The sequence below is a fragment of the Dipteris shenzhenensis genome, chromosome 27 (genome assembly GCF_047967505.1).
Source record: "Dipteris shenzhenensis isolate YYH24624 ecotype China chromosome 27, Dip_SZ_1.0, whole genome shotgun sequence".
Taxonomy (NCBI): domain Eukaryota; kingdom Viridiplantae; phylum Streptophyta; class Polypodiopsida; order Gleicheniales; family Dipteridaceae; genus Dipteris; species Dipteris shenzhenensis.
In genome coordinates this window covers 6,319,833-6,464,011 of record NC_141622.1, presented here as the reverse complement: position 1 = coordinate 6,464,011, position 144,179 = coordinate 6,319,833, and the positions used below count along the sequence as shown (strand labels likewise).

General features: G+C 43.0%; 2 protein-coding genes across 2 annotated transcripts; one reads left to right on the top strand and one right to left on the bottom strand.

The window, feature by feature from the left end:
* The first annotated feature begins 318 nt into the window (after nucleotides 1-318).
* On the top strand, nucleotides 319-1,708 carry LOC147883799 (LOB domain-containing protein 4-like). Its single transcript, XM_087398290.1, has 2 exons — nucleotides 319-589; nucleotides 974-1,708. Exons 1-2 carry the CDS (start codon nucleotides 416-418, stop codon nucleotides 1,307-1,309), a joined length of 510 nt encoding a protein of 169 aa, XP_087254416.1. The 5' UTR covers nucleotides 319-415; the 3' UTR covers nucleotides 1,310-1,708.
* Nucleotides 1,709-42,391: 40,683 nt separating this feature from the next.
* EIF3K (eukaryotic translation initiation factor 3K) lies at nucleotides 42,392-134,987 on the bottom strand. Its single transcript, XM_087398514.1, has 9 exons — nucleotides 134,730-134,987; nucleotides 122,672-122,728; nucleotides 94,727-94,777; nucleotides 94,411-94,473; nucleotides 94,166-94,216; nucleotides 66,582-66,648; nucleotides 66,390-66,472; nucleotides 63,383-63,478; nucleotides 42,392-42,869 (listed from the first exon to the last, which is right to left on the bottom strand). Exons 1-9 carry the CDS (start codon nucleotides 134,859-134,861, stop codon nucleotides 42,762-42,764), a joined length of 708 nt encoding a protein of 235 aa, XP_087254640.1. The 5' UTR covers nucleotides 134,862-134,987; the 3' UTR covers nucleotides 42,392-42,761.
* Nucleotides 134,988-144,179: the final 9,192 nt, after the last annotated feature.

Below are 144,179 nucleotides of genomic sequence, written 5' to 3'. Positions count from 1 at the left end.
AGCGTCTCCCTCCTGTCTCTCATCAGTAGGTACCTCGGTTTCTCTCTCGCTCTCGAGTCTCAACGGGCCCAGAGAACGTGGGTTTTATTAGTCGTTGCCTGCTGCGCCTCTCCCGAACGGGCCCTTGACACCCGTTGCGTACTGTACCCTCTCCCACCTTTTCTGTTCCCTCGTCTCTCCCCATCAGTGCCACACTTTTTGTATGGTTTCACGATTCTGCCCGCTCTTCCTCTTCTCAGATAGTTGCTGGTTAATAAGCTGCGTTGTCACCTGTTACTCTGTCTCCTCAACTGCCCATCCTCTTCACCGAAACAATATTAGTGTGGGGTATTTTAGTAGCGGTTATCGTATTGAAAACCTCGAAGCGCACACCTTCCAGTTTTGCTACCTACAGCCTCGTCTGCAGTGTCTCAACATGAAAGAAAGCTGTCGTCAAGGAAGCTCCTCTCCCTGCGCCGCCTGCAAGCTCTTGCGCAGGAGGTGTGCGAAAGATTGTGTATTTGCTCCCTACTTTCCTGCGGACGAGCCGTTGAAGTTTGCGAGCGTGCACAAAGTCTTTGGAGCCAGTAATGTCAACAAAATGCTGCAGGTAATCACGGCAATGCGTCCTCCCGGTGGGCGGAGTAGTCGAACTTTCCAGGAAGTATGATACCGTGCTATTCTGCCCTGCATGGTTCTTAAAAGCTGTCATATCCTCCGTGTTGCCACAGCGCATAGCTAAGGTCGAAATAGGAAATCTTTCCGGTAGAGGCGAGGTTTATTTGGACAATTTAGTCATTCAATCTTTTACAACTCTAACGTTTGCTAGTATATACATGTTAGGAGCATGACCATGGTACCTTTCTTCACTTTGGTTGTTCCATCCTTTCTCCTCTACTTATCTGCCGTTACATGTGAACGTTGTAAGTGCCGAGAGCAAGTAAATGACTGTTTTCTCTTGGCTCTGTCTAAAAGATGCGCACTTACCACGCAGGACTTGCCGGAGCATCAGAGAGGCGATGCGGTCAGCAGCATGGTGTACGAAGCGAATGCCAGAGTGCGAGACCCCGTGTATGGTTGCGTCGGTGCTATTTCCTCACTCCAGCAACAGGTTTCACAATTGCAAACGCAGCTGGCCGTAGCACAGGCAGAGATTGTCTGTCTTCGTATGCAGCAGACAGCTGCGCTCAACAACTTTGCCAATTCCAATGGCATGCTGATCGCTGCCTCCCCCCCTATGGCTCCCTCTACTCCAGTTCTAGCTCAACATCATAGGCCCACGTTGCTGGAAGGCATCCAACAGCCAAACGCTAGCACCCTCTGGTCATGAGGGAAATCGTGGGTGCTTGATGTAGCTGAGAATCTTGCGAATTCCTAGTAATTTGATTTTGTAGCTCCGTTGCAGCCCCTCCTCTTAGCTTTGTTCAACTCACCAATTATTCCGCTTCTTAGTCCCGATCATATAATCCGTGTATGAAGCCTGCTCAGGCAGACATCGCAGGAGGGCTGAACCCCCTACGGTTGCCACGCAGTAGCGCAATCTATTTTGAGGTTAAAGCTTTGATATAATTCGGCGTGTGGCTGGTGGAAGGCTGACAAAAAAAATGTTGCCTCCGAGGTCACAAATGGCTTTGGAAGCCATAGTACTAGTAAAATTGATTGGGCATCCTTTCTTCAGGATGCGTTTGGACATCTTTTTCTCTTTCCACAAGTAGGCTTAACCGAAGAGAAAGGCCATCTTTGATATACTATTTTGACATGTCTACAACGGGTTGGGTTAGAACCCACGTTTGTCAAGTCTCAAGGTTGGGATTCTAGATTGCTTTATTTTCATGGAATAAAATTATAGGTTTCATTTATAAATCTCTATATTTGAATGCTTTTTAGATAATTTGCAAATGATATCTATTAAGCCTTGCAAAAAACACGTTTAGTGGCATTGCATCTGTGTGTGTGTGTGTGTGGATATAGCCATCAGGGGTTACTCTCGTGCTTGTAAGGTGTACAACAATTGCCAAGAGATCGTGACTAACTACACTCCTAGACAGTGGACTGTGATCTATCATTAGCTTTTTGCGAGCATAGTCTAGTCCATCACCAAGCTTACTTTAACGTTTCATGCCTCGTGTGCTGTATTGTATTGACTACGGTGACATTGACTATGTCCTACATAGTTTCTAGCATGGGTTGGCATGCTCGTTTAGTAGCTCCATCCTTTTGCTCATTGTATCAAGTTTTCTATCAGCCTCGTAGACGTATTGATCTTATGTAGACTTTTGATAAACTATGTGTGTGCGTGTGTGTGCACGCGCGCACGTGCATGCACTCAGCAAGGGCCCTAGTGTGCCCTTACATAAAAGATAGAGAAGAGAGAGAGAGAGAGAGAGAGAGAGTGAGAGAGAGAGAGTTTATAAGATATTTATTTATATTTTAAGATTTAGCGTTTTGTGTGTGTGTGTGCGCATGCGTGTGTTGGTATGCATGTATATGTTTTTCGCAGATTTTCTTAAAATTCCTCAAAGTTTAAGGTTTATAAATAAAACCTTAAATTTTATTGAAAGCAATAGATGAGACCCAAGAGAGTGGGTTTCTAGTCTGTCGTAGATGGGTCTGGTTACTCATTATATCCAATGGTCAGTGAAGCCAAAGAGGTAGGTGAACTAGGGAGGCATTTCTTCCATGCCAAATTACTGATTATAGCACTTTTCAATATTTTGGCAGACATGACTATACTATTTGCTCCGTCAACACAGTCAATAAACACAGAAACTATGATGCATTGCATTAGAAGAGGACCCTTCTAGTAAAGAAAATCAATTCCTGTCCCAAATTATCAGGGGACAAAGGCCCAATTGGCAAGGGGAGATTTGAATATTTAAATAGGTTTCTCATTATGTCTAGAGACTTTTCAATAAGTTTTAACAAAGCAATGTTATCCTCCTCCATTAATTGGTCCAAAGATAGAGATAATTGATTAATATCTTCCAAAATCTTTTTAATATTTCCCTTTTCAGATTACTAAAATTTTGCACCAATCATTGATGGAAAGTTGCATCACTAATAACTTATTCGAATGAGGGTGTACACTAAAATATGAAAAGCAACCTCCTTTCAAAATCATGTAACTTTTTCATGTGTTATCCAAATTTCATGGTGTAAATATATATTCAAAGCTCTTTTAGTGTAGAACACAATACGCTAAATCTGAGAGCATCTTGGAAGTGCGGGAGCAGAGCATCGTGAGGTGCAAGTGGATGTTGTCCTCCATAATGGGAAGGATTTGATGAGAGAGAGAGAGAGAGAGAGAGAGAGAGAGAGAGAGAGAGAGAGAGAGATTCCATAATTTCTTGCATGGTTGTGCCGGGAGAGAGAGAGAGAGAGAGAGAGAGAGATTCTACAATTTCTTGCATGGTTGTGCGGGGAGCCATGGGGATTTTGATGGAGGTAGTGGATTGAGAGAAATCTTTAGATCCATGGCTAGTCCTTGCCAAGAGCAACGCAAGAGGTGCAACGCAAAGGTGCCATGTGGCATAGCTCTTTGAGTGCCATGTGGTAACTTAGAAATAAGTAAATATAGATTTCCAAGTGCTTTGCTCCACTAGGTAATGGGCCCTAATGCATAAGTGCTTTACTCCACGAGGCAATGGGCTAATTTTCCCCTTATGATAGAGATGTCCCCCTAGCCAACTTGTATAGTGCTACATCATGTTTCTCTATTTGATCCTTTGGAACCTGTGAATTTCCACTTCCAACTTTTTCTTTAAATTATTAAATTGTGTGCCACTTATAGGGATCACTTGCCTTTTAATAGCCCATAATCCTTTTAAAAATAGTTTGCTTTCTCTACTTTGCCACTATACTAGGAGGCAATGCCTGAGTGCACTTGGGTGCTCTTGTTAGAAAATTATGCAATTTGAAACTAACAACCTCTGACATTGAGATGTGGGTCGATGAGGAGTCAAAAACCTTTGTGAAGGTGAAGGACAACATGGAGTGAGCAACCTAAGTAGCATGTGGAAGAAGCTAAAGACAACTCTTCTCAGAAGGAGTCTCCACTACAAAAAAGTCAAGAGAGAGATTCTGAGCACTAATAGAAAAACACATGATACTTGTAATCATTTTGTATTAATACATCAAATGTCAACTTTTTTTTTTGGATTGCAAGTAATATCTAGAGTCAATAGCTTTGAATTATCTGAATTGTTCTATCTACAATTTTTTTAGCAATATGTAAATGTATTATGCAAATATAAAGAGAATTGATTTGGGAGAAACACAGGGTGGAAACCAACTTACTTTCCTGTTGTTCAAAATAAATGAAAATTATTTATGGATATTGTTCTTAGTCTCCATAATAATGTCATTGCATAACTGAGAGAGAGTACAGCATTGTCCCAGTGAGATGAATGTTAGAAGGATGTCATTCTCAATAACATTTATTTCAATTATTGGACCTAAACACCTCTCATCTTGGTCCATTGCCAAAAGTTTTGTGCCTATCATCCTGCTGCGTTTATAGTAAAAAGAGAAAATAAAGTTTTGCGAGGCAATCATTTACTTAATGTTCATGGAGTTATGAACAATCTCACAATACACATTGTTGGCCACCATTCGATCGCAAGCATTATCCAAAAAATTTGGAATTGGAATTTCATCATATCCTTTTGTTCTGAAAGTCAACATTGTCTTATAAACTTTAATTGGATAATCCCAAAAAAGTTCTACAAAAATTGTAAGTGGCATGAAAACGTTGATTTTAACTATCCTAGTAGCAATATTTGGTTTTAGGGAATACTGTACTTCTGAAAATAGTTTGGCTCTATATGATTCTGTGATGCTACCATCAAGGACTAGCCAATCAACTATATTCCATACCAGGAGATCTTGGCTTTTTAATAAACCATGTGAGTGAGCATTGTCCATCAATTGATAAAAGTGATCATAAAAAAATATACCCGATTCAACCAATGTTGTTGATTTTCTACCTTTGTATTGTAGATCCCTAATAGCACCATGTAAAGAATCAAAGAATCCCAGTATGCACTCCATTGGTTGCCACTCTTCGTATGATGAGGGATATATATCTGAACCAAAACAAAGATAATGTATGTCATAGAAAGCAACAGTTATTTCGTTTCAACTATTTCATTACACAAATGCACTTACAATTGGGTGGATGACTAGATCTATGGGACTGAGGAGAGTTACCCCTACAGCGTTAGAAATCAACCAATAGAGGGTACCAATGGAAGGCTGATAGAATAGCCCAGGAGCTCACACAGTGTGTGTGGGGTGTGGAATCACAAACTTTTTTTTAAAAAGGGGGATCACATAGATGTGCAGACTCATCAATAGACAATGAACCAGCCAGATATAGAAGCTACTAGAAGAACATATTTCCATCTAGAACTATGGACAAAATAAAAGAGAGATAGATCCAAAGTCCCACTAGAGCATGGTACTTTGATCTTACCACAAGTTACTTCTACTATCTGTCGGATATCTCTAGACTTGAGCTTGTGTGCTCCACCTTGAGCATATTTAATCTTTTCATCTAGATCCTTCTACCTTACTGCCTGTGTATAGCCTAGGTAGGCAGCTCTCTGTGAGCTAAGTTTACAACTCCTTAGTTGGTTCACCTTCTGGTCATAGGCCGAACTGGTGCTACTCTGCTGCTCTTTCCTTCTCCCTGAAGTGCTGCTACAAAAGATGTTCTGTAAAAGTTGATGGACCTCTTTTATAGGTCTAAAGGTTTTCTATAAAAATGGACCAGCCAACCTCATTTTGGTGGATCAGATTGGCCGACCAATCTACTTGCTAGTCGACTTTGTTGGCTGTCCAACTAGCCCTATATAAGGGCTTTTGCCAGGCCCTTTTGTGCTGTTGGGGCAGCCCCCATTGGGCCCCACCCTTGGGCACATCTATGGCCAGGTGGCTTGCCCACAATAGCCAACCACCTCTTCCCCTTTGTTGTGTCATGTGCCAGTTTTGCAGATGCCTTTTGTTGCGCCACATTAGGAAAAAAGGGAGCTCATTTTGGGGCCTTTTAGGGTTTGGGAAAAATGTCTCTCAACCAATGAGGAGAAGGCCAATGTAATGTAGAAAACAAAAAAAAGGCAAAAATATGAAAAAGAAAATAGTACTTTATGTTGCTACAAGTGTGTTGCATTAATGAGAATATTTGTCTTTTATTCTTTTATGGTTCGCCTATCCTATCAAGAGATGTGGACCCAAAATTGAAACAGAGCTCCATTTTGAAACCTTCCCACATGGTGACCCAAAACAACCATCCACTTTCTCTTGTTCTCAGGCGCCATTCTCTCTTCAACAAGCATTCCTCTACTTTTGACACCATGAGCCGTTCCATTCTCTCTTCAACAAGCATTCCTCATTGCATTACTGTTGTTGTGATGCTCTTAAACTTTCAAGACAATAAGCTCCTTTAACCTTTTACTCTCTTGTTCTTAGTTTCGTTCAGTTTTGTTAATGTCTTACTATCTTGCTGTGTGTTTCTTTGACTTCATATTAGAGTGAGGATCTCAGATGGCAACCAAAAACTTTGGTCGTGCCACTAGAAAATGGTCTGACGCTCTCCTTGGCAAAGATGTGGATGTACAAAGTATCTCTTTGCCACGAGGACCTACCTCACTAATCTCACGTGTAGAAGTTTCCAATACTGTGATTGTGGATGGTAGCTAGAAAAGGATAGCAGTGGTGGAAGGAGACTGGGTGCTAATGCAACCCAACAAGCAGAGAAAGCAATAATCAACTAACACTTTTTTGGCTTCTTGGAAGGGTAGAGTGAAAGAATTTAGAGTAAAAAAGGAAGGCACAAGATGCATCAGAGAGGTTTAGATCTTGGCCACCCTCTACAAAACTATATGAAGGAGAGCTCTCTCCTTGACTGTTAACCCAAACTGGTCACTCAAGGCAGCAATCGACCACCAACATGCCTGCCTCGCATCGTAGATCTGCATCCATGTCCTTATGCCTATTTGAAGAGTTCTCTAGCCACGTGTAGGTCAATTTCGGCCAAGGGTTTATCCTATGAAGGTATTGCCCAGCTCCACTAGAGACACTCGTAAAGCCTTGCATCTAGCCTAGACTTTCATTTCAATTTTATCAGTAGACCACAAGTTTGAATAGCATTCACCAGACTAGAAAACCAGGAAACCATGAGCATAGTCTGTCATACTAGAACAACCCCCTCCAACCTCCTACCCCATTACTATTTCCATTCTCTAAAAACCATTTGAAATGGTCACATTCAAAAACCCTTGGCATCCATTTTACCAGTAGTGATACATTTTTTAAATTCAACTCAACCCTGCATAAGCTTTAAGGATCTTCATGGTGTCCCAGGGCATATAGTGCCATTTTCTCCTACCCACTTCCTCTACCCAACAAAAGAACACATCAATGATCACTCTATCTCAGCCCACTAGCTTTTTTTAAACATCTAGATAGATGCGAAGTAGGTAGTCAAAGCACATAGTATATGTTGCACAATCATAATTCGAGCATTCCAACCCAATTGAGCACCATGCAACAAATGAGCAGACCTTGGCAAGGATCTTGCATAGAACCACCCAAACCATTAATGCAGAGTGAGACCCATCCCCAAAGGCCCCCCAGATACCGAATTATAGCTCCTCTCCCCATCCAACTGACCAGTAATGTATCAAGCCAACATAGCCATAATCTTGGGCCAGTTCTTAAGCCAAATGTCTTAAACCAACTACGCACTGACCCTAAGGCTAAGAAAAACTTCTGCAACACTTCAAACAAGGCATTCACATTCTCAAGAGTCTCAGCTACTGCTGATAGGGCAACCATGTCATTTGCGCGAATCTGTTGGCTAGAGGTCATCAACATCCATTTAATCTTTCCTTCAAGAAACCTTGCTTAATCATCTGGATGACACTATACACAAAGCAAATGCAGAGGGGCAATTGGACATCCTTGACAGATGGAACGCTTTAGCTCAAATCTGATCACAGCCCCACCATTGAGCATAGCATCATCGAGGCATTTTATAATAAAGTATTATTAATGTTGCAGAATCCAACACCAAATCCTAACTTACCAATCATTGCAATGATGAAATCCAATCTTACATGATCATACAGTTGATCAAAATCAAATCCAACAATAGAGACTTTTGATGTGATGTCGTTGGATAGTCCAAAGCTACTGACACGTTCATTATATTTTCAAAAATATCCCGACATTTAATAAATCCAAACTACTCCCTCTACAACACTCATGTAATTATATGTTATTCTGATTGGAATGGTCTTTGCAACTATCTTGTATGACATATTAATCATTGAGACAGGTCTCCAGTCTCATAGAGTTTTAATCTATTTTTTCTCTTTGTACCAGAATCACATTCACATCTTGAGATAAAAAGTATGTTTGCATCACAGAGTTAATCATGGCAACATAGTCTTTCTTAATGAGAAACCAAAAGCAAGATAGAATTTAGCTAGAAGGCCATCAAGGCCAAGGGGCTTAGCATGCTCCAACATATCCAGCGAATCCTCAGCGAATCCCACAATTCCTTCTCAGAAAATGTCTCTTCCAAGTAGATAGAGATACTCTAGGGGAGATTCCTAAGAGGACTACAGATAGGAAGCTCTCTTGGACTCTGAACCCACTTCACCTAATTGACCAACAGTGCGTGCCAATTCTTTTTTGAATACCTTGACTATGTGCCCGAATTCACTTACTATTTTCCCATCCTTGTCCATAACTTTATCAGCAGTCAATTATATGCTTCTTCTTAACTTATTGAAATAAAAATTTAGATGGAAAATCATGTAAGGATAGACATAGCACCATGCTTTGCATTTGAGCCTTCTCATCCCTCTCATGTTCTTCATCCTGCATGGTTTCTTCCATCTCCACCATCAAAGTAGCCACATAAGGACCTTTGGGGCATAAATTCAGTGCCAGACTTAAGTTCAATTGGAGTTCAATTAACCATTCATTCAAAGATCTCCTTTCATTCCTAAGAGCACTCTCCCAATGTTTAGCTACTTGAAGCATGGCTCATGAAGCATGGCTCGAATAGCAAGATCCCATCGTACACACAAATCTGTGCACCACATCCAACCGAGCAATGAGCATTGGAAACAGCTTTCTTGAAACCACTCTTACCCAGTAGTTTCTTGTTGAATTTGTATGGGATATAATAAGAATGACCAATTGCACCAAGAATGGAAAGAATCCACATGAACAAATACAAATGAGTTGTGAAAGAACTGACCCCCAACAGTGCCCACAACCACCAACCTTCCTCTGAGAAGTAGAACCTATCTATCCTGCTTGCTCGAAACTCAAAGAACTTTCTTTTATTGCACCAAGAGAACTCATGTGACCCATCTTCATCTTGTTCTATAACATCCACTAATCCCTTATCAAGGCACAACTCCTTCTGTGCTTTGACTTCTTCCCAAGAAAGGCATCTAATATAACGCGAGTGGTCTGAGGGGGACTCACCAATCCCCCCTAGGACCCATCTAGGGGGGACCCATCTACTACTTGAAATACTCTGATTAAGTTCTCTCCAACAATCCCCGTGGATCAGAGCATTATTAGTGTTAAATTGAAAACTTGATATCTTTGTAGAGACAACTAGAAAGTGACCTAGATCATCATGAGACAATTCCTTCCCACTTAGACCTAGCTTGGACAAAATAGGTACCCCCTCCTCTCCCTCTCACTGAAGAGTTAACAAAAGCTTCATTACCCAGATGAGCAAAAGCCACACATAAACCATCCTCAAGGCCAACCACCCACATTTGATTTCTTGAAGCAAAATAAGATCAAGATTCCAACTCCTCACTACTGCTATACAACCTTTTTGTTTTTACCTTATCATAGCATCCCTGAATATTGCATGACACCAAGTGTAGCTTATCGATAGCAACCGATGTACTCCTATTATATCAAAGCTTTGTAGGCATCGCGTAAGAAGTTGAACTAGTTTTCATTGCCACCTCCCACAATCTGTGCCATGTTTTTGAGCCACTTTTCCACCTCCTTTGCTGGCTTGTTTTGGGAACCTTCTTCCAGAGATGATTGTAGTATTTTCTTTCGAACGCCTCTTCCTGTGGTTAGCCTCACGGAAGTCTCCTCGGACATTAGTGATGGGAACCTTATAATCACCAAAACCAGGTCCTTCTTTCTTACTTTGGGCCACCAATGCCACCTCTTCCAGTAGCTCCAATCAAGATAGCTATTGGGGATCAACATGCACTCAACCCTTTGTGCCCACCAGCTTCCAAGCACCATCAACTATCTCCTCTATGGTCTTTTCTTGAATTGCCAAGTTACTTGCAAGAGACTGAGAAATCACCTTCAAATCATCCATCAAATGCCATCGGATGAACGTGCACATTAGTATTTCACAAGGAGGGAGCCTTCTAGCCTACTATCTATCCATTAGATGATGCCAAGCCATCATGCATATTACCCTTCCATTCTACAACATACCATGATGAGTCGAATGAGCATATCAGACCCTTGGTCGTCTGTCTCTCGATGATCATATTTTTCACCCACTCGATACCAAAAGTTTGTTTACGTCCATAGGCTTCACCATCCATCTTATCACCTCCTCGGGATAATAGGGTGGCATCTGGCAAAAATGACACTAAATCTCCATGAAGTTTGTCAAAAAACTTTCTGGCCAAATTTGAAACAGCATCCAAATACAGAAGACCCATCCGACCTGAGATTGACAAAAACTCCACCCACATCAGACATTCATGATACATGAATTCATCAACAAGATGGTGGCACCACTATGGTTTTTTTTTTGGGTTTTTTTAAATGAGAAATGGAGTTGTATTTATATTTTTTATTTTTTTTGGAGTTGTACTATGACACAAAAGTCCTTATTTTAGTAATTTTGATGTTAAAAATTTAAAATATGGTGGTTGTTTTTTTTTTGTTATTGTGAGTTTTATATGAGAAGTGAAGGTTTTTTTTTCTCGAGAATTAACTATAGGAGTACATGAAATTCTATGGAGTGATCCGTCCAATATGTGTACGTTTTTCCACTGTTGTCTCTATGCAAACATGGACTTAGGTAGAACAGAATGTGTGTGTAGAGTAGTAGCAAAGCTCCGCTTGTACTTGCATAAGGCTAGAAATAATCCCTCTTAGAAATCCAACTTGCATGTTCTACATGCAAGTTTTACATACGACTCCTACATGCAACTCCTACATGCGAGTTCTACATGCGAGTTCTACATGCAAGTTCTACATGCAACTCCTACATGCAAGTTCTACATGCGAGTTCTACATATGACTTCTACATAGAACTCCTACATGTAGCTCCTCCTACATGCAACTCCTACATCCGAGTTGTACATGCGAGTTCTACATGCAAGTTCTACATACGACTTCTACATGCAAGTTCTACATATGACTTCTGCATGCAACTCCTACATGCAACTCCTACATGTGAGTTGTACATGCGAGTTCTACATGCAAGTTCTACATATGACTTCTACATGCAACTTCTATATGCAAGTTCTACATGTAGAGAGAGAATGTGTTACAATTCCTACATGCAAAGAGAGAAGCTCTGCAACTTGTATAAATACCCCATAATGGAATGAAGCCCACACTCTTTGGGGCATTGTGTTGAGTTCTACTTTGGTATTCTAAGCAATCGTCTCAAGTGTCCATGCTTCCTTGCACTCCACGTCTAAAAGCATGTCCTAACCTTGCAACTCCTCCTCCCCTCTCCTCCAACCTTGCAACCCATCCTCTCCCTCTCCTCCTCCCTCCTCCTCCTCCTCCTCCCTCCTCCTCCTCCTCTCTCTCCTCCTCCCTCCTCCTCTTCCCTCCTCCTCCTCCTCCTCCTCCTCCTCCTCCCTCCTCTCTCCTCTTTCCCCCATGCTCTTACACCTTCTTCCTCTCCCACTCCTATGCTCCCCCTAAACCCTTAGTTCCTCAACCCTTAATCTCCATGATCTATAAGGGAGACGAGTTCTCCACCATGTACTCTACTCTAAACCTTGGAACCTCTTCTAAACTCTGGAACTCCTTCTAACCTTGGAACTCCTCCTAAACCTTGGAACTCCTTCTAACCCTAGAACCTCCTTCTAAACCTTGGAACCTCTTTTAAAATCTAGAACCTCTCTCTAAACCTTGGACCCTCCTTTTAACCCTTGGAACTCCTTCTAACCCTAAAACTCCTTCTAAACCTTGGAACCTCCTTCTAACCCTGGAACCTCTTCTAAACCCTGGAACCTCCTTCTAACCCTTAAACTCCTCCTAAACCCTACAACCTCCAATGAAGGCAAAAGCCTTCATTACCTCAACCATGATGATACATGTTCCTTTTACACATGCATGCACAATGTTTGCTTATTACACTTAAGCCTATGTCTCTCACAGGAATAAGACTTGAGGTCCTAAGCTACACGTATACTACAAATGACAACCCCAATATATCTGTAGGTGACAAAAAGCCTCGGAACCCTGCATACTGAGAATACCCTACTCTTCCTACGAAAGCAGTAGGAAAGAGCCAACATCCATAGTGAGTGGTTATCTTTGATATGTTGCTCCAAATGTGATCCAATTGTGTTTCATACATTGTTGTGATGTGATCGCATTGTAGGTTGTATTTAAAGGTAGTTCTTTTAATGTGTGAGATTGTTTTATTTTTTGTAACATATCAATGTTGAAATCTCCTAGCAGTATAGCATTGTTCGCTTTGTCGATGGTCGATTATGTGTCATGCAACAATCGAAAGAATAATTTGTATTTGCTAGATGGTGATCTGTATATATATTTGTAATCATGTATTGGGTGTTGTTTGTTTTGATGCATATAGTTGTAATTTCAATTCTGAATTGTGCAATCGTGTTTTTTTGTTAAATGGTGATGTGTTTTACATTGTTCAATCTTGGTTTCTTGTAAATAAATAATATTTGAATTCATAAGTGTCTAATTGGCTACAATGTCTTCCTTATGTTTTTGTAAGGATCTTGTGTTTGAAGATTGGATGAGAATAGTTGATTCTCTATGTTCATGCATTCTATTATTGAGGTTTTCCCATCTTGCTCGAGTGGCTAGTCTTTGCATTTCTTCATGGACGTTTTTGTCTATGAGAAAATGTTGGTGTAACGATTGAAGCAAGAAAAGGTTTTCTATTTTTTTGATAGGGCTGTGTATGTTAGTCCGTGCGTTTGAATGCCTATTAGAGAGAAAACGACCTTGTCCATTGTAAGCCCTTGTGCTTTGTGAATTGTTCGTGTCGCAACTGTTGGATTGGAAATTGTCATCGAGTGTTTCTTGGTCACAATGCACAAATAAAAAATTTTCATTAAATTTTGGTTGTATTTTAGGGCTAGGGTTTAGGGTTTAGGATCTAGTATTTAGGGTTAAGGATTTAGAAATTAGGATTTATGGTTTAGGGTTTAGGGTTTAGAATTTAGTGTAGTTTAGGATTTAGGGTTTAGGGATCAAATGTTTAAAGTTTAGGATTTACGGTGGTTAAGATGTTTTGGTATTAATTGTTTAAGTTTAGGATCTAGGGTTTAGGTTTAATGCCTTCTCTGCTAGTTTTGATATAAAAGTTATTAAGTAATAATAAGCTCAATGATTATTTATTGTGTCTTTTTTTGAGTTGCTAATATATTTTTGTGCATAAAACAGGTATTCATCCTAATAGAGGGTATGGATGTGGTTTTATATAAGAAGAATGAAGTGGTGGCTTTTGGATGAATTCATAGTCTTAATCCTATGAATGTGTGTCATTTCCAACATTGTGGTGAGAGAAGATGTGTAGTGATAATCACCAACGTTGTAAATCCTGAAGTACATTTAAAATATCCACATGGAGACTTTGAAACATTGGGAGATATCTTACAATGTGACATATTTGATATGCAAGCACATAGAATGCTCTAGGACCAAGACGAAATTGTTCTAAAGCCATACTTTCAAGATGTCAAGAAAACTTTTTTTGAGGGGGAAAAACTAGAGATGTTATCTTGCTCTGGAGAAGCTTTAGGAATTGGCAACTTTAAGGGCTATGCTTAGAGTTTTCTCTATATAGTGGAGATAATTAAGTTGATTAGTATAGGTGTCATTCAAAATGCAATGGATAGTACTTCACATCTAGACATCCATAATACTACGTCTCATCTACAAGTTCATAGTACTTGTAAATGGGGGTTAGCTTTCTTGAAATCAAGTTTGCCCAAGACAGTTTCCTTCAATGTCATGGAAGACACAATAGAATATTATTAGAAGAAAAGGACTATAACACAAAGGGGATCCAAATTGAAAAGAAGCTATAGTAGTAATCAAGAATATCATAGTGGCATGCTCACAGATATTGAGGACATTATAGTAATAGATGTTGATGCAGAAAAGATTTCTTGTGTTGGAAGTGACTCAAATATACTCACTGGTGTAGAAGACTTGTCTTGTGTTGCAAGTGACTCAAACAGGCTCACTGGTATAGAAGACTTGTCCTGTGTTGCAAGTGACTCGAACAGGCTCACTGGTATAGAAGACTTGTCCTGTGTTGCAAGTGACTCGAACAGGCTCACTGGTATAGAAGACTTGTCTTGTGTTGCAAGTGACTCAAACATGCTTATTACTGATATAGAAGACTTGTCTTGTGTTGAGAATAATAAGATGGGACCACAAAGAAAAAAACATGCAAAGATCGATGGGATAAGTGATGCAATAATAGGAATTGATGATATTAGTGACAATGATCATGATGTTACCACTCGAATGCAGGGCAAAGGGGGCAGAGAATCTGAGACTTATCATGTTGTTCGTAATATTGTTGCTAGCATGCTAGAGAATATAGATGGGAGAATCTTGAGTTACAAAGGAGAAAGAGTTCAAACACACAATTCAAGAGGCATTGGCAACAAATTGACATCAATGAACATGTCTACCAGATTGCCATTTCTAAGATATTATAAGCCATCAAATAATTCTCAAGCCCACATAGCATTTGATTATAGAGATGAAGATTCAAGGGAAATGGTTTTGAGGTTTGATGATCTTACAACTGGAAAGCACAAGACACTATTTACAAAAAGAAAGTATGTGAGTGTAAAGGGGCGAAGAATCATGGCATCAGTTCTAGAACCAAAGAGACATGTAATGTTATCCAAGGAGAATATGGAAAGGATGCTTATGTGAGTTTCTTGCAAGAGACTTTGCATTAGAAAAGTTGGGAAAGATGATTGTGCAGCCATACGCCTTGGTATTTGGAGTAAGACAGTGCCTAATAGACATAACTATCTTCTTCAAGAGTTTTCATGCTTTCTTCATCAAGGCACTGATCAAGATTTGAGCACAAGACACTGTAAACCTAGATTGAAACCCATGGTTCATGGAAGACCCATTTGCAGTCAAGGATATCAATGGTAAATTGGACAATCACATGGCACATACTGGACCATCTGGGCAGAGGTGAAAGAAAAAGTGGTTCATACAATTCATGGAAATACCTACAAGCTTAAATGCCATGGAAGCAGTATAAATGCAACCGCAACATTAAAGCAAGTTCTCGAAGACCATGCATTACCACAACCTTATCTTCAACAAACAATGCTAGATGGACATGTTGAATGTCAACAACATCTTCCTTTGGGAATGACAAAGAAGGTCATCCTAGAAATTGTCAATAAAACTTTACAAGATAGAGACGAGAGCATGATTTCATGGTTAACCTTGTACAAAATTTGGTGTAGAGATTTTTGCCATGTCAAGACACCATCAAAGCAAAGGATGTCAAAATGTAAGACATGTGATGAATTAAAAAATGTCATTGAACTTAGTAAATGTGAGTAGCAGTGAGGAAGATATATTAAATAGCGATCAATCAATTTACATCATGTGCAGGATGCTCGAAAGTTGTATGTTTCTTGGAGAGAGGAAGCTATTTCACATGAAGTTGGATTTCTTCTTGTCGGCCATACACATGAAGACATAGTTCAAATCTTTAGTGTTATCTCTGGTGAGTTGAAGTCAATGGATGTTTTGACAATGGAGGATATGCTATTTCGAATTGGGAAAAAAATTGGAGAGTCTCGCAAAGAAGAATCAGAAGTGGCTATCTTAGAGAGGATGGTAGATTGGAGAGCATTCATAGAGCCACATTTACAAGCAGGAGATGATGCCCTAATAGGACACACAAATCCACACTACTTTTGGTTTCACATGCATAACAATATTCCAATGATGCAATGGAGGCACTACTCAATAGATGGAATCATTTATGGAGTGAGTCATATACTTTATTACAATGAATAATTCCATTGTAGGAAACTAGATTTGTTCTTGTAAAAAACAAATCACTTGACATAGATGAAATGAAAGGCTTGAAAGTCTTCATTAAACATCTTCAAAGTATGATGTAGAAATATCCTCAACAATCAACTAAGAATTTGGAGACAATCAAATCAATTGAAGCACTTATCCAATCTTTAGAAATACAAGAAAACTTAATGAACATTGAATACTGTGAATCCTTTTGGCCGAAACAAGCTAGGTCACCAAGTTTTCCTTTGGATATAAATATGGTAGTAGATATGGAGGAAGCAGAGCAATGCCTTTTACCTCGAAAATATTGTGGCAAGAAGGGAGACAAACCCTTACCAGAGTTTATACCATTTAATGAGATTGAAGAGGGTCTATTTGTTGCAGTTTGGGCATTTGATCCAGGTTCAGAGTTGGATGACCAAGGTGGCCCAATTTGGGTTACAAAGGTTGCTAAGATAGAAAGGGATGACAAGGGAACTCCTATAACATTCACAGCTCTATGGTATGAACCAAAGCCATTGAAAAATCTCCCGAGAAGATATACAATAAAACAACTCTATGAGGGATGCTTGCAAAAGAAACATGAATGGGTTCCAAATAATGAGGGATTGACAGAGGTGGAAGTCAGTAGCATTATTCATTGCTGGAAATCGAGGACACGAAGTTTTAAAAAGAAGCATGGATACAATATTGAAAAATATATCACAATCCCTAATCCAAGTCGTGTTCATATTGAACATCATTTGGCAAGGCTTGACCCATCAAGCACAAATACATTACATGAATCTGATGACTCTGAATGAGATTCATGTGCATAAGATAATGTTTTGTATGCTTTTTTCCATACAAATGGTGTATCTATACACCACTAATAAGATAATGTATTGTATGCTTTGTTTTTCAAAAAGAGGGTGTATCTATACTAACCACTTATATATTGAATTCAACAAACTCTTTTTTTTTTTTTAAATGGTATATCTATACACCACTTATATGTTGAATTCAACAAACTCTTTTCATATGGTGTCATATTTTCACTTTATTAGCATAGTGTCAAAATTGAACTAGAGTTAGGAGACTACTATTATTATTATTATAGTTATTGGATGGGGGCACCATGCACAAATTTGGGAATTATAGCTTTATTGAGCCATATTTTTTTTGATTAGAGGTCACCACTTGACTTTTTAGCTTAATAAGGCCATATTTGTATATAAGTGACCCATTTAGTACTCTAAAAAACCCAATTTTTTAGCTCACTAAGTGAAGTTGAGTGGAGAGGATATGCTTCAAAAAAAAGTCCAAACTAGGAGAGAAAGTCCAAAATTTTTGAATAGTGTATTAATTACAAGATTTGCAAAAATGCAATGGTGAAATGCAACTAGAAAAAGAAAAAGAAACCAAACTTACTGGAGGCATTTGTTGCACAACTTTCAATAAGCTCACTTGCACAAGAACAAAAACAAATAAATGACACAGTGAAACCATCTTTGAAATGATTAAATAAAAATGACAGAGTGAAACCGTCTTTCAAATGATTAAATAAAAATGCCATTCATAGTTTTGCCAATGAAATCATCTTTCAAATGATTGAAAAAAAATGGAGTTCCTCAATACATTATTTTGATAATAGAATGCAAGTTAAGAATAAACATTTTGTGTTATCGGTGAGGCTCCCTTCAACTATAACTAGCAGTGTGTGAAGAAGGCAAGATCATAGTTTCACTGGGGAAACCATATCGAGAGGTATGAAACCAATAGCTATTACATGTGTGATCCACAGGATTTTGAAGAAGTTTGCACTATATAAATAACTGCACTCTGGCTCTTAGTAGGCCTAAAAAGGCCTTAAACACTATGCCTAAAGAAGAGGCTTACACAAGTTGAGCGATGAGATTTTCATGAGATTGTTGTGATATTCATGTTTGGATCCCCAAACATGTGCAAGCGTTTTCAAAATCCTGCTTGCAAAAGCTTCCCCCAAAGACATAACCATGAAATCAACAAAACTGACCATGAAAGGGTATCCAAAACTGACCTAAGAAGAGCGTGTTACAGTCGAATAAGAAATTGAGAGCCTCAACTAGGAGTAAGATTTAATGTTGTTGAGTCACGCTACTCATGGGAAGGGTAAATGATGAAGGGCAAAACTAGAAGAAAAGACAGAGGCAAGAATTGGGCAAGGGGGGGAGGAGCCAGAGGAAGAAATAGCAAAAGGGGGCACGAAACGTTGGAGAGAGGCATAGGATATAGTTTCGCTGGCGAAACTATATCACAGAAGGAGTGCGAGTCTCCAGCAAAACTATATCACAGAAGGAGTGCGAGTATCTGGTAGTATGCCATTTTTATGTTTAATGATGGAGCAGAGGCAGAGAAAAAAAGGCTCGAGACTAGTTTCACTAGCGAAACTATATTTGGGACATGAGGGACTTTACGCCTCGGTCTCCTTCAACCAATAGCACATGAGGGACTTTATGAGTCTCCTTCAACCAGGCCATTAGTGATAGCGTTCTAGTCCATGGTCAGACAATTGAGGCGTCTAAGTTTAAAGCTGAGCTCAGTTTGAGGCGTCTAAGTTTAAAGCTGAGCTGAGGGGGCTACTCCCAAAATTTTGATAGATTGTTCCCGAATTTCTCGAAATGGAGGCGACGAATCTGTCAGAGGTGGTTGCTTGCCGTCTCGCTTGCGGGATTTCCACCGAAGTAGCTATTTTCTCATCACCCACCAGCACAAACAATTAAAACACAATGGCATGAGCCGTCAAAGTCCCAAATTTGAGTAAATGCAGAGCCGAGCTGGCTCATCAAATCCATATCGTCATCTAAGAGCGCCACTAGAACCTGGGATGCAATTATCTCCAAATAGTTTTGTCCAAAACGCAAACTAAGCGGAATCCAAGGATATTTGCGATCTACGAATTGGAGGGCATTGCAAGCGGCCGCCTTCGTTGTGAGCTCCTTAGATTCCGCTCTTGGATTTTGCTTGCCTTTGTTGTGAGCTCTTGGATTCCGCTGTGCCATATGTTCACACAGAGTTTCGGTATTTTGCTGAGACCCACAACATTTTGCAAGTCTCCCATTTAGATTTTTACAGTTGCAAAGCGTCCAATCCCATTAGGAGTTTTGCTAAATAAGAGCGATCCTTATTACTTTATGTGTGGTGTTCCTAATCATTACTAGGATGGGATGAAGCTGGCTGAACTTCCGCACAGGCAATCGCATGAGAGAAGCGTCTGTAGAGTCCCATGCTATTGAAGGCGATGGGCATCAAAAAAAGAAAAGGCTATTGTTTGGCTATGGAAAGCTTTTTGGCTATGTAAAATTGAGCTTTTTGGATATGGAAATTTGAGATCACACCAAAAACCCATGCCTCCTTCAGCTTCCTTGTCACACCAACAACAACCAAAAAAACAGCAACAAATATGGGTGGTCATTGTTGCTAGCCTTTAAATCTTTGAACCTACTCGTTGCTCTCTCTCTCCTAGTGCCAGAGTCCACTGTCCACTTCTAAACAAATGTTTTAGCTACTTGCTTAATCCGATGAGACTAGATAAAAGGCTTATTTTCTCTTCTCTTCCACGAGACTAGATAATCTCGTTGTTTCTAGCTTGGATGTATCTCTCAATTTGAGAGATGACGACCTCTCTTCTAACTCATATCTCTCAATTTGAGATGATGAAACAATTAAATTTCTCTTAATTAGCTAAATGAGGCGATGAGCTTGAAAATAGTTTCTTGCTAATATGGTTTCGCCAACAAAACTAGAGTTTTGCTCTAATTTGCTATCTTGCAAACTGCATGTGAAATGGCCTCCCCATATAGTTTCGCTTGTGAAACTGTAGTTCCAATGCTTCTTGTGACCTTGCAAACTGGCCTCCTCATATAGTTTCACCAGCAAAACTATAGTTTCTTTGCTTCAGGTGAACTTGTAAACTCAAGTTTAAATGGCCTCTGGTGTAGTTTCACAAGAGAAACTATAGTTTTACTACTTCTAGTAACCTTGCAAACTCAAGATGAGATGTTTCTTATTACATTTCGTTGCTTCTTATTACCTCCCACATAGTTTTGCCAGCGAAACTATAGTTTTGCTACTTCTTATTAACTTGTGAACTCCAAATGAAATGGCCTCCAATAGTGTTTCGCCAGTGAAACTATAATGTCTCTACTTTTTGCTACCATCTTCAATCCATGATTAAATCCATGAACCTTCTTGAGCTCTATTATTTCATTAGATCTAATGATGGCATCATGTCCATCAGTCTTCTCTCCCAACTATTCCATCCTTTGGTATGATTCTTTTTTAGAGTAAAAATTATACTAGGTAGGAATACACACCCATTTAAGGCCTCTTTGGCAAAGGTATCCTAAAGATGATGTTTTCCATTGTTTAAAGTAAAGTACTGACATTGTGATATTTTTCATTGCTTAAAACATTGGGCATTTCAAAATATTATATGATTGAGAGCCCTAATTTGGCCCCTATTCCTTTGGACATTGGATACTAGTCGGTATATCTAGTACTTTTCAATCTCAAAGAGTCATTAACCTTAGCATGATTTGTAATTGCAATTAATGACTGCTGCCTACATGATCTATTAACATAATTAATTAGAACACACATAGCATACATCCCTTTAGTGCTATTCCAAATGGTAACAAAAAATGCCTATAGCGTACTACTAAAATTTTGTCGCCAAAATTGTAAGAGATATAAGCAATAGCTCCCATCTATTCTTGAAACTTGCTAGTGTAGTGAAATTAACAAACCCTCCTCCATCCAAGCTCCTATCAGCACCTCCCATCCATTCTTTGAGCTAGTTGCATCTGCTAATATTGTTTTGCCAATGAAACTAAATTGTAGTGGTACTTTTTCATGTGCATTAGTCTTAGAAAGCTCAACCTTGAGTAACATAATTGTTTTATGACTCCCCATCCTCTCCATCCTAGAGAAAATTTCAATGAATGATAAATGGGGGTGCCAACTTGAGTGCTTGGAATGTGGGCGATTAGAGTGAATGTTGTGAACTTATTATATGAGTAGATTCTTGTGAATTGGCGGTTACAAGGACTTGTGTGCTTGGGACGTGGCGGTGGCAATGAATGTGGTTATATTTTGAGTTTGATCTTCTAGTTGATTTAGTATCAAAGAACAATGATGGCCTCTTTTTATGCTTTTGCACTGCAAGTGCAGAGTTGGTTAGTGTAGAGTTCGAAAGGAGACAAGTGCGTGAACTACTGTTTCTCACATGCTTACACATAGAACTTCAAACTCGGCTACTCACTTGTGCCTCGTTTGCTAGCAATAGATCTCAACACTGGTAATGACTAATTTTCCTTTCACTTGAACGAAGGGAGATTGTGTTCCACAAGCTCCATGGATTTTGTAATTGTGTCCAATGATAATAGGTTGAAGACATTGCAGGTTGCAACAACTAATGGTGTTGCATGCATTAGTAGGGAATACTTCACTTAGCATTTGTACTTTCACCGAGCTCAATCTCTTTGCATCAACTACTTGATCGCAAGTGTGACGACTTGTCCTTTGAGGTTCCCTTTGTAGGTGAGGAGTCCTTGTTTCATCTCGACACTCAGTTTGGAACCACCTTCATTGTCAAAGGTGTAAAGCTTTTGACAGGAATTAGTAAGGAAGTGTTGGATAAAAAACAAGTATATGAACAATCCGATAAGACCATCACTTTGGTTCCTCTCTTGAAAAACCTTCCTTTAAGAAGTGCAATGTGCACTCAAAAAAGCTATGGACATTGTAACAACAATACAAGAAGTTGATGCGCTTCTAGTAAAGTATGATGGCTTCGGACCTCCCTAACCGTGCTATGGGGATAGAAAGCAAATACGATAGCCATGTTTGGACAGATGATATAACAAGTAATATGACATGATTTGATGGTTTAGTTAGAATTCGAAGATGTGGTGGTCATCTACAATGCAAAAACATATTTTGTCCTCACTTGGAGAGAACCAAAGAGGCCAATGAGAAGCACTGGAAAGGGAGACTTTCACAAGTATGTCCTCAAAGATCATATGTTTGCAAAAATAGTACTCTTAAGTGTTTACATTGTGGAGCTCGTCCTTTCTGCTCAAGCAAGAGTGCCCATGTAGGCTATTCTTATGTTACCCACACCCCAAGGGTGAGACAAAATTTAAGAGGTGTGTTATACACTCAGGGTATCATTTTTATCTCGTTGGTGAAGGAAGTTCCAGAGGTGCTGTGAAGGAAGTTAAGGCTAGGTTGACTGAGCTCATACAAAGAGATGGGATGTGAAGACCTAAAGCCTTGCAAAAAACCTTAGCAAAAAAAAAAAATATTGGATGCCATTGTTCAAGATGATCCAAAAGACATGAGTGATGCTGAATTGACATCATTACTAGAGAAGATTACTCCAACTTTGAACAAGAGAAGGTATGTGCATACTTGTCCTTTTAATGTGATCAAAAGTACGCAAGTTTTTATGAAAAATAAGTTATGGGATTTTGATGCTACATGTTCTTAATTGTAGGCTCGCATGTTGGAAAAGGGAGGCCCAAATTGCAAGTGGATCCTTTGCAGATGGTTATGATGCTCTTTTACAACTGAAAAGAAAGTGTGTATATGATTATTTAACTCGGTGCAATTTGGATGCTATGCGCTAATTCAAGCTTGTGATTTGCAAATCCTATCATTAGAGGAGGACATAGTTCCCTAGAATTTGCATGTTAGGTAGTGTGACATGAAGTTGGGGGTAATAAACTTCATGCACCTCTTCACTTCCTGCTGCTTTCGAACTGAGTGATAGAGATATTCATCACTAGGAAAGGGACATTAAAAATAAGATTTTATACCAAGAGACCACAGCATACTATCCTCCCTTATATGAGAATGAAGATGGTAACATCCCAAGTGATGTTGTACTCAAGCATAGGGAGAAGGAAAGGATCAGCGGAAGCCATAATCTCAGCAAGCTGGTCTATGCCAAAGAGTACAGTAATATGTTGTTGAAAGAAGATCTTAAGGCTCAACATGACATGAACTAATATATATCAAGGAGTTTAAAGGGGCTGATTGGGTCAGATGGGTAGGTTCCGAGGAAACATTGCACCTCCTTCATAGACACCTCTACACTTAGCTCAAAACACTCTCCAAACTGTCATAAGACACAGAGACCCATAACTTTCAGCAAAGACATTATATAAAATATTCAATCACATATTGAGATGCACCTTGAAATGGGCTTCTCTCTGATATAACTTTCGTAAGAAATAGAGAAGCAGTCAGAAAGATATGGATAGTTTACTGGACGGGGTAAAAACTATCTGAACAGTCACATACAGAGAGAAAGGTTTTTGGTTTAACATCTTATATAATAACTGAATAAATAGGATGATGTTGCTTGAAGAGAGCTTCATGCTGATATAAGTTTTGTCCAAATCAGACCACCGAGCGAAAAGTTATGAGCAAAATACTGACAGGGGTCAAAGTGTCATGAAAAATACCTACGCCCTCTACTGGTGCCGACTTGGGAGAATACTACCTCCATGCTTAGACTTCATCAATGACCCAAGTCCCATGGAGGTCACCTAAGAGGAAAGGAAAAGCCCCCTTTATGGCTTGGGAAATAGATAAACCATGTATGCACAATGAGCAGCCGAATAGACAACACTTCTAAGCACTTTAGAAGAGAAAGCAATGGAAAAAGGGAAAAGACACTCAAGAGAGAGAACCTGAAGTGACCTTCATTACAAATAGAGTGAGACTCTACTCTAATGCAACTCAAAATACTACAAACACAAGGGAGAATAAGAGGTTTCATACGTACAAGAGGGAGCGAAAGCTCCAAGACTACTCATACAGAGAGAATAAACTAGAGAGAGATGGACTCAAGAGTCTACATAAGGAGAATATCTACAAGAGGGAGAGAAGGCTCATGGAAGAGGCTTGAGGAGACTAGAGCTATAGCAACATGAGGCCTAATGGTGGAAGAGATGATGAACAAGGGAGAGGAGGGCTCCTCTTATAGAGATTTTGTCACCCTCCTTCACACATTTACAATTGTTGCTTGTAGATTCCTTTCCCCATCAATCACATAAGCCCGCTGTGTCACCGTCCATGTCTTTTTTGGCTACTCTTGCCATGTGTCCCATCAAAAGATTCTCAAGACTCTTAAATATTGAGAAAGTGAAGAGTCTCCCCACATGGAGCCCATAGGGACCCTCTCTTTTCCATAAGAGTTTGAGTATCAAGTGTTTATCCCTCTCCATTTGATGATTGTTCCTATGGTGTAAACACCTCACCTACTCAAACAGAGAAGAAAACAATACCAATGCCAAATAAAAATATCAATTTTTGGCATCACATCTTTCCCCCCCTAGCAAATACTCTCTAGTGACAGAGAGGGTCTGCTTGCCCTTAAGGTGGTCGAGCATAGAAGAATTTAAGGCGATACTCATTGGTGCATTCGGGTATCACCATGCCGTTAACATCCTCAAGCTAATAGGTTCCATTGGTGACATTCATATAGATCCTTATGGAGGCATGGTGTTGTTGGATCTTTACTCATTACTTTTGAGTGAAGATGAGGCTCCAAAATAATAACAAATTTGCTCATCTTTAAGTGCTCCATCCCTGAGAGACTTTGAGGGGCCGATGATGGAGATGCCACAGCTCGCAAAGTTGCCCTTTTATACTTTGTCCATAAAGTTTTATATTGGATTGCCAATGCAAAAACCATCTCACCCTCTCCTTAATAGAACTGGTCCAACTGCAACATCAAAGCATTTGGTGACTCCACTGCCCCAAATCTTAGCTTCATTTTTGCTACCACCACTTGGTCCCAGTCCTCCTTGGTGGAGTCCAGCAAGGCCTCATGCCAACTCAAGGCTACACCTTCAAGAAAATTAGGCAAAATCTCTACCCGATCCTTCATGGACCATCCAAAAAGCCGGCATCCTCAAACAAAATCACAAAGATAAGTCTCTGGGTCTTCCCCTTGGGTCCCTCGAAACACTGGAATCTTCACCATGATGAAACACAAAAAGGAAACACTAAGATCCAACTAATATCCCAAATAAGATCCAAACAAGATCCCACAGAGCCTTAGTATACCAAGACCAACTTATTATACATAACCACTTGTTGAAAACCCTCCACAATGTGATCCTCAACAAAATCTTCAAAAATAAGTGACCAACCAGCACCATGAAAACATTGTGTATACATGCATTCAAGAATCACCCTTCTCACAATTGGAAGTGCACATAACAGCTTCAAGATATTGTACTATTTATCATTTGCATAGCAAAAGAAGTTGAAAGCATTGAGAATCACCATTCCACTGTTATAGTCAAAAACTGCCCAAAGACTCAACTCTTCTTCACACTAAGCTGCCAGTGCATGAAACAATCCCCAATCTATCATTGTGCTTGCTGACGGTGTTGAGATATGGTGCCATGAGCACATAGATTAAAAGGCTAAGGTATGGTATAGGAAAGAATTAAAGTAGCCACCCTAGGATGTGGACTGCATGATGTGGAGATGTGGATTGAGGATATCCAGAAGGAGAGATGTGGATGAGAGGATCCCACATGGTTTGACTATTCTAAAGGCTCTCTCTATATAAGAAGCCTATCATGTATTGTTGAACATACACATTGCAAGAGATATAGATTTGCTATCTCCCTCTCATGTCTTATTTAGTGTGCTTTGAGCCTCCTTAGTTCTTTCACTGATCTTGTGTGCACTAGGCTAGAATGACTCGCACTTTGTCATGGTATCAGAGCTTAGGTCTAGTCTCCTAAGGCACACCTTAGGAAGCTTATGTTTTCTTCTAGGTTAGTTCTAGTTTTAGATTGAGAGTTATCTTCCTTGGCGGAGAGAATTTCAGTTTGTTTTGGAGAAGTTCCACTCATTGAGAGAGCTTGAGAGCTATTTAACTTTGTTCTTTGAGAGAGAGAGAGTCAAGGGAGAGTCTCTTTGGTATACTGTGCATGTTTTTTGTTTTCAAGGATTTCAGTTTCTTCTGTGAGTAAGAGCGATCTCCTTAGAGCCTTGCATCAAGCTCTCCATCTACAAGCGGGTGCTTGTGTGAACTTGCACCATCAGGTTGCCGGGAACTTCCGTAAGTTAGCAGCCCCCATGATTCTCAAAATTTGGAGATAGTAGCTTCGAATAGTAGTCTGCGTATTAAGGCTCGGTTTGGTCAAACACCTTCAAGACAAGCACAGCCGTGGACAGATTACACTCGACCTCTTCCAGAATCTCGATCTCTGGTTAGAAGAACCAACCTGCGCATACAACGATCTCCTGGCTCCTACTCGACCTGTTCCACATTCAACGAGCTCACGAACTGTAGTGAACATCCAGAACCATCTTCTTCACAGGCGGCTCTCTCTAACCACAAGCTCAACTCAAGCTCCTGAACAACCGGCTTCCATGCAAGCTTCCTCCTCTGCTGAATGATGCTCCCCTCCAACAAGCGCAGTTCCAACTCCTTATCAAGCGTCTCCACTGCACTGCATCTCCCACGGCCCTTCAACTAAGCACCGACGCTCGCGTCAGAGTGAGACGAATAGCCTTGTCTACTAGTCGTCTGAATAGGCATCTTCACAACGCTCCAACTAGTCGCCGCCTACGACCAACAGCACGGGATTGCCAACTTCTCCAAAGGCCAGCAGCAGCGACCAAAACTCTACATCTCCAGCAACGAACCTTCCATCAACGAGCCAGCCAGCGGCTTCTCCACAATGCCTGTAATGGATGGGCTTCAGACGACACGCTCCAGCCTCAGCAAGGACAACACGCTCTCTATGTTTCTCCACGGTAGAAGACCTGCAGCTGCGACGCCTCCGCTTCTCATCTTCTCCAAGGTCTCAGAAAAGACACATGGAGGATAAGACTTAACCTTGGTTAAGTTCATCTGACCCGAGGTGTGCAGAGGATGAGGACACGTGGCAGATAAGGGCTGTAACTGTGGTTAAGTTTATGCTACGTTAAGTTCAACCTTGATTAAGTTTATGCTAGGTTCAGTTTCGTTGGACCATGGTTGAGTTTAACTAACCTTGACTTCAAAGAGTTTGGTTAGGTTACCCAGGGTTTGGTTCAGTTAGACCTTGGTTGAGTTTCAGGTTTGGTCAAAGTCATGCCACATGGCATAGGGCCACCTCAGCATAGTAACCCTTGCCAAACACAGTTTGTAAGCAGGATATGAACTCCTATGCCACATCATCAAGACCCCCTTCTTCATAGAAGCTTTGACAAGTCGTAACTTGCAATCCAGAAGGAATTTGCACACACTCCAAAAAGGAAAAGTGATCGTCTTTTCGAGCTCTACGCGTCTGTCAGATCAGAATTATTGTATGCAATTAGACACTGCCAATATTGAAAGAAAAAATTGGTAAGACCTTTGCAACAAATGGAAAAGCAAAGCATGAATGCACACATTATTGTCATAAGCATGCCAAAAGCACAAGTGTATGAGATGACCATAGCCCGAAGCATGGCATCCACACAAAGCATCAAGGCACATGGAAGAACAAAGCATCATGCATGAAGCTACACCAAGCAAAGAAGCAAACGACATCGTCATCAAGCCATGAGCCAAAAGGTGACATCAATGGAATGTATTGAGAAACAAAAACCTTGCCAACCTTGCCTATATGTTTGTAATCAAACCTGACCACCTGAGAGTAGCTATGAAAGCACCCAGGGGAGGTATTGACATGTAAAAGCCACACTTGACCACCTTAAGTAGCAATGCATGCACTAAGGGGAGGTGATGGAATGTAACTCACATCTGACCACCTTGCAGTAGCCAAAGGATCATGGCACCAAGGGGAGGTGTTGAGATATGGTGCCATGAGCACATAGATTAAAAGGCTAAGGTATGGTATAGGAAAGAATTAAAGTAGCCACCCTAGGATGTGGACTACATGATGTGGAGATGTGGATTGAGGATATCCAGAAGGAGAGATGTGGATGAGAGGATCCCACATGGTTTGACTATTCTAAAGGCTCTCTCTATATAAGAAGCCTATCATGTATTGTTGAACATACACATTGCAAGAGATATAGATTTGCTATCTCCCTCTCATGTCTTATTTAGTGTGCTTTGAGCCTCCTTAGTTCTTTCACTGATCTTGTGTGCACTAGGCTAGAATGACTCGCACTTTGTCAGACGGCATTATCGATTCACCTCTCACTCCTCTGAGTTAGATCATAATATCTCCCAATTGATGGCAGAGTTTGCTAATTTAAAATTGCATTTGGCCAATGCACAACAACCTAGAGCTCCAAAGAGTGAGGATAGGCCTCGAGATAAGAGTGGGGTCACTTGCTATGAATGTAATGAAAAAGGTCACTATCGCCTCAAGTGTCCCAGATTGAGAAAGAAAGAAGAAAAACAAGTATCCTTGTTAGAAGCTTCTTCAGGGAATGAGGAAAGAGAGGTAATGATGGCTAAACGGGGGCATGGTAAAGCAAAAGAAGAAGAAAGCAAGGAAGAAGCAGAGGAGGAACATCAGGAAGAGGAACACCGTATTAAGAAAAAGAGGGTATCTAGAAGGAGAATTAGCTAGTCAGACTTTCCTTTAGGACAAGGCATTGGAAGCTATGACTTGTTGTCTGACCTTAAAAAAAAGGAAGCTCATATCCCCTTTGGTCAATTACTTTTTATCTCCAAAACTACAGAAGGAATGGGAAAAGCTAGCAAGCACAAGTGTCAAAGGAGAAAAAGAAGAAAAAAGCCAGTCCTGTTGTTAAAAAGGTAGATATAGATGTTGGTGATGATGTACCTATGGTTGATGTGATCATTGATGGTCAAGTGATTTCTAATGTTTACATTGATGAAGGTGTATCAATTAATGTCATGAGTGAGAAGACCATGATAGATGCTGATTTAAAATACTCTAGTACTACCTCTCCTTATCACATCAAATTGGCTGACAACACTAGGGTTAAGATCTTGGGAGTTGTGAAGAATCTAGAAGTGGTTGTATGTGAAATTTATGTGCCGACTACTTTTCAAGTGATCCCTACCAAGCCAGATGCATGTGCCTATCCATTGCTTTTGGGAAGGCCTTAGCTATGCAAGGTGAAGGCTGTTCAAAAGTGGGATACTGGAGAATTGATTTTACAGGGAAATGATAAGAAGGTGTCCTACAACATCAGAAGTCGCAAAAAGGAAGTTGTCAAGGAGGAGTCTATAACATCAGAGAGTTTAAGCTTTGACTTAACCGATGAAGAAGAAGAGACAGGGTGTAGCTCTGAGGAGTCTAGCTCAGAGGGTGAGGTGGAAGGAGTGGCCTTTGGTCTTTGTCTTGGTGCTGATCGGGATGAGTCAGGAGGGAACAAGATGGTGGTATAAGAAGATCCTATAGAGACACTTCATATGGAGGATGTGGAGCACACTAAACGACGCCAATGCAATGAAGAGCTTCTTGGTGATTCTCTATCAAGTAGTGAGAAGCTCTAATACTTGGATATGTTAGATGATTTTCCATGTCTCTTTGCAACAAGCTATTCACAGGTTTGACCAGCCTCTCTTGTGAAGCACAAGATTGAGTTGAAGCCAGAAAGCAAGCCACTTGTGCAACGCTTAAGGCAATTGGGAGTCATTGAGGCACTAAAGAAAGAGGTAACACAACTACTTGAGGTGGGATTCATCTTTCTTGTTGATTCAGAATGGATATCTCCTGTAGTTGTCACATCCAAGAAAGGAATAAGTGGCAAGTTTTTATGGGCTTTCATCCTTTGAATGCATGCACTAAGAGGGATCCTTTTCCTTTGCCATTCCAAGATGAAATACTAGACCAAGTAGCAGGGCATGAGATGTATTCTGTATGTGATGGGTATTCTAGGTACTTTCAAATTCATATTTGGGAGGAATATCAAAAGAAAACATCATTTGTCACACCTTGGGGAGTTTTTGCTTATAGAGTCATGCCTTTCAGGTTGACCAATGCACCAGCTACATTTCAAAGGTTCATGAGTCAAGTCCTTGAGCCTTACTTGGGAAAGTTCATAAGGGTGTTTTTGGATGATTTTTGCATTTATTCTCGGCGCATAGATCACATGGAGAAGTTAAAGATGGCCTTAGCTAGGATTGATGAAGCAAAAGGGTGTCTAAATCCTAGCAAGTGTCATTTGGCTCAAACAAAAGTAGTCTTGTTGGGGCATATTGTATCTGAAGAAGGCTTGCAAATGGATCCTAACAAGGTTCAAGCAATCATGGCATTGCCGATCTTGAGAGTGTCACTGGTGTTTGCAGAATTCTTGGAAAAAGCAAGTATTATCAACGCTTTTGTGATGATTTCACAGAGATAGTGCATCCCATGAACTTGTTGACAAGAAAAGGAGTTTCTTTCCAATGGGTTGTGGAGCAACAAGAGTCTTTTCAACAACTTAAGGAGGCCATGAGTAAAGGCCCAATATTGAAGCCCCATGATTGGTCTCAAGACTTTTATGTAAATCCAAGTGTATCTTTGCATTCAGTTGGTGCTATATCGCTACAAAAAGGAGAGGCAAGTAGAATGCAACCCATATATTATGCCAGCCGACAACTTACAGAGGTGGAAACAAGGTATGAAGAAATGAAGCAGCAAGCTCTCTCTTTGGTGTTTTCAGTCAAAAAGTTTCGCTCCTATTTATTACCTCGACATTTTTCTTCCTTACCTCTCAGTCTGTATTAGCATATCTAGTTCACAAGCCTAATCGTGGGGGGAGATTTGCAAAATGGTTGTCAGAGCTTCAAGAGTTCTCTTTCTCTTTTGTCACCACTATGGCAGATTTGCTCACAGGACGGGAGGATCTAGGAGAAGAAAAGAAATGTAAGGAGAACATTAAAGATGAAAGGGATACAACACCAATAGCTCTTATTTTGTATTTTGATGGGTCTTTTAGTCCTTCATGCCAACAAGGAGTCAGGGGGATAGTCTTGATGAATTCTGAAGGTCAAGAGGTGTGGGCAAGAGGACAAGAGCTTCCAGGTATCACAATCAACAATGCAACTGAGTATAATGCTTTGATTCTTGGTTTGGAGGGTTGTCTTCAAAGTCAAGTTAAAGAATTGGACGTAAGAGGAGATTCTCTGCTTATTATAAATCAAATGCAAGGGCATTATAGGACAAGAAGTCCTCATTTGAAGGAGCTTAATCAAAAGGCTATGGCACTATGTAGTCAATTTGATTTTTGCAAGTTTGTTCATATAAACAGAAAAGAAATTCAAAGGGCAAATGAGTTAGCTACTCAAGCCATTGTAGTACAAGACCGAGGGGTGGTTTCTTTGGTAGACACTGGATGGCTAGAACTGCAAGATGTTCAGCAATATGTGAAAGAAGCCATGTTTCCTCGAGGGTTAACTCCATAATAGAAGCAGAGATTGGTAAGACATGCTTGTCCCTATACTATTGTTGATGACATTCTTTATAAATTGGGAAAAGACAAGGTGCTTTGTCGGGTGGTCCATCCCATGGAGACTAGGAGAATCCTAGAAATGTGTCATGAATGCTCCAGTCATTTTGCTTCAGCGAGCACAGCTAGGAGAATTCTTAATGCAAGTTACTTTTGGCTATGCCTCCATAAGGATGTATATGAATGGTGTTGAAGTTGTAAAGTATACCAAAAGTTTGGAAGGTGATAGTTGATGATTCCTAGGCCCTTGAAGCCTATTCCAGCATATGGACCATTTGAGAGGTGGGGGTTGGACTTTGTGGGACCACTCCCTCGCTCATCTTAGGGCAAGCGTTATTTATTGGTGGCCATAGACTATGTGACTCGGTGGGCAAAGGCCAAGGCCACAGTCAATAGCAAGGCAAGCACAGTTGCAAAATTTCTCTTTGATCAAATTTGTTCACGCTTTGGTTGTCCTTTGGAAATTCTCACTGATGGAGGAACCTCTTTAGAAATGAACTAATTGAAGATGTGGTGCATAAGCTAAAGATAAATCATAGCATGTCCATGCCATACTATCCCCAATTAGGCTTGGCTGAGAAAACAAATGGATTGTTGTGTAATTCAATGGGAAAGCTTGTAGATACCAAGAAAAGGCATTGGGATAGGCACTTGGCAGAAGTTTTATAGGCTTACAGAACCACACACAAGCTAGCTATTGGATTTACACCATTCCAACTAGTGTATGGAATAGAAGCCATTTTGCCCATTGAATTGGAGATACAGAGTCTTCGCATTGTTGTTTTGCAAGAAAAGAAGGATAGGAGGATGCCTATGCTCAATGCTTGGTACAGCTAGAAGCCTTTGATGAATGCAGATTACAGGCCTTACAAAACTTAGAAGCTTCTCAAAAAAGGCACAAGGCCCGTTTTGACACCAAATTATGCAAGAAGAAAGATATTGTAGAAGGAGATTTGGTAATGAGATTTGATAGCCATCTGGACAAGCGGCTAGACAAAAAGTTTAGGGACCATATCGAGTCAAAAAGAAGTTCATGAATGGAACCTATTAGCTTGAGGATGTTGATGGCATGGTGATACCCGAACACATCAATGAGTATCGCCTTAAATTCTTCTATGCTCGAACACCTTGAGGGCCAACAGACCCTCTCTATCATTAGAGAGAATCTCCTGGGGGGGAAAAGATGTGATGCCAAAAATTGATATTTTTTATTTGGCATTGGTATTGTTTTCTTCTATGTTTGATAAGAGTTTGGTATCAAGTGATAGCCTAGCAGCTCTCACTTATTTCTATTTTCTAAGATATTGTATGGGATTAAGAGGGTGAGTGGAATGGATCATTATAAATACCATAGGTATGAATTATAAATACCTTGGTATGGGGTGAGAGTTATTTGTGTATGGGATATTATGGGGTTTTTAGAAAATAGGAAGAGTGAGTCATATAAAGAGGTGGGCTCATGTCCATGTGTTCCAATGATATAAGAGAGGCCACATGCCAAGTGTGTGGACGGCATGTGGAGGAGTGTGGAGTTAAGAGGAATCCTTCCAAAATTCCCATGTGGAATAAGGAGGATGTGGACATATGGAAAAGAGAGGGTCCCTATGGGCTCCATGTGGGGAGACTCTTGACTTTCTCAATATTTTAGGAGTCTTGAGCATCTTTTGATGGGACACATGGCAAGAGTAGCCAAAAAGGACATGGATGGTGACATATGGGCTTATGTGATTGATGGGAAAAGGAAGATCTATGGGCAACAATTGTAAATGGGTCAAGGAGGGTGACAAAATCTCTATAAAAGTAGCCCTCCTCTCCCTTGTTCATCATCTCTTCCACCATTAGGCCTCATGTTGCTGTAGCTCTAGTCTCCTCAAGCCTCTTCCATGAGCCTTCCCTCCCTCTTGTAGATATTCTCTTATGTACTCTTAAGTCCATCTCTCTCTAGTTCATTCTCTCTCTATGAGTAGTCTTGGAGATTTCGCTCCCTCTTGTATGTATGAAACCTCTTCTTCTCCCTTGTGTTTATAGTATTTTGAGTTGCATTGGAGTGGAGCCTCACTCTATTGACAATGAAGATCACTTCGTATTCCCTCTCTTGAGTCTCTCTTCCCTTTTCTTTCTTTCAAAGCCTTAAAAGTTCTTTCTATTCGGCCGCTCATTGCACACACATGGTCCATCCATTTCTTGAGCCACCAAGGGAATTACTTACTCTCTTTTAGGCAAAATCTATGAGTGGTGGATCGTTGATGAAGGTGGAGTCTTGAGGGAGCATCCTGCTCAGGCGAAATTAGTATCGGTGGATGGCAATTTTCATGATAGTTTGACCCCTATTAGTGTTTTGCTCTTAACTTTCCACTCGTTAGTCTGATTTTGATGAAAATTATATCAACATGAAGCTCTCTTCAAGGCGCATGTCTTTGTATTATTAGACCTTGAATCAGATACTACAGCAAAAAGTTATGAGTCTCTGTGTTTGATAGTCTATTTTCATGATAGTTTTTCCCCCCATAACTTTCTGGCCGCTTCTTTGTTTCTTACAAAACTTATATTACATGAAGCTATCTTCAAGGCACATGTCCTTGTGTTATTAGATTTTAAATCAAATACTACAGCAAAAAGTTATGAGTCTCTGTGTTTGATAGTTTGTTTTCATGACAATTTTTACCCCCGTCTAGTGAACCGCCCATAACTTTTTGGCCGCTTCTTTATTTCTTATGAAATGTATATCAGCACGAAGCCCATCTCAAGGCACATCTCTATATGTGTTTGAATCTTTGGTATCATGTCTTTACTGGAAGTTATAGGCCTCTATGTCTAATGACAGTTTGCAGAGTGTTTTGAGCTAAGTGTAAAGGTATCTATGAAGGAGGTGCAATGTTCCTTGGAACCTACCCATGTGACCCAATCAGCCCCTTCAAACTCCTTGATATATATCCGTTCATGTCATGTTGAGCCGCAAGATCTTCTTTCAACAACGGATTACTCTTCTCTTTGGCGCAGGCCGACTTGCTGAGATTATGGCCTCTGCTGATCCTTTCCTTCTCCCTATGCTTGAGTACAACATCACTTGGGATGTTACCATCTTCATTCTCATCTGAGGGAGGAAAGTATGGTGTGGTATCTTGGCATAAAAGCTTCTTTTTAATGTCCCTTTCTCAATGATAAATGATTTTACACACATTTTCATATTGGAGAAATTCAAAATGGCACAGAGTCCTTTCAAGAAGAAAGTGGCATGGGTAGAGTTTGTAGAGAACCCATTTATTTTACACACATTTACTTTGAAGTGATCAAGAAAACCTCAAAAATTTATGGTCGATTCTTTGACTGTGTAGAAACCAGTCTCTGCGGTAGCAAAAACTTCGACTTGGTGCAGAATGATGACGAGAGAGGAGCCTCCTAGATATCAAACTGAGTGTGGTTGATTTGTAAAGAACTCCAAGCTGAGTTCTAACCCCTTGGACTGGGCCATGGACTTCAACCCACCCAGGAGTGGGGAGAAAGTGATGGAGAGGAGAGGAGAAGAGAGGAGGTATTTTTTATTCTATTGTGTGCCATTGATTTGTATCAACTATTTTTTCATTTTTATGCGAATTGCAATGCATTGTCAAGAATATGCTTCTTTAAGCCTGTTGATGTAGATCCATGAAACTATGACTTAGATGCACTACAGCCTACACTTGATAAAGATAATTATGTAGGACCTTCTTTGTGTTTGGGTTTAGATGACATTATTGATAGGGGTTGCAAAAGTCCACTAAAATGTAAGAGATTTCTTATAGCCCTACTAAGGACTACCTTACCTTGCAATAATTGAGCAAAAAATTCAGAAGAAGAAGAAGAATTTCAACACTGCACATAGGGAAGAAGGGGCATGAATGCAAGTTTTGAGGAAAAAAGTTCAAATCTATCATTGAAAAGATTATATTTTGTAGTTGTTAAATAAAGATTTTGATGGATATATTTGTTTGTAGATTTGTGGCCAAAGAAAGAAAAGGGGACATTGTGTATCATTGATAGCTCTAAAGTTGTGAAGCAGTACCTCATCCCCACCAAGCAATCTAGGAGTACAACATCATCCTAGCCTAATGCATCGATTGCTAAGCCACGTGCTTGCAAGAAATTGTGGAAGTGCTATTAAACAAGTATTCATTGTGCTAAGGACAGTCGAGGAATCCAATCCCACCTTATTTTCTAATGGTTAAGGGAAAATAAAATTTTAAAACAAAATTGTGAGCCCCTTATGTTCTTGTATACATTACATGATTCTATATGGAATCATGTTACAATAGGTAAATGTTTAATCTAGTAGTTTGCATGCAACCAAAATGAAGAACCCCATTCTTGCTTGGAGGGATTAATGAGGTGTGGGATATAAATAAAGTTTCCATAAGGTTGCCCACAAAACCGTTTACTTGTTATGCAATCGAATCACATGTAAACATTACAAGGCAAAGATTAATGTGGCATGGCCTACAATAAAAGTTCCCATAAGGTTCCCAAGGAATTGGTTTCCCTATTAGACACTTGAATTGCATGTAAGCCTTTCTACTTAAACAAATACTTAAATTCATATGTGAACAATACACCTAATGTATGGACTTTTTTTTTTGGGAGAGATGGAAAATGGAGATGGAGATAGTAGTGGGTTTGATGGTGATGGACCTGCTGGACACCGTTGCTATGTTCCATTCCCCTTAGCTCCCAACTTACAGTACAAACTGCATGACCCTATTGGGATCCTGAGGTTGTGAGTGGAGGTCCTAAGTTTTTGCGAGGAAGTCACATCGATGCACATATAGGAAAAAGTACTATAGCAAAAGAGTTACTATAAGTGTCTTCTTACGAGGAATATGATTTCACTGACGAACATGCCTTTTCAGCACTAGCCAAAAGCCAAAACACATCTGTCATCATGAACAAAGAAAGCTCTCCCTTACTGTCTCACCATGGAGTCTCGTTTGCGGGAAGTCACATAGGTAGAGGAGGAAACCTTGCCTACCATGTAGCTCAGAAGCCATGGGGGGGCTTCTTTAGCCTCCCCCTAGGATCACATCTTGCTCCTAGCTTTGCCCATGCAAATGGGTCCCTTACCTCGAAGTTTCTATGCAAAGCTTTGAACTTTGTCTCTCCCCAGCCTAGAAGATGCCAACCAGTACATGTGAAACTAGAGAATACAACTCAGCTACATGCCCCACACTTGATATTGGACATTGTTAAGCTGACCTTTTTCTCTGATAATTATTTGCTTCCAATTCATTCTAAATGGGATTTGCACTCTAAATAGCCATATGGACAATCAAAGCCATGAGGATTGCTTGATTGCCACTAGGCTAGCATATGTGGCTCTAACACTCAGATTTCATGAGTGTGTGGGCATGCCGATCTAATTTGTATGATCAAATTAACATTGAATCAAAATTAGACTATTAGAAGAATAGGAAATCAAAAATGACTATGCACTCTTGGAGCATCTAATTTGCAGGCTCCAATTATATCAAACTATTAGAACAATAGGAAATCCAAGTGTTAGAACAATAGGAAAGCAACCTATTAGAACACTGACCAAGACCATCTAATTTGTAGGCTTAGATTAGCATTCAGCCAAAATTAGGCTATTAGAGGAACAAGATATCAAACTATTGGAATCTTAGAATTGTTAGTTTCAATGCCATTCAAAATCCAATTATAATTTTTAATTGAACTAGGCTTCCCAAAGTAGTATGATCTAGGCCTTGGTGACCAAGAAAATCTCTTGTGGCAACCATCTAATTCATACATCATGGTCATAGATATATTTTTATTCTTTAGTGGCCAAAATGACCACCTATGCTAGGCTAGGCTACCAACAAGGTGGTGGTGGTGGCTGTGGAATCTTTAATTGGGACTTTTCATGCACCACCCATGTCTCCAAAGTTCTTGTCCATAGCTCCACCCCTCGTCTCGACATGTAAATCCATCCGTTCATCATTAAATGGGGTGGCGATATTGATGGAAATTTTCCAAGGGGGATCATGTGATCTCACTTAGGGCAGCGCCAGTATCGAGAGTGATGATGGTTTTGAGATGGTGAAATCAAAGGGGGGTTGTGTGATTGTAGTAGTGAGAGGCACCCAGAGTTGCATGAGCTGGCTTATAGGATGAGGGTGGAAATCCCCCAAACCCCATCTATATAAAGGCTTCAAAGGGGGAGAAACAAATTGCCACACCCAAGGAAAGCCGTCCCCTCCCCTGTTTACATAGTCTCAAAGCACCCTTCGCTCTCAAATGCACCCTTTTTCTCCCTTGTGATAAATCTTATATTGTGCCCCTAGCGGGACCTTTTGCAAAACTGCAAAGGTGTGAGGTGGATATGTCATGATCTCCAAGTCATGGGATGCATGGTTTGCCTTGGCCCACCATTCTGCTAAGCTAGACAACTCCAATTATGGCACATGGAAATACCGAATGGAGACCATTCTTGTACTTCAGGACAAATGGGAGTATGTCGATGGATATGCACCTAGACCATTGGATGATCCAGCCAGCAATAGCTCTACTCCGGGATCTCCAGCTACACCAATAATTTCTACCCCTTTAGTAGCAGATCCTACCATGTCCCCAGCACAGGAAGAACGGGATAAGAAAGACAAGTATGCATATCATCTGATCAAGCAGAATGTGCAAGATGTCATGCTAGGACATCTCAACACTATCAAGACATCAAAAGAAGCATGGGATATGTTTGCAGCTCTCTACGAGTCAAAGAACACTTCTAGGATTCTCACACTGTGAAACCAAATCAACCATAGTTCTCGCAACAGCAGTAGTGAAACCAGTCATTTTTACGTACTCCGAATCAAAGACTACAACAATCAACTCCCAGTAGTAAGAGAGACCATGAATCTAGCAGAAATCGTTCAAGTCATCCTGAATGGACTAGGAGAGGGATATGAGAATCTAGTCCAGAGTATTGCCATCCAACGGCCAATTCCAATACTGGAAGAACTTCAGTCTGTCTTACTTGGTGAGGAACTAAGGACTCAGGCCATTCATGCATGCAAAGATCATTTTAATGATCAATCATTCATAGCTTTAGATAGAAGTAGTGGCAGAGGCAGAGGAAGATTATTCTAGAGAAGTGGTCATCATCAACAACAAAATCATTACCATGGAGCAGAGTTTGAAACTTACAAAAGATTCGAAAAATCCTACAATCAATGATAGGTACTATGGGCAGCTCATTGGATCTCTTATATATCTGACTATCACACGGCTAGATATTTGTTATGCAGTAATCTCACTTGCACAGTTTATGGCAAATCCAATACAATCTCACTGGAATGCAGCCAAAAGAGTCTTGAGATACATCAAAGGTACAATCTCAGTTTGGGATAGAATACAGAGGAAGTCACATCCACGGTTGCATGAGATACTGTAGCAGTGACTATGCCAGAGGTCATGAGACTAGGAGATCCACACAGGGATATGCATTTTTCCTTGGTCAAGGTGCTATATCATGGTTTTCAAACAAACAGCCAACTGTTTCTTTGTCTTCAATTGAAGCAAAATATGGAGCACTCACTACAGGTGCATGTGAGGCTATATGGCTCAGAAGACTATTGTAAAAAACAGACTACTTTGATGAATCAAAGCCAACAACAATATATTTTGATAATAAATCGGCTCAAGCATTGGCCAAGAATCCAGTATATCACTCCAAGACAAAGCATATTGATGTCAAAGCGAACTTCATCAGAAAAAGAGTGTTACTTAGTGACATCACACTACAGCATTATGATAGTAAAGAAAATGTTGTAGACATCTTTACCAAACGACTCGATAAAGAGCTTTTCGAGAAACACCAACAAGCTCTTGGTTTGACGTAGAGGAAGGACATTCCCATTAAAGGGGTGTGATGGAATGTATTGCTCTATCCTTCTTCGATTCCCCAGAATCACCATCTTGAGGGAAGGCTTACTTCATGATGTTGATCTTGAGGAAAGGTGTTGAGAGACCACAGTCATGCCCTAACCTTAACCCTAAATTGGCTTATATATATTCTACCTTTTCAACTAAATCTAGTATACTATTAGTCATTTGTGGTGTGCTCTCTACTTGTGCCCTCTCTCCTTATCTCCAATCTTCATATTTTGCCAAAGTTTAATTCACACGAGATACTCTGCATAGATCATTTGAATAGCGAAGAACCCTTTTTGAGAAGCATCGGTGCACGTGTAAACAAGGTAAAGAAGCTATAACATTGGTAGTTCAAATCAAACGCTGTAAGTGCTGGAGATCTTGCATTTTGAAATGAATGGAGAATGAAATGTTCTTGCACTTTTATGTACTTCAAAGGGAGAACCTCTCCAAGCTAACCTTGCAGGGGGGCATTACCAAACCCCACATATTTCTAGGTCACTCTTGGAGGCATAATAATAACAATGTTACAGACCACCATTCATCCTCAATATACTCAAGGAAAGCTAAAAAATGAATCAGCATTATTAAACAATTTCAAATTCCTTGACCAAAATTAATGAGCACGTCACAAGTGTATGTCCATGATATTTATCATGAAAATGACAATGTAATCTCACTTTAACACGCCAAAGCAATATCCAAAATACGATGCTTCATCTTTATACTGGTTTTTCCTACATGTTACACATCAAAACTGAAGAGCATCTCAAAAGCATATGTCAATACTACCCACTTTGCAATTTCTCCATCACTTTACTCTCCCTTAACATCGTCCTTTACTCCAACTTCGTTCAATAGAGGCATTGTTGCAAGGCTGGGACAACACTTTCATGGCTAGGGCCTGCAAATGAGGTGTTGATGCGCCACATTCTTCCCACCATATTTTGCCAAGTCTTTTATTCTTTTATATGCAAACAACCCTTCCCTATTTCGGAACGTGGTTAATTCCCTGACAATAGTAGCATATTCAATACTATCCTCAAAGAAACGTCCCAAGAGCTCATGGCAAGGTTGCATAATTTACACCTCGATTTTAGAGCGATAATTCCAACATGCAGGAGCTAATACAAGGTTGGCATAGTGAAGAGAGTTATGGGCATGATTCCATCATGCAATGACTTACACTGTAGCCACCCTCACCAGGTCTTGCATTTTCCTTCAAAACATATAGCACAACAGTCCACCAAGCCATGTAAGCAAGTGTACATGCTTGGCCCTTTCACACGGAGCTTGAGGAAATGGGTTTAATTACTTCCACCATATCCACTATTGCCTTCCAAAAGTTGGCATTGTTACGAAGTGTCTTCAATTTAGTGAATTTTATTTGACATCCACTTGGTTGTGGCTCAACTATCTACTTTGCTACTTTTACATTGAACAATGTTTCAATTAGAATTCCTTGTAGCTTGAGCAACTTGTCTAGAATCGTACAGTTTATTTTGAAACATGTTGACCAAGCTTCAAAAACTCCAATGGATTTCGTAGAAGTTCATGGTTTGTTAATATGCACAGTAATCTTCCATGGTTAAGAAACTACAACACCACTTTTCAATCGTCATCCACAACTACTTTAAAGAATTGGGTCTGTGGTTTTTGTACTAAATCTTCAAGGAGAAGGTGAAGACAATGGCGAAAGCATTGTGAGGCCCAAATGAGCAAGTTATATCTATTTAATTTTTCTAGCTTTTCGACAGTTCCTCGCATTATTAGTGATCACTTGGAGAACATTCTCAAGACCCACATCCTCATTTAATTTTTCCAATGATTCAGCAATGCGTTCTCCAAACTTACAATGGCCACTTATACTTGTGCAAGTCCAAGATCAACCAAATTCCAACAATTTTGAGGATGATGCCACTATGTGATGTACAATATTAGCATTCACTTTGAGAGCAATGATATGATCTGCAATTCTTTGTAAATTCTCTCTCTACATCTTTTAATTTTTTAAACTAAAAATTGTGTTAATGTCCTATAAAAACAAATAAGAAATTGAGAATCAGAAATGACTATAACTACCCAGGTAAGTATTGCTAACTACTACACTAGTGTGTGTGATACCGACATTCGTTAGCAAAGTATGATGTGCTGAATGATCATGGTGCAAAGAGATGCTTGAGAGAGAGAGAGAGAGAGAGAGATCCTTGATGTTAATGAGGGCGTGGCAATCTGACCCATAGAGGAGATGAAAGAAAAGGCAATGGAGGTCTAAATCCAGAGCCTCAAACCCAAAAGGTCCTTTTTTAGGGAGAGGAAAGATGAGTAATGTAGGACTCATTGGTGGTGGTAGTAGCCAATGAAGCAAATGCACTACTAAGCAGCGACGAGTATACTTGAATTCATGGTGGTGCAAAGAATCTGGTAGTTGCTCAGAGCTTCAAAATGGTAAAAAAGAAGAGAATAACATAAAAATATTTACATTATGACAGCTTGCCGATGGTCCCTACGAAAGCTATTTAAGGGGCAAAGATCCGTGATGAAGGAAAGGGGGAGGAGATCAGGGGGGCCAAAGGAAGAGCCACCAAGGGAAGGGCAGGGGTCCTCAACGGAGGCCAGCAAGCGGGGAGGGGGGGAGAAGTGATGGGTGGAGAGTAATGCAGAGGCAACAGACAGAAAAAGGGCAATGAATGAGAGAGAGAGAGAGAGAGAGAGAGAGAGAGAGAGAGAGACTTTGAACCAGACATTCTCTACAAAAATCTGACAGTGGGGTAACATCCAACAACAAGAAAGACTACTACTATGAAGGAGAACCCCTTCATACCCAATGCCTTCATAAATATTTGCGTACACATCATGACATTCTTCAAACAACAACATTTCCATAGATTAAACTTGCTCTATAAAATACCTAGCCCCTCTCCCTTCCTTGTGCCAAGAAAAAGGTGAAATAAATTTTGCACTAAGCATAAATGTTCCAGCTGCAAAAAGTAAACACTAACCACAAAACCCTGCAATAAAAAAACACAGCTGTAGCAGATACAAAATATGCATGGGTTGAGTCGTTGATGCCCTTACATTGCCGACACAGTTACAGGGTCGTAAAATTAATCAGCAACATGACACTGAAGGAGCTTGCGGTGGTGCCTTGTAAGAAGGCTTCCTTATGTCAGCACAGGGAAGAGCCGGGCAACATGCTCCAAAGGAATGCTGTCAGCCGGGTTCTTTTTCAACCCCGGATGGTTATGCTCATTGGGTGAAAGTACCACCAGCTGCAAGAAAAACAGCATTGCCTGAAAATACTTTTATACGGGTTTCCATTGTTTAACAAAGCATTCCAAAAGCAAGTGTATAAGAAGAAAAGATTTCATGTGATATCATTAAGAAGACTAGCAGTCAATGGGACGGACAACTCAACGACAAAGTATCTCTCAGCCCAAGCAAACGGGTTTCCATTGTTTAACAAAGCATTCCAAAAGCAAGTGTATAAGAAGAAAGGATTTCATGTGATATCATTAAGAAGACTAGCAGTCAATGGAAAAGACAACTTGACGACAAGGTATCTCTCAGCCCAAGCAAAAAACAGATCCAGCAAGGAGGCTAATACTCCAATTCTAGCAAAATACAGAAACATGTCTACAGGGCATAAAAGGGTGAGAGAAATGCTACAGATATATAAAAATTAAGAATAAAATAACCCCCACGACATTTCAAGCTTAGGCACAGTAATAGGAAAGAGGCTTGAATTGAAGGGTCAAATAATTGTATTAAATATTCCATGCAAAGGATAAAGATAGTGCACAAACAAGTGGAGCATGTTTTCATCAAAAAAAGCAAGCTTCCACAATCTCCAAATGAATCTGACCAAGTATTAGCAAGTTTTCAAGTCACGGTGAATTCTCAGCCTTGGATTCAAGACACGCACATATCTCATTCATCATTCCAGACCTCGGCACAACTCTCAGCTCTGGACTTTAGTTCAGTTCCACATTTATTTTCCAAACTTGAGATGCCCCGTTCTTATATCCTAATTTGATTTTCTTTTCTATCTGATTCCATGATACCTACTGTATCTGTGCATATTCTAGATCCAATTGCACATTGATTTTGAGAGTATTCATTCGACATCCTGTTACGCTCAAGTTGAGGTAACATGACCTCGGAAGGGTTGGTCGACATTTTCCTTTAAAGGATCAATGTTTGTATTATATTTGTTGGGCTTTACGTAAATGATCAGAAAGGAATTAAAGTCAAGGTCCTTGATGAGGGTGATATGGCACTACACTAGGTGGATCTAAGGCTAAAGGGTCTAAATGCATTAAATGTGCCAAGGGGCAAATGATTCAATGATATCCCAAGAGAGGGATATATGATGCATTTAGGAGACACCTTAGAATGAAGACATGTGGCATACTAGATCCATCTAAGAAATTGGGGCTCGTTGGGATTTGGCAAGGAGGAGCTTTCATGTAATGTAATCATCTTCATAGCTTGCTACCATCGAGGTTGGCTGGGAGGATAATCTGTGTGGTATGCCCGTGATTGGTGTAAAATATTAGGCGTAAAGAGATTTGTACGTATCATTTTGGTATCAGAGCCAGGTTGTTTACAAAAATATTTCAGAGTATCATGATCAACATCAACATAAAATTATGACCCATACAAATAATGTCTCCATGTTTTCAAAGCATGGAAAACAGCATAGAACTCTAATTCATGAGTTGGTCAATTTCGTTGAGAGGGAGAAAGCTTCTTGCTTTCAAAGGCTACTGGCCTTCCTTCTTGGAAGAGAACTGCTCCCACCGCAATGCCACTTGCATCCGTTTTAAGGAAAAACAGTTTCTGGGGATCAACTATTTTTAACACCGGTCCTGAGACCACAACTTGTTTTATGGTGTTAAAACTTTTCTGTTGATTCTCTCCCCATATAAAAGGTACTTTATCTGAGCTCAGATCAATCAATGGTGATACTATTTCGGAATATCCTTTGATATGCCTTTGATAAAATTGGACAAATCCCAAGAACGATCGCAAAGCGGTCAAACTCTGAGGGATTGGCCAAGTCAGTATCGTAGCCACTTTCTTTGGATCCATTTCTACCCCCTCAGAAGTAATTATGAATCCTAAATATTCAAGTCTTACCATACACAGTATAGTTTTCTTTTTGTTTACATATATTTCATTTGCATGGATTACCCAAATCCATAGTATCAGACAGGGATGTCAAATTTACTAGTCATTTGGAAAGAAACGCATCATCCAGAAACGGATGGTCACACGGGAAGAATCAACCAAATTTTAGAGGATATGCTTAGAGCACATGTGTCATTGAGGCAATGGGACAAGTGGTTGCCATTGTTAGAATTTGCCTACAATGATAGAAAACATTCCTCTACAGAGTTCAGTCCGTTTTAGCTGAACTATGGTTATAGACCAGCGAATCCAACTACAGTTGGAGTACCTCAGAAAGTGCCTAGTGCCGCAAACTTCGTGGTTCAGATGCGGGAGATGCTAGCACTTGCGAGGGCTAACATCCGCCAAGCTATGGATAGAGCTAAGGCGTATGCGGATGAAAATAGATCCGTTAGTAGAGCTAAGGCGTATGCGGATGAAAACAGATCCGTAGAATTTAAGCAATGAGAAAAAGTTTTTCTCAGAGTTCCTTCGCACTCTTAGTCTTTGACTGCCGGAGAGTGTGCTAAAGTATCACCTTGATATTATGGGCCATGGTTAATTCTAAAAGAAAAGGCAAGGCAGCCTATAAATTAGAATTGCCACACGGTTGTAAGGTGCACCTAGTGTTTCATGTTTCTCATTTAAAGAAATTTTTGCATACATGTGACTCACTAATCGAGGGTGTTCTTTTGTTTCAGAAGATAGAGGATAATGCAAGACGCAAACCAACAGGAATCGGAAGATACCCACGGTGTTGGTTACATGGCATGGTCTACCTCTATCAAAAGCTACCTGGGAATCCGTATACCAGTTTCGAAGAGTGTTCTCAGACTTTATCATCAAGGACGCTAATGCCTGAAGAGGGAAGGAATGTTATGCTCAAGTTGACGTAACATGACCTCGGAAGAGTCGGTCGACATTTTCCTTTAAAGGATTAATGTTTGTATTATATTTGTTGGGCTTTACGTAAATGATCAGAAATGAATTAAAGTCAAGGTCCTTGGTCAGGGTGATATGGCACTAGACTAGGTGGATCTAAGGCTAAAGGGTCTAAATGCATTAAATGTGCCAAGGGGCAAATGATTCAATGATATCCCAAGAGAGGGGTAAATGATGCATTTAGGAGGCACCTTAGAATGAAGACATGAGGCATACTAGATCCATCTAGGGAATTGGGGCTCGTTGGGATTTGGCAAGCAAGAGCTTTCACGTAATGTAATCATCTTGATAGCTTGCTACCATCAAGGTTGGCTGGGAGGATAATCTGTGTGCCTATGCCCGTGATTGGTGTAAAATATTAAGCGTAAAGAGATTTGTACGTATCACATCCACTTAAGTGTCTCGAATTACAACATGCCGAATTCCACATCATCAAGTCAACTTCAACGGCCACCTCAACACACACCTAGTGCACACTGCCCTTTTGACTTTGTTCCTCAGATTGCACATCATCTGTCAACTATCTGTCACCTATCTCTGATTTTCTCACTGCAGATATCACGGGAGTAGCACCTTTTCTTTTCCCCCCAGCCAATTCTGCCAAGACTCCCAAGCAAGAGAGATAGAGCTCTGTACGAAATCACGTAAAACTAAATCCTTATCTTCTCTCACTAGCCTTGACAGACCCCAAATCCCTAGATAGATCTAGATGCCACATGTCATCCATATAGGGCCTTCCTAATGCAACATTTCACCCCTCTCTTGGGATGCATTTAATTCCTTGCCCCTAGGCACAATCTTTGCACTAGGCCCTTGGTCTCAGATCTATCTAGTCTGGTGCTATCAACCCTCACCTAGGACCTTGACATTAATCCCTCCCGATCATTTACATAAAGCGCAAACACATATATTACAAAGATAGATCCTATAAGGGAAATGTCGACTGATTCTTCCGAGGTCATGCTACCTCGGCTAGAGCGTAACAATCCTTCCCTCTTCAGACATCAGCGTCCTCGATGATAGAGTCTGGGAACACTCTCCGCAACTGATATACGGATTCCCAGGTAGCTTCGGATAGAGGCTGACCATGCCATGCAACCAACACCGTGGGTATCTTCCGATTTCGTATTTGCATTGTTCCTCGGTCCAGGATTCTTGTTGGTTTGCGCCTTGCAATATCCTCTATCTCCTGAAACAAAACCACACCTTCGATTAGTGAGTCACCAGCATGTAAAAATTTCTTTAAACATGAAAAACCGGGTGCACCTTACACCCCTGTGGCAATTCTAATTTATAGGCTACACTGCCTATTCTCTTTAGAATCAACCACGGCCCACAGTATCGAGGTGATAACTTAGCACACTCTCCTGAAGTCAACGACTTCGAGTGCGAAGGAATTCTGAGAAAAACTTTTTCTCCTTCTTCAAATACTCTTATAGACCGATTTTCAACCGCATACACCTTGGCTCTGTCCATCGCCTGACGGATATTAGCTCTCGCAAGTGCTAGCATCTCCCGCATTTGAACTACAAAGTTCGCGGCACTAGGCACTTTCTGAGGTACTCCAACTATAGTTGGATTAGTTGGTCTATAACCATAGTTCAGTTCAAACGGACTGAACCCTGTAGATGAATGTTTCCTATCATTGTAGGCAAACTCCAACAATGGCAACCACTTGTCCCATGTATGTTGCCTCAATGACACATATGCTCTCAGCATATCCTCTAAAGTCTGGTTGACTCTCTCCGTCTGACCATCCGTCTCAGGATGATCCCCACTACTCATTCCCAACTCAGTCCTTAGTGTCTCAAATACCGCTGTCCAAAAGTGACCGGTAAACCTGACATCTCTGTCTGACACTATGGATCTAGGCAATCCATGCAGACGAAATATATGTCTAATAAACAAATCCGCTACTTGTGGGGCACTAATAGACTCTCTAGTCGGAATGAAGTGAGCCATCTTGGTTAGACGATCAACCACCACAAGGATAGAATTATACCCTCCTTGTGTTGCAGGTAGTCCTACAATAAAATCCATGGAAATGCTCTCCCACTTGCTTAGTGGTATTTCCAAGGGCTGTAAAAGTCCGGGTGGCTTCACCCGCTCGGCCTTACTTACCTGACACGAGAAACACCGTGTCACATATTCATGAATATGCTTTTTCATCTTTGGCCAAAAGAAATCTCGCTTCACGAGATCATATGTCTTCTCGACTCCTGGATGTCCCGCACACGGGCTATCATGGCATTGTCGAATGACTCTCTGCCTGAGATCATTCTGACCAAGTACTACAACCTTGCCATTTCTAACTAGCATACCATCCCTTATGGTATATCTTGCATAAGTTTGGCCTTTTCTGGATGCCAGGTCATCCTTTTCATTTTCCCCGGGTTTTAACACATGAGCCTTAGGCCATAAGCTCTGGACAAACTCGTCCACCTTCTGAGTTTCTCTGATCTCGGTCATTAGAGCACTCTCTAATACCGTGAAACTCAGGTTATGCATAATGCGAGACAACGCATCAGCAACCTTATTGTCTTTTCCTCTTCGGTACCGAATCGTTAGATTAAACTCCTGCATGAGCTCTACCCACCTAGCTTGGCGGCCCCTCAAGTCAGGCTGTTTACAGAAATGTTTCAGAGTATCATGATCCACATCCACATAAAACTCTGAACCATACAGGTAATGCCTCCATGTTTTCAAAGCATGGATAACAGCATACAACTCCAATTCATGAGTTGGCCAATTCCTTTGAGAGGGAGAAAGCTTCTTGCTTTCAAAGGCTACTGGCCTTCCCTCTTGAAGGAGGACTGCTCCTACCGCAATGCCACTTGCATCGGTTTCTAGGAACAACGGTTTCTGGGGATCAACTATTTTTAACACCGGTCCTGAGACCACAGCTTGTTTTATGGTGTTAAAACTTTCTTGTTGATTCTGTCCCCAAACAAAAGGTATTTTATCGGAGGTCAGATCAGTCAATGGCGATACTATTTCGGAATATCCTTTGATATGCCTTCTATAAAACTGGACAAATCCCAAGAATGATCGAAACGCGGTCAGACTCTGAGGGATTGGCCAAGTTAGTATTGCAGCCACTTTCTTCGGATCCATTTCTACCCCCTGTGGAGTAATTATGAACCCTAAGTACTCAAGCCTAACCATACACAGTATAGTTTTCTTTTTATTCACATAAAGACTGGCTTTCCTCAAAGTACTGAACACTATCCTTAAGTCTTCACAATGCTCAGTAACACTTTTACTAAATATCAAGATATCATCAATAAAATGTACTACGAACTTTCCGATATACGGACGTAGTAAATCGTTCATAAGCATGACGAAGGTCGCTGGAGCATTGGTAAGTCCGAAAGGCATTACCAAAAACTCATAATGACCAAACCTGCTTCTAAAAGCGGTTTTGTGCACATCCTCGGCTCTAATCCGGATCTGATGATAGCCGCACTTAAGATCTATCTTGCTGAAAATCACGGCTCCATGTAATGCATCTAGCAAATCATCAATCCGAGCCATCGGATACCTGTGCTTAACAGTGATATTATTTAATGCTCTGTAATCTATACAGAGGCGAAACGTATCATCCTTTTTCCTCTTTAATATCACTGGTGAAGCAAAAGGTGAGAAACTTGGTTGAATCTGCCCCAACTTGAGGTATTCTTCCAGTTGCCTACGCACCTCCGCTTCTTCAGTAAAGCTCATTCTATAGGGAGGTCTATTTACAGGTTCTGCCCCCGGGATCAGTTCAATCTTATGCTGAACTTTCCGCTCTGGAGGTAACCCATAAGGTAGTTCATCCCTAAAATATTCAGAGAACTCCTCTGTTATAAGATTAGCCAGCTTGGCCATCTCATCACTTTGCGTAACATCAGTGCTAGCCGAAGACTCATCCACCGACTCTACCGATGCTGTGCAAAGGTATAAAGACTCTACTTGAGCCTTTCTGATTTCCATCACGGAAACCAACGGTCCCTGAGGTATATCTCTTTCACCTCGCAAGACATAAAGCACATCATTCATCTTGAATTGATATACGTGCTTTTTCCAATCAATGGCTGGATTCTTCCTAGAATGCCACGCCATTCCCAGGGCTATATCCGCATGAGCAAGCTTGGTTATTTCAAAATCAAGCTTCTCAGCATAGTCCTGAATCCGAAGCTCTAACTGGGTAACCCTTTGGTCCCATACTTCAGTTGAACTTCCATCAGCCATCCTGACTGTATACGCATAGTCAGATGGACTTGTCTTTAATTTCAGCCTCTTCACGAGCTTGGAGTTAATCACATTGTGAGTTGACGCTGAGTCAAACAACACAATGACATCATGACTGGCCACTTGCCCTTTCATTTTGATTAACTCCGTATCATTGAAGGCTGTATACCCCGTTGCTGCGGGCTTAGATAGGATGTTATCAGGTGCACTCGTCACTAACTTAGTAACAGACACACAGAACAAACAAGGTACTAACCTCTGAGAAGATCCCGCTAGCTGAATCTGCATCTCTTCCGCTCTGGGACTTCCCTGCATCTCCACGTCGCACTCTGAGATCACCATCTCAGCCATCCGACGATCTTTATTACGTGGACAATCTCTCCACTGATGAGGTTGAAGGCAACCAAAGCATAAGCCTTCTCTCCTCGCTTTTTCCCTTTGTTCTGGGTTCAAGGGAGACTTAGACCAAGCCCGGGCTGCCATTGGAGTTACTTTCCTTTTCACTCCAATGGTGGTACTCGGTTTAGGAGTTTCAGCCGGTCTCGCCTGCTTGGCTTGACCACTCGGCTGCGAACCACTCCCTCTACTAGCCCACTTCTTCTTAAACCCAGACTTCTTCGGATACCCATACTGGGTTCCGACCTGTGCAAACCCACTTGGCTTGCTGCCCTTGGCATCCTCGTAGTTCAGGGCTATAGCTATTGCATCATCTAGCGTGTTCGCGTACTTAGCCCGAACTTCCATTTTTATTCGATCATTCAATCCAAATATGAAATCTTTCACTTGGATTGATTGAGGCAGGGGTTCGTCAACCTTCATTACACTCTCTCGAAACTTATCAGTGTATTCTGCCACTGATAAATTTCTCTGACGAAGGTTCCTATATTGATCCCAAGCTCGGGATGCCTCGTCAGGAGGTAAGAAGTGTTTCCTGAACTCTCTTTTAAACCCCTCCCAGGTAGTGGATGCTATGCCATCTTTTTGTTGTTTAATCCACCACCGATCCGCCGCCTCACTAAACATATGGGTGGCCTCGCGGATCTTTTTGATGTCATTTCTGATCTCACAAATGGCGAACGCCTCGTCCCATTTGTGTAACCAGGTCTCAATGACATCGGAGCTACGGTCGTTCATCCGACCAGAATACTTTTCCGGTCTGTAATTCGCAATATTCGGCACTTTAGCCTTCCTAGGCTCGACCGTATGGACACTAGACTCCAGTTCCATTGGAGCCTTTCCCTTCTCTTCTCGAGAAGGTCTGGCAGACATACTCTGTAGCACTCTCCTAAGTTCAGATTGCCCTGCATTGGCTTGTAATTGCTGCGCTAACAACTGTTGCAAGGCATCTTCCAGCAATGCAATCCTGCCAGATAAAGTATGAGCTACTGGGCGCGATCCCTGCTGGGTCGGCCGGACTCCCGATTCACCAGGGTCCCTCCTGGAAGCTCCTTCTTCTGCTTCCATTTAGTTCAGTAGGTGTTTTGTTTTGGGGCTTTTTTTTTTTTTTTTAATAATTTTTAAAACACCCCTAGAACACTGTAATCACAAGCTGACACTCTGAACACAATTCCCTATACTAGGGAATTCCTGCAATCCCACATTCACACTGATCAAGCATTTAATACAGGCATATCTCACAGATGGCGCTTTTCCCTATACTAGGGAAATTCCTGCAATCTGACTCCGACTGAAACACACAGGCATAATCTGTTCAAGCATAATTTGTTCTTGCTATAGCATCATCAACTGCGACCTCTGATGACCAAAAAAATCTAATTGCTTCCGATAAAACAGGAACAACGAAAACCAAAAGGAAAATAGATAGAGTGCTCCCTGGACTTCGAATCCCACAGCTTTCAGCCCGAGCAATTTGCAATCAACTAGCTACAGCATATAAACGGAACTGGTGGCCAAAGAAGTCCCAACTACGATCTGTTTACGTGAGCTTGGAGGGCCAAAGCTACGGCGAAACAGATGGCGGCGTGCTGTCAACTATATTCTGTCGTTAAATCTCCCAGCCCACGGAACGTAGGTTCGTTAGCGCCAACCAACTGTCAGCTAATTTCTTCGTTACTGTTGTGTTGACGGCGCCCCAAGAACGATGCAAAGCAGGAAATTTGGGTTCTTGATGAAGATGAAGAACACCGTTCAAGTACACTCGACCGCTGGAATGGAAGCCTACGGATACAAGATCAGAGCCTGAAAATCCGAATGGCGGTGCCGCTCCTGCAGCCAATCCCACAGCAATCGTTTGCAATTGGTCTCTAGGAACGCGATCTCGCCTGGGCGGAATCGAATTGTTTGCCGTGAGCGGAATCAAATCGTTCGCCGTGACCCTGCTGAACACGATGCTGCCGAAGTGCTTGTCGTATTTCTCTACCAGCTTCAGCTCGCTGTTTTCCATCGTCCCCTTATGACTCTCCTCATGCTCTCCCTGGTGTCCGTCATGGTTCCGCTGCAGTCTGCCCGTCGACTTGCGCTCCACCAAGTTTCGTCAACGATCTTCGAAACCAGCAATTCGACGGGTGGCTGCGACAGTCCTTCGCCTTCCGTTCAGCGTGGTATATTCAGGTCTCCCGCTCAGCGCAGCGTCACGACGTCACAAACCGTTCAACTACTCTTCCACTATTCGTCGTCACCGAAGCTCTGATACCAATTGTCAACTATCTGTCACCTATCTCTGATTTTCTCACTGCAGATATCACGGGAGTAGCACCTTTTCTTTTCCCCCCAGCCAATTCTGCCAAGACTCCCAAGCAAGAGAGATAGAGCTCTGTACGAAATCACGTAAAACTAAATCCTTATCTTCTCTCACTAGCCTTGACAGACCCCAAATCCCTAGATAGATCTAGATGCCACATGTCATCCATATAGGGCCTTCCTAATGCAACATTTCACCCCTCTCTTGGGATGCATTTAATTCCTTGCCCCTAGGCACAATCTTTGCACTAGGCCCTTGGTCTCAGATCTATCTAGTCTGGTGCTATCAACCCTCACCTAGGACCTTGACATTAATCCCTCCCGATCATTTACATAAAGCGCAAACACATATATTACAAAGATAGATCCTATAAGGGAAATGTCGACTGATTCTTCCGAGGTCATGCTACCTCGGCTAGAGCGTAACAATCCTTCCCTCTTCAGACATCAGCGTCCTCGATGATAAAGTCTGGGAACACTCTCCGCAACTGATATACGGATTCCCAGGTAGCTTCGGATAGAGGCTGACCATGCCATGCAACCAACACCGTGGGTATCTTCCGATTTCGTATTTGCATTGTTTCTCGGTCCAGGATTCTTGTTGGTTTGCGCCTTGCAATATCCTCTATCTCCTGAAACAAAACCACACCTTCGATTAGTGAGTCACCAGCATGTAAAAATTTCTTTAAACGTGAAACATGAAAAACCGGGTGCACCTTACACCCCTGTGGCAATTCTAATTTATAGGCTACACTGCCTATTCTCTTTAGAATCAACCACGGCCCACAGTATCGAGGTGATAACTTAGCACACTCTCCTGAAGTCAACGACTTCGAGTGCGAAGGAATTCTGAGAAAAACTTTTTCTCCTTCTTCCGAGGTCATGCTACCTCGGCTAGAGCGTAACATCATCCATTCCAAAATTCAGAATGATGTACACAGTCTTCCATTCTCAATGATCCGGTATAATCTTGGGTCTATCTTTGCATTCTGACAGAGTCCAGCTATCTCCTAGCCAAGACCCAGCTCCAACGATTCTTCATGATCCCTTGGGCCTTAACATGTTCTTCCCAGCATAGTCTGAATGAAGCTTCTATATCTTGGCCTTCCAACATAGTCCAAGTATCTCCTAGCAAAGACCCAGCTCCAGGGATTCTTCGTGATCCCTCAATATGTAATATTTCCGTCTTCTTCTGAGCACAGCCCGCGCAAAGCTTTTTATATCTAACATTGACTTTGAAATACAAAAGTGAGATCTGTTCGTTTATCATTACCAGAGGCCTTGTTACCTCGTTGGTTACCTTCATAAGTCCTAGAGTCATGGCTTTGACTCGTCACTCAGGGAACAGTACCTTCAACAAAAGCAGTTCATCTTCCTCCATAATGTTCTGTAACAATTCCTACAGCAGCATGCAATTTTGAATGTGTGATGTCCATGCGCGATGGACATGTGATGAGCATAATTCCCATAGTGACAAATGCACTTCAGATCATCTCAAATGATTCCAGAAGGGGCTGAACCTTTGCTTTTTTCAAGTTACCGATGATTCTTAATTGCAGGTCCGTTTTGATCATGTGCCCTCTTTGCAAAACACTTCTATTTTGAGTAGGCATAATTACACAGCTCAGGGATCAAAGATTTTCACAATAATGTGTAGGCTTTGCATATGTCCCATAGTAGCTGCAGAAATTCAAATTTCAAGAACAGCATCCACAGATATTACAAAAATGCATTCTAATTTCTGCTGATGTGTTTCAGCCACAGATGCTCAAACATAAGCCTTCAAACAATTCTCATATTCAAAGCCTTCCATAGTGAAGCAGCTCAGCTTCTTCATATGTAAAGCCTCTTGATGCAGATTGGATAAGCCTCTGACACAGAGCACCGGACAGTCGCCGGCATGGAGCAGCTCACAGCATGAATTCACAGATAAAATTCTGGTTGTGATCCCGAAAGAAATTCATGCTTGGACACATCAACAGTGGCAAGAAATGGAAGCTCAATGTTATAAAATTTTCTGCTATACAAGCATAGACTCAAATTCCATTGTCACAATACCTACGCCCGCAACCTCTACTTCAGCAGTCTGATTTTTCTTGTATAGCCATCACATGCTTGCATGGATCAGACTCCACTTTGCAATCATGCCTATTTGCAGACAAGTCAATATGAGGCCCTTCCATCCCCATCAGTAAGCAAATATTGCATCCAGCTTCCAAGATGAATTCATTCCTACAACTATCAATGATGCCCTTACCTCTTTTATGAAGCATCCCGCACCACTTCAGGTCATAAGATCAGTGCTCAGCATGATGAAATTTCAGCATGATTGCAGTCTTCCCATAGTGCAATCGATATTATCAATCTTTGCCGTAGAGCAATTTGGGGAACAACAGTGTCCCATCATGCACTTCTGATTGTTTTGCACAGACCACACATGATGTGATTCTATGGTGACTTCCAATGCGTCCAAACAACGTTTCTTTATGCCATGTCAGCATTCAGCAGCTCACATGCTTTGGGGCTAGATCAAAGCGTCCTCAATGTAGGCTAGGGCAAGCAATGGGAGCTCAAGAAATGAGGGAGAGAAGACAAAAACGAGCTGCTGTAATAAATTGCTGCAAAACAGAATGAAAGTACAAGAGAGAGCCAATATAACAAAACCCTAGGGAAAAATGCCCTAACTAGACTAAGTGCCCTAAGTGGTACATGTACTAATTGTACCAACTGACCTAACTGATGTAACTATGCCTACAAGGTACATACCAAGGAATGAGTGGCACCCATGGATAGCCCATAGAATGGCCTAAAAACCCCCCTCCATGGTATGGATTAAAGTATCATGGACACGTCTCATAATACTTGTATATCTAATGTCATGGTTGCACATATTCATCCTGTAGGGATATAGCAACCTATGTACAAAGTACAACAGATCAAGTCACAAAAGCTACTAAGTTTAAAGCTTTCCGAAAAGCTTCAAACTTAGGTTGAGGAAGAGCCTTCGTAAAAGATCTACCTAGTTGTCTTCAGTGGGAACTTACGAGAACTCAATATCACCTGCTAATAATCTCTCTGACATAGTGACAGTGAACCTCAATATGCTTTGTGCGAGCATGGAAAACTAGATTCCGTGCAACAGCCAAAGCACTCTTTTGTATCAGTGAAGATGGCGGTAGGAGCAGTCTGACATGCATGAAGATCTGCAAGCAACTTGTGGAGCCAAACCCACTCCCCTGTAGCTGTAAAAGCTTCTCTGTATTCAGCCTCACAGCTAGAAGTAGCAGCAGTAGTCTGCTTCTTGCAGTACCAAGAGATGCATGAAGAACAAAGCATGAAACAGTTACCACTATGTGACACACGGGTGTCCGAAAAGCCAGCCCAATCACTATCAATAATTCCATGCATAACAAATGAAGAGTCAGCCTCATCAAGGAGGCCCAAATACTAAGTGCCTTTGAGATATCTCAAGACATGCTTCAAGATCAGACACAGCAAACGTCTTCTTCAAGTCAAGCTCAAAAGCTGCAATTTTCTCAACATGAGTCACAGTCACAAGCATGTCATCCACATAGAGAACTAAAATCAGCAAATCTGTCCCACTCTTGCGGATGTAAAGAGTAGCCTCAGTAGGGCTGTTCTGAAAGCCAAGTGTAAGCACCTCTTCCTACAAATGCCCATGAAGAAAAGCTATCAAAATATCAAGCTGATGTACCTCCCAATGAAGGTGGTAGCAAAGTCAATAACAATGCAGATAGTAGTGATCCTGGAACTGGAGGCAAAAGTCTTCTCAAAGTGAATGCCTTGCTGCTAGAAAATCTATCAAGGTCAAAAGATTACCATCACTAAAAGCATGATTGAAAATGCACTAGGCATTCCTAGAGGCAATTTGCAACCACAATTCTTCGAGAAGCAATGGAAGAGACAAGATATTCTAGATGTATAACCCGACGCTCAAATTAGTAAAGATGGTGGAGTCAAGCTTTCTAGCTTGCAAACAGACCTCCGAGATGTACTGAAGAAGACAATGCAATTCTTTCTTGATACGAGAGGAACCGTGGCAAGTTCAAGCAGTAGTAGAGCAACTGAAAGGACGTGATGTATTTTTCTCAAGGGAAATCACTAAGAGCGTGATAACCAACCTGAAGAATTGCATGAATGGAAAATCCCAATTGTCATCTCAATCCGCTGGAGTTGCAATGCACCTAATGGCATCTACCCTTAAAGGGATTTTTTGAGCAATACGATAAGAAGATGTCTCAAAAGGTGACTTTTCTACAAGAGAGGCTTTGTAACGGTCCACTGAACCATCAGCTTTCCGTTTTATCTTATAAACCCACTTAGTTCCAATGGCATTCTTGCCGGGTAGCAAGCCCCAAGCGTTATTTTGATAGATAGAATCCAAATCAGCTTGCATTCTGAAAGGCATCCTTATGGCATAATGGCTCTTCATTGCATGTTGTAGCAACCAGATTAGCACGGGCTCTAGTACGGGCTGACAGGGGAGTATCCTATTCGCTCTAGTATGGTGAAACCGGCCTTCAATAAACTAAAGGGAAGTTAACCGTAACTAGCTTAGCATCCATGCCATTTGTAGCCACATTGCATCTTTTCAACCACTTCCTTAAACACAAAACCACTTAGAAACAACTTTAAAAAAGAAACTGGATGGAGGCTAGAATGCCCCTACTCAATGGATCAAACACGAAACACCACACTAGCCGTAAATACCTTGGCGTCCCTTTTGGTATTTATTTAATTCTTCAAAAGTGGAATTCTTCTTTACAACAAGGACGCACCCTTATACTGTTCTGCTTGCATTTTCCACTACCAGAGCCCAACACTTGGCCTCTGCCTGCATCCAATTCCAGTGCACCACTAGTATCGAAGTGCCAGAGCAAAGGTAAGGCATTTCCCCCACTGCAATGATGTCCAAGCATTCCCCAAGGCATCCACCTTGCTACACAGGGTTTGACAGTCCCACAAGCCAATGTCCAACCTCTTAGGGCGACATTGCAACAACACAGATCTAAAACTGCACACGTGTCCTCAAAGCGCCTCTCTGGCATAGAACTAGGCACACACTCTATGACTGGGTGTCTATCAAAGCTTGAATGGCCAAAGGGGAAAACTTCGAACAACAAAATGCACAACAAGCTTCCAAAAATGACAAATTGAAAATTAAAAGAGAGTCAAGACGATTGTACCTGCTGTCCTTGGAAGAGAGGCAAGCACTACCCTCGCACCTCTCCCATGTACAGGTCCCTAGCAATGCACAATGCCCCTCAAACACGAGTAAAATGAAGGATGGATTCACCTCCAGAGAGCAGCAGATCCCAAAGCAAAGGCCATTAGGAGAAATGAGCAGCTAGGACGGAGAACAAGCTAGAACCAGAAAGAGTACAAGAGATTCATGGGTAGGCGCGAGAGTGTGAGGCTAATGAATTGTACAATTAGCAACAAGCGTTAAGTAACATGCAAAACAGCCCATATAGCAGCAGCAAATGCCTCGGGTCCTATGCACAAGTGGTCCGTACAACAAGGAGATCACCTCAAATAGTGTGTCACTCGTCCATACAATCAATGCAGCTAGTTAATTTGTCTCGGGACTTGCACCACCAGTCATACAGCCAAATATTTACCTCGAATGGCATGCAAGGAGCTCCGTACAGCGCTGTACGAAAGGCCGTACAATCCATAAAGCAGGCGACTAAACCTCGAGATGCGAGCAAAAGGTGAAAACGGTTCACGGGGCAAAAGCAGGCGTCAAAAATTATGTACGCTTTTTTCTCACACAACTCCCCAAGGTGCCAGAAGGTCTAAGGATTGAGAGAGAAAAACCAAGTAGAGAGAGTTGCCATCACATGCACACTTGGGACTGCCACCTGGCTCAATAAAGCCCCTAACCCTCTTACCAATGACACACTTTGGGGTCCCTTGGACCCAACTTTATGACCCCTCTAAACCTTGCCTTGCCCCTAGCATTTGGGCCTAGTGGGTGCACCTTAGGGGGTTTTCAATGTCCACATGTTTATTTACACAATAAAAATCACGTCCTCGTGACATACGAGCTGGCAGGGGGAGTATCCTGTTTGTTGTCTCTTAAGGTGTCAAGGAGCCAACGGGGGACCTTTTACGTGACATCATCATGAGAATCTGATGAAAACAAAGGCATCAAATCTGTCAAAGAGATATGGAGCATCAACGAGGAGCTGTTTTTTACAGTCCAACAAAGGCATAGAGGAAGATTCATCAAACATAACATCCCTACTAACAAAAAACCTTGCCCGTGCGGTGCTGGTAGAGCTTGTAGCCCTTGCTCTCTGAGCTATACCCAATAAAAATGCATTTGATAGCTTTATCATCCAACTTTGTGCGTGTCTGAGAAGGCACATGTGCATATGCCAAGCATCCAAAAGTCCTCATATGAGAAATCCTAGACTCATGACCTGTCCAAGTCTCATAAGATATAATGGTCTTCAATGCCTTTGTGGGACATCGGTTTAAAATGTAATTTACAAACATAACAGCATCCAACCACAACTTGTTAGTCAAGTGCTTGCCTTTCAACATACACCTAGCCATCTCCATGACTCGTCTATTCTTTCTCTCAACCACGGAATTATGCACAGGAGTGTAAGGCACAGTGTACTGATGATGTATGCCATGTGAGGCCAAAAAATCAGCGAATTCCTTTGACATATATTCACCCCCCTATCTGTATTAATGTGAGAAATTTTCAGCCCACTTTCATTCTCTACCAAGGCAATAAAATGCTTGAAGCATGCAAAAACTTCAGATTTGGATTTGAAAGCAAAAATCCATGTATACCAAGTGAAGTCATCAATGAATGTGACATAATAATAAAATCCCCCAAGAGCTGCAACTCGCATAGGTCCACAAACATCACTATGAACCAAATACACCTTGCATGAGGCACTAACTCTCCCATCCTTAGGAAATGTAGAACAGTGCATCTTACCCAGCAAGCAAGGTTCACAAACATGCTTTGAAGGCATATGCATTTTTGGAAGATCAATAACCATACCATCCTTAGGTAGCTTCATCAAAGCCCCAAAGTTGAGGTGTCCAAACCTCTCATGCCACAAATGGGTATCTACCATGGTAGAACAATCAACACCATATGGATCTGCATCTGCAAGTCAAGCATCATCCAAGCATCTCTCATAGGCATCAAGTCTATAGGCATCTGTCACAGGCATCAAGTCTATACTGCACACCCAACACCATCAAAGAGAACCTAATAGCCACAAGTAGCTATGGCTGAAATAGAGATGAGGTTCTTGCGAATGTCTGGAACATAAAGCACATTGTCTTTAGTGACTAGAACACCAGAAACAGAAGCCACATGTAACCGTTTCCCCCTTAGATGCATACTCAAGTGAGCTGAATAACTTCCTGCATAAAGTAATGTGCTTGCTAGCACCACTATCAAAGAACCGGGCATCAAATACATTAGAAATTGTCATGCAAGCATCATGAACATCAGGATTATAATGACATGTAACAAGAAAAGCATTAGCATACTCATGTCGATCGTCTGGACTAAGAGAACTAGAGACTGCAAGACCAAACTCTTTCTTCTTTTTCTCAGATGCAATTCTCTTTCTTCATTTAAAAATGTCATGCCTAGGTTTCCTGCAAAAGCTGCATCTCTTCATCTTCTTCTTATCCCAAGAAGAAGAAGCATCATGGGAGTGACCAACATGTGCATGAGGGGGTTTACCAGCTGAAACCTTGCCTTTGCCTTTGTTTTTATGCTGGGCAGCAAAGGCTTGATCCCTAGCCATAGAAGCGTTGCAGTTTGCACAGCTTTGTTCATCCTGTAGTAAGAGGACAACCAATTGGTTAAAGGAATAATGGTTGGCATTGCCACCTGCAACCAACCTCAATGTAATAGCAAAGCCCTAGTAAGAGTTGGGCAACCCACCAAGGCTACTAGAAACAAGCTGAGAATCAGCCACAACCTTATCAATATTAGCCAACTGCTCCTGAAACTAGACCTCAAAGTCCACCTTTACAGTAATATTCCAGCAACTCAAGGAGCTATGGGCTGGATGGACTGCAAAGGGCAGCAAGGGAACACCTTCCCAATCAAATCGCAATTGATTTTGGGGACTCTGGGGAATGGTTTGTGGACACGTAAGGGCATACCACCCAGCTAGCAACTCATATCGCAGCAAGAAAGGTCTTCTGGCATGGAATCGCAGCACTTGGAGAGGCTATGGGGCGGATCACAGCACTTTCGGGTGCACACAAGAAGCCTGGGCTGCAATCACCATATGACACGGAAGCTCTAGAACTAATCGCAATAGTCTAGGGATGCAGACTAGGCACTGGAATTCACTGGCTGAGCTTGGTGAGGCTATGGGAGCTCATGCGCCTTCAAGGAAGAGTGCAAGGAGGTGAGGGAAAGAAACAATACACAGCACTAGGGCCCAGACAAAAAGCTGGACCTCCCTGAAGGTCTTTATTGCAATAGAATAGACTTTTGCACAACTGGAGCTCACAAGAGCTTGGGCTGAGTAGTTGGGGCTAGCTTTCCTAAGCCTAGATTAGGCTTTCTTTCTCAAAAAGCTGGAGCTTTTACACTTTTAGCTTTCTCGAGCTTCTAAAAGCGGATTCGCATGCTTTCTGAGCCAGATCCTTGGCTTTTAGGCTGTTTCACTGGCTTTTAGCCCTATGGGTCCCTACATATGTAGGCGCCACCTCCGCCTGGTGCTTTTTGCCTCGTAGGTCTCGCTTTTTGGCACTTTCCCTTGACTTTAGGGCTCTTTTTGCACCCTTCTTGAACCTACACATATCACAATCAAAATCCAACACTTTAACCCGTTAAAGGTTAGTCTAATGCATGCATTCTAGTTCTTGGACTATTTCTAGTCCCTTGTGGGTGTCCCCACAGTTCTCTTTTACCAATGCAACACAAAAGTAAAACAAAAATTACTTATTCTTGGTTAACCACTTTTAACTGTCTTTGGCCCAAATCAATTCTTGTTTAAGAACTATTCCTTTATTTTCTTGACAGTCCGACGTGTGAGGCGGCTGCAGCAATAAATGCAGTAAAATGGCCCGAATTATGCACCACTTCACTGTTTTCTGCAAAGAACACTCCGACATGCTGATGTCCCGCACCAAGAGCCAAGTTCTCACGATGGAAATGCTTGAGGAGGCCACGAATGCTCACGGGTGTGTAGAAACCAAGCAGACCAGCGAGAATGTGGGCTCAAAAAGCTACCAAACAGCTGGGGATAGCTGTCAATGGCTAAGGGGAGGGATTCCCAACCTACTCTAATATCACTATAGGCTAGAGCAAGCAATGGAAGCTCAAGGAATGAGGGAGAGAAGACAAAAACGAGCTGCTGTAATAAATTGTGGCAAAACAGAGTGAAAGTACAAGAGAGCTAATATAACAAAACCCTAGCGCAAAGTGCCCTAATTGGACTAGGCGTTCTAAGTGGTACATGTACTAATTGTACCAATTGAACTAACTGGGCCTACAAGGCACATACAAGGAACGAGTGCCACCTATGGATAGCCCATAGAATGGCCTACACCCAAAGTAGGGTGCAAGCTGACGTAAGAAAAGAAGATGCAACAAATAGAGATTCAACGGGACTCCAATATGATAATTAATAATAAAAGCTGTAAAGCTTCAACACCAAGGATTCCAATGCCTCAATGCAAAGTTCCACATAGAGTATGGTGCTCTTCCAAAAGAGATCTAGAAAGAGAGGACCCAAGCCAAGATCCACTTTACCATGCCATGGATCAATATCAGCATTGGAAATGAAGAAGCGCTAGGCCTGTAAAGGGCACCGGCACTTAGTATGGCATCGACTTAGTTCACCTAAACAGGTCTGAAAATAACAGTTGAGACGCCATGCGCGGTCTCAACCACACTCCAAAAGACACCTATCTAGAAAGAGCCACAAATTCGGGAGCATTGCCAAGGAATTGGCCTGAGCAGATACAAGCCATTGACAAAATCATACTGAAGAGATGAGGTTAATACAAAGGAAGTTGAATCACTAATTACATAAAATTTGAGCTCCCCCAATGTGTCAATGTTAGTACTGCTGTGTTGTTGTAGCTTCAAGGTGATTGGTAGAATAACAGTTTGTGGGGATGGAAAAAAACTTATGTGCTGTGCAAGCTCAACTTGTACATATCTTGTTGAAATTGTTACTCTTAAAGCCTCTTATAGAAGGTTCTTCTCTTTATTCTCGTTTAAAGACTGTGCTTCCAGTGCAGCATAAAGTTTGGAATCATTTAGGCAAAAAACTGTCATGCCCCACATGTCCACAGATCTACAGCTGCAACTTCCCATCTTACACGCTGGATCAACTATGAGCTCGGGAATTGATAACTTATTGAGCTCAAATACCTGCCAGTTATACTAAGAAACAATAATGCAGATGCCTTATGTTTAACAAGGAATCAATTAAGCATTAATCTGAAGTGTGCAGTATTCATTATCATCGCAGTTAGGAAGCCTATGTCAATGTCTCTCAACAAAGCGCAGACTAGAAACAAAACCAAATGTGAATGCATGTCTAAACCAAATGTGAATGCATGTCTAGCTATGCATCTTATCTACGTCCCTGTCCATGCTTGAATGATGAGACAATTATGCATGCTGAAAAATTCTACCATCTCAAAACTTATGAAGGCAAACTGGCAAGACCAATACAAAACAATAACAGGTTCGGCCTGAAAATACCTGCCCTACGCCGTGTCCTTTCTCAAGAGACCATCCACTGTTAGCAACTTGGTGCTCCAAAAACTTGTCCAGCGATATACCTTCCACGTTGATGGCCTACAAACATTCGTGCAATCAGTCCAATGCCTTTGCAAATATATACCTGGATGAATGCAGGAACATGCCCAAACTCATCCTCTAAAAACACATCATAATGCAGTTTCAACCTCATGATAGTCACTCATAAGGTTGAAATCATAAACTCCATCACACATAGCAGGGACTAGCTACTATGACATCCCCACTGATGTCATCGACGCCCAACAGTGCGTGTAGACCATGGCATAAAGGTATGCTCTCACACATACGAATCCATACACCCACACATACTTGACCATCCATTTATACAAAGGTCTTCGTGCTGAGTTTCTGTCGGTAGTCCACAGGAGAAGGGCAGACTCAGCCGTGACAAAGGCTAGCACTAAAGGAGAAGGCTATTCAAAAAGTAGTCCTCGTTCTCTTCATTCAAGCTACAATTGCTTGTGAAGACAATACAATGTACTTTTAGTCTCTCCCAAGCGGGCATCCAAGAAAAAAAATTGCTTAGACCGTCTAGCTAACAAGGCAACGCACCACGTAAGATAGAAAGCAATTACTTAAGAAAGAAAAAAATGCCTTTGCCAAGCTAAAAGCACACGGAATCAAATGATACATTAAACCTTCTCATTTGTCTTAAATATGGATGATACCTTCCAACAAATAGGGTAATGATCTTGCATTGGTCAGTAAAGAAACTTCTAACACGTTACTTTACCCACTGCCCTTCTTGTTGTAGATTGCAAGAATACATTTTTAGGTAACCACACATTGCTCTCTATTAATTTCATTTCTTGGCATTTAGATACCTCTCTTTTTCAAAATCAACATGTATTTTGTATTCCTAGCTGCAATGGTATACACTCTAGAAAATCATTAGACTTTCCAACCTTATTCTCCTCTTGCTACTGGCAAAATCATCAAGCATATTGCTTCCTATTAATTTCATTTCCTAGCATTTGCATACCTCTCTTTCTCAAAATCAACATGTATTTTCTTTTTCTAGCTGCAATGGTATGCACTCTTGAAAATCATTAGACTTTTCCATCCTTATTCTCCTCTTGCTACTGGCAAAATCGCCAAAGGCATGGGTGCCATGTATTCAAATGAAAGGAATTTAGTACAAGGGATCACACGGGCAATGTGATTCATTCCTCTACTCAAATCATTTTTCCCATTCATCCTCCTTCGAGATCCCTTTAAACCATGCATGAGGGAAACACGTGGTTTAGCTTGAACAGGCTCGTCACCTTCTTTGGTGGAGCACCCTCTCCTCGATCAGGAAGAGAGCTTCTACCCAAGCGTTGAAACCAAGAATTACATAGAAGTTCAACAGGATTAATGTCTATATCTCCAACCAGAGAAGAGTGGCACTTGGGAGCTTGAATGGTGCAAAGTGGTCATGTGATTTGAGTCGATGTATAACTCCTATTTTTGTCAGACATGCCAAGGATTGGGAGGCTTTTGATCAAACTACGAGTGGATGTCAACCATCCACAAACAAGAATTACTTACTAATCATTCCACCAAGCAGCCTCCAAGCTCGATCTCGTGCCTTCGACGTTGATAACCCTTGAGCTTACACTAGCACATAGATTTGGATTATATGCCCTCTAAACCAACAAAACCCAACATATTGGAGTCTTTTCACAGGCCTCTAGCTTCAAGGGGGGGGAAGGGGGGGGGGGGGCCCTTTCTATTGAGACCCCAACTCCACCATAAGCTAACCATGGGTGAACTAGAACGAGCACATATTTCACCATGGTGCCAGGCAATAACCCCAACAATTGATCCTTCAACAAGAGCTATAGAGAGAGTTGGTGGACAGCTGAGTAGAGATCGTGATGCTTCAAGACACATCTTTTTAGTGGGGTGGACATCTGGTCCTAGAGAACGGCCCAAGAAATGGTCCCTAGTGATAAGGTATGCATGTCCATAGTTTAGGCATTGGCTTCAAAGGTTTACAGTCAAAGAAGAGCCAGTTAGGTCCTGGAGACCTCAAGATTGGCATCTAAATATGCATGCCCCAGCTTGCAAAGAGCAAAGGTGGCCAGACATCTCACAAGCTACCTCTCCAAGGTATGTTCTTCGAATATTGTAGGTAATTTTAACAACCTAGAGTTTGTAGAGGACAAGGAAGGAGGCTCCTCCTCCTTAGAGATTTCTTAAAGAGAGAGAGAGAGAGAGAGAGAGAGAGAGAGAGAGAGAGAGGACCCATGACAACCTCTTCAAGAGATCGGATTGGTTCAATATAAGAGATTGGATTGATCTACATAGGTGATTGGGCTATGCAAGGAGAGTGACCTCGTTAGTATTCCTAAGGAGCCAATTCGTGAGAGGCTACCTCATGGAAGCATTAGGCTTCCACACTCCCTACTTCACAAGAAGGATCTCACGGAGACTTACCAAGACTTATCACTCAAATTAGGACCTTAAAACCCCCCTCCCTCCAAAAAAAGACAGCTGGCCACTGTGGACAGCCGAGGCTATTCCGAAAAATAGTGCCAGGAACAAGAACTTGGTCATCGACAAGTTCAGATAGAACCTATGGAAAAATTCATGCAATGACCCTAAAAGAAGGTAGCCACTGAGTAGACAATGGAACCACATGTTTTGACAATGATGAGTCATCCATCCTCACAAAAAAAAAAGGAAAAGATACTCATACAATGTCCTCAAACTATCAATGTCCATGACAAATGGGTTAGGCTTGCTAGAATGCATTAGGTCGTGAACACTCTGCCACGACACAGAGAGTAGCACACTCGTTTTTTACAATTTTAAAACATGCTACTTCAATTTTCAATGCCAGCACTAGATCTTTTACAATTCCAACTTTCATAAAAAACATAATTGAACAAGCATTATTGCACCCAAAAATCGGAGCTTTTATATACACTCTTAGGCGACTTGCTCTTCATGATAAGGTCACCTCAGCAAGAACATGTCTTGGCAGCCTCTGATATGTAAGAGAAAGAACATGAAGGGCGTATCCTTGGATTGCTTGCTCAAAACCTGAAAAAGAATAATGTGGCGTTAAAAGTTTGGACTGGGGAAGACCAACATTATTGCATTTATATCACTGATCAATGATCACAATATATCAAATTATTATGTGCTTTACCTGGGACAACCTCTAATATATCGCGATTCCTTGCAGCCTCATCCCAGAATTCCCTAAATCTAGCAGTCTGCAAGCACATCACACATTTACAATATCAAGAACAAGCTGCTTTATCAAGGATCAGAAGAGAGAGAGGGGGCAAGTGAGACTCAATGAAAAGAAAGACAAAAGAACCGATCTATTCCCTTCTTTTAGTCACGGCCATATACCAATTCACAACATCCCACTTATATTCCACCATTGTAGAGACTCCACGGTGTTATTATGTTACACTATCTAATTACTTGGTTCTTTGCAGGAAAGAGACCTAAAAACATTTCCTGACATCTAGGAGTCACAGTTAGTAGACTATGATGCTACAAGGATCCATGGAACAATCATTCGTTGCAAAAATGTCATGCAGGAAAAAGGAATAAAAAATGGTAGTGGGGAAAGTGAAAGAATTGATATATTCCTGATGACTGAGATAGACACAAGAAGATACCCAAAATTATTCCATTACAAAATTGCATTCAAGGAAACCCAAATCTTTCAAAGCCAGATCACAAGAATACTAAAGCTAACTAGTGGATAAAGCAAATTTTAAAGCTCTAAAGCTTCCCCCCCCTGAACAAAAAAAAAAACATTTGAGCAAGTGAAAGAGTGCTCTCTTTGAAGGATTTGCTTCAACAAAGATAATTAATTGCTCTTGAATCAAGCAGTCTTCTCAAGACCCATCTTCACGATGAAACATTCAGCCCAGGCACGGCTCACACGAGGGCGTACTGTTTTGGCTAGACTAGAGGGACAGTGTTTCTAGGCACATTTCCAAGATCCACCAACGGGTTGGCTTTTCGACACACTAGTGCAGCCGACTGTCGTGTATGCAACACCTTTCTGGGGGTGCGATCTTCCGAGGACAGACTAGAGGATCTTTGAGCCGCTACAGGTGACGATGGGATCCAAGATGATCCGATGTAAGCCCTCAGTTCCACATGAGATAGTACAGGCAGAGTTCGCCATGACACCTCTCCAGGTTGATGCCATCTTTCAGACAATGACTTTCATCCACAGAGTCTGGGACTTACCCCACTGGAGACTTTCGAGGTTGGCCCTACAGTCATCCAGACGACTCACAGAGAGCAGGGCAGACACATTGTATGCACGCATATCTACATGGCTTGCCAGGCACGGTATCCAGATGGACAAGCTTCCCCCCTTTCAGTACAGCATGGGTGCACCTCCTAAGTCGATTGCACGAGATGAGATCAACCGTATCATGCGGTTAGACCTCCTCCAACTTCACACATCCTGGACTTGGGGGAAGGACCAGGAGCTCCCCACCAAGACCCAATTTTATTGCGACCACTTCCTGAGAGTATCAGAGGAGTATCTCGAGGATAGGGGAGTCTCCCACGCATTGAGGATTGCCATTGGTCAGATGCGGGTTTCGTCCCACCAGCTGAGAATCGAGACAAGGAGAGCAACGGATATACCCACAGAGCAGCAGGTCTGCACGCTATGTAAGTAAGCTGGGGGCGGTTGAGACAAAGGAGAATTTTCTATGTTTTTACCCAACCTACTACAAGATTCGGGGATGCTACCACTATTTCTACCTAGAGGGGAGTGGCTTCGGTCCTTTGTCACGACTGCTCCATTTCCATGACTAGGTCTGTATCGGGCTTTATCTGATGGAGATGCGGCAACATAGGGAGACGCTTCTACGACAGATCAGAGAGCAACAAGGGATGGCCAGACCACTACATGATATAGAGGGTGACCGGGCACAACGACACGTCACAGATTTCCATACATTTGAGTCAGTCTCCGGACACAGGGGAGTGAAGAAGGAGGAGCTAGCCGACATAAGAGCAGTCTGGATGAGCAACCGACACAGTACCACCGAGAGAGGGGCACAAAGGCCACATGTGCGACAAAGAGCCCCCAGGATACACTCTATTGAGGTCCGACCTATCACAGCTTTCCTCACGAGAGACCGAGGGGTCACCCTAGCCGTAGCCCAGAGAGTCCAGAGAGCGAGGAGACCGCGTCCCCCATCGCAGCGCGAGACAACTTGACAGACGCAAATACGAGACATCTTCGCAGCCCACCAGAGAGCCATCACTGTACCAGGCTTCAGTTTCGTCCCAACACCTAGATAGATTGATTGATAGATATGGCCCACTCTGCAGTTGTAGTTGACCTTTTTTTTCTATAATTATGATTTTGTTAGCATAGATTAATACTCAGGAAGGATCCTAGCGTACCCTTTGCTTCAGACCACTAAGGCTTGTACGAGTTCGCTATTCTGTGTACTTTGTCCCATAGGCCCATGAGGCCTCTCTCTCTCTCTCTCTCTCTCTCTCTCTCTCTACGTGCATGTGTGTGTCTCTCACACATATACATCTGAGGATGGAGTTATCATCAGACCCTCATACCTAGAACACAAACGCACGCATCTCACATCCGCTCTCATCCCATCAACTAGGTATAGAGTCAAGCAAAGCTACCGTGATATTGAGAGAGCAACAGATATGCAAGCTTTGCACACTAGGGAAGGTGGAGACATAGGAGCATTCTCTATGCGCATGTCCAACATACTATGAGATTTGAGGACAGTACTATAAGGGACTCGGGTTTGAACAACTCTCACGCTTGATCCATTTCCAAGATGAGGTCTTTATGATCTCTGACAGATGCAGCCCAAAGACATGTCATGGATTTCTATGCCTTTGAGTCATCCCTAGGACATAGCGTAGTAGTTGAGGAGGAGATAGATGAGATGAGGGCAGCATGGACTAGTGAGAGGGGACAACCTGGAGCAACAAAGCAGAGAGTAGTTGAGGAGGAGATAGATGAGATGAGGGCAGCATGGACTACTGAGAGGGGACGACCTGGAGCAACAGAGCAGAGAGTAGCTAGACCACGCACAATGGAGGTCCAAGCTATCACAGCCTTTCTCCAAGACGAGCGCTAGAGTCGAGGGGTCACTCTTAACAGGGCACGTCGCATAGGTCTTGGATCCCTCCCCAAAGTAGGAAACTCCCCACGCGTCACTAATTAGGATGGGCCAAGAAATCTATGAGACGTACAAATCCGCTCTTGAATAGACAATAATGTTGTCCACGGATCTGATAGTATACAAGGCCTCTAAATGCAAAGTGCTTGTTTGTTTCGTCCTTTTGCATGTCGCGCACTGCAGATCCATCTCTCGCATGGGATTCCCTCTACTCTCCAATCCCCATACAATCCAGATCCTTGAAAGATGTGGGAGATGGATCCGAGTTTAGCCATGGGAGTCGATAAGCTCCTCCTGCAAGATCTACAGACAGCGATCTCTCTAATGACTTTGCACGAACCACAAGATAGCCCTCCAAAAAACTCACAATTTACACACAAAGAAACTGACTTGAAAGAGCTTGAAATTGATCACAAGAACTGAAATGGAAAAATCCAGCAAAGCTTTTCTCAAAGAGCTCCCGCAGGAGAAAAGCCACGCCACACTAGGGCCCAAAAATAAGGGTTGGACCCCTCATATGTTTTTATTTCTTGAATGAGTAGACTGATTATAAGAGTTGACTCGTACAGAAGCAAGACAGACTGACTAACTCTAAACCATCGAATGAGCATGAGCTCTCTCGAAAAGCCTGCTTTAGGTCAAGCATTTCTCAAAAATCCTACACAATAATAGTGCCAAGGTACTGAAGCTGTACCACCCCCCTATCATGGTCGAAGGGAAGTACTGGAACTATACCACCCCCCTATCGAGGTTGAGGGGGAGTTGTTGTACCAGAAGGCTTTTTAGGCCTCTTCTCTTTTCTTAGGGAATCCCTAATGAAATGCCCAAAGGTCCTATAGATCCCGTATTGGTCCTGCCTGCCCACTATCTCCACTCTCTGTCGAAAGAAAGAACCATCCAAACGCTAGAGTATAATATGATTAGATAAATTAGGGTCTGGAGTAAGGAGGTGGCGTGCAGGTCTCAAGCCGATTTTCCTTTTGGGCTAGCTACACGCTAAGCAAGAAAGTTTGGAGGGGTCAATTCGTTCCAATGCTTATTCGCCGGTAGGCAACTTCTCCGTTGCGCCTTGCTGGGTGACAAAAGTAATAATTGAACAATTGACAAAGGAAAAAAAAACAAAAAGAAGGCCAAGTCCGAGTGGTGTAATGCCTATGAATAATTTGGGGGTTATGCCTTAAGCAGAAAGTGAGTTTCTGGCAGAAGGAAAATTTGTCAAGACAAAATTGCACATTTGCTATATTACTTTTTTGTGTGAAGACTAACAAGTCATAAGTCAGAATTACACTGATGGTTTATTAGGCTTTTGCCACGTCACCCGACGAGGGAATTGCAGAGACCGATAAGGCCAGGCAGGAAGAGGGCACGTAATTGAATAATGAAGACTCTTACAAGGAGTTGCTTGCACAGCTTGCCCAGGCAGCTTGCCCAGGCAATAAGGGATCCTCTCTTTGTAGATTGGAAAATTTACGTAGAGAGAATAGAGCAATGGAAGGCCCTTCTTGGGCAGCCCATTAGGAGGCAAGCAGAAAAGATAACCCAATCCATCCCTTTCTTTTTTCTTTGGGCATGCCTCTATAAATAGAGTAAAAAGTCTTCTTCCTCATTCGATTCCTCTACCGCTTCATGCTCCTCTTCTTTCAATTCCAATTCTTCCTCTTCTTCCTTGGAGCCTATGCTCCAAAGCTCTGAAGAAGACAATTGAGAAGAAGCAGCAAGCTGCAAAGGCTTTCTACTCCTCCAGAGTTTGAGGAAAATCAGTGAAGTTTGTCACGTATAATGGCCAATATGGTCATACAAAAAAGGCCATGCAATTCATGCCTAAGCAAATCAAAGACCATGTCATCCTCAGCTGGGACAATTTGCATATGAATGCAAGAGACATAGTACATACCTATAATTAGAAATTTTGGGATGCTTATTTGCAAATTGCTCCTTTCAAGAAGGTCTCTAAGAAGACTCGGCTCAAGAAGTACAGTGCTGGTCTAACTCCAAAGATACAAGCTGTGGTTAATACCTAGCATATTAAAGGCATACAAGACATAATACACTCCACCTCTATGGCTAGTCTCACGCACATGCAAGACCCTGCTACTGTACCATCACTTCAAGTAGGGACAGTAGAACAAAAGAAACCTACTCAACCCAAGTTTGAAAAGAGGGAATACCCCAAGGCAAAGAAAAGAGAGATTCAGCCTAAGAAACCTAGAGGCATTCAGATGCCAAGCCTTCACAAAGACAAGTCCCAGTTTACCCCTGCGTAGATTGCTATATTTCGCAGGGAAAGTGTTTTCGATGTGGAAACGAGGGGCATGTAGCTCCCCCGTGCCTTGAGAGGCATATGACATCAAGGGAGCAGAAGAAGCCACAAGGACCGTTGTGGCCAGTGGCGAAAGGAGTCCCGGATGTATTGGGATGAGACATTGATCCTAAAGAGAGACTTATGCCTTGCTTGGGGAAAGATCAAAGACAATTTTATAGCAAAGGATCTAGCTCTCAGACTAGGTATCAAGAATGAAGAGCTGGGCAGGGCCCTAGATGCCGATCAAATATTTCACGAGGGCCATGTACCATTACTCCCTTGATTGGAAAGCTCCTTTGCATGTACAGAGCTTTGTGAATCAAGAAGACTTTCTCATTTCGCCTCTGATGTTGTACTTGGTATGCGTTGGTTTCATCGTATAGGAGTGAAGTTATCCCTTCCAGAGAGGGTTTAGATTTTATATATAAAGGGGAAAAACACTGCATTGTTGCAAAGAAGAAAGGGAAAGTATCTAATACTTTTGTTGGAAAAGCAATAAAGTCTATTGTTTTTGTGTGCATGGTTTTTATTAAGGAAAGAGATTTATATGTGCATGCTAAGTGAAAACAAAAAAATACAAATTCTTGATAATTTCAAAGATTGTTTTTGGATGCTTTGCCAAGCGAATTACCCCCTAAGAGACCAAAGGATCACCAGATAGAGCTTATGCCAAGGAGTGAGCCACCATATAGGCCACCCTGCAACACATAGAGAGGAGATTATTGCTCAGGTGCAAGACTTGCTGTCCAAAGGGCAAATTCAGCCCAGCTCCTCTCCTTTTTGCTGACTAGTACTTCTCGTTTAGAAGAAAGATGGCTCTTTTCATATGTGCCTAGTTACTGCGCCTTGAATAAGATGACCATTAAAAAGACATTTCCCATACCATGATGTGTTGGATCAGCTAAGTGAAGCTTCAATATTCAACACGATAGATTTAAAAAGTAGCCATCATCACATGCACATACAACCACAGGATGTGCACAAAACCGCATTCCCAACAACCTTTGTATATACCTTTGTAAGACTAGAATATGTCCGATCATACAAATTTAGATTTTTTGTTATTCTAAAGACCAAAAATAAAAGAGAAAATGAAAGAGAAGCAAAAAGAGGTAAACAAAAACTTTTATGAAATACGTCAAATAAACAAAAGAGAAAAAAAACAAGAAATAAAGAAGAAAGGAAATCAATGTGAGTCTGCTGCCCGAGCATACGTCACTTCTGATCTTGAATCTCTGGGTGCCACATAAGGGGTTGCCGCTCAAACTCCTCTCTGCATCTGGGCTGACCACAAATGAGACCCCCTAAAGTCTTTGCCAGACCCTATGAAGGCTTCCTCATCAAGGGGGAACCCTTCCCTGTAAGGGGGCCTCTGAGAAGATCCATCCGTGTGAAGGTTGCCACTGTCCTCCGGTGCATGGGGTGTTTCCGAGAAGCCCGTGCTGTAAGAAGAGCTCCCAAGTTTCTGCACCTCGGGTGAGGCCGCGAACAACCAACTTGCCCAGAAGGGCTCTGCTCTGCATCTCCAGATCGATGATACCCAAGCCTCTGTGAGAAAATGCAAGAGAGCAAGAGTGAGCAAGATGGAGAGTGAGCTGAACATAGTTCACTCCCAAATGTCAACTGAACTGAAGTGAATGAAGTGTGAGTACAAGGAAAGAGATAAGGGTTTTGTATAAGTGACAAAACCCTATCTAATCACTAACCATGGTTAGAGATTAGACCATGGTTAGGGAGAAAAACCTCTAAAAGGAAAAGTGTCCGTAACTTACTTATAACATTACATTAGCCACTGCCTAGAATATATTAATAATTATAACACACCCCTGCAGTGCCAATGTGGTGTACAAGGGAGTGATCAATCACCAAAAGGAGATATGTTTAGGGCACTACGAAATGCCTCAAACTTCTTACGAGTTTAGAAACAAGTTGTGAGATAAGGCATTTTTGTGGGAGATAGTTTACAAAGCAAAGGCTATCGTCTCTACAATCCTCCTACACGCAAGATTTTTGTTAGTAGAGATGTTATATTCTTTGAAAATTCAGCACATACACATGCTGAATTTCAAATTCGAGCTTCTTCAGATGATGTGTTTGAGGGGATGCTTTCTATAGCATTTGGTTTCCCTACTGAAACTCAGAATTTACAGCAACCTCCTCCAGATCCATATGCCCCAATTCAGCCACCGGCTGATTTTGTACCACCATAGGGTGTGGATGAAGTTGTCAGGCAAGAGATTCAAGAGATACACGCAGCCAAAACAGTCCCGAATTGGTTGCTTCAGACTCTTAGGGAGAGTAGGCTTGAGGCCCCATTGCCTGGTAGGACTCGTAGTGCAGTAAGGCACGTAGGGGGGGGGCTCTTTCAGTTGAGACAGCTTATGCAGGGACTCTTCTTGATGAAGAGGAGCCTGACTCTTTTGAAGAAGCAAAGGATAATGCGGTGCATGCCATGCACAATGAGTTGCAGTCCATAGAGAAAAATTAGGCTTGGGATGATGTGGATTTGCCAACAGGTAAGCATGCCATTGGTACCAATGGGGTTTTCAAGGTAAAAAGAAAGCCAGATGGGTCTATTGACAGGTACAAGGCACGGCTGGTTGCCAAAGGCTATGCACAGAAGAAGGGCATAGATTATGAGGAGACTTTTGCTCCTACAACCACCATACAGTTAGTTATTGCAATGGCTGCAAATTTTGTGTGGAATGTCCATCAGTTGGACATAAAAATAGATTTTCTTAATGGGGACTTGCAGGAAGAGGTTATGTGAAACAACCTCCTGGATTTAAACTTTCTGGCAACGCACTTCAGGTATGCAAGCTTAACAAAGCTTTATATGGGCTGAAACAAGCCCCATGTGAATGGTATGCCGAGATAGATGCTGTAAGGGGTTACATAATAGTCCCACAGAAAGCACCCTCTACATCAAGAAGGATGGGGGGGATATTTTGGTCATCATTCTTTATGTAGATGACATGCTGGTCACGGGGTCAAATGAGGATATAATTGTAGATTTCAAAGCTGAGTTGAAAGCTGAATTTGACATGACAGATTTCGGCATATTAAATTTTTATTTGGGGATTGAGTTTATACAAGACAAGCGTGGCATCGTTATGTATCAATCCAAGTATGTGGAGAAACTCTTGGATAGGTTCAACATGCATGAGGTTGTTGGATGCCTCATATACTTGTGCAATACCAGGCTCAACATTCAGTATGTATTATCTCAGGTGAGCAAATATATGCACAGCCCAAAGACAACACATTGGCAGGCTGTAAATCGGATCTTCAGATATTTGCAAGACACAAAGTCTTTGGGCTTGATGTTTCCCAGGGGGGGTGACTTGCAGATATATGCTTATAGTGATTCAGATTGGGACTATGATACCAGGCAATCCACTAGTGGTAATTGTTTCTTTTTGGGCAAAGCTTGCATTTCTTGGTTGAGCAAGAAGCAATCTACAGTGGCTACTTCCTCATGTGAAGCTGAGTACATGGCAGCTTTCACAGCGACAGTTAAGTGTGTTTGGCTGCGACGTTTGTTCGCTGATCTTCGTCTCAGATTGGAGGGTCCTTCTCTTATTCTCATTGATAGTCAGAGTGCTATTGCAGTGGCAAAGAATCTTGTGTTTCATGCTCGTACGAAGCACATTGAGGTTCATTATCATTATGTCCGAGAGAAGTTACATGCAGGGGAGATTAGTATGATCTATGTGTCAACACATGACAATGTTGCAGACATCTTCACCAAAGCACTTCCACGTGAACGTGGGCATATGCAACACAACCAAAAACTCTAAAATGATCCACTGAAGGCTTTCTCCCATGCCATGCCTCATAGGGAGTGATTGTTTTCAAAGCCTTTGTGATCCCGATTCAAAATATAGTTGGCACACATGAGGCCTTCAAGCCAAAACCTGTGAGGCAACTTCTTACTTGTAAGCATGCATCTATTCATCTCCATGGCAGTGCGATTCTTCCGCTCAGCTTTGTCATTCTGTTGAGATGTAAGCCTCACTGTAAGCTGATGCGTGATGCCTTTCTCCTTCAAAAATGCCTCAAATTCATGAGACATATACTCTCCCCCTTGATTTGTGCAAAGTGTCTGCACCTTGAGTCCTGTCTCATTCTCAACCACAGCCACAAAGTGTTTGAAATGCATAAACACTTCTGATTTTGCCTTGAGACAATAGACCCAAGTGTAGTTGGTGAAGTCATCTATGAATGTAACATAATAAAGATAACCCCCAAAAGCACGTGTCCTCATGGGACCGCAGACATCACTGTGAATAAGCTGTAATTTTCGTGTAGCTTTAATTGCACCATCCTTCTTGAAGGGAAGTCTATGAATCTTCCCAAGGATGCAACCATCACATGCATGAGGAGGAGGCGACTCTAAAGAAGACAATGCATCAACCATATCATGCCTCTGAAGTGTCATTAAGCTACCATAGCTCATGTGCCCATACCTAGCATGCCATCCATACCTAGCATGCCATAACTCCGCATTCTGCATCGCAGCAATTGGATTCCTCACTGATAATGCAAGATCGAATCTTTTTTCATATAGATCAAGCTGAAAAAGACCCCGATACAAAGTGCCAGACAACATCAAAGCATAGTCATTCTCTTTGTCTCTGACTGCGCACTTATCATCATCAAAAACAACCTGAAATCCTCCTCTATTGAGTGAGGACATTGAAAGCAAATTCTTCTTTATGCCTGGCACATAGAGTACATCTGAAATTCTGAAATCTGTGCCATCAATGAATGTGAGAACAATGTCTCCCACTCCACACACTAAATGAGAAGAATTATTTGCACAAGTCACCTTCTTTTTGGTAGGTGGAGGATGCAGAGATACAAACAGACTCTTCTTGGAAGTGATGTGCTTTGAAGCACCGCTATCAAAATACCAAGTATTCAATGTCTCATTGACACTGAGAGAGCATGCATCCTTTGAAGGATCATAGCTGCAAGTCAAAAAAGCATATGGGTCATCATCATTAGTGGCTGTAGCATCTGAATTACCCACTGAAAAATCTGAAGTGCAAGACAGAAAGGCATAGTGCTCTTCCACAAAGTTGGCTGCAACATCTCTCCCATCATGAGAATGAGGAGCTGATGCATCTGACACAGCCATACCAGAATCCCTTTTCTTCTCTTTGGCTATGCGCGTCTTGCATTCTCCAATATAATGACCTGGCTTCTTGCAATAATGACAGATGCCCTTCTTTTTCTGCTTATCTACATCACCCTTTGCCTTATAAGAGGGCTGTCCTGAATCTGTGGGCTGATTGGCATGTGGCTTTTGCTGCCCTTTACCCTTGGGCTTGTACTTGGAAAGCATGGCATGCTCGCCAGCCCGGGTTGCCATATTTCTACGTGTCTGCTCCTCCTGCAACAGAAATCCTACCAACTCATGAAAAGAGAGAGGATTGCTGCCCCCCCTCAATGACAAATTCAACGAGGTGTGGAAACCCAAATAGGACTCAGGAAGAGAGTTCAAAGTGGTGGTGATCATCTCTGAATCCAGAATGACCTCATCAATATTCAACAACTGTTCCCTCAAGTCCTAAAGCTTTGTGAGGTAAATATTCATGGAATCTCCCTCATCCATATGCGTATGGGAAAGCTCTCGCTTCAGAAAGGAAACTCTGGCATCAATTCTTGCTGCAAACATACTCTCTAGTATCTCCCAAGCTGCCATAGATGTCTTGCATGACCGAATGTGAGGTATAATGAACTGAAAAAGAAAGAAATCACTGAAAGAGCTTGTGCATCTCTGGAGTCCCATCTTTTCTACTCTGCTGTGGGAGCGGTTGCTCCAACTACTTGTGCTGCATTTGCACCTCTACCCCAGCCTCCAGCTATAGTAGCCGCTGTATCTGGTCTTGCTTCATCTCCATTGACATAATCCCAAAGATATCTGCCAACCAAGATATTGTGAACTATGAAACTCCACAAGGAGTAGTTGGTGCCATCCAACTTATCCTCCTATGTGAGAACTCCAAACACCTCATTGGGGTTGTTCTAAGCCATTTTCACCAAAAACACAGCAAACTGACCAAGTAAATTCCCTTCCTGGGATGTAAAATGCACAAGTGAAATCTGCAAAGAAAATCTTACCACAGTGACAAATATTGTCACATCCTATCAAAGGCTCAAAATGCACTTCAATGCTCTGTTGAATGCCAAAAAATCTGCAAATAGAATCTGCAAAAAGTGGCGAAAGTCTGCACATGGACTCGTACTGAGTCCAGAACTGCTTGTAAACTTCCAAAATGCTCTTTTACCTTCAAAATTGCAACCCAAATGCAAAAGCCCCAATTTCTTGCGGGCAAAAGAGGGCAAATGCTCTGAAAACCCCAAATGTTGCACAAATTGCACTCTCTTGCAAAAGCTCCAAATTTCACTGCCAAATTGCAGTGGAATTGCAAAAAGCCCAAAAAATTCTCCAAAACTTGCACATCTACTGCAATGTCTGCTACAGCTTCGAATGTGCTCCCAAAATCGAAGCCAAACAATGGCTGAATGAAAAACTGAGCCTGTAAATGGGGGGGAGACGCTCGACCGTGGCCACGGAAGCAATCTCGAGCTAGGTGACCCATCTGTCTACACCAAAGACGCTAGCCTCGTAATCCAAAAATCTCCACTCATTGGCGAAGTGTGCCCCCTTCAAGGGTCTCTAGGAGGATCAACTTTGGGAGGGACTCTGGGCTCTCGACCACCAGTCTGATCCGGGTAAGTCAAAACATCGAGCGACTGCGTTCGAGTGAGCCCAAAGTTCAAGCGATGCTTATGAGGAGCTTTGTCTAAACCTGTAGAAGCAATAAATTTTTACTAAAAATGGTTGAATCTACATGACACTATTATAGATTGTTTTTAATTATCTTTTGTATGATTCTTGGCAACTTACAAAGATTAAACTTACTATTGGATAACTCATAAATCCATGCAAGTCAACAATCATTAAATAAATACCAAAGGGAAAATTCTTGGCAACATACAAAGAGAAAACCTATTATTCGATAAATAATAAATACATGCAAGTTAGCAATCATTCAATAGATACAAAAGGGGAAATGCTACAATGACTACACCTCGAGAGATCACTCAGAATTCTGTAAGGTAGTATGTGAGTTGAAGGGGTTTCTTTATTTTATGGAGTTACATACATGGCAACAATAGTCCTACCGATGATATAGAAGCTCCTCCTAGCAAAATCCCTCACAAACAACTATTTGTAGCTCATCGATTTTTATGCTACCGACATGATTTGATCCATTTTGTACACAAAATGATCACATGAATAAAATGTTTAAACTATGGAACTAACAAATTATTGATCACCTTATGACCATGATGATGCTAACTAAATATGGATCACCTTCATATGTCCTTGACCATGTATACACCTCTAGGATGGAGGGAGGAAACCAAGGACACAAACTCTAAATGAGAAAAATCCATGGTCATAATTAAATATAGAGTTTGATAAGGTCCGGCTCTCATGAAACAAAGATAAGTATAAACTTTCTAAATATCTAGAATTTTGACACTTTAACATGATAAATGTATTCATTCATATCATTCGATCGTTTTGACTACAAACATGACCATATTTGGAGTCCGATTGACTAAGTTATGGCCCAAATAAAATTGGCAAGAGGGGCCTCCCAAGAGGCCACGATATCGCGGCCTCTAGAGAGAATCCTCCTCCCATTATTTTTTTGCCTTGAAAATGGAAATTGCACAAGAAAAACACATACTTTGACCCCTTTCTTCCACCCCTCTGTCGTCGCCCTTGAAAAACATTACCAAACATTTTCAGAAATTGTTGTTTGTCTATAAGACAATTGATTACTCACACAATCTCATGGGTAGAACAACCACCGTAAAAATAAGCAATGCATGCTACTTTTTGAACATAAAACATCATACTAGAATGTCAAATTTCATGAAATTCCTCGCTCGAACCGTCGCCTTGCTCGAACGCAGTCGCTCGAATTCTGGTAATCCTCGTCTGATCCTGGGGACTCTTGCCAAGCTCGCTTGGATCCACTCTCGCACCTGTCTCCATGTAGGCGTGAGGCCCACAATTCTAAAGGGGGGGGAGGGGGGGGGGGGGGGGGGGGAGGTGAGGAAGAAGGATGTCTGAGGGGGAGGTGAAGGTGAGGCGAGGCGAGGCGAGGCGGAGGAGAGAGGTAGAGAGGACGGAAGGGAAGGTAAAAGGAAAGAAAGGGAAAGAGAGAAAGAGGGAGAAGAGAAGGAGAGGAGGGAGTAAAGGAGCAGAGAGGAGGCGGGGGAAGAGAACCTACGGGGGAGAAAAGAGAGAAAGAAACAATTCCCACTGGTGGACTACCTAGTATCATAGTCTCCAGCCCAAACTGAGTCACTATAAGCATGCATCTGCAAGTCATCCCCCCTGGGAAACATCAAGCCAAAAGACTTTGTACCTTGCAAGTAACGGAAGATGCATTTTACAGCCTGCCAATCATAACTTTGGGCTGTGCATATAACTGCTCACCTGAGAAACTGAAAACCGAATATCAGGTCGTGTATTGTAGAGATAAATGAGGCATCCAATAGCCTGACTATAGAGTTTGACATCAATTGATTCACCCGCATCATGCATTGTAAGCTTCAGCCCCGGCTCCATGGGAGTGGACATAGGCTTGCAATTATGCATGTTGAATCTGTCCAAGAGCTTTTGAACATACTTGGACTGAGACATAACAATGCCACGTTTCTCTTGAATAAACTGGATCCCTAAAAAGAAATGTAACAAGCCCAAGTCTGACATATCAAATGTAGCTTTCAATTGAGCCTTGAAATCTGCAATTACTTCCTCATTTGATCCGGTGAGCAGCATGTCATCTACATAAAAAATGATGACCAGAATATCCCCCCCATCCTTCTTGATGTAGAGGGTGCTCTCAGTTGGACTATTGTGCAGCCCCTTGCTAGTCAGAAAGGCGTCAATTTTGGCATACCATGCACGTGGGGCTTGTTTCAGCCCATACAAAGCTTTATTCTGTTTGCATACCTGAAGTGCATTTCCTGAAATTTCAAAACCCGGAGGTTGTTTGACATAAACCTCTTCCAACAAGTCTCCATTAAGGAAAGCTGTTTTAATGTCCAACTGATGAACATTCCATTCAAAATTTGCAGCCATGGCTATAACTCACCTGATGGTTGTCATCCTGGACGTAGGAGCAAAAGTCTCCTCATAATCTATGCCCTTTTCTGAGCATATCCTTTTGCAACCAGCCTTGCCTTGTATCGATCAATGGACCCATCTGGCTTTCTTTTGACTTTGAAAACCCACCGTGCACCTATGGCATTCTTACCTGGTGGCAAATTCACAACATCCCAAGTCTGATTTTTATGAATGGACTGCAACTCATCGTGCATGGCATTCATCCAATGCACATTATCTTTTGCTTCTTCAAATGTCTCACGCTCCTCCTCATCAAGAAGAATACCTGCATAAGCTGATTCAACTGAGTGAGCTCCCTCCCTGTGCCTTACTGCACTACGAGTTCTGCCAGGCAATGGAGCTTCAAGCCTACTCTCCTTGAGAGTCTGAAGCAGCCAATGCGGGACTGTTTTGGCTGCGTGTATCTCTTGAATTTCTTGCCTGACAACTTCATCCACACCCTGAGGTTGTACCAATTCAGCTAGGGGCTGAATCTGTACTTGTGGAGCTGGCGGAGGTTGCTGTAAATTCTGATTTTCAGTGGGGGAACCAAATGCTATAGAGAGCATCCCCTCAAACACATCATCTGAAGAGGCCGGAATCTGAAATTCAGCATTTGTATGTGCAGAATTTTCAGAGAATATGACATCTCTACTGACAAAAATCTTGCATGTAGCAGGATTGTAGAGACGATAGCCTTTGCTTTGTGAACTATATCCCACAAAAATGAATTTTAGTGCCTTACCTGACAACTTGTATCTGAACTCCACAGGCAGGTGGGCATATGCAACACAACCAAAAACTCTGAAGTGGTCCACTGAAGGCTTTCTCCCATGCCATGCCTCATAGGGAGTGATTGTCTTCAAACCCTTTGTAGGAGCCCGATTTAAAATATAGTTTGCACACATGAGGCCTTCCAGCCAAAACATGTGAGGCAACTTCTTACTTGTGAGCATGCATCTATCCATTTCCATGGTGGTGCGATTCTTCCGCTCAACTTTGCCATTCTGTTGAGGTGTAAGCCTCACTGTAAGCTGATGCATAATGCCTTTTTCTTTCAGAAATGTCTCAAATTCATGAGACATGTACTCCCCCCCTCGATCTGTGCGAAGTGTCTGCACCTTGAGTCCTGTCTCATTTTCAACCATAGCCAAAGTGTTCGAAATGCATAAACACTTCTGATTTTTCCTTGAGACCATAGACCCAAGTGTAGTTGGTAAAGTCAACTATGAATGTAACAAAATAGATATAACCCCCAAAAGCAGGTGTCCTCATGGGACCGCAGACATCACTGTGAATAAGCTGCAATTTTCTTGTAGCTTTCACTGCACCATCCTTCTTGAAGGGAAGCCTATGCATTTTGCCAAGAATGCAACCTTCACATGCATGAGGAGGAGGCGACTCCAAAGGAGGTAATGCATCAACCATATCATGCCTCTCAAGTGTCATTAAGCTGCCATAGCTCATGTGCCCATCCATACCTAGCATGCCATAACTCCGCATTGTGCATCGCAGCAGTGGGAGTGCTAACTGATAATGCAAGATGGGATCTTTTTTCATATAAATCAAGCTGAAAAAGACCCCGATACAAAGTGCCAGACAACCTCAAAGCATATTCATTTTCTTTGTCTCTGACTGCATACTTGTCATCATCAAAAACAACCTGAAATCCTCCTCTATTGAGTAAGGACACTGAAAGCAAATTCTTCTTTATACCTGGCACATAGAGTACATCTGAAATCCTGCAATATGTGCCATCAGTGGATGTGAGAATAATATCTCCCACTCCACATACTGAATGAGAAGAATTATTTGCACAAGTGACCTTCTTCTTGGTGGTGAAAGAATGCAGAGTTTTTCTTGGAAGTGATGTGCTTTAAAGCACCACTATCAAAATACCAAGTATGTAGTGTCTCATCAACACTGAAAGAGCATTCATCCTTTGAAGGATCGTAACTGCAAGTCAAAAAAGCATATGGGTCATCATCATTAGTGGCTGTAGTATCTGAACTACCCACTAAAAAATCTGAAGTGCAAGTCAAAAAGGCGTAGTGCTCTTCAACCAAGTTGGCTGCAACATCACCTCCATCATGGCAATGTGGACCTGATGCATCTGGTACAGCCATACCGGAATCCCTTTTCTTTTCTTTGTCTATGCGCTTCTTGCACTCTCCAATATAATGACCTGGCTTCTTGCAATAATGACAAATGCCCTTCTTTTTCTGCTTGTTTGTATCACCATGTGCCTTATAAGAAGGCTGTCCAGAATCAGCTTTATGCTGATGTGTGGGCTGATGGGCATGTGGCTTATGCTGCCCTTTACCCTTGGGCTTGAACCTAGAGAGCATAGCATGCTCGCCAGCCCGGTTTGCCATATTTTTGCGTGTTTCTTCCTCCTGCAACAGAAGTCCTAACAACTCGTGAAAGGAGAGAGGATTGCTACCCCCCCTCGATCACAAATTCAGCGAGGTGTGGAAACCAAGATAGGACTCAGGAAGAGAGTTCAGAGTGGTGGAGATCATCTCTGAATCCGGAATGACTTCATCAATGTTCAGCCATTGTTCCCTGGGATCCTGAAGCTTCGTGAGGTGAGAATTCATGGAATCTCCCTCCTCCATATGTGTATGGGAAAGTTCTCGCTTCAGAAAGGAAACTCTCGCATCGTTTCTTGCTGCAAACATACTCTCCAGTATTACCCAAGCTGCCATAGATGTCTTGCATGACCGAATATGAGGTATAATGAACCTCTTGACAGAAAGAGAAATTACTGAAAGAGCTTGTGCATCTCTAGAGTCCCATCTTTGATGCTGTGCTGTGGGAGCTCCTGGAGCGGCTGCTCCAATCACCTATGCTGTATTTGTACTTCTACCCCTGCCTCCAATTGTAGGAGTGACAGGTATAGGCGTTGTATCTGGTCTTTCTTGACATAATCCCAAAGATTTCTGCCAACTAAGATATTGCGAACCATGAAACTCCATAAGGAGTAGTTGGTGCCATCCAACTTATCCTCCTGTGTGAGAACCCCAAACACCTCATTTGAGTTGTTCTGTGCCATTTTTGCCAGATAAACTCAGAAATACAGCAAACTGAACAAGTAAAATCCCTTCCTGGGATGTAAGATGCACAAGTAAAATCTGCAAAGAAAAATATGCCCACAGTGACAAATACTATCACAGCCTGTCAAAGGCTCAAAATGCACCACAATGCTCTGCTCAATGCCCAAAAATCTGCAAATAGAATCTGCAAAAGGTGGCAAAAGTCTGAAATTTGACTCGTACTGAGTCCAAAACTGTTTGCAAACTTCCAAACTGCCCTTTTACCTGCAAAATTGCAACCAAAATGCAAAAGCCCCAATTTCTTGTGGGAAATTGCATATAAAAGAGGGCAAATGGTCTGAAAGCCCCAAATGTTGCACAAATTGCAGTCTGCCTGCAAAAGCCCCAAATTTCACTGTGTAATTGCGAAAGCCCCAAATTTTTGCAAGAAATTGCAACTCAAAAAGGGGCAAATTGACTGAAAGCCCCAATTTGCAATTTATCTGCAAAAAGAACCAAATTCTACTGCCTATGTGCGCAAATGAGCACACCCTCAATCCCAAAATGCACCAGCTTGAATCCACAGCCAAACAATGGCTCACTGCACAAATGCCTGACAAAGATAAAAACACCTGCAAGATTCACCTGCGATGAAAACTCTCCAAATGACCAAGGCACCCTTTTGCAAAAGGACTAGAACAGCCCGTACAATACGGGCTGTACGGCTGTACTGACAGCTAGCGAGAGCTGTACGGCCCAACGTAGGTACGGTTGATCAGAACAGTACCGATGACCGTACTGTTGTTAGCCCTAATACACGTTGATGGAGAAGCTCTTGCAGGCACATACGGAAGAACTGTCAGGAGCAGTACGGACCGCGCAAGAAAGCAGGTGTACGGACTGATGCAGGTGTACGATCAATAGTACGGTACGACAGTCGTACAACGAAGGTACATCGCAAGTACCTATACCAAACAGCACTGCTCACCAAAAAAAAAACCAGCATACATCGCTTGTACGACAATCTACGGGCTGCTCACGGGAGCAGTGTACGGACGGGCACTTGTACGGACGAACTACAAGCAGAATGTACAGACTGCACGGCGAATGTACGGCTATACGGAACAGTCCGTGCGACTCGTACGAACAGCAGCGCAGGAGCAACGTATGGACGACGAACTGAGAGCAGATTATCGCTGGTACGAAATGCAATACGACTGGAGCGACGCTGGGTGTACGAACGATTGCACTGGTACGGAAGTTGTTATGGCTGTACGGATTGATTCGCACGTAGGTAGCTTCTCACGCTTGAACTAAAGCTCGAGTAGAAGATGTGGGAGCTCACGATCTAAGAGTACTCTCACACAGGGACAATGGCAGAAGTCCGAGGAGAGAAGCAGATGCTCTGATACCAAATGTTGCGGAAAGAGAGTGTGAGAGCAAGAGAGCTGAACGTAGTGTTTGCAATAGAAGTGGTGACTAATACAAGAAGTGGGATGGGTTTTGTCTAATTGACAAAACCTTATCCTTCACTAACCGAAGTTAGTGAACTAACTGTGGTTAGGGGGAAAAACCTCTAGAAGAGGGAAAAGTGCCCATAACCTACTTATTACATTACCTTGGTCACTGCTGAATTATAATAATAATTCTAACACAAGTACCATGTACTCTTTTTCTTTCACACTCTAATTGACGTGACGGTTGAATCTATCGACTCTTTGAACCTTGCACTTGCTCTTTCATCTAACGATCCTACAGTGGTATTGGAGCTACGTTTTAACTCGTATCTTGCTCCTAAACTCACACTAGCCCTTCTCAGCCTACCTGCTCCTCCATCCGTACAATCTGTACAATTGTATGGACGCCCGTACACACAGCCCGCACAATCAACGTACCTGTGCCGTACTTTCGTACCTATCTTTCCTACTGCACCGTACTGTGCTCCATTGCACTACACTCCCCGTACAACCGTACGATGTATTCCGTACTTGTCTTGTACTTGTTCCGTACATTCGCCGTACAGCCACGTGTGAAGATCTACAGTATAAAGTTGGAGACTACCTGTGATTCCGTACATCGTACTATGCCAGTGCTCCGTACAACAGACGTACAGCCTCCGTACAACGTACATGTTACGTACAGAGTATCCGCTTCGTACAACGTCTCAGATCTGTACAGCTTCGTACAACGTCTCAGATCCGTACAACGTACATGTTACGTACAGAGTATCCGCTTCGTACAACGTCTCAGATCCGTACATCGTACTGTGTCAGTGCTCCGTATAACAGACGTACCTACTCCGTACAGCTTCCGTACAACGTACATGTTACGTACAGAGTATCCGCTTTGTACAACGTCTCAGACTGCACGACGAATGTACGGCTATACGGAACAGTCCGTGCAACTTATACGAACAGCAGCGCAGGAGCAATGTATGGACGACGAACTGAGAGCAGATTATCGCTGGTACGAAATGCAATACGACTGGAGCGACGCTGGGTGTACGAACGATTGCACTGGTACGGAAGTTATGGCTGTACGGATTGATTCGCATGTAGGTAGCTTCTCACGCTTGAGCTAAAGCTGGAGTAGAAGATGTGGGAGCTAGTCCAGAAAGCAAGAGCTCACGATCTAAGAGTACTCTCACACAGGGACAATGGCAGAAGTCCGAGGAGAGAAGCAGATGCTCTGATACCAAATGTTGCGGAAAGAGAGTGTGAGAGCAAGAGAGCTGAACGTAGTGTTTGCAATAGAAGTGGTGACTAATACAAGAAGTGGGATGGGTTTTGTCTAATTGACAAAACCTTATCCTTCACTAACCGAAGCTAGTGAACTAACTGTGGTTAGGGGGAAAAACCTCTAGAAGAGGGAAAAGTGCCCATAACCTACTTATTACATTACATTGGTCACTGCTGAATTATAATAATAATTCTAGCACAAGTACCATGTACTCTTTTTCTTTCACACTCTAATTGACGTGACGGTTGAATCTATCGACTCTTTGAACCTTGCACTTGCTCTTTCATCTAACGATCCTACAGTGGTATCAGAGCTACGTTTTAACTCGTATCTTGCTCCTGAACTCGCACTAGCTCTTCTCAGCCTACCTGCTCCTCCATCCGTACAATCTGTAGAACTGTATGGACGCCCGTACACACAGCCCGCACAATCAACGTACCTGTGCCGTACTTTCGTACCTACCTTTCCTACTGCACCGTACTGTGCTCCATTGCGCTACACTCCCCGTACAACCGTACAATGTATTCCGTACTTGTCTTGTACTTGTTCCGTACATTCGCCGTACAGCCACGTGTGAAGATCTGCAATATAAAGTTGGAGACTACCTGTGATTCCGTACATCGTACTATGTCAATGCTCCGTACAACAGACGTACCTACTCCATACAGCTTCCGTACAACGTACATGTTACGTACAGAGTATCCGCTTCGTACAACGTCTCAGATCCGTACAGCTTGTACCTGCTCCAAGTATTCCGTATAGTTTCACACGTGTGAAACTGTTGTCAAAATCCGTACTTGCTGGCATTGGCTGTGAACCAGGACATTGGCATTTTTTGGGGCTTTCAATTCTTTTCACCTTCTTTGGTTGCAATTTCTTGCAAGAACATTGGGGCTTTGGGATTTCGGCTGCGATCTCTTGTTTGTTTGCAGTACATTTAGGTCAGATTGCAGGACATTGAGTCACTTTTGTAGGACATTGAGTCAGATTATCATACATTGGGTCACATTTGCAAAAAAATCACCGCAAAATTTGGGGCTTTTCTATATTTGCCCTCGTTTTGGCTTATTTGCCCTCATTAAATTTGGGGCATTTGCGAGATTTGCTGTTTTTGCAGTAAACATTGCCTGACATAGTCACATTTGGGTCAAATCTGTATTTGCCCTTTGATTTAGGTTGGAAATTTGCAAAATATTTATTTGCAAATATTTGCTGTCAATTTTGGACAGCCAGCTCTTTGCAGTGATAGCCTTGAGGCTTTTGGGTTTTCAGGTCTTTTTCAGGGTATCACCTTTGCAATGTCTGGGAACAATCAAGACCTATTTGGCATTCTTCGTGAAGATGATAAGTTGGATGGAACCAACTATCCGATGTGGTCTTATCTCATGAAACATATTCTTGTTGCAAAGCATTTGTGGAATATTGTTTTTGGGGTTGATCTAAGGCCAGCCAATGCTACATTGGTTGCCTCTACTGTTGGTCCCTCTGCAGGGGGTACTCCTCCTAATGCCTTATCTTCTAGCACTCCTGCTACTACTCTCCCAACTCAGGAACAATCAAGATGGGATGCAAGAGATGCGAATGCACATTCCTGTATTGCTTTATCATGCAAGAGAATTATTATTCCTCACATCCGGTCTTGCAGGACAGCAAAGGATGCTTGGGACAAATTGGCCTCTCTTTATCAGATTCGCAATGAGGCACGTGTTGCATTTTTAAGAAGACAGTTGCAGGAAGTCAGTATGAATGAAGGTGATTCTATGGATGCATATCTGACAAAGGTAAAGGACCTCATGGAACAACTTGCCAATATTGATGAGGTGGTGTCAAATTCTCAGCTTGTCAGTACCACATTGAATGGATTGCCAGATAGATATCGAGGGTTTGCTACAACCCTTCGGTTAGTGGCCATGGGTAATCCAGACCACTACTCTTTTGATCAGCTAGTTACTTTGCTTTTGCAGGAAGAGCAAAGTCGAGCTAATAGACAAGCCATTATTCCTGATCATGCATTTGCTTCACAGCAGACAAGAAGAGGCAAGGCTTCCAAGCCTATGGGCAAGCCTAAATCTGCGCATAGCAGCTGCAATTCCTCCCGTGCATCTAAAAATACAGCAGGTAAGTCAAAGAAGAAAAGATGTAACTATTGTCACAAGCCTGGACATGACATTTCAGAATGCAGGAAGAGCATTGCTTCGGAGAAAAAGAAAGCAGGATTGACAGTTAATACCTCACACGCTATTGAATCCCATGAGCCAGCAGATGTTTCACATGCACATGCTCTCCAGGATGATTGGGCATGGGCTGTCCATTGCTCATTTGATCCCTCCAAAGCTGATGCACTCTTTACCGCTAATGATGCTCAGTCTTGGTATTTTGATAGTGGTGCTTCCAAGCATGTCACATCTTGCAGATAGTTGTTTCATTCTTTAGCTGATGCACCTCGAGGGGGGACTGTCACATGTGCTAACAATGCTTCATATGCTGTAAAAGGAATTGGAAATGTGCAGCTCACATCCATTTCAAGCCATCCTTTCACTTTGACAAATGTTCTTTTTGTGCCTGGAATTAAAGTCAACTTGATTTCAATCTCAGCAATTGCCACTTCAGGTTTCAGAGTGATTTTTGATGGCTACAGATGACTAGTTTATGATCTTCATGATGACAATGCCATAGTTCTCACTGGTACTTTGCAAAAGGGGCTTTATCATCTCGATCATCACTCAGCTGCACTTTCTATTGAAGCATTTGCTATTTCAGATTCACAGCTTGCTGAAACTCATCTTTGGCATGAGAGAATGGGTCATCTCAATTATAGAGCTCTTGCAAAGCTACATTCACAGCAGATGGCTAATGATGTACCTCAAACTCACACAGTTTCCAAACATGTGTGAGGGTTGTCTTTTGGGTAAGATGCATCAGTTTCCTTTTCAAAAGAATTGTCCAAAACTCTCACAAAGGAAATTGCAGCTAGTGCACAGTGATGTATGTGGCCCAATGAGGACAAATGCCATTGGGGGGTACAAATATTTCATGACTCTCATTGATGATTTCACAAGATATTGCTGGGTATATCCTTTAAAAGCCAAATCTGAAGTATTCTCATGCTTTCAGAGGTGGTTGAATATGGTTGAGAATGAATTAGGATGCAAGCTTGTCACCCTCAACACAGATAGGGAGGGAGAGTATATGTCAAAGGAGTTTGATGCATTTTTGTCTTCACGGGGCATTGTTCACTCATGCACTACTCCTTACACTCCTCACCATAATCCTGTTCCTGAAAGGAAAAACATGTCTACTATGGAGATGACCAGATGCATGCTTAAGGCCAAGTCTTTGCCCAATAAATTTTGGCTTGATGCAGTGATGTGTGCCAACTATGTGCTGAATAGATCACCTACAAGGGCATTGAAGACTGTTACACCTTATGAAGCATGGAAAGGCAAGAAGCCTTCACTTTCACACATGAGAGCTTTTGGGTCTCTTGCATATGTTCATGTACCATCTCAGCTGAGACATAAGCTTGATGATAAGGCAATCAAATGCATATTTATTGGTTACAGTCAGGAGAGCAAAGGGTATCGGTTATACCAACCAAATACTGGGAAGATTATCGTCAATAGAGATGTCATCTTTGCTGAACATTCGGCTTCTCCTCTTGTGGACTGCAAAGCTAAGCTAGAAGTTGACATGTTTGATGCCTTTGAATCTTGGTTACCTCTGCCATCCTCAGAAGAGGACTTTGACCAGCAACATGAGCCTCCTGCAGGCCCTTCAACAAGCAACGATCAGCCAGTACCCCATCCTGATTTGCAGATTTCTCTTCCAGCACAAAATGATCCCACTATTCATGATGCAAGTTCCCCAATGGCTTCTTGATACATTGAGGGACAGCAAACAAGATCAGCCTTTTGCTGCCCGGACAAGGTCAGGGAATAGACAGATGCATGGTCACTTTCTTGAGTTTGCACTCCTTGCTACAACTTGCAATGAAGAGCCTCTATGCCATAAAGATGCTTTTGACAGCAAAGACTGGATGGATGCAATGAGAGCTGAGTTACAATCCATTGAGAGCTGGACAAGGTCAGGGAATAGACAGATGCATGGTCACTTTCTTGAGTTTGCACTCCTTGCTACAGCTTGCAATGAAGAGCCTCTGTGCCATAAAGATGCTTTTGACAGCAAAGACTGGATGGATGCAATGAGAGCTGAGTTACAATCCATTGCCAAAAATGACACATGGGAATTAGTAGATCTTCCTCCCGGCAAGCATGCATTGGTACCCGGTGGGTCTACAAATTAAAAAGGAAATCTGATGGCAGTATAGATCGACACAAAGCCCGTCTTGTTGCAAAAGGGTATGCCCAACAACAAGGCATTGACTTTGAGGAGACATTTGCTCCCACATCCAGGATTACTACCATTAGGTGTGTCATTGCCATTGCAGCCCATCATCATTGGCAAGAGCACCAACTTGATATCAAGACTGCTTTTCTTCATGGGGATCTGTAGGAAGAAGTCTATGTCACACAACCTCCTGGCCTTGAGGTTGTTAATTCTGAAAATAAGGTATGCCGGCTTAGAAAAGCCCTTTATGGTTTGAAGCAGACACCCAGGGCATGGTATGCCAAAATTCATGCACACTTACTATCCCTTGGTTTTCAGAATAGCCCCACAGAGCCCACTCTTTATGTCCGTGGGAGTGGATCTGATTTTTTAGTGCTGATTTTATAAGTGGATGATATGCTCATCATGGGCCCAGATACTCAACATATTGCAGCTTTCAAGACTGATTTGCAGCAGATTTTTGAAATGTCAGACATGGAACAGCTCCACTATTATTTGAGCATTCAGTTTGCTCATGTTGAGGGGGGTATCATGATGTCACAGTCCAAGTATATTGGACAGCTCCTTGATCGTTTTCAGTTTGAGGATTGCAAGCCAATCTCTACTCCAGTGGACCCTGGCTTCAAATTCTCAGCTCATGATGGGAGCCCACCGTGTGATATCACTCTCTATCAGCAAGCTGTTGGATGCCTTATTTATTTATGCCACACTAGACCTGACTTACAGTATGCAGTATCTGCTCAGCAGATTCATGCACATGCCCAGTTCACAGCATTGGCAGGCAGTGAAGAGAGTTTTCAGATATCTCAAAGGCACTCAGCATTTAGCCCTCTTCTATGGTGATCACGGGTGACTGGGCAGGTTGTTCCGACACCAAAGTGTCACATACCGGCAATTGTTTTTTGCTTGGCAATTCATGTATCTCTTGGCTTAGCAAGAAGCAACCAACAGTTGCCACATCTAGCTGTGAGGCTGAGTACAGGGCAACTTTCACCGCTATAGTAGAGTGTGTCTGGCTTCGACAGTTACTTACAGATCTTGGTATTCGCCAGACATCCTCCACTATGGTCTACACTGACAGCCAGAGTGCTTTGGCCATTGCACGTAACCCAGTGTTTCATGCGCGTACCAAGCATATTGAAGTTCACTATCAATATGTTCGGGAGCGGTTGTCAGCAGGAGACATAGAGTTGTCCTATCTTCCCACAGAGGACAACATAGCAGATCTGTTTACAAAGGCACTTCCTCGTCCCAAGTTCGAAGTCTTCTGCCAGGCTTAACACTTGGTTCCCTTTGTTACATGATCTGACATACCTTGTACATTCATAGGTGGCTATATCCTGATTCCTTTTGGATGAACATGTGCCACCATGACCAGAAAAATACCAAGTACTCTGAGACGTTTCTAGAATACTTCAGCCCATCCCATGGAGGGGGATTTGTAGGCCATCTTCTCGTGGTTCTAGTGATGCCCTATAGGCCATGGCATGTGCCTTGTAGGCATAGATATAGGCACTTATAGTTTTAGTGCCTTTTAGGCCACATAGGACACTTAGTCCTATGTGACACCTAGGACACTTAGTCCTAGGGTCTAGGTCTAGCTACAAGTACCATGTACTCTTTTTCTTTCACACTCTAGTTGACGTGACGGTTGAATCTATCGACTCTTTGAACCTTGCACTTGCTCTTTCATCTAACGATCCTACAAGGACCAAAGATGAGATATTTGCAGCTGATCATTATCTCCCAACAACCATTCAGCCAAGTCCAGACCGCAAAAATAAGCTTAAGGGCAAAAAGAAAGTGTATGCCAAGCTGTCTACCAGGTACTATGGCCCCTTCTGAGCACCGCAGGATTCGCAATGCCTTTCACATGAGTCTTCTAAAAGAAATATCAAGGGCCAGAACCTACATAACCTATATTGGAAGATTCACCAAAAGTAGATAAGCTAGAGGAGATCCTTCAGCCAAAGCAAATTGTATATCATATGATACGCAAGGGACCCCAAGGCAAGATATTTTACAAGTACATTGGACTCCAGTCAAGTAGGCTTGACTTCGGTCAAGGAGACTTGGTTTAGGCCAAGGGGATTGACTACTTTCAACTAGAGTATTTGTGCTCACTATAGTCAGACTAGGGCTAAGTATTTTGACCTCGGTCAAGGTTCTTAACCATGGTCAAAGATGGTTAAGGTTTGCTTGGTGGGGACGCCCACAAAGACTAGGACTAGTCCAGAGACTTCTATTTGCAGGCAATGGGTGCCATGGTTATGCGCTACAATTAACTGTTGCAAAGTACAAGAGAGTGGCAAAGGCTGCCTACAAAGACGAGTCTACATCAGCATGTGACCAAGGCTTGGAAGGCTCTACAGCTGCCGTAGATTGCTAGGAATTTGACACGTGGCAATTGCTACGTTTGGATTTTCAACTCTTTGTAATTCTTCTACCAGCATGTGGATTCGGGATGGACCAGCCACGAACTGGGAAGCCATGTGCAGAACTGGACCACTCCTATAATGATATCAGAGCCTAAGGTTGGTTTACCGTGATCAAGCTCAATCTCCCCTTGCAATGATTTGTCTAGGTAAGCATGTGACTATTTAACTTTGGGTATAGTGTGTGGACTTAGTTGTCCATAATTGGCTAGGTCAATATGTCCAGCAAAAGCAAACCAAATCCCAAAAGCTGGGTGTATTCTGGGCTTAGCTTGCAATTAACCCTTTCATGCCCTTTTACAGATTCATCCATTCAGTGTGCATAAAATACATCTGGGATCTTTATTTCCAGTGTAGATATCTAGGCTTTTTTCCATAAGAGTATAAACTGTGACCTGATCTGGACTGCTAAAGCTATGCACTCTCTCACCACTTCCAACTATCTGCTGCTATCATGAAAACTGTGTTATCATCTTCCAGACAATACCAGCGACTGAAGCCAATGTTCCGAAAACACAAGGCATACCTCCAAGAAATGAGCAAGTGTTATAAGCGTCAAAAATGGCTCTTCCATTTGCTGAGTCCAGTAAAGAAATTAAGGGGTTGCAGTGTGACAATGCACTATTAATTAACATAAAATAAGTACACGAACATTCTTTAGTGTTTACAAGGCAGCTAACTGACTACATGCATAATCATGCCATGCCACAAACTTTAGGTTAAACATAACAACCAAATATGCATCCAAAAGAAATAACAAATAAAGGATACAAATCTCTCAGGAATGAGGAACATGCAGAGATTGAAATCTGGCGCTGGAAGGGCCATCAGTGCCTGTCATAAGGCGGACACAAATCATGAAAGCCTAGATTAGAATCTTAGATGGTTAATATTCAAGCAGAGATCATGGTCGTTCTCAAATCAACACATTGCACAAGTTCTTGAAAACCATGGTACATGGCATTTTGTCAAAAAAACAGTAAACTCATAGTTTTGTGTCCACATTAACTTTGGCTGCAAAGCGCCCTTTGTTCCCCTTCAAACACTTGATAGATGATTTACCAAACTATTGGCAGAGGCGACTCACCTTCACTAAGATCCTTGCAACAATCTGAACATTCATTCGAGAGGGCTCAAACTGCAGCATCCGATAACACATTGAAACATAATAAGTTGTCCAGTTTCCAGATTGGAAATGATAAATTGGTCTCACTGTAGCTTGAAAAACATAAAGCCCCAACCTTACGCAACAGCACACAACCATGAAGGCGTGATCAGCAACAAGCAAGGTCATTTTCAGGTAGATCTGTGAAGTTTGAGATACATTGCACAGGAAAAATAAAGAACAGCTGATAATTATTCAAGCCTCTTAATAAAATAACCTTAACAAAAGATAGGTACACTATGTGCTCAGTCCAACACCTAGCTTTCTATAGACCATATCCTTCCCCAATCTACCAAATGTACGAATCTAACCCAACTTATTGAGGAACAATTCAAACTCACATGCTCAGCCTACGCCAACATCAGAGTGCACTTTCTGGCATTGATTACCTAATGTACCAATCTACCCCAACTTCATGAGATCAGCCATAGTAATCCCCATATCCTAGGTACCTTTTTATGTCTCTGATTTGAGCATGCTGCATAGACAAGATATCATGACAAAATGCATGAGTTGAACCTTCTTATCACTTGGAGGAGACTATGTAAGGTTCTCGCTAGGTCCCATAGGTCATGTCTCACTCGCCTCTCAAGGATGCTAATATATCATCATCATCATCTCTCAAAAAATTTTGAAGTCCCAAATATTGAAGGTTTCTGGAATATGTTAGAAATGTCAAATTGTCTAGACAAAACTCCACGAGTCACTCTGCCCCTCTTTCCACTGCCACCCGTCCCTCCCAATATAACACAGTCAAAAAGGTGAGAAGGAGATAGATACATCAGTCAATGTAATGCTTTCTCAAGTTCTCAAGGAGACAACCAACAAAATAATCAGATCAGGACCAGAGAGGTGTAAAGGAATGCCATGAAATGCTTGGTTTGATGAGGACTGCAAAAAAGCCAAGCTGGCCTGATTTTTGGCCCCACTTGAAGAGAAGCACTCAAGGGAGAAAATATACTTGACAAGGAGGCAAAAGACAGGATTTAAGAGACTAGCAAAGTATTCAAGTACAAATGACAAAGTCCAGAGAGTTCTATACACGACTTTGAGACTTCGAGACTTCTAAACATTTGAGTCGGTTCCAAGACACAACGGAGAAGAGGAGGAGCTAGCTGACATGAGGGCAGCCTGGATTAGCAACAACAGCGACACGGTGCTGTAGAGAGAGGGAAACATAGACCATACGTGAGACACAGAACGCCCAGAGCACATTATATTGAGGTCCGACCTATCACAACTTTCCTCAGGGGAGACCGTCAAAGACGAGGGGTCACTCTGGACATATACCTAGATGAATCCAAGAACATTCCCGAACTCATCCTCTAAAAACACAACATAGTGCAGTTTCAATCTCATGATAGTCACTCACAAGGTTGAAAACCATAAACTCCATCATGCATAGCAGGGACTAGCTACTATGACATCCCCACTGACGTCATCAGCGCCCAACAGTGGGTGTAGACCATAGTATAAAAATATGCTCTCACACATACAAATCCACACACCCACACATACTTGACATAGCCACAAAGGGTTCAGAGATCAAGGAGACCGCATCCCCCACCACAACGCGACACAGCTTGACAGACGCAGATCTAAGACATCTTCACAGCTCCTTAGAGAGCCACTATTGTGCCGGGCTTTGGTTTTTGAGTCCCAGCTCCGAGATTGATTTGATTCAGTTTGTATTTGATTGATTGATTGTGATTTTGTTAGAGCTCTTGAACTCTACAGATCAGCATAGATTAGTACTCAGTAAGGGCCCTAGCGTGCCCTTTGCTTCAGCCCATTGAGGCTTGTATTAGTGTTCTTTTTGTGCACTTAGTTCCATAGGCCCGCAAGCCTCCCAAGGATGTTAATACATCTCCTTTTTGTAAACTTTGTCCCATAGGCCCGCGAGGCCTCCCGAGGACGTTAATACATCTCCCTTTTGTGCACTTTGTCCCATAGGCCCACGAGGCCTCCTGAGGGTGTTAATACAAGAGGACGTTAATACATCTCTCTCTCTCTCTCTCTCTCTCTCTCTCTCTCTCCACTGTGCCCCCCCTACTGTAGCCTCTCCGCTCTGCCCCCCCCTCCCGTGGCCTCTGCGCCACCCCCCTCGCTTGCGCTTGGCTTGCTGCCCCGTGACAGCAGGGCCCTTGTCTGCTGCAAGCCTTGGCTTGCCACTGGCCTTGCGCAGGCCTGCGCACCCCTACAACAGTGCTGAACAAGATCTGCCTTTGCAGGAAATCGTGCACCTGAACAAGTCCTACAATGGCCCACAAACCCAAACAGTCTCCGAAGCCAATTGTGGGAGAGATCACAAAGCGCATCTCCAGGAGTGGTTTAGCAATTGACAGCCAACCAGCAAGGACAGGTGCACATCAGACATCACTCCAAGACTTCCACTCAGATCCGGTCCTATTACCTAAGATGGACACAGAGGACTCGGGCTTCCCCCGCTCCTCGGCTGACAGTCGCGCTCCCGTTACTGGGTATGGGCAGGCTCTTTTGGACCTTGGACATATACATGATCTAGTCATCTACAATGGACTAGACCGGTGGCCTGCCTCCTCTAGTTTCACATGTTTCCCACATGGCGGAGGAGCCAGTGTCGTCGACTACATTCTGGGATCTCCTGCTTTAGCCCCACAGATCACTGACTTCCGCACTGCACCCTTACCCCCAGGAGCCGATCACACTTACCTGTTCTTTCATATCCTTGCGCCCCGAGCCCCTACCAGCCACACCTCGCACTACACTACCTATCATGATATACACTTCGATCATAACATCTCACCTGATTACTCAGCCCACCTAGCCTCCCTCCTCAGACACATAGACACCATACCCTCTCTAGATCACTGAGCCACCCTTATCACCCACTCCCTTCACAATGCAGCCCGCCACATCTTTCCTTCCACTACTCGGTCCACCCGCTGGCTCCACCCCTTGCAACAGCTGGTATGATGACGAGTGCAAAGCATTATGCCGCACACTCCGACTCATGACCCAGCGAAACGCTAGGGCCAACCCACATCTCACCAGGGATTATCGTCGACTAGTCCGTCGCAAGAAGCCAGCCTTCCTGCGCCAGAATGAGGATACGCTACTGAACATTCTGTTTAGTAGCAACTCCAAGGATTTCTGGAGGAAATTCCTAGAACGCCGATCCCCCTCCCCCCTCACAAACACTTCCCTCTGGCACACCTACGCACGCACACTCTATGATATCCCTGATCAGCCTCCTCCCGATCTCTCAGCCACCCCCTGCCCCACTTCTTGTATCCTCTTCACAACCCAAGGAGTCACCCACGCAGCGCATAAGCTTCATAACGGTCGAGCTAAGGATCATGACGGCCTATGCACAGAGTTTGTTGCCTATGGCATCAAAACTCTAGCCCCCATCCTGGCAACGCTGTTCAATGAAGCTGTCTGCCGCGGGTTCCCTAGAGCCTGGACCCAGAACACTATCACACCCATCCACAAAGCAGGAGATCCCATGGATCCAGGGAATTACAGGACCATTATGGTTGGACATATTATGTCCAAGATCTATGCATCAGTGTTAGATGGCGAGGTCTGTGCTCGCGCAGAGGTACAGGGGCTCAGGGCATCCGGACAGGCGGCTTCAGGGCAGATCACTCGACTTACGATCACATTTTTACACTTAGAGGGATCATTGAGGAGGCCAGACACAGGAGACGGAGAGTATATTGTTGCTTTGTGGATTTCCGCAAGGCATTCGACACCGTTCCCCGCGCCCGACTTATCAGACGTCTACAGGAGTTAGGCTACGACTCGGTGATTATCTGGACAGTAGTAGCTCTCTATGAGCGGGTGACAGGGCAGGTCAGGATTGGCACCAGCTGGACCCCAAAGATCACGAGCACTATCGGAGTCAACCAAGGATGTCCCTTGTCACCGACTCTATTTGGCCTCTACATCGACGAGCTCGAGCCCACCATCAGGACACTCGGAGGTGCAGGCTGCTCTCTTGCGGAGGCTGTCATCCAGATTCTCCTATACGCAGACGATGTAGTACTACTATCCTCTTCCGCTACTGGTCTTCAGCGACACCTCTTCAGCGACACCTGGATGAACTTCAGGTCTTCTGTGATACACATGACTTGAAGGTCAACCTTGGGAAAACCAAGGTGATGATCTTCAACACTTCCAGACCCGCTATGCACCAAGAGCAGTTCCTCTTCGCCGGCGACCCTGTTGAGATAGTTGACTATTACACATACTTGGGCGTTGTCTTCTCAGGCCCGATCTTCACGATGCGCCCGACCATGCAGGCCAGGATCAGCCGGGGATACGCCGCTCTTGCCAGGCTGGAGCGACAGTGCTACCACTCCTACTTCCAGGACTTGCAAACCAAGTCTCTCCTTTTTGATTATTTGGTCCGCCCAGCAGGCATGTACGGTAGCCCTTGGTGGGGAGTCGACCTTTCAGACACAGAGTGGGCTCGAGTCAAGCGCCTACAGATACTGATGTTTGCTCGGATGATCCGCAGCAAACCATCGGTACCACACCAGATCATTCTAGCAGAGTTCGACGCCTCACCCCTACAACTTGATGCGGCTTTTCAGGCTATCACCTATCTCCACAGAGTCAGGGATTTCAGCTCCTCTGCCGACGGTCGCCTCTGCCTACCTTGGCTAGCCCTATCCTCTTCTATGGCCTTATCCGTTGATGGGGACCAGCGATGCTAGTATAGTTGTCTTTCCAGTTGGTTCACCCGACTGGACCTCGACTTAGACCAGTTGCCTCCTTTTCAGTACAGCCTCGACGCTCCACCATCTCCCCTCTCCCCCACTAACCAGGAGGTCAACCGGCTCATTCGACCGGATCTGCTCCAGCTCCACACCTGGCGGACATGGTTTCTTCACTCCGAGCTTCCTGTGAAGCTCGATTTCTACCACCAACACTGCCTCCAGATCTCACAAGAGGGCTTCATCACACCTCCAGGTTACACACAGCTTCATCTACCACGTGCGCTCCGAATCTCCCTCGCTCAGTTTAGGGTCTGGTCACACTGATTACGCATCGAGAGCGGACGCGCAGAGGGTATCCCACGAGAGGACCGCCTTTGCCCACTTTGCGACTTGCAAGAGATCGAGTCGGAGGAGCACTTTGCTTTCAGATGTCCTATCTATTATGCCATTCGAGGCCGGTACCACTGCCTCTTCCGCGACGGATTCGGCTCCCTCCCACACATGCTGCAGTTCCCGGATCAGCGATGCCTAGCAGCTTTCCTACATGAGATGACTCGCCATCGAGATACCTCTCTCCGAGCACAGCGACACGAGCAGCGCATACAGCGTGAGGACACCCAGCGGCCTATCACTGACTTCTTCTAGTCACAGGATACCTCTTCTCAGTCTAGCCGACGACGCGGACGTGAGCGAGAGCCAGAGCCACGACAGCTGTGCCAACGGACAGACTCACACATCCAGGTCCATGACATCTCGACTCTGCTCTCTGCCCGCCCCACCGGGGTTACCGTTACCCTCATCCACAGGGCCACCCGCCGCCCCCGACGACCGAGCTCGACTAGGCCGCGTGACGTCAGAGGCCAATCATCTATCACAGGGTTTTTTCCGACCTCCCATTTGACGGCCCCTCTATGATTGGTCTCTGACGATCACCACCTACACATATATGCTGTATCTCCCCCCTCTGTCCCATTTTTGGTGCCCCCCCCTTCTTTTTGTATCATTTGGAGGTAGACACATATTTTTTTATTAGGACTAGACACACAGTCCTTCATAACCTCTTTTTTGTTGAAACGGTTGGCTGGCCCGTTTTGAGACCGCCACCGTTATGCTCATTGTATCAGTTATCTTTAGTCTCATAGACCTTCACGGTCTCCCAAAGACTTCTTTCTTTCTCTCTCTCTCTCTCTCTCTCTCTCTCACACACACACATAGGCCATACATCTAGACGAACGTCAAAGTTAGACGACCACAAGGACCCACACCTCAAAGGGCAGTGAAACTAAACCTTTAATCACTTCAGCACTTATTTATAGCTCACAAAGCATATATCACAACCATTAACCATTGCATGATCACCATTTGGCATTTACCCACAAACAAAACCACTGAAAAAGGGATGCACGCTAGAATGCCCTTGCTCAACAGACATAGACAAGTGCACCCGATTGGCCCCAAACACCGTGGCGCCCCTTTCGGTATTTCTTTATATTTCACAGTGAAATGATTACAAGTTGCATCTGGGAGACCTTCCCTGCAACTGAGCACGCAGCCCCAATTCACTAAGCCTTCGCAAGGCTTTATAAGCATAGAACACCATCACATAGCACTTAACCCATAGGCTCAACCCAAAGGCATTCTCTTTTCCGAGTGCAATTCCATTGACTGTCCAGATGCAATCACACTACTGCACCCCAGCTGCACTCTCTTTGAGTGGTTTCCAGATGGCATTCACAAAGCTTTTCAAAGCTCCAAAATAAAATCAGCAAAGTACCCAACCAAAGAATGACTCATGTAGCACTGCCTGGGCACCTGTGAGCCAAGAAAGAGGCAGCACATGAGGCCAACCAATAGCTTATGGCAAAAAGAAATTGCAGTAGCAAAATCACAACTCACCAAGCCCTGAAAACTCGATTAAGGGGCTTTTGGTTTGTTGCTAGCGCATGTAGCAGGCCCCAACATCGCCGGAGCTCTTTTCCTACAAGTGGCGGGGTGGGTCCCAAAGCTCTCGATAGGACAAACCATACAACCAAGTCCTCAATCGCCAAGAGGACATAGTAGCCAATGCCCAATTGCATTCTCAGCCAAAGAGGAGTGCAAAGGCATGAAGAAAGAGCATTTACAAGAGCCGACCAGCAAGAATTCCACTGAAAAATGCGAAAAGAAGCACTTCTGTCGCGAAGAAGTGGGAGTTCTTGGGCTCAAAAGAAGCGTGCTTCAGAGAGGAATGCATTGAGAAGGTTTTCGAGAAGTTTCATCACCGGAAAGTCCTCCAAAACTGAGAAAAACCAGTCAAACAGCGCGTGGGACCACTCGAAATTCAACAGAAAGCTGTAGCTTTGCAAGAGGAGAGGCCCAGGAGGCAGTAGAAGCAAAAAGGTCCAGAAAAAGCCACTTTTGCAAATTCGACCAGCAAAAGAAGTGCTCAGCTCTACCCGTTCTACCAAACGCACGGAGGGAAAAGCATATCACTACGAAGGGGAGGCAAAGGGGAAGCCATCGGGCCAAACGGAAGTCGAGGAATCCAAACGGGTGAGGAGTTATGAAGAAAAATGGAATTCAGCTGAAGGAGGCTGAAAAACCAGTCCAAAATCTCAACAAAGGGAGAAGATGAGAGAGAAAACCACACATGTGAAGTTTAGAAGGCCCAGGAAGGTCCAAGAATGGCAAAGGAGCATGTAGAAGGCACTAGAGCCACCTGGAACTCTAGGGGGGCCACTGAAGGTACATGGCCCTTTAGGGGGCCCATTAAAAATGCCACATCATCATTTCCCAACAACCACTCTTTTAATTCCTTTGAATGCCTTTGGGCCTAGGGATTAATTACGCTTATGTGCTAGGCACCATGCCGCGTTTAATTACACATTATTAAGCCCACACTTGGACTTTTAAAACCAAAGTTGTCACGGTCTTGTAGTACATTAAAGTACTTTGAATTTCACACCCCCGTGACAGAAGGCGTAGCTGCTATTGCTACATGGACATAGTTTTTGAGATGATCTTGCACTACTTATGGAGCTGCCCAGTTTCTAGAGGATTTGGTTGGGATCCCTATGGATTGTGGATCGATTGCAGAGGATCTAGCAGTCACCTAATTTGCTTGGTTATTTCTATTAGCCAAGCCACCTTCATGCACCTGATGTAAGTATGACATTTCAACATTGCTTTTTCTTTAGCACAACACATCCAATATTTGATGTGCTCTCTTATGTTCTACACCAACACTGGATGTGATCTTTTACTGAATGGGGGGAAGGCATGTTCCCCTATATCAGCTCTCCGTCATACATTATGTATGGTTTTATTTTTTCCTCCCCCTAATCAGGGAGTTTAAATCAAAACCAAAAAGACTCTCAATCTTAAACTGATGTATGGTTGTTTACTCTTTCAGACTATCATGTAGGTACTCTAAATAATGTGGGTTGCTTTTTGCACTCCTTGGGAGCTGCCATGTGCCCTCCCTAAAGCAGATGTACTAGAGGGTTTCTTACTGTCCCATAGACCTTTTGGTCTCCAGTTGACGTTAATAGACTCTGTGTGTGTGTGTGTGTGTGTGTGTGTGTGTGTGTGTGTGTGTGTGGAGCATTTCATCTTCATGTGTCCTGTTTACTATGAGATCCGAGGGCGTGTCTACTGCCTCTTCAGAGATAGTTATGGGGTTTTAACTCGTTTCCTCTCCTACCCAGATCAGCGGTGTTTGGCTGGTTTCATTCATGAGGTGCTTAGACACCGGAAGAGGATACTTCGAGCACGCAGACAGGAGCAGCCTTCTCTCTCGCCTGATACCTCTCAGAGCTCTAACACGGAGTTCTTTCAACCAAATCACATATACCCCCACGAGACGAGACCTCAACCCGGAGCCTGTGACCCAACAGCTCAAACAAAGGGTTGACACACTAATCATACTTGGGAACATCCCCTCCTTCTTTTGAGTCAGAGCCCAACCGACGGGGGTCACAGTGGCCTTGGTTAGATGCAGAGCTACGACCAGGAGACGTACCAGCACTGCACCCTTGAGGAGCCAACAGCACTCTATTGCTGACCTCATGCCTCCATTGCCTCATCCATCCTGATGTACTGCTGCTGATGATGATGACGATGATGATGATGATGATGATGATGATGATGTTGATGATGATGATGATGAGATTGATATATAGTCGACTATTGACATGACTATGTTGTACTTAGGACTTAGTACTGCCATTTTGCATTTTTTGCATTCTGCATTAGTGTGGATGCTTGTTTAGTAGCTCCACTACCACAACTCATTGTATCATATTTTTCACAGTCTCATAGACCCATCGGTCTTCCGAAGACTTTAATAAACTCTCTCTCTCTCTCTCTCTCTCTCTCTCTCTCTCTCTCTCTCTCTCTATGCAACGGCACCCCATACTTCAAAGAAACGGAGGGATACACATGCAAAACTCCTCAAGGGTCAAGCGTAGTTGATTATGTGATCATGAACCCGCATGAAAGACACATACTTGAGCACTTCAAGAATGAAGAGGAGTCTATCGATTCCGATCACATTCCTGCGCAACCCACGCTGAGATTGGATTATAAAAAGGCACACATATATGAACAGAAACTAGAAGAAGAATTAGCACGTTGTCAGACACCTTCCACATGCCACGAAATGAGTGAATGCATGACAGACTTACTGCAGAAAACAGCTCATGAATGCTTTACAACAAGCAAGGGGAGGAGCAAAGGCATGCCCTAAGACCACTGGTATGATAAGGAATGCAGAGTAGCAAAAAAAGCATGGACAACAGCAGACACAACCGAGAAGGAGGACAAAGCTAGAGCCTAAAGAAACAAAAAAAGAGAGTTTCTCAAGAGCAAACAAATTGAGAGCTTTGATGAGCTTAAGAAAAATCCCAGAAAGCTTTTCCAAAAGCTACATAGCAGCATACCCCAAGAGAGGAAAGCATCATGGGAAGACATGATAGATTTCGTCAAAGGCCTCTATGAGAGAGAGGGAGAAGAGAGGGTTAATAAAACGTTTCCATCAAAGCTGTAAATGCTGCCATAACAGAGGAAGATGTGGGAAAGGGTCTGAAAAAGCTCGCAAACGGAAAGGCTCCGGACACACAAGGGCTAGTGGCTGAAATGCTGAAATGGGGGGGTGAGAAGACAAAGAAAATGCTCACTACACTCATGAATCGAGCCTTAGAAGAAGGCATAAGAGCAGGCACAGCAAGGTGGCCAAAAACTACCGCACCATCATGGTGAGTAGCCTAATGGCCAAGTTATATGGCACAATAATTGAACAAAAACTCAGCAAATGGACGGGAGAGCAAGAGCCAAGGCACCATCCCAGGCCGGGTTTCGTCCTAAACATTTGACAATCGACCACTTGGTTGCCATACGGGCTGCAACGGAGGGCGTCAAGAATAAGAAAGAAGTAGTCTATTGTTGCTTTGTAGACTTTAAGAAAGCATTTGACACAGTTCCACGCAAAAAGCTATGGAAAAAACTGGAAAAGCTCGAAGTCCCTCAAGAGATCAGAGAAGCCACATACAGATTATATGAGAGAGTATTAGCTGAATTAACGCAACCACTTGTAGATGGCTCATACTCTAAAGGAAAAGTTATCATAAGCAGTGACATAGGAGTCAAGCAAGGCTGCCCCCTCTCACCAACTCTCTTTGGTCTGTTCATCGATGAATTGGAAGAGTGGATGAGAAACACAGCGGCGAAGGTGTCCAGATGATGTAGTCTTCTTCACAAAAAAGCAAGAAAGAGATGCAAACACATTTGAATACACTGAGAAAATTCTGCAAACACTCAGGGATGCAAGTCAACATATCCAAGACAAACATGATGGTGATTGGGACTCAGAATAAACAGGTTGATTTCACTTTTGAGGGGAAGCCTCTCGACGGTGTCACTACATACAAATATTTGGGGCTGGAATTTGCAAACACTTACAAGCGGAATGCATGTGTGGAAAGAAGAATCCTGCGAGGTTTGAAAGCTTTAAATAGCTTCCAAAACAAGTGCAGAAAGGGACACTTATGGAACTGGGAAATGAGAAAGTTTTTGTATACCATGCTCGTACACAAAGTGGTCCTTTACGGGTGCTCAGCCTGGGTACCTAGGCTCTCTAGGGCCTACTGGAACCGAATAGAGACTTTGCATAAACAATTTCTCATAGGGGAGTTAGGGGTGAAAGCACAAACACCGTACCCCATCTTGTTGGATGAGAAAGGTATGATACCTCTCCTTCGAGAGGCATTGTGCCAATTCATGGCATACCTCAACAAAGTTGGAAAGATGGGCGCCAATAGGATACCACACAAAGCAATGGAAGCTACGCGAATCGCTGGATGGCACAAAGAGGGGCTGAAATGGATGGAATTATGGGGTATAACCGCTGCTGCTATCCCCGAAGATGCATGGGAAATCAGATAGCTAGTGACACAGAGAATGCTACAAAAGCTATGGCAAGGACCGGGGATGGTGTGTTATCCATCCAGGACTACTTGCACATTATTTCTTTTATCCAAGCCTCAAACCATTACTAGAGTGGACTTGTAAGTTGTCTAACTATCATAGGTGAATATGTGTAGGACATTTTTATTCGAATAGTAAACTTGCGACCTCCTATTGCATGTAGAACCTTTGCAAAGAATACACTTTGTGTGTCGATGAATAGACCTTCCTGCTTTTAAAAAAATTATTGTATTTTGGCAAAGATGTCAAAGTCAGCTTGCTTGTGTCACAGGGACGTGAAATTATGAACCGTGACTTACTTTGGCTTAGGGGGCTAGCCCAGGGGAAGAGACACTTCCCAAAAGTCCCTAGGTGCACACACTAGGCCTATTTGCTAGGGGCAAGGCAAGGTTTAGAGGGGTCTTAAAGTTAGGCCCAAGGAAACCAATGTTTCATTGGTTAGAAGGGGTTAGGATTTTAATGTGAGGGGCAAACCAATGTTCCATTGGTTTGCAAGGGTTAAAGCTTTAATGGGGGGCCACGTGGCATTCCCTCATGCATACCTACCCTCTTCCTCTCCTTCCAAGGGAAAAGGCGAGTTTTTGGACGTGGGTTCTCGCTCTCTCTTTTTTCACGCATCCCAAGGTGAAGAGGGCACGCCGTACGAAGTCCAAGGAAGATTTGACTCCTTGCATTTCTTGGCCTGCACACATCTCGAGGCAGTCCGTACGGCTGTACGGACTGCAAGAACTGCATTGAAGGAGCGGACTGTATGGTGTCCTACGCACATTGCATGCTGTACGGATATTGCACGCTCCTCGAGGTCACCGTACGGCTGTACGGACCTGCTGCTGGTGATTTGAAGCAGCCGTACTGCTGTACAGGCTGCTGATCGAGGCTGGCTGCAAGTGTACAGACGGCTGCACGACTCCCAAGGTCTTAATTGCTGGCTGTACGGAAGTACACATCCCAAGGCTGATTGTACGGAACAGTCATCGCTGCTGTACAGAACGGGCCTGCTGTACGGATCAGTTAGTACGCATCCCAAGGTGTGGCTATTGGTGTACGAATGGTTTTTACACAGCCCAAGGCTGTTTTGGCTGTTTGTACGGCCCAATTAGACTCCCCAACGCTCATGGCTAGCTGCCCACCTTCTCTCTTCTGCCCGTGATCCTCTTGCTCTTTCTCTCTCTCAGATTCCAGCCCGTTATCTCTCTCTTCCCTCCCCTCTCCAAGCTGTCATTGCCTCCTGTTAGCCCCCACATTGGATCTGTTGCCCATGGAGGTTTCCTAGACCGGATTGGAGTTCCTCGGAGCTGATCTGGGGCTGGATTGAAGTTGTCTGAAGCTGGTTTGAGTTCTCTTGTCACTATCCCGCCGTGTGGTGTCTTGCACTTGGTTTCATTGAGCAGGGGCACCTAGCCTCCATCCAGTTATTTCTCAAGTTGTTTCTAAGTGGTATTGTTTAAAGTTAAGTGGTTGGAAATGATGCAATGGCTGTGAATAATGAAAGTGCAATGCAAGTTATGGTCTACTGCCCTTTAGGAAACTGAAGGCCGGTTACAGCTTGGCTCCGTTGACGGGACATCACCATCTTCCTACAAAGGTGAGCCCTGGAAGTGTTAGGTGAAGAAAGCCCCATTGCATTTTTTTTTGTTACAGACATACCATCACAATCATGTCGCACCGGGAGAGATCACTGACTATCTCCGAGCAGGAAACAGACAGCTTTGATGAGGAGCACAATACCAGTGAGGGTGAAGAAGAACAAAATGATGAGGGACAGCATATTTCTCTCGAGCATACCACTGAGCATTCGCAGGACGAGGAGAATGAGACAGAGGAGCTTGATTCCAATGCCCTTTTTCAGTTACAAATGCAAAGCGCAGTGGGAGCCCTGTCACAGCTGCAACAGACTTTCTTGGAGATTATGCAAGCCTATTCTGGTGGTAATGCTCCCCCTGGAAGCAAAAGCCAGCTGAGAAGAAGCAGACAAAGCATAAGAAGACTCAGAGGCGTGTATCTTTCACTAGACAGCCACCAGAGATGCCCACAGTCACCCCTATAGCGGGTAATGTCAATACTTTTCATTCAGTTAATCAAGGACAGCAAGTCCTTCCTCAGCCCATGAAGCATCCAGGATATTTTGGCAGAGGATCGGTTTTTCAGTCAATGGTGGGACAGGCCACCGAAGGGCTTGATATGCCTGGTACCTACTTGGGTAGTTTCCAGCCAGGAATGCAGAATTTGCAGCAGCATATGGAGGGTGGAATGCCCCCTGCGAAGGCCAATATGATGTATGCAAACATAGGGATGCAGCCCGGTATGCAGACAAGGATGCCAGGAATGATAAGCAACACTTGGAGTGTGCCACAGATGCAAGGAATGGGATCCGGAATGGTCAACCCCACCATGGGCACAGGCGATATGGTACAGAATATGGGATCCACGATGCCTCCACCATATTTACAGCCCCCAGTTTATGATAATCTTACTCCCAAAGGTAAGCTGAAAGATTATAAGGAGGGAGGGGCAGCTGTGAAGTTTGAAACCCTCAATGGGATGCAGGATAGATTGAAGGCTATGACATTTGTGCAACAGTTTCAAGCTGCTTATTCCGGTGGTCATTTCACAGAGTCTTCCAAGGTGCGAAAGGCAGCCATCTTCTTGAAGGGTAACGCACTCCAACGGTGGACCAATTTGCTTTTGCAGGGTAAAGCCCGTAACACTTGGATTGAGTTCAAGCAAGTTTTCTCATCTGCTTGGCTCACCACCACTTTTGAAGTGGATATAATGACAGCATGGCATAAGCTGAATGCCTCAAACTGTAAGAATCTTGAAGAGTATAACAAAAAAATCTGGGAAGCCTTATTGCCAGTCAGCTCGTATAGGACCGTATCATTGTCTGAGCAAGTGGAAAAGTATTGTTGTGGACTGCCAAAGGAGCTTCGTGACTATTGCACCAAGACAAAGGTCTCCAACATATCTCAACTGATTGAGAATGCTACTACAACCTATGCTCTCATGCAAGGGATGACTCCAGGATTCAAAGGTAAGCAGCAGGATGACTCTTTCACGAAAAGGAAATTTGCCAAGACCATCAAGGTCATGTTTGATGTGGACCAACGACCTAATAGTAAGCCCAATACCAAAGAGAGATTGTCTCCTGAGGAACGGCAAGCCCTATTTGAAGCTGGAAGGTGTTTCCTTTGCAAAGAAGAGGGCCATCAGGCCAAAGATTGCCCCAATCGTAAACGGAAACAACCTATGGGAGCACAAGAAGCGAAAAAGGACAGCCACGCACGCTAGGAGATTTGTTTTCCTTTGGTAAAAAGAAGTAAGATTGGGATGAATATTTGTCACAGCCAGAAATTGGAGAGTCTCCTCTTTCTAGGCTGCTTTGTTATTTGCAGGATGCTTATTCCCTGCTAGCTTTGCATGGTAATTTGCAGGATGGTTCTTCCCTGCTAGTTTTGTTGATTTTTTTTTGTATCAGTCAGAAGATGGAGAGTCTCCTCTTCTAGGCTGAATGGTAAATTGCAGAATAAGTAGTCCTTGTTACTGTTGGATTGCTCTTGTTGCCCGGCATGGCTAGAGCAGCACATCCATGTATCACATGCCTGTTTTGGATGCTCTTGTTGCCCGGCAGGGCTCGAGCAGTAAATCCATTTAGTACATGCTAGTTGGTTTTTGATTTGAACCATGACGCAATGGTCCAAGTCTAGCATAGATGGGCTGAACCGATTCAGCTTGCGGTGATGCAAGTTTGTAAGGATATCGAGTACCGGCATCTATGTTCCTAGGATCCATTATTGTGCTGTGTGAGGTTCAAATCATTGGAGGCGAGTGAACTAGCAGATTTCACTCAGAGTGGTGTAGTCCACTCAGTTGTTGTGCTTTGAGCTGACTTCGGTTGTAGCTCCTTCACGCTCAGCAGAGCATAGGTCTGGAGCATTGCCTGATGCTCAAGAGGGGGGTAGTTCCTCCACCCCCTTGTCAACAGACAGGCTCATGGTATCTAGAAGTCGCTTGGTGACACTCTATGTCTCACCCGAGGTATTGTTTGCTAACAATACATCTGCTACGGGACTTGTATGATGAGTGTACTAGTCACACACTCACAATTGTTGCAAGGAGACATAATGCTAACTAGGATCTCTATTCTCTTTTGCATTAGCAATTACCAATGAGGCACTAAATACAATTGCAGGCTTCTTGCAATGAAAGGGGCTGAATACCATGTTAGGGCCCTCAATGGAGAGATTAGATCTAGTAACCAAAGAAGCTCTCGCTAGCTGCTCATGGCTAAATCTAACTAGGGATGAAGGCAGGGAGCTGACCCACATCAGCATACTGTTAAGTCTCATCTTGACCTTTCCCTAATTAAGAGAGCCATAACACAATAAATTGAAAAATCGAGCACAAGAGAACTCGCCACACAACCATGGTTTTGTCCATAAAACCATCCCCAGACCCCCTAGCCGCGAGTTAGAGCTCTAACTTCCCAGCTAGACCTGTATGCCGTGATACATGCCTTACATGCAAGAAAAAGAACTGTATGCCGTGATACATGCCTTAAACATTTGGAGACATTATTTATATGGCTTGACATTTGAGGTTATAATTGATCATAAATCTCTTAAGTATTTTTGTAACTACCTTGACCTAAGAGCAAGAAAGGCTAGATGGACGAAGCTGATGCAAGAATTTGATTTCTAGATTGGACATTGTAAAGGCAATCAGAATCAAGTAGCAAATGCATTGATTAGGATTGTGAAGTTAATGTGCTGAAATAGAACCTAATTTCTATCATTTTCCAAAAGGCCAAATTCCCTGGAGTCTGATATATTGATTTAAAGAGAGCATCGCAATGTTTGCTCCTTCGACTTGCCCTCCAAGCGTCGCTCACATCTCCTCCCTCGCTATCTCTTTGCCTCGTTCTCCGTCAGCAACAGTAGCATCGGCTTTGCCAAATTGTCGGTTGTGAAAGCGATTAGAAAGCGAGTGAGGTGTTGTGGGAAGGAAGGGAGAGAGGATTGTGGTGGCGGAGGGGGATTGGCAAACTTTGAAGGGAATGAAGTCGAGGTGATCCACTGTGTGCAAAGCACTGTGAATCGTGATTGTAGCAGAGGAGACGTTGGTTGATCGATAGTCCGATGAAAATTGGGAGGGCGAACATGAAAATGCCATTCTTATTATCCTTCCACCTTGCGTGATCGTGAGCTAGAAGAGGGTAAGCTATTGAGCTCTATTGCGTGAGCCGGGGAGGTTGAGGGAGGAGGAGGCAGCGAAGAAGTTAGAGGCGAACAACTAGAGGAGACACATTGGGAGGCTGAAGAGGGGGTTGGAACTGCGCGGTGCAAGCGGGGGTTCTCTTGAGCGATGGACAGGGGAGTGGATCAATGATACGAGGTGGAGGGGAAGGGGTAGCGTGGACTCAGCAGAGGGCAGGGAGGTGCAGGGAGGAGAGTTAGATTAACTAGGGGGGAGGGAGAGTTAGATTAGGGGGTTAGTTAGATTAGATTAAGGGGTTTAATGAGATTTTTTTAGATTCGGAGAATTTTGTAGCTATCATTAAGCAAAAGGTCAAGTCTCAAGGGATTTCAAGCATGCCATGAGACTTAATTTCAGCATTGATATATGGATGGACACGCGCGCTCTCCTAGACCATATCATCATCGCTGGAGGTTTATGTTTATAGCAGCAAACTTAATAATTTGCTGTGTCAAGAGGAGGGTATGTCACGAGGACATGAAGTTATGAACCGTGACTTACTTTGGCTTAGGGGGCTAGCCCAGGGAAAGAGACACTTCCCAGAAGTCCCTAGGTGCACACACTAGGCCTATTTGCTAGGGGCAAGGCAAGGTTTAGAGGGGTCTTAAAGTTAGGCCCAAGGAAACCAATGTTTCATTGGTTAGAAGGGGTTAGGATTTTAATGTGAGGGGCAAACCAATGTTCCATTGGTTTGCAAGGGTTAGAGCTTTAATGAGGGGGCCACGTGGCATTCCCTCATGCATACCTACCCTCTTCCTCTCCTTCCAAGGGAAAAAGCGAGTTTTTGGACGTGGGTTCTCTCTCTCCATTTTTTCACACATCCCAAGGTGAAGAGGGCACGCCGTACGAAGTCCAAGGAAGTTTTGACTCCTTGCATTTCTTGGCCTGCACACATCTCGAGGCAGTCCGTACGGCTGTACGGACTGCAAGAACTGCATTGAAGGAGCGGACTGTATGGTGTCCTACGCACATTGCATGCTGTACGGATATTGCACGCTCCTCGAGGTCACCGTACGGCTGTACGGACCTGCTGCTGGTGATTTGAAGCAGCCGTACTGCTGTACAGGCTGCTGATCGAGGCTGGCTGCAAGTGAACAGGCTGCTGCACGACTCCCAAGGTCTTAATTGCTGGCTGTACAGAAGAAGTACACATCCCAAGGCTGATTGTACGGAACAGTCATCGCTGCTGTACAGAACGGGCCTGCTGTACGGATCAGTTAGTACGCATCCCAAGGTGTGGCTATTGCTGTACGGATGGTTTTTACACAGCCCAAGGCTGTTTTGGCTGTTTGTACGGCCCAATTAGACTACCCAACGCTCATGGCTAGCTGCCCACCTTCTCTCTTCTGCCCGTGATCCTCTTGCTCTTTTTCTCTCTCAGATTCCAGCCCGTTATCTCTCTCTTCCCTCCCCTCTCCAAGCTGTCATTGCCTCTTGTTAGCCTCCACATTGGATCTGTTGCCCATGGAGGTTTCCTAGACCGGATTGGAGTTCCTCGGAGCTGATCTGGGGCTGGATTGAAGTTGTCTGAAGCTGGTTTGAGTTCTCTTGTCACTATCCCTTTGATGTGATTGCATTTGGTGATTTTTGGAAGCTTGTTGTTGTTCCGTTTGTTGTTTGGAGTTTCCTCTGGACCTTACAGGCTTAAGCAGACACTCAGTTATAGAGGGTGTGCCTGTGAGAGTGCCAGAGGGGCAGTGTATTGCATTTGGAATCCTTGAGGCTGCTTGAGCATTTCGGGAAGTGTCTGGATGCCTGGTCATTAACAGTTGGTTACAATCTTTGTGGAATGCTTGGATACTTTTACAATTGGCCATGGACAAATGGTGAATGCCTTAGCTTTGCCTTGGCACTTGGGTGCTAGTGTGTGCACTAGGATGGAATGCAGTTTATAGCCAAGGTTTGGCTTGGACAGTGGAATTGCCCGTGGGGCAGAGCACAAGGGAGAGCCCTTGTTGTATGTACCAATTTCATTCCTAAAGAAATAAATAAATACCGGGAGGGGCGCCAAGTGTTTGGGGCCAGTGTGGTGTCTTGTACTTGGTTTCATTGAGCAGGGGCACTCTAGCCTCGATCCAGTTATTTCTCAAGTTGTTTCTAAGTGGTAATGTTTAAAGTTAAGTGGTTGGAAATGATGCAATGTGGCTGTGAATAATGAAAGTGCAATGCAAGTTATGGTCTACTGCCCTTTAGGAAACTGAAGGCCAGTTACAGCTTGGCTAGCTTGTTTCCATGCGGCCTCCTTTCCACCTTGTACTTCCACTCAAAAATGCAGTTTTATAAGCAGGAAATCAATCCGATGGACAGCTATGCAATGCAGAAATACCTTAGGGGAGACAGATCAATATTTAAAAGACATTTAATCTGCAAAATCAGAACCAGCTCACATGAAATCGAGGTGGAGAGGGGAAGATGGGCAAGACCCAGGGTACCAAGAGAGGAAAGAGTATGTAAAATCTGCCCCGCAGGAGAAGTAGAAAATGAGCAGCATGTGCTCCTAACATGTCGAGCATATGCGCAAATCAGAGAATGTTTTAGGGGCAATAGAAGCAACCTGAAATCCCTATTGGAGTGGCCAGGTAAAGAGCTAGGCAACTACATAAAGGAAATTTTAGAATATCGGAACAAAGTACTTGGTCTAGCACACAGGCTAGCACAACAAGTACTCACTGCATAGCACATTTATGCTTTTATTTATGCTATTTTCTTTCAATGGATGTAAACAATCACTACTTGTTGATAGTGATCACTGTCCCATAGATCTTGAAGGGTCTCACAAGGACGTTAATACAATCATATCATCTCTCTCTCTCTCTCTCTCTCTCTCTCTCTCTCTCTCTATTGACTAAGATATGGATAGCTGGAGAACTTACACGAGCTCAATTGAAAAATAAGGCAGCAGAATTAGCTAAGGTCAAGGCTGTTAGGAATGATGGAAAATGGGGAGTATAACGTGAGGGCATAGCACTCATTAAAGAGTTTAAATCCAAGCCAAAAGACTCTCAGGTCTTAACCTGATGTATTGCCGATTATGGTTATTCCAAGTCGTAATGTAGGTACTCTAAATAATTGGAGCTGCTTTTTGTAATCACTGGGAGCTGCACTCGCTAAGCTGGTGTACTAGTTGGTTTTCATGTTGTCCCATAGACCTCTCGGTCTCCCGTGGGGATGTTAATAGACTTTCTTTCTTTCTTTCCTTCTTTCTCTCTCTCTAAGATACACCCAAAGATCCACGGATTTGTAGATTATTCACCTTGGAGGAGGTGGAGACAGAGGAGCTGTCACGGGGACATGAAAAGTGATGTAAAATACTTTGTAACTCAACCCAAGCTTAGCTCAAGATTAACCGTGGTTAAGTCTAGTAATGGTTTGGTCGTGAGGGATTGGCTAGAGGAAGTGCACACTTCTTAAAAGTCCCTGGGGCAAAATCTAGGTGCACCACTAGTCCCTAGGGAAGGCACTAGAGAGGGGTCTAAAAGTAGGGCCCAAGGACAATTAACGTTGCCCTTGGGCAGGCGGGTTGGAGCCAAGTGTCATGCCTATAGGTGCATGCCCTTCTCCCACCTACCATCTCTCTCCCCTAACCCTCCTAGAGTATTCTAGGTCTAGCAAAAGCATTATGGACATAGTTCAACGTCAGGCTCAGCTTCTTCCCTGCTTTTGTTATTGCTCTAGCTTATTCTTCAGCTCTTGCACGCTTTTCAAGACAGCCGCATGCATCCAGAGGCAATGTACAGCTATTGGCACCGATTTCGAGGCAAGACACGAAACATCTTTTGCAGTCCGTACAGCCGTACGGACTGTACAGATCTGAGGTGCAGCCCCAAGGCTGCTGGTTGGGGCAGATCTGCAAGCCGGTGTCCTCAGCCCATTTCTTGCCTTCTTCCACTCTCTTTCTTCATTTCTCTCATCTCCCTGAAGCTGGAAGTCACCTGCACCCTACTGGGAGTCCGGTCAGGGGATAGGCACAAGCACTGAGCTTGCCCCTCTACCACGGACAGCAGGTATTTGGATTTGGACTTCCATTTGTTTGCTTTCTTGCTTTGGAGCATTTTGCAGTGCATGCGTGTGTTTTGCAGTCCTTTCTAGTTTCTCTCAGGTCCTAGCAAGCACCTAGAGGCAAAAGTGCTCCTTGCTGTGCCTCTCATCTCTCGACACTAAGGAAAGTGTGGATGCATTTGATAGCCTTGAGGCTGCTTTAACCGAAGTTTGTCAGTGGTTTGGATGCATGAATGCCTCTCAATTGGGACAGGTCAAAAGTGGATGCCTAAGATTGCCTTGCTACTGGAATTCTGGTTTTAATGCCCAGAAGACAAATAGAGGATTTGCAGAGAGCAACAGTGCAGGGGTGAACCCTTGGTGTAAAGCATTTCCAATTCAGAAGCATTAAATAAATACCGAAAGGGGCGCCAAGGCTTTGGGGCCATTGGGCGTGTTGTGTACTGTTTTCACTAAGCAGGGGCATTCTAGCCTCTCCATTGTTGTTGTTGAAGTTTATATTTAAGTGTTGTTAAGTGACCAAAGTGACTGAAGGTTGCATTGTAGCTCTCTATGAGGTTTATGATCGAGTAGACGAAGATTACTTCCCTTCAGCTTGTTGAAGTCAGGTTACAGGAGCACTTCCTGTGTAACTTGCTCGTATACTATGAGATCCAAGGGCAATACCATTGCTTACTTCAGGATGGACACAGGTTGGGCCTCTCTCCCCTTTGATGCGTCGCATCAGAGAGCAGGAGGAGACAGTGGCACCTACGACAGATCAAGCCCATCGACTTGTTACAAATTTTCACACTTTTGAGTCCGTCCAAGTTCTCTCTCTCAAATACACCCAGAGAGCCACGGATCTGTAGATTATGCACCTTGGAGGAGGTGGAGACAAGGAACACTTCCTATGTATCTTGCATGTATACTATGAGATCCAAGGGCAAGACCATTGCTTATTTCAGGATGCACACAGGTTTGGGCCTCTCTCCCCCTTGATGCGCCACATGAGAGACCAAGAGGAGATGATGGCACCTACGACAAAGCTAGATCGAGCCCACTAACATGATACATATTTTTACACTTTTGAGTCCATCCATGCTCTCTCTGTTAAATACGCCTAGAAAGCCACGGATCTGTAGTTTATGCACCTTGGAGGAGGTGGAGACAAAGAAGCACTTCCTATGTAACTTCGCCGTATACTATAAGATCCGAGGGCAATACCATTGCTTATTTCAAGATGGACACGTCACACAAGTTTGGTCCTCTCCCCAAGTTGGAGGGTCACATTGGCACCCAGCTATGTATTTTGATCTTGTGTCTGAGTACTAGCTTTTGGCTGCATTTGTTTTAGCTTAGTGTGTAGTACTCTACAAAGGCCCTTAGCGAGCCCTTTGCTTCAGACAGTGGCACATATGGGTTACTTTTTTGTGATTGTACTTTGTCTCATAGGCACGTGAGGCCTCCAAAAAACATTAATACATAAAACCGCCCTTCAATAAATTAAAGGGCAGTAAATCTAACTAGTAACCAGCCTACATTGTTACAATAACAATTCAAGAAAATTCTAACCAACAGATTGGGAGCTAGAGCGCCCCTGCACCAAGACAAAGACACGAATTGGCCCCAAACCCTGGCGCCCCATTCAGCATTTCTTTAAATAAGTGAGAGAGCCAGAATTCAAGACTACATAAAGGATTCATTCCTTCTTATTCCACATACCCTGCATAGCCTTTACTGTTCACTACTCTCACCACTCCAGGTAGGAGGTCTCCATCCCTAGTCCAGGAAGTTTGCACACAGCCTAGAACTGTTACCTTTAACCACACCTAGTCACACAGTTCCCCATAACTATCACCAGTGCCCAATTAGCCATCCATCTTCTCAATGCAGAGAAGGAGAGCATACATAAGCTTTCTCAAATATCCAGGACTGTCATTACCAATAGTCTCTCACCCTATTGGCACCATACATCTTGAGACATCAACTTGTTTCCCATAAGAGAACTGGCTTCTCAACACCATGGCTTGCAAGAAAATCAAACAGAGGCTGCGAGCCTGAAAAGCTGAAAAGCTTCGTCAGGGCACGGGCACAAGGAATAGAAGACTCCTTACATAGTAGCAGCAGGAAGCAGTTGCAGATGCACACATTCAATCATTGCCATCAGAGCGAAGAACACGAGCTATGTCACGATTGGTGGTAGCATTCGAGGAAGCAACATCATGCCATTCAGGTAAATACCAGTCTCGAGTCTTTACAAGCTTTAGCCTACACCCTAAAGTTCATAGAGTGAACCGCCTACCAACACCTCCAGAAATGCACACGGAGCGGAAGCAATGGCCGATCATCTTGATCCGAGTAGTCTATGGGCCAGAACGCAAGAAAAGGGGAGAGAACCTAAGTGTAGAAGTCATTGCAATAGTGGTGACATTAACAATAAGACAATTATACAAGTACCATCCCTCTGGCATCAAAGGTATTACACAGCCCGTTAGGCATCCAAAAACAAAGCATCTTCTTTGCTGAGAATGGCTCTCACTGAACATGGCAAATAGGCATCCATTTCAGTTCCAAAACAATTGCAATCAGCTTAGGACTATTCCTAGCAACCAATACTTGGTCACACAATCCCCCTTAGCTGCCTTGAGAACCCTCTTATCCATTTACCTACTCATGAGGAAAAAGATAAAGCATGAACACTCAGCTAGCATCCATTGATCATGCCTTACGCTCTAACAGGCCTCTAATAGGCTTCAGTACCCCAAGGAATAACCCACTGGGCTCAGCTTTTACCACATCAAGCAATAGGCATACAGAATTATATCGTGTACTTGCATACAACTCAGTTTTGTTACTAGCAATTCTCTTTGAATCACACAATCCCTCTCTTGCCACAAGTACCTCCCAAGACACTGATGCATCCAAAACAATGGGTGATCGCAATTTTAACCAGCCAATTCCAAGGTAATGGACTCAGCTCATACACGAGCTAGAGCACCCAGGACGAGAACGGCCCCTTCCATGCTGTCACGTAAGGAGCAGCCTGTACTCTCTGATACGTACAGAGCCATTCAGCCAATCGTAAGCTTCTCGTACACCACTAGTACGCTGCCCCGTACAAAGGCTGTAAGCAACACGTACGGAGCCCGTACAACCATGCAAAAGAAGCACATGCTTCCGTACGTAACAGTCTGTACACCTGTGTAGATAATCCGTACAATCCCATACTCTGCAGCTTCACGTGATTGTCCGTACGTAAGTACAGTTGCAGCCTTTAGCAACCCGTACACTCATACGTGATTAACCGCCCACATGTGCATCTAGAAGCAGACCACGTCTGTACACGCCTATCTGTCCGTACGCTGACAACCGTCCGTACTCAAGCCCCCCATCATCCTCTTCAAGCTCGAAGCTAAAAACCTGCACCAGATCCCGTTGATCCCTTCGCCACCTGATCTAGGTGCTTCCCTTGGCCTCCATACCAAATTGGGAGAATTGTGTGGCAATTTTCCACGTGCTCAGTTGTGGATTTTGGTTCTTTTACTCCCTTCAGGGATTTTTGCCCCCACTCAAGGTACCAAGGCCCAGCTTTGGGCCTAATAGCCCGTATAGGCCCTTAATTGGCCTTTTTACCCCTCTAATTGGACCAATGACCAATTTCACCCCCCAAGGCACACTTCCCTAGGGGGAAATTTGCACATCCGCACAATCCATGACCTCGCTCCTTGTTTTCCTAGGTCCTGCCCACATGCATGCGCCAAAATTCACACCCTCGTGACTCTTCCCCCCTCCCCCCCCCCCTCTCTCTCTCTCTCTCTCTCTCTCTCTCTCTCTCTCTCTCTGTGCTTGCAACCTATGGCTATCTGCTAAACAACCCAAGATAGTGCAATTTCCCACATAACATGACAGCTCTAAACCCCCACAGAATGCTCAAGAAGAAAGTATGCAACGCAGCAAAGATATGCAAAGATGACTAATATATTGAAATGACTCATAGACACAACAGAGAACTTCATGCTCACCACTATTGTGTTTGTTGCAGGTTTACACAAAATGGACCAACTCAATGAGACTCCTACAACCTATGAGCAGTTGCTCTTACAGAGAGAACTACCAAAGGATTAATGAAGATGACATGACTCTCATCGAGGAGAGCTTGGAAAAAGAGACGGTGATCTTCTCAGTTGCATCTCTTGTAGAAGTGTCCAACCACTTGTAATGGCGTGGCTACTTCACAATGATTGGTGGATCCTTACATGACACGCTGTCCATGTTGCATGTCTTCTTCAAGGCTCCAAGAGCCATTCAACAATCATGGGACTTTTCAACACTCATAAACTTACTCCAATACCAAAGCAAAGGTAACTCCGAAGCTCAAGATCTCAACTTTCCCCCCATGAGCTGAGGATGAGAACTAGAAAACAACAAAGAAAACAAACTGCATTAGAAAATGCCCAATCATAGAAGTAAAGAATATCTGTCTACATAGGACTGAACACCTATCCACACAGGACTAGAATGAAAAGAAAAATCTAACCACCACACAAGGCATGCCATAGAATGAAGGTCACCCACATAGGGCAAGACCAAAAAAAACAATCTATTGATTTCAGAGGGCGCAATCTTCTCAAACAATTGGACCTTCATCCACTAATTCTGCAGCAGCTTCTATCAGTGAAAGAGTTATTCAAGCAAGCATGTTTTCCCTTCATCAATAACATACTGTTCAGCTAGAGCAGTGTAAAAATGGAATGCTAGCTTCTCAACAATTTACAATTGCAAAGCACGGGAGTGTCACACAATCGATATTCTGTGCAGAGATAATTTCAAGGATAATAGCATTCCCATATTCAAAGCTACCCAAAACTTTCGGTGCCATAATCAGAGAAGAAAACTCATGATGACCTTCAAAATTTGTTACACCTCCCATCAATCTAGTTTTTGTTGTAGGTGACACGACTTGCAACCCCATGTTTAAGAAGAATGAAGCCTATAGGGCCACTGAACTGCTATCAGCACCTCCACAGCTACCATAGAAACGAAAATCCAGAGCAAAACGGGGGCAATTGGACGTCAAGATTGCTTTGTTGCGGCAAAGCCTAGCCCTTATGCGCTGGCTTTCAAGCCAACAATTGGGCGATCCACAGGAACATATACCTAGATGAATCCAGGAACATTCCCAAACTCATCCTCTAAAAACACAACATAGTGCAGTTTCAATCTCATGATAGTCACTCACAAGGTTGAAAACCATAAACTCCATCATGCATAGCAGGGACTAGCTACTATGACATCCCCACTGACGTCATCAGCGCCCAACAGTGGGTGTAGACCATAGTATAAAAATATGCTCTCACACATACAAATCCACACACCCACACATACTTGAGCATCCATTTATACAAAGTCTTCGTACTGAGTTTCCGTCGGCACTCCGGAGGTGAAGGGCAGACTCAGCCATGATGAAGGCTAGCACTAAAGGAGAAGGCTAATCAAAAGGTAGTCCAAAATCTCTTCATTCAAGCTACAACTGCTTGTGAAGTCTAAACATTTTCATTTTAGTCTCTCCCCAACGAGCATCTAAATCTAAATCTAGCTGATAGGGCAACGCACCATTTAAGATAGAAAGAATTATCACAATACCAGCAGGCCGCAACTTGGACGAAAACCTCACAAGGTGAAATTTGCATGTCCGCTAATACGGCAGAAGCATATACCTAGATGAATCCAGGAACATTCCCAAACTCATCCTCTAAAAACACAACATAGTGCAGTTTCAATCTCATGATAGTCACTCACAAGGTTGAAAACCATAAACTCCATCATGCATAGCAGGGACTAGCTACTATGACATCCCCACTGACGTCATCAGCGCCCAACATCCGATCCACAGGAACATATCTATTATTTACAACAAGAAGTTAGAGAGCTCAGGCTTATGGTTGCAGCTCTTGGAAGAAAAGTGAAGGGGATGGAGAGCAAAGGCAAGCAGGAAATCATTGCAAAGGTCACAGAAAAGGCAGCACATCTCCACTAGCACCAACACTTGTCTCCACAGTCGAAGAGATGATCAACACTCGGATCAACTCAGCTAAGAAAGAAATGGGTATTGCGGCCAACAACAAAATCAAAAAAGCAGATCTTTATGCAGAGGTAAAAGCCATAGTACATAATAAGAGAATACTGCGCATTGAGGGATATGCCGAAGGATTGCCTTGACTGTTTTGATGGTGAGGCCTTAGGACACACAGAAGAAGACACACAGAAGAAGAGAAATTTACACCACAAGTAGAATGGGTTGAGAATGACATCAGCTGTATCTCCCAAAAGGGGACACAATTACAAGTTTATTTCGATGAGAAGAAAGGACGAGTTAAAATTCTCTAAGAGACAAACCAGCTGAAAGGTACAGAGGTATGGATATCTGAAGAACTCACTCCGACTTAGCTCAAACAAAGGAATGTTGAACTTACTAAAGTGAAGGATGTACACAAAGCAAGAAAATGGGGAGTCTACGATGATGAAATGGCTCTAATTAGAGACTTTAAATTTAAACCTAAAGACCCTCTGTGTTAAACTGATGTAATGAAGGCCACTATTGATATACGATAAGAAGTTAGATACGTGCTAAATAATCTCAAGCTGAGATGCCATGTGCACTCCTTTTTTCCTCCCCCCAGAGAAAAGAAACTTCTGTTAAACACCATGCAAAACAGCTTCCGAAAGGAGCTGTAGATGGTAAATACAAAAGAGACAAGTTGCCTGCTGTAGGACAGCCTGCCTGTTTCCGGACCTCTGGCTACCTGCCTAGAGAGATTTGGGTCATTTGGTGCAGTCGAGTGATGGGAGGCCAGCTGGTCTCTCCGGCAGCTACCTTAGTTGCCATTTGGCAGGACATCATTTTTCCTTTGCGCACCATTTGGGAGCACGGTACTCCGGGTTCAAGAGCGACCATCGAAAGGCGAAAGCGTTTCTGCAAGGCCTGGCCTGCAAGAATCTTTTACACCCTTCCACGAGAGGTATTTGCTGGATGTATAGACGGCCACCGTGGTTGCTAGCTCCTGTTTTGAAATTATAGAAGTCAAAAGCTTCTTCATGATTTGAGTCAAAATTTAAAACATTGGTTTGCAGTAAACACAATCAACAAGTAATCCAAATCAACATTCATGGTCTAAATCTTTTGTCAACCAGACTGTCACATACACCAATAGAGAAAAGATAAAGACGAAAATAAATCCAAACTTCAATAGATAAATGCAAATCCAAACTTTACTAACATGTAAAAGCATCAACTAGCTAGCTCTAATAGTAACAACCATCGTGAATGGTTGAAGTTTACATGTGAGATGACTCTTGATTATAAACCAGTCCACATGAAACTGTTTGGACTAGATGTATTAGTATACAAGAGATTCCCTATCTTCATTTTTGAGAGAGATCTTATAGCCATAACATGTAAACGAACCTGATACAAGCGTAGAAGGCATAAATTGGCATCCAGGCTGTAGGTCTGATGCATAACCTGCAAACATTATCAAGCCATTAGATTATGAACTTTCGAACAACCTTAGCTGCCCATACACACCTACAACTCTATGAGCTCCATATAAATTCAAGGTATTTTTCATTGGTACCTAAAAATCCAAATTTTTGTTATTTTCAAGAGCTTGAGCCTATTTTACATTATCAATTTATCACTATCATTCTTTACAACAAAGCTTGTTATGAATACTTCCAAGCTTTTGAGCCAAACCTGTTTTTCCCAAAAGTTTTTCATCCTAAACAAAATCGTGATAAAAAGAGGAATATTCAATAAATTATCCAACAGCAATCATAATGCGACACGAACAAGTAATTGTCAACCTGCGAAATAGTCACAACTGTAGGAGCTTATGCTGATTGGTGATAGATCATTGATGAAGAATCCTTGCATTAAAGGAGGGCTGAGTTTTGGGTGATTCAACATTTGGGAACCTGTAGAACAAAAGAAAAAAGAATGTGCCAAGGGTATAGAGAGTTCACAATACATGAACTTCACACGTTCACCTTTCTGTAAATACTCAGAGAATACACAGTAAACTGAACTGTGATTTTATTACAGTAGACAAAATAGTGGACCATATACAAAGTGTTACCGTAGGATTTCAACAACAGTGAGCTGCTTCAGAATTTCAACTCCACGTGCCTCATGGAGAGGCTTAGATAGGCTGGGGTAGGCAGGAGATAGAGTAGAAAGGCACAGAAAGTGAGGGGTGTCAGAAGGCCTGTAGATCCTCTCACTACTCAACACCACTATAGGAGACTCACCACCCAGCCAAAACAGATCATCCCAAAGGTCACTAAAGAAACCTCTAGGTGCACCACTACCACCACTATGCCCAAACTACTCAAGCCAGTAGTCCACTTAGGACAGTAGCCTATTAGGACTGTCGTAACTCTCCTAACTAGGCACTACCACCTTTTGGGCCACTTCAGCCTGCCACAGTCTTACTCCTATCTTCCTAGCCTAAGGTATCCCCTCTTATTGGTAATCTTGCATGATATTATCCTTGATGGAACAACCCCGCCCCTTAAGAGGAGTTGAAGGCCTCGACAACAATATTAGGAAACCACACCTTGGACATTCCCCAAGCTTGCAACATTCATTACGAGCTGATATAGGAAAGTGCTCATAAATAACTGAAAATGTAAGAAATCCTAGATTTACTATAGTTAGAAATGTGCTAAGGAACAGAAAGGAGACTGAAATAGCACAGAACAAGGAATATTTGTATTGCTTGAGTGTCTGTAGTGTTTGTAGTCCATACAATTGGGCCTCTCTTATATAGAGAGTGAAGAGTCACACATAAAAAAGTGTTTACTCCAAAGTATATGTGCATGAAGAGGTGTGTACCCCTTGTGAAGGGTATGACCCTTGATGAGAGGGTACATTACAATAGGAGTGTCTCTTCAATAGAATGTCTCTTGTGAAGGGTTGTGCCTCATAGGAAGTGTCCCGTCGAAAGGGCATACCCTTCCACAAGTGTCCATTCATCAAACCATCCATAAGTCTAAGATATAGAGAAAGGAATACGTCACAGATCGTGACATCCCCTCCCACTCAAAATAAGACCCTGATAAAGATAATGAACTCATGGAGAAAATATCACGGTAAATTCTGAAAATACTGCTGTAAAATGTCAGGGTACTGCTGTAAGTCTTCATCAGATTGCCAAGTAGCGTCGGAGTCGTCCAGATCTCGCCAAAGAACAAGGAATTCCGTGATAAGTCGATGTCGAGTCTCTCGCTATCGATGGTCCAGAATACGCTCAGGAATAAGGAAAACATAATCGTCTTCGATTTCTAGGACATAATCACCTGCAGGAGGAACTGCTTCATCGCTTGGAATGTACGTCTTTAGCCAAGAAATATGAAATGCCGGATGGTTTTTACCCCATGATGGTGGTAATTCTAATTTGTAACTTAAAGGTGATTTTTTCTTGACGATCCGGAAAGGTCCATAGTACCTTGGTCGCAACTTAGGAAACACAGACTTAACCGTCTTATAGTGATGTGAGGCTACAAATAATAGCACCATGTCACCAGTGTCAAATTCAAGGTGACGTCTATGTTTGTTGGCAGACCGTTGATACCGCTCTTGCGCTTTTCGCATATGATCCCTAACTTGGAGTAGAATGTCTTGCATTTCTTGAACCAGTTGATCAGCTAGGGCCACTCGATGTTGGAATACGAAATTTGTTGGTACAATCGGAGTGTGTCCATAAGCTGCTTGGAATGGAGTCATGCTAATGGCACTATGGAAAGAGTTATTATAAGCAAACTCAAGGAGTGGTAGATACTCTTCCCAAGCTGCTAGGCGTGACTGAATATAATATCGAAGCGTTTCTTCCAGAACTTGGTTGACTCTTTCAGTCTGGCCATCTGATTTTGGGTGGTAGGCTGAACTGAATAGTAGAGTTGTTCCTAAAGATTCAAACGGTGAAATCCAAAAGTGACTGGTAAACTTAGGATCTCTGTCGGATATGATATTCTTGGGCAATCCATGGTGTCAGAAGATGTGTTGTATGAAGAGTTTGGCTATGTTCGGAGCCTGTGCACTGCTTTTGCAAGCAACAAAGTGTGCCATTTTGGACAATCGATCGGCAATTACCATAATCTGAGTGTTACCTCGGGAGGATCGTGGTAGTGTTGTAATGAAATCCATGGAAATACTTTCCCACCTTTCAGTTGGAACTGGAAGAGGCTGAAGAAGTCCTGCTGGAAGTCGTCGGCTTGCTTTCATTTGTTGACAAGATAAGCAAGATGTAACCATTTTGATGACGTCGCTTTTCATCTGAGGCCAGTAGTATGTTGCACTGAGTAACCTATAAGTCTTGTTGATGCCTGGATGGGCAGCATAAGAAACTACATGATGCTCTTTTAACAAAAGACGTCAAACATCCTTGTCATGTGGTACACAGACGCGATCTTGATAATACAGAAGGTCGTCCGTATAAGAATAGGATGAGAAAATCTTCTGTTCGGAAGTCGAAGGTTGATCTTTTGAAAGAACTTGTACTGCTGTGCCGAAGTCTTTATCATTGAAATACTTCCCTTTGAATGAAGTCAGAACATCCACAGATAATATAGAGATTACCATAGCTGATGCTAGAGTTAACCTGCTGAGAGCATCTGCAACTACATTGCGTAGTCCTGGAATGTACTCAATGGTCATGTGAAAGTTGGCCAGAAACTCAACCTAGCATGCTTGTCGAGCGTTCATGACTGGCTGAGTAAAGATATACTTTAAAGAGTGTTGGTCTATCTTGACCACCGAGTCGGCTCCCATGAAATAATGTTTCCAAGAGCGATAAGCATGTACAACGGCAAGAAACTCCTTATCATAGACCGGGTATCGGGTTTGGATATCGGAATGTTTATGGCTGTCAAAAGCAATAACTCTGCCTTCTTGCATCAAGACTGCCCCTTTCTGAGACTTGTGGGGATCTTGAGACTGTCGCTGACCTTGATTACCCGAGGTTTTCCGAAACTTGGGGTTATCTTGAGGACGAGCACCTTTGGCCATAGTAGAGTTCGGTGTTCTATTAGCACTCTGCTTCCCTGTGTTTTGGAAATCAATAATGCGCTCTACGTAAGCAATAGCGCCAGCTGTGGTGGTGATGTTTGCTTTGAGGACATCAATGCGTAACGAGGGATTTAGGCCTGAGATGAGAGCATGAAGGCACTCATCATCAGTTAAACCATCAATCTCCAGCACCAATGTGGTGAACTGAGAGATGTAGGAAGACAGGGAGCCTCTTTGCTCCAATTGTATGAGTTTTGAACGTGCTTCGAAGTCCGCATTGGCAGGTATGAACTGCTTACAGAGCATGAGTTCGAAACATTCTCAAGTTAACACACTTTTGCCATCCTTTAAGCATCGTTGCCACCATAGGAAAGCTGTATCCTTGAGGAGGGAGGCTGCCAAGGCAATCTTTTTGCCTTCAATGAGATCAACAGTATCAAAGTACATGCGCAGTTTTGTGAGCCATTGGTCAACTTTTCGGCGATTTCGTTGACCAGTGTAGGCTTTCGGAAGTTTAATGTCAAGTCTTTTAGTTTTGGAAGCTTGGAGTAAACGGTAGAGGGCACGGAGTTCAGTGTTTTCTACCTCTGGTGGGAATGAGTCCACATAGTCGTCTAGTTGCGTCACGTCATCCTCTGTATCTGTGGTACTACGAGAATCTTAGAGTTGTTGGACTTTTTGGACCAACTCAGAGATGCTGTCCTGAAGCTGGGAAATTTGAAGTTGAAGTAGTGCTTCGCCTTGTAAGTTGACTTCAGGGGTCCTTTTTGGACTTGAGTCGCTTATCTCCGGAGAGGCTGCACGCGAGCGTTGTGACATATCTAAGATCCCTGTGAGAAAAGCACAAACCTGCGCTCTAGTTTGTACCATTCCTGGAAGAAGATTCGGGCTCCTCCCTGAGGTTGCTCATGTTGGAGGGGGCAGGAGAAGCACGATGGAACCACCCGTGGAAATCTGGTAAAGGAGGTCCTCGTGATGCCGAAATGGGTGTTACTGCTAGTGAGAGTACAAGGGTAGGTTGCAGAGTCCACGGATCTGAAAAGGGATAAGGAGCTGCTGTCGGGAGTGAAGGGTATCCAGGAGAAGGAGTGCCTTCAGAGTGTAAATACTGTCTTGGGGAAGGTACAACCTGTGCAGAGGATATCTGGGAGCTGAAGGAGGTGGAGAGTATCCTAGAGATGCTGAAGCTGAGGGGTAAAAATCTCTCCAAAGATGGACAGCAAACTCGTGAGGAATATCGGGTTCTGGGTATCTACATGTCTCGTGGAACACAACCTGGACTGTGCTGAGAAAGTAATGTAACTGAGGTGCCTCGCGCAGAAGGTATAGGATGTGGTCCAAGTCACTGGAAGGGCACGTGACACAGAAGACCCACGATGCAAAAGCTCCGAAATGGGCTGGTTGTGCAATCTGAACACGATATTGTGTGGTAGATGATGCCTCAGGTGTCCTTGAAAGGACGGGTGCATTACCAGGGGTTTCCATGCTTTAAGGAGGAGGCTTTCATTTGCTGTAATTTGATAATGAGCGTCAAATAACAATATGAAAGAGAATCCTTAGAAATAGAATGGAAAGAATCCACTTGGCATAGATTAGATCTGCCAATTAGTTGCATAGCAAGGCTTGAAAATCCCTTGTCCAGAGGTCCATCGATTAAGAGGCGCCTGGCGAGACTTTCAAGGCAGATGGGGCATTGGCAAAATCGTATTACAGATTGCATGAGATCTGGCGCACCTTTCCTGTGTGGAAATTCATAGCCTGGCGAAGGAGGCCTGCGTTGAAACCTGTAGGGTACTTAGAAACAGGACCAGGCCTGGCTAGAGGGAAATAGAGGGCAGCAACTGGAAGAAGATGGCGCAATCACGTACGGCAGAAAATGGCAAAACAGAATTCTGGATTTTGCGTTTTGATTCATGCGGCTATTGCTGGGTGGTGGTTACCCAAAAATTAAAACGTGGGTTTGGAGAACCCTTGGGTAGTCTAGGGTTAGGTCTTGGGTATAGGGCTGGTTTTTCTTTTTAGCCCTTTTAGGTACCCTTTTGTAGGGTGCTTGGTGCCAAAAGGTGTGCCTATTCTAAGGGGTGTGACCCTTGGAATAGGTGTACCTTTTCATGAAGGGGTGTGACCCTGATTTAAAAAGGGGTGTCCCCACACGAAAAGAGGTGTCCTTTTTTCCACGATGGGGTGTGTCCCTTGGGTGAGGAGTCAAAACTCTTCATCAAAAGGTGTGTCCGATGGTGAAAAGGGTGGGTCCCTTGGTTTTGGGATAGCCCAAGCACATGAAAAGACACGATTTTTGTCGTGTTCATTCACATCAACTCATGATGTGGGGGAGATGGAGAGGCCATTGATGACTTTAGGTGGGGTTGGTGCTAAAAATTTTTGCACTCATTCTCTCCATCTCTTCCTTACACAATGTGCACGGATATCCTTCTAGCAGAAAGAGACGTATCAGATAAGCGCTAGAAGGTGGGGGGCATTTCCTACAGGCAGGAGCGAAATTTGCTCTGATACCACTGTAAGAAATCCTAGATTTACTATATTTAGAAATGTGCTAAGGAATAACACTTGGGAGTTGTGTGACTTGCCTCCTGGCAAGAATGCCATTGGAACTGAGTGGATTTATAAGATTAAACAAAAAGCCGATGGTTCAATGGACCATTACAAAGCCCGTCTTGTTGCTAAGGGCTACGCTCAACAACAAGGCATTGACTTTGAGGAGGCTTTTGCCCCCACTTCCAAGATCACTACTATTCGCATTGTTATTGCCTTTGCTGCACACTTTCATTGGCAAGTACATCAGCTTAATATTCCTTCATGGGCATTTGCAGGAAGAAGGTCTATGTTTCCCAACCTCTTAACGTTGAGGTTGAAGGTTCTGAAAGCAAGTTATGCCGCTTAAAGAAAGCCCTGCATGGATGAGACATGTGGATGAACATAGGAGATACTTGGTTTTCAACAATGCCAATGCTTGCTCATTGATATTATGGCCCTTACAGGATCCTCCACAAGATTGGGGAGGTAGCATATCGATTGGAGCTACCGAGCACCTCCAAGATCCACAATGTGTTTCATATGTCTTTGATGAAACCACATGTGGGTCAGCATGTGCACATTTACAGTTGCCAGACTATGGACAAGGAGAGTCGTATCCTATATGTCCCCGAGCGCATTGTGGGTTTCAAAGATAGAGTACTCCGCAACAAGGTATACATTGAGTACATCATCAGATGAAAAGGACGACCAGAGGATGAATAATAATGGCAGCCAAAGAACATTCTCCAGAAGTACCCCTATTTTTTACCAAGCTAATCAGCATCCGTTGCTATCTCAGCACCTTGTGTGAAAGCAGGAACATGTACTTTTGAGGGCAAAATTCTATGAAGAAGGGATGGGTGCAATGAAGGGGGAAAAGGGGCTAATTTGGAGGCACTCTAGTGAGGTACAAACCCACCACTCATGTAGCACTTTTTGATGTGACTACTCCTACTCTCCTTCCTTCCTCCACCTACATGCTCTCTCTCTCTCTCTCTCTCTCTCTCTCTCTCTCTCTCAATGATACAATTTGTCAAAAAATAGGGAAGAATAGATAAATCACAGATTTCCTATCAAAGCAACAAATGGAGACAGAAAATGCTTACAAAGCTTATGAATATGGCACGAAGGATTCCCATCAGATTGGCAACTCAATAGGATTGTACCGATTCATAAGGGGGGAGATAGCAAGATGGCAAAGAATTATCGAACAAGCAAGGTGAGCAACCTAATGGCAAAGCTATATGACAATATTCTTGACCAAAAAATCAATAAATGGGCAGAGGAAAAGGGAGACAAGGTACCATCCCAAGCAAGGTTCCGCACCAAACACTGAACGGGTGATCATTTGATTGCCATAAGGGCAGCAACTGAAGTAGTCAAGCATAAGAAAGAGGCTGTTTAGACGCGTACCGACACTATGAGAAGGTTCTAGCAAAGCTAGCACAGCCGCTAGCAGATGGATCATGCTCCATTGGAAAAGCTTCTTAATGATGATTTGGAGGGGTGGATGAAATAAACAGCAAGGAAGGTGTTCAGATTGCAGGGTATGCTTTGCTAATGCTTATCTACGCGGATGATGTGGTATTCTTTGCAAAGAACAAAGCGAATTTGCAAGCACATTTGGATGCACTGAGAGAATTCTGCAAACACTCAGGTATCAACATAGATAAGACAAAGGTAACAGTGGCAATCCGAACACATAATAAACAAGGGAATGTCACCTTTGAAGGGGAGCCTCTAGAAACAGCCAACACATATAAATACCTAGAGCTGGATATTACAGACATCTACAAATGGAATGTGGAAAGGAGGATTCTGGGAGGTTTGAAAGCTTTGTATAGCTTCCACAATAAATGCAGGGAGGCTCATCTGTGCAATTGGGGAATGTGAAAGTTTATGTACACCAGGCTAGTACAAACAGTGATCCTCTACGGATGCCCAGTTTGGGCACCCGGGCCCTCTAGGATGTATTGGGAAAGGATAGGAACTTTACACAAATGTTTCCTGATAGGGGAGTTACAGGCAAAGGCACAGACACCCTACCCCATCCTACTAGCTGAAAGTTCAAATAGGTATAATACCGAAATACCTTCAAAAGCCATCTAATCTGCAAAATTAGAACTAGTTCCATTGATCTCAAGGTGGAGAGGGGTAGGTGGGCAAGACCCAAGATCCCTTGCAAAATATGCCCAACAGGGGAGGTAGAAAATGAGCAGATGTAGAGCCTACACTCACATCAGAGAAGGAATGAGGACAACAGAGACAGTTCGAAAAATCTGCTGGAGCAGCCAGCCGAGTTACTTGAAGTTGGTTTTGGAACATTGTGACTACACCCAGATTCATTTCCCACATGCATTGAGGATGTTAATGGGTCAGTTTCGAGTACATAGGCTATGGGTTGAGACAAGACAAGCAAAGGGCATCCCATGTTAGAGACGGATCTGCGCATTGTGTGATATGTAGGAGACTAAGATAGAGGATCACTATGCTTTCAGATGCCCTGTATACTATGAGATCTGTGGACTACACCACTGTCTTTTCAGTATTGTTTTCAGCCCACTCAGCAAGATCCTGGCACGTCCAGATCAACAAAGGGTGGCTATTTTCCTTCTTGATGCCCAAAGACACAAAGGTCAACTCATACGAGGATAGAGGAGAGCACATGAGGGACCGGCCAAGCCCTATCAGAGCACCATCATGGATTTTTTCTCTAGTGACCCAAGCAAGGGACAACAAGGGATCAGATCCACAAGAGAGCCAAATGACACAACACACTATATCCAACCTTAAGTGAATACCCACATGAGGGCCGCAGACATATCCTCTCTTTTCGATGTGGGGAGACAGACCACTGGAGTACAGATAGCACTTGTCAGACAACGGGCCACATCACGGAGAAGACAAAGGTCGAGCGACAGCAGCGTTCTATCACTGATTTTGTCTCTCGAGCCAACCCTTGCCAAATCCTGAGCCACTTTCAAACAAGCTCCTCTTGTCTCTCCTCGATCGTCCAGTCATGTTGGTCCCACAGACAGCATACCTCTGTCTAACCACTCAAGGATGGGTGACAGATTGATAGACAACCAGGGGATTCTCAGTGTTTGCTCCCCTTTGTGGGTTTCTCTCACAGCAGCAATAGTGCAATGTACTACTTTTATTTCCCGTCACAGGCGTCAGCCTTGGGTAGGGGGTTTTAGTGGCCCCACCCTTAAGTTTCATTGCATCTGGTTTCTTTTCACTCTCATAGACCATTTGGTCTTTTGTAGACGTTAATGAACTTTGTTTCTTTATTTCTCTCTCTTCCCCAACTCTTCCTCTCTCTCATATCCTTCTCCACCTTTCTCAATCTACCCCCTTTTCTATATTGTAAAAGGACTTGCTCAACACCCCAACTGCAAAAGGAATGTTTAGGCGTGCATTACTGAGATAAAGAAGACAGCTCCATCAATTGATGATACAACATGCCATCAACCGGGAAGAATTGTGTTTAAAATGTTTACCCCTTGGATCCTCCGGAAGTTCGGTCCTGGACTAACACCCCGTTGACTAGAAAAGAATACATCAGCCATCCTTTGAGGCTGCATCATCATACTTCTCGCCATCTTTATAATGACTCTATTCTTGCCCTCCACTACTTCAATTTGTTGAGGACTGAAAGAAATTGTCATCTATCTCTTAATCCCAAGAACTCCTTGTCAACATATTCTCCACCTTTGTTAGTGCCATGATTCTAGAGTTTGGTATCAGCCTTTTTGCTCCACCTTTACTAGCTACTCTTTGAACTTCCCAAAGGCATCTCACTTCTCCTTTATGAAATATATCCACACCTCACACCTATAGTCATCTATTAATTTAAGAAAGTATAAACAGATAGCCACCAAAGGATCTCATGGCCATATGCCCACACAAGTCAAAGTGAACTAGTTTCCAAAGGTGCAATGCTCCTTTCACAGCTTTGCAGAAAGAGCTATTGATGTTGCTTTCTATCGAAGCAAGTTGTGCAAATAGAAGAATGTGGCTGAAGCCTAGGAAGTTTGATCACCGTAATCTTCTTATGCATCCCCACCAAAGTGGTGAGTGGTACATGACCAAAACGCTTGTGCCACAACGTGCTTGCACAATCTTGATCACGAGCAAAGAATCCATGAATAAGGTATAGACCACCATCCTCGATCTCTCAAGCCACTCAATCATTGCTCTAGTGATTTCTAACTAAGACTTGCTTATCATCAATCTTCACCCTTCGTGTTGTTCGTGGTCATGGGAGAAACTAAAAGCAGATTCTTTACAAGAGTTAGCATGTACAAAACATCAAAGAGAGTTTTATGCACACCATCATGAGTAGAGAAAGAAACAAAACCCCTACCTTTTACCCTACATTTAAACTCATCGTCCATGGTGACAGCCAACTAACAAGGAACGGATTCAAGCTGCAAGAAGCTAATATTGTGTTAGGTCAAGTGGCAAGTACATATATCTAGATGAATCCACGAACATGCCCAAACTCATCCTCTAAAAACACAACATAGTGCAGTTTCAATCTCACGATAGTCACTCATAAGGTTGAAAACCATGAACTCCTAGCTACTATGACAAGTACCTCCACTCTTGATATACTATGGATCCTTTAAGGTAAATACAAGTGCCATGGAGCCTCCTAGGTAGATACTAGTGCCACCTCACGAACCTCTATGAAGATTGGCCGTTCTTGGACCTCTATGAAGATTGGTGACGTTCCTTTGGCTTTGCTACAGTAGAATCGTACTTCTTTGCGTTGTTTGCTTGCTTCTTTATGCAATCCTTAGCCAATAATACAGCTTCATCCCCTCCATACAACTTCCACCTAATCTTAAATCAACAACAACCTCACTTTCACAAAGGTCAAGAATTTACTCCTTTTGCCAAGTAAAAACCCCGTGGTAACATTGTTGCGAATCGTTGAGACTCAACCTTGGTGCCAACTGCAGCCAACTAATCCTGAATCTTCTAAGACTTTCATGATACCACCTAACATTGGATCTCCGTCATTCAATCTTAGAGCGAAAAGCTAAGACCGGAAATTAGCCACCACACAGGTAAGATCTAAGCCTCATACGGATCCTCCACGGTTCCCATCTAGATAAGTGAATCACGCTATCCACTAACGTCATCCTAGTGATAACCAACGCTTGTGTTGCATCCTTCTCCTCCAAAATCAAGCATCTCATCATCTTCTTCATCATTATAGTCAAGGATTAGAGGCTACAGGCTTCTCCTCTTTATCTTGAACTTCCACAATCAATAGGTCACGCCCTCAAGCAGCAAGCTTGCATGGTCCTATAAAATTCTTTTCACCTAAGGAAATAAAGAACAAGCCATTGTGACTCAGTAACGTAAGAGACTCTCAACTTTCTAAGGCTATATTTGCGTATGCCCCACCACATCTTAATTTTCACGGTGTTCGGAGTCTGCTAGCTTACAAGCAGCAATCGTAGGCTGTTTGCTATAATTTTGTTCTCACGGAGTTACCTTTATTAGCTAAGATCTTACCATCCGATTTTCCCGAGTACGTGAAGACGTGCACTACTTTTAAGATGAAGACCTCCAGATACTCGATTTTGGAGTTATTGGGTTGCCTTTGTGTCTCAAATAGGGAAATAAAGCAGCTTTTGCCGCGGAGATCGTCGATACCCAGACAATCGCATGGATTATGGTCGAAGCATTTAAGTAGTGACTAACGTCAAAGCACTTACTGTCTATTTGAACCATCTGCACATTTGAACCAGCACGTAGCATAAAGTGATGAAATGTTCTAACCCAAACCTCCTCACTCGAAGGACCAAGAAGTAGGAGTCCGCAGTGGCAGCGACACAAAACTTGCTACACTACGTGTCGTGCAATAAGAGCATCCCATCAGTCAGTTTTCAGGCAAATAATGCACCTGCTCGTGTACATAGCTCTCCAAGTCAGGCAGGATGTCAGGGTTGTAAGGGTTTAAGGCCACCAGCTGCTCCATAGTGAAGGGAACTTGCTGAGTCAGCATATCTCTGTCTGATGCTCGATTAACCTGCATAGCACGTTCGAAGGAGAGCTAGGACGCGAACGGAAGAGGCCGCTCGTTTAGTAGACTACTCAGTTTATTCTCCCCAACCCTCTCTACGCTCCTAAAAATAGGGTTTGTATTTCATTTGCCTGGGGCCACATATGTAGTTGTTGTTTGGCCCTTTGTCAACCCATGGGGAAGCGGTCGAACCTTTGATGGATATTAATCACATTTATCGGCCAAGTTGGAGTTTTGTTTCAGTCCAGGGAGGAATTATTTGTTTTATTTTATGCTTGTATTGATGTATAGAGTAGTGAATGGTCGGACCAATAAACATAATTTGTTCCGTTTTTTTGAGCTCTCTTGTTTTGAGTTGGTCCATATGTGATGAATAGTAGTCCCGTGTATTGTTGTGCTTTCGAAAATCAATTGTCATCTCGTGGTTTCGCAATAGTTCTTTCAATCTCATTGTTGATGGGGCTCTGTCTTAATTGTAGTCGACGTTGAAGTCACCCACAACTTATGTTATTGCCCCCTGCGGTATTTCCCTTAGCATTATGTCGATACTTTGAATCGATGTTTCTATTTTTGTTTTTGGTGATCTGTATGTGTTAAGAACCGCCAACTTATCATTTTTATTTATTAGGAAGACCAAAAGCAAGCATTCACATCTTCCTTCAAAACTTTCATTTTGTTTGATCGATACCAGCTCGTCTCGATAAAAAGTTACCAGCCCTAGCCTTTTTGATGTCGAGAATTTGTTAAAAAATGGCAAATACTTTGTGGGATGTATTTGCATGTGTGTATCGAGAATTTGTTAAAAAATGGCAAATCCTTTGTGGGATGTATTTGCATGTGTGTTTCTTGCAAGCGCAAGACGGTTGCCACAAGGATGCTTCTGGAGCCCATTATATCGTCCCAGTGAAGCTAAAATGATCGCGTGTTTAAGCTTTGTAATGTTTTTTCATGGTGGTTGTTTTTGGCAAAATCCATTTGTTTGAATTGCCAACTGGATTCTATTTGTAATCTTGAAAGTTCTTGTAAGACCTGTGTGTCTACTTTTATCTGCTTGTTTTCTAGTTTTGAAAGGAAGTACAAATTTGTTGGGTTGCGGACTCTCGACATTGTGTGTACAGTAGACCATGTGTCCTTATTCATGTTGCGTCGAGTGCGAGGGATTCCAATGTCAGCCCTCGCGACAATCAGTGAATTGTTCTTCCAACTGCATGTTGGATCAAAATTTGTTTCCCGGTGATTGTGTTTAGTTGGTTGTTGCCAATCTGGACTTTGCAGGCGACGCGTAGTATCGATGTCCATGATGTTAGCTTATTGTCATCGTATAGTTGTTTGTATTCGTAGCGCACTCTTGCACTTTTTTGTCATTCAATTCTATCCAGATAATAGATGATTTTCATGACATGTCCGAGTCCTTGAAAACGCTGTCAACACCATTCACGATGCCATCATTGATATCAAGGTTTCCTCATCATATTTCTATGATCATTCTAGGTTTCAAGCATAGTTGGTTGTATAGGCCAGCTGTTCTCCTAGGGTCATCCGATACAGTTACTGTTTTGCTACAAGTCCTATGCCTAACATCGGTTGCCTCAAGAATGTGTGGAAAGGCATCCAGGCTTTAAAACACAGCTACATTGTGTTTGTCCTTCACATTGTTAGTGTAAAATAAGTGTGGGATGTCATTCTTTTGTGCAAGGCTTTGGAAGTGACGCTCATTAAGGTTCTGGATGTCTTCGCCAGTTTGTATTCCTCCTTATTTTGTTGAGTACCTCCAAGAACGCGAAATTCTCTTGGTGCATTAGCTGCTACTGCAGCTTGTAGTATTTGGCATGTGTTCTCCAAAACGATCCCAACATTGGTGTGTTTGTTGCTTGCAGTTCATCAAAAATCCAGGAGTCTTTTACTAGGCTTGCCTAGCAAAGGTTGCTGCCACATAGCAGGTCTACTCCGTCGAAGGGCTTGTAGTGGTTGTGTTTTATCTCTCTCATTTGCATGTCCGCTACAAGGAATGTGTTTATTCCAACCAAAGATATCTCATTTATTAAGATCGCCTCGACGTCTTTGTATTGTGTTTGTAGCTTCTCTATTGATAGACCTGCATACAAACTTGTCAACAATGGTAGATGGAGGGTTGCGTGTATTGTGCTTCCATTAATTGCTCGTGCCGCTTTGCCAATGTAGGCCAATAATAAGATTTTTGGCAAGTCAACATCTGAGGTTGATTTGTGCAAGTAGTGACGGTGTAATGCTTCTCCTACTACTGTCATAATGAATGTTTTCCTTGCTCCTGCATTGCTTGATATGAACAGGTGAACTGCTCGTTTGGTTCTGTTCTTTTCCTTAGCATGATGTCGTCCAAAATGATTCGTTGCCCGTGGTTCATTTTTCTCAGGCATTCGTAGTATTTGTCGTTCTTGCTAAAGCTATTTGCTTGCAATGTTGAAGCACGTTGTTGTTTTTCATCTTCTTGCAAGAGTCCATGTCAAGGCCAAAGTCATATTTGTCACCAGAAAGTATAGTCTGGTTATTGCTCATGGATCTGGAGGAGGCACTGGTGGTGGCTTCTAATGTTGTTGGAACAACAAGAAACTTATCGGACAATGTTTGATGAAAATCAATAAGTTTTCGATGTTGTTCAAACATGTCTTTCCAAGTTTGGAATGTGTTGTCCAATGCGTGTTCGCTCTTTTGAAATGGTAAGTATAGCAGGCAAAGTTCCCTGTGATGGTTTTCTGGTTCTTTCACTTTCTTATAATTATTGAAACGTATTATTCTCTTTCTTTTTCATTTCTTGGTGCTTCACTTTTTTACAGTGTAACCACTCACAAATGAAGCCAAGCATACATCGAGTAAGGTTGCTTTCCTAGCGATATATTTTTTGATGATGTCATCAAAGAAGATGTCAGTGCTTTCTGGGTGTAGCATCTCCACACTACGCTTTAACTGGAGTGTCCTATCCTCAATTGGATTTGTTTGTATGTACATGAATTCTCTCTTATGGAAGTTGTCAATGGAACTGAAAGGCATAGGTAGACAGCTTGTTGTACACTGATGTGTTGTGTGTTAAGAATTACATTGCCGAATTTACGAACACGTTCATCTATAGGAATGTTTTCTCTAAAGCTTTGGCCCATCGCAGACTTTACAAAAACACGTTTTCATCTATGGGAATGTTTTCTCTAAAGATTTGGCCCATCGTTGACTTTACAGCATCACTTGTTTCTTTGTCGATCTTTGTCATGTAGGACGTGCAGTAAGATGTTGCTTTGTGAGGGTTCAAAATGAATTGGACGTCAGTGTTCGCTCCCCGGAGTTTTGTCAAAGTGGGATTGAAATTATTTGTGTAAATATCCTTTGGGTCTCTTTTGATGAAGACTTTGTCTTGGGAAAGACTGCTCCTAATAGCGAGTTTGTATTCTGCTTTAGACATTGGTATTGTTTGGAGGAAAGCATCAATTATGAGCGCAGTGATTGTTGTGTCTTGAAAAGCTGTCTTGACTTTTATGTAGTTTTGTTTGTGCAAGGTCTTGTTCATCTCATTGGGCAAAGGCCTAAGGATGTTTGTTTGCTGCATAGGCAGTTGTGGAAACCCAAATCGAGCCCAAACCTGCATTCACTTTTTTCCCTCCTGCAAGTTTGCCTATGCTCGTGGGATTGCAAATCCTTTTGGTCAATGTTGAGGTCATTGTGATGTTTGTTGTGATGTATCTGTCGATGAATTGTTCTATGTTGTTGTCACTACAGTTGTTATAACTGGGTGCATCGTCCACCCATATTAAGCCATGATCGTGTTGGCTGCATACACGCTACGTTTCTTTTCACATTGTTTTGTAAGGAAAGAGGCATGTGTAGCATTTCTCGCAGTGCACGCATTGTCAAGGTGGGACGCACCAAACCACTGATGTGGTTGTGTTTATATTGCAAACACCGTTTGATTGCGATTGTGACTGTCACACTGTCAGTGATGAAGCAAAAAAGGACTTGTTGAGCCCTGTCAATATCAGCAAAAACATTGATGACGCTACCATGCAAGCCTAGCTGCCCTTCGTACGTCAATTGTTTGATATGTGCAAAAGGTATTATAATTGAAACAAGTCATTCTTTGACTTTATTGAGAGTTGCAGTGTAACTTTTCTGTGCCTCGGCCATTTATATCTTGTCTTTCGAGAACCTGGGCTTTTTGTTGTTCTGAAGATGGCCATAACACAATGAGCAAATCAGCTTGTTTGATTTTGCCATCGGGTTGGAGATGCCCTCACTTTGTCCCTCTGCCAGCAGTTCAATGTTTGTTGCTATCAATTTGACTTGAAAGTCAGGCACTCGCAAGAGCTACAAGCGAAACTTGGTGTGTCATTGAATTTTTTATGATAATCTTGGTGAGCTTTCATGATGCTTAGTGGTGCTAGGCCTTAGCAGTTGGCCCGTGAAGTTGTCGCTGTCTTGCTGGTTCTCTTGCTGGATAAATGCAAGCACACTGTTTGCTAGAACTTCGTTGTTTGCTTGGCACATTGCGGCTTTGCATTTGTAGATCTTGTTGCATGTAGCCTTGAAGCTGTGAGCAGTTTCCTTGTGGCTTTCCTCAAAGGCTCTAGCTATGTCCTTTGTTGGCAAGTCTATATTTTGTTGAATAAACCCTCTTTTTATGGGTACATAAGAGGGGCATGATTGTGGCTAGAGCATGTAACTGGTCAATCATCAGGATATTGCTTTGACCTCCGTTTGTTACTTGCAAATCTAATATCTAGTGAGCTTCTTGCTCGTCGATGCGAGTCATGGCTTCCGATCGAACCATGTCAAATATCATGGTGTGGGAGGATGCGGGATATAGAGCAACCAAACAAGAAATCAAATCATTGTTAGATGGGTGGTTCTTTTTGAATTCATCATTCAACTTTACGCTATACAAGCCCGAGCTCAATGTGAATTCTATCGTGGCAGCTCGGTGTTCTATAATCTTTATTGTCACATGTGGCGAGTTTGTCCAATAAAAATTTTTTGCAGATCCAAGGACCTTGCATGAGCGGACGAAAAAATTCCAAGTGGTTGCATCTTTGCCAAGCAGACCGAAGCAAAAGAAAGAAATAGCTTGGAGGATATTCACAGGGCCGCTACCTGTAATCTTTTGTTTAAGGCGCTCAGCAATTGCTGAGTTTTTATAAATGTAAGATCCTCTGTTCAATTTTTGCTCGGTATAAGTTGATAATTTTTATATAACCTATTATTGGACATAAATATACATTGTAATCTCTTTTGCTCAATTTTTACTCGATAAATAGTACTTTTTCTATCATTTATTTTTATTGCAACAAGGACTAAAATACCAGGAAAGAAGGACTACAATTTCCTTGGTTTATGACCAAAATAGTGCTAAAATAACTCCAATGACCCCACCGTTGTGGTTGCATGGAGATACATCTAGAAAAATACAATTAAACTTTCAAAAAATGCAATTGACAATATGGCCCTTGAGGGTTCCCCTTTAGGGGCAAGGGCCATATCAACATGCTATTTTTGTCCAGTGGCATCCTCGATATTATATAATGCACGTAGATATGGCCGTTGCCCCTAAAGGGGACCCTTCAAGGACCATATCATCAATTGCATTTTGCTTGGTTGCACAACGGAATACATTTTCCTTGGTACACAAATATATAACTCCAAGAACCAGCACGGTGGCTTTCATACATCTCCTCCCGTAATACATAAAAATAGCTAACGGAGCTATAACTCCAAGAACCAACACGGTGCAAGCTTTCATAGATCTCCTCTCGTAATATGTAAGAATAGGTAATGGAACTATAACCTTGAATTATGGGCGATAACAGGTGGTCACACCAGAGACTGCGCTAAGGTGATGCTCAAAATGATAGATTGCGTCTCATTATTATGCCAAAAACTAGTGCAGTGGTCTCTCTAAGCTAAACTATGATTTGCATGGGATGCGGGTAAAGAAGCGACAAAAGGTTGCATGATGACACGTGATCATGCCAGAGGCTACGCTACGACGGTGTTTAGAATGATAGATTGCGTCTAATTATTACGGTTAGAACTAGCACGGTGGTCTCTCCAAGACAACCTTCAATTTTAATGATCTACATGGGTGCGTGCCCAGTGACATGTGGCAAAGCTATAGCAAAAGACTGCACAATAATAAGTGATCAGGCGGCGCAGGCCAAAGATTGTGCTGCGCGAAGCAATGTAGAGATGCCATGTGTCGAGCAATGTAGTCTTATGAACAAACAGATTGCATCTCATTATTATGCCAATGTGCCTTCATGACGTCGGAAAAATTTTCGATGAGAGCGTGGGTCCGCGCAAAATTCAAATATTCACCTAAAAGCACATCGTGTCGCGGCCCCAAAATGGCCCCACAAATAGTTCCACGATTGGCTACACCCAAGCTAACATTGGACCCTTGGCCTTCAATGCTATTAGCCAAGGTGTGGTTAATTACTATGTTGGAATCCGAAGGAAAAACTCTATCTAATGGGAAAATAGTTTTGAGGGTGCACTTGTGATTGGGGGGGGGGGAGAGAGAGACAGATAGAGAGGAAATATTATTTTCCAAGCTCGGTGGTTGAAATAACAACTGCCATGCTAATCCTAGTTGGGAGTCTATATGTAAGTGTGATACATCGAATGTGCTATATGTATGTAGTGTGTTCTAAACTAACAATCCTAGCACATGAAAAGAAATCCCTAGCCTAGCCATAATAAGAAAACACTTGTGCTGATACTTAGGAATCTTGACTGTGAATAACAATGGTTAGCTACTTGAGATTGTATGCTTTCATAACTAGGGGCCAATGCATGATTGGGTGTAGCCATTTTTTGTGAAGTTTAGGGTGATGATGAAGAGCCAATATTTGCTACTTTTAGCCACCATTCTAAGTGTATCAGTTTGCAGAGAAAGATTATCTACTACATGCATGGGAATGTAGCTTGTTGGGGAGGCTTGCAAGTAAGAGAGTGGAAGAAAGAGAGGGAGAGATGCTTATCAGGGAGGGGAGAGATAGTTTTAGACACAAAAGGGCCCAATGGTTGCAGCCACTATGCTTGCTGCTACTTTTATGTTGGTTAATTTTCATTTGAATTTTATGAAATATCGGGGGGTGGAGGTGGTTGATATTCAACCACCATGCTAGTTGTCAACCACCATGATGGTTGCAGCTGTGATGTGTTGGTTGAGCACTTTGAGAAACTGCAGTGGCCCATGATGTCATCATTGCCAGGCATGGTAGATCCATGCTTACTAGGATGGATGGCATGTGATTTATTGGTGGCTCAAATTTTGATTAATCGAGTGCAATTAACACCACCAGGCTTGCATACGATTTAATTACCAGTCACCAACATAGTAGCTCCTTCATGATTATTTGGATGGCACCACTAGACTTGCATGCAATCCGAGGGTGTTTATAGACTATGACCGCCCATGCCCACCCATGGTGCATTGAATGCATCATGGGTGGTGTCAATGTTGCCCATCCATGATCCATGGGCGGTGCAGCCCAAGGTGTGCTAGTCTGTAAAACCCTTATCTATCACCAGCATGGTGGCTCCTTCATGAATATTGGATGGCACCACCGGCATGTATGCAATGAATTACCAGTCATCGACATGGTGGTAGCTCCTCCATGATTATTTGGACAGGCGTTGTATGTGATTTTATGTCCCCATTGAGAAGTAATATTTTACTATTATTTTTAGTGCAGTTAATTACTAGTCATCATCATGATGGCATGTGATAAAATAGCATCTCATGATTCCATAATTTAGATGGGCTTGCATGCAATTATTTTTGGGGCAAAACAAGCAATCTAGTTCAATTAATTGCCAGTCACCGCAGCACCCTCACCTTTAATGAGAAGGATAGATTTTACTGTAGCCTTATAAATTAAAAAAATGGCAGCCTTTATTTTGAAGCCTGAAATTTTTGAAGGCCTTTTGATATTAAAGCTTTGCATAGCAAAGAATGTCTGCAAAATACAACATTGCCCAAGTGTCCAAGCATGTGATTAATTGATGGCTCCAATTTTGATTAATTGAAGATGGCCTCAAGATGACTCACGATTATTTGTATGGCACCACCGATCTTGCATACATGCAAGTAGTCCTCTAGTCACCATAGTGGTGGCTTGAATTTTGATTAATTGAAGGTGGCTCATTATGATTTTGATGATTAAGTAAAGTGCCATTGTTACTATTTAACCATGGCCTCGAACATGGAGAATGCTATTTGGCTACTTCTCTCCATGCTCCCCACTTTCAGATCTCATCTACCCCTACTTCATGACTTTGTTCCATGCTCCCTCCAACTCCCATCCGCCCCTGCTCTGCTACTTTGGTCCACGCTCCTCCTCTAGCTCTTATCCACTCCCTTGCTCATTCGCTCCACTACTCACCCAAGGCTTTTCACCTCTTCATCATCGCCATGCTAGGAACCCAAGACAACAATACCCATCTTGTCTGGTTTCTTGTACAAGGTCATTGTGTTGCACTCAATAAGAATTGAAATGCCTGCTCTGGTGCATAGTCTTTGTAGTTTCCATCATCTCCCCCAACATCTCCAGGTTGTCACCTTGGATGGCATGCACATAGCTAGCCTCTTTGTGTTTTATTCTATGGATTCCCTGGAGACGTTGGGAAAGGGCTAAGAATTTTTAGGATATAGATTTCCAATATTGTTGTTGGCCTCGGCTTTGGTTTTTGACTCTTGCAATCATGCACGATCTTCACCCTCTCCATCATCTCCTCCATCGACTCCCTAAAAATTCGGGCATAGCAAGTTGGCCTCAGTGAATACGATAATGTATTGTTGTCTACAGCAAGTCCCAATTATTCTCTCAACAATACTAAGTTGTACAAATATACTCTTTGTAACTTTTCCTCGACGAGGCTCTTAGCAATGGATGCATGGTTATCCTCTTTGTAACTTTTTCTCAATGAGGCTCTTAGTAACGGCTAAGTGGTTATCCTTGCCAGATATAATCTTTTGCTTTAACTTAATATAATACTATTATCACAAAAAAAATTCTTTGGATATAATCTCTTTATGGCAAAAAAAATATCTTTGGAAATAATCTCTTTTGTTTATTTTTTGCTCAATGAGGCTCTTAGCAATTGTTGAGTTGCTATAAATTGTCTTTGGATGTAGATGTAATCTTTTTGGTTTAATTTTTGCTTAATGAGACTCTCAACAATTGCTTAGTAGTTATAAATTGTCTATGGATATAGACTTAATCTCTTTTGTTCATTTTTTGCTCAATGAGGCTCTTAGTAATTACTAAGTTATTATAAACTATCTTTGGATGTAGATGTAATCTCTTC

Bases quoted from the DNA above. Each gene is read 5' to 3' on its own strand.
- LOC147883799 (XM_087398290.1), top strand. From the start codon at position 416: ATGAAAGAAAGCTGTCGTCAAGGAAGCTCCTCTCCCTGCGCCGCCTGC. The intron at 590-973 runs GTAATCACGGCA...CTTACCACGCAG, and splicing joins ATGTCAACAAAATGCTGCAG to GACTTGCCGGAGCATCAGAG.
- EIF3K (XM_087398514.1), bottom strand. From the start codon at position 134,861: ATGCAGGTTAATCGAGCATCAGACAGAGATATGCTGACTCAGCAAGTT. The intron at 122,729-134,729 runs GTGCATTATTTG...TAATGTTTGCAG, and splicing joins AGAGCTATGTACACGAGCAG to GTTATGCATCAGACCTACAG. The intron at 66,649-94,165 runs GTATGCCTTGTG...ATGTGCTTGCAG, and splicing joins CACTTGCTCATTTCTTGGAG to ACTGCTAGATTTAGGGAATT.